Genomic DNA, 144,179 nt, shown 5'->3' on the forward strand with positions numbered 1-144,179 from the left:
CAGCTGATTCAGTTATGTTTAAGAATGTTGTTCAGGGTGTTCCCGTATTAGTGGCGCTCACTCCATAATGCTAGGGGTATGTTTGCTTTCTCGAGGACAATGGTCTCACCTCGAGACAGGAAGTGCACACGGGATAGTCTCTGAAAGATCTACATAAGGAATTCAGACCTTTCCACACACACCAATAGTGAACTGGTGTCTTTCTCTTGGAGGATTAGTCTCCCTTTACATTTAATACTTAGGTAAATTTGCTTTAAAGAGAACTGAAGACTTTCTGCCATAAAAAAGTGTGTCTGTCTGTCTGTCTGTCTGTCTGTCTGTCTATCTGCCTTACAAGGCTTGATCTTGACTTTTTTGTAAGAACTGAGAGTTTCTAAGTGTTTGAAAATGGAAGAATAACTTGGTCTAGGTTCCATGATCTCTTGGATGCAATAATCACACAATGAACAAAGAAGCAGAAAACAAAATCCAAGCCATTAAAAAGGCTAAGTACTAGAAAAATATTGGTTCTAAATGAAATTTTATGTTGTTACTAGATAATTAAAATGAAAATAATTTTTATCATGTGTCTAAATACCAAATAAAGTCCTTTAAATACCATAGAATATAACTCCTGAACCTACAACTTAGCAAGAATGAATATAATATAAAGAACAAGGTTTTAGAGTTAAACTGAGCTGGATGTAAACTGCAGGGCACCCACTTACAAATTCTGTTTTCTTTGTACTTCTGTCTCCTCAACTATAAAGTTTCCAAGTGTCACAATAGTGTCTTTTTTTTTTTTCATTTTAAAGATGTTTTTTAATAAAAATATTCCTTTTGGTTTTTACTTACTCTTCTTATTTTACTTTTTATTTTATTTTATTTTATTTGGTTTTTATTAGATATTTTCTTTATTTACATTTCAAATGTTATCCCCTCTCCTAGTTTTCCCTCTGAAAATCCCCTATCCCCTTCCCCGCTCCCGCTCCCCAACCCACCCATTCCCATTCCTGGTCCTGGCATTCCCCTATACTGGGGCATAGAAACTTCACAGGACCAAGGGCCTCTCCTCCCATTGATGACAGACTAGGCCATCCTCTGCTACATAGGCAGCTAGAGCCACAAGTTCCATCATGTGTTTTCTTTGATTGGTGGTACAGTTCCATGGAGCTCTGGGGGTACTGGTTCGTTCATATTGATGTCCCTCCTATGGGGCTTCAGTCCCCTTCAGCTCCCTGGGTATTTCTATGGCTCCTTCATTGTGGACCTTGTGCTCTGTCCAATGGATGACTGTGAGCATCCACTTCTGTATTTGCCAAGCACTGGCAGAGCCTCACAAAAGACAGCTATATTGTAATAGTATCTTAATAATACAATATTATAGTTCACTTTTCACAAGCTTGCTACTCTGTGATGATGTGGATAGTCTATTTTGAACTGTTTTTAAATGGCTTTCTATGTCAGCTTTTCAGAACCTTTCTGACCCAGGCTGCCCCAAGAGATGATTTGGTGTGAGAGGCTAAAATGGAGCAACAGACATTTGATCTTCACAGTTAGGCAACTGTCATAGGGAAGTCACGGTAAAAGACTCTATAAGCATTTCTACCCATGAAAACAATAATCCTAAAGCACTTGGATGAAAAGCAGGCATGAGTGCCCATCAAAGTTGTAGGGGTGCCAACTTCTACCGCATCCTCATTCAACTCACTGACTCGTGCAATATATTCACAAACTAAACCAGGTATCATTTTATAGTTGAAGTGAACCAACATATCTCTTGCCCCCCCCCCTCCCAACCCACTGCCACTGGAGTGGCAAAGATCATTTTATCTGCACACATGAGTGAAAACCACAAAACATGGTTTCCTTTCCATTAATAAAGACCAGTGGTTTCCCTGCAGTGTTCTGGTGCCAGGGAATACCAACTCTCCGGCCCTGGCATACATGGAATTTGATCAAATTTTTCTTGCTGCAGTCTCATCACATCTCCTGGCACTGGTAAACAGGGAGAAATGCCTATTCTTAACAAAATGCTAAGATGTTTGTATGTCTGGGATAGAAAAAACTCAGGGGTTTTTATAGTTCACTGAAAGCTTAAGGGGTCCAGTGGTCTACTGTGTCTACATATTCTTCCCAAGTTGAAGGATATTTTGTTGTCGCTGGCTTCTCCTGCAGGATCTCTTTGGGTTATAAAACAATTTAACTCATTTAGGCATATTACTCCATTTATCTGACTTTGATTAGGGTATAGAATAAAAAGCAACTCTACAATAGGTCCAGGCTGGACTTTAGGCTGCTCACTGAGGGCACAGAACCCTTAAGAATCAATGATGTGTGAAGTACCAGTGTCCAACGGGAACACTGAATGGAGTCTATTGCCAAGTAAAACCAGCTCACTCTTCACTTCCTAGGTGGGCTGATGATATGGAATGGCTGGATGTAAGGCTGTAGCTGTCTTGAATGGTGTTTTGCTTCTAATGTTCCCCACCCAGGCCACTAATACACACAGCACCCTTTACTCTAGAAACTGCTAACCACATTGATTTACAGGAGAAATCAGAAAGTGAGAGCAGTTCCAACTTTATATACATTCAAAAAGTTGACGGTGACCCAGCTGTCATCAGCTTTGGAGGCCTGACCCTGGACTCCACATTCATAACCTGGCTTTCTTGTGGCTTCTTGTTCTCCAACTTTTGTGCAAATTGTATTATAGAATGCAAGCAAAAGTACAGGGAAGTCAGTGGTGGCCCTGAGGGGTGTGTGTGTGTGTATGTTTGTGTGTGTGTGTGTGTTTCAGGCTGATCTGTGGGTGGATGGTGGTGGCACTTCCTAAGGAAAGAGAGAAGTATGGAATGGATCTTGGTAGGAAACAGTGTGTTGTGATTCTGGTTTGAAACTTTCCCAAGTGAGTTAAACCAGCTTTCATCTACAAGTCTGAGAAGACTAAGGACAACATCTCTAAAAGTACATAATGCAGCTTTTTGTAAAAATGATGCTTCTTGCTTTACAATTCTTTGTCTCTTTAAACTAATATAGGGACTTTGAGGGTTCTCCTTGGGTTCTTCTTCTATCCATCACCTAACAATATCTCCTCTGGCTCATCTCAGCTGCTTCTGGCTCAGCTGTCTTCAACTGTATTCTCAGAATACTAGGCCAATTTACTTTTTTTTTTTGATTTTTAATATTTTTATTACATATTTTCCTCAATTACATTTCCAATGCTATCCCAAAAGTCCCCCATAGCGCCCCCCACTTCCCTACCCACCCATTCCCATTCTTTTGGCCCTGGCATTCCCCTATATTGGGGCATATAAAGTTTGCAAGTCCAATGGGCCTCTCTTTCCATTGATGGCCGACTAGGCCATCTTTCGATACATATGCAGCTAGAGACAAGAGCTCCGGGGTTCTGGTTAGTACATCATGTTGTTCCAACAATAGGGTTGCAGATCCCTTTAGCTCCTTGGGTACTTTCTCTAGCTTCTCCATTGGGAGCCCTGTGATACATCCAATAGCTGACTGTGAACATCCACTCCTGTGTTTGCTAGGCCCCGGCATAGTCTCACAAGAGACAGCTATATTTGGGTCCTTTCAGCAAAATCTTGCTAGTGTATGCAATGGTGTCAGCGTTTAGAAGCTGATTATGGGATGGATCCCTGGATACGGCAGTCTCTAAATGGTCCATCCTTTCATCACAGCTACGAACTTTGTCTCTGTAACTCCTTCCCTGGGTGTTTTGTTCCCAATTCTAAGAAGGTGCACAGTGTCCACACTTTGGTCTTCATTCTTCTTGAGTTTCATGCGTTTATCAAATTGTATCTTATATCTTGGGTATCCTAAGTTTTGGGCTAATATCCACTTATCAATGAATACATATTGTGTGAGTTCTTTTGTGATTGTGTTACTTCACTCAAGATGATGCCCTCCAGGTCCATCCATTTGGCTAGGAATTTCATAAATTCATTCTTTTTAATAGCTGAGTAGTACTCCATTGTGTAAATGTACCATAATTTCTGTATCCATTCCTCTGTTGAGGGACATCTGGGTTCTTTCCAGCTTCTGGCTATTATAAATAGGGCTGCTATGAACATAGTGGAGCATGTGTCCTTTTTACCGGTTGGGACATCTTCTGGATATATGCCCAGGAGAGGTATTGCTGGATCCTCCGGTAGTACTATGTCCAATTTTCTGAGGAACCGCCAGACTGATTTCCAGAGTGGTTGTACAAGCTTGCAATCCCACCAACAATGGAGGAGTGTTCCTCTTTCTCCACATCCTCGCCAGCATCTGCTGTCACCTGAATTTTTGATCTTAGCCATTCTGACTGGTGTGAGGTGGAATCTCAGGGTTGTTTTGATTTGCATTTCCCTGATGATTAAGGATGTTGAACATTTTTTCAGGTGTTTCTCTGCCATTCGGTATTCCTCAGGTGAGAATTCTTTGTTCAGTTCTGAGCCCCATTTTTTAATGGGGTTATTTGACTTTCTGGAGTCCACCTTCTTGAGTTCTTTATATATATTGGATATTAGTCCCTTATCTGATTTAGGATAGGTGAAGATCCTTTCCCAATCTGTTGGTGGTTTTTTTGTCTTATTGATGGTGTCTTTAGCCTTGCAGAAGCTTTGTAGTTTCATGAGGTCCCACTTGTCAATTCTCGATCTTACAGCACAAGCCATTACTGTTCTATTCAGGAATTTTTCCCCTGTGCCCATATCTTCAAGGCTTTTCCCCACTTTCTCCTCTATAAGTTTCAGTGTCTCTGGTTTTGTGTGAAGTTCCTTGATCCACTTAGACTTGACCTTAGTACAAGGAGATAGGAATGGATCGATTCGCATTCTTCTACATGTTAACAACCAGTTGTACCAGCACCATTTGTTGAAAATGCTGTCTTTCTTCCACTGGATGTTTTTAGCTCCCTTGTCGAAGATCAAGTGACCATAGGTGTGTGGGTTCATTTCTGGGTCTTCAATTCTATTCCATTGGTCTATTTGTCTGTCATTATACCAGTACCATGCAGTTTTTATCACAATTGCTCTGTAGTAGAGCTTTAGGTCCGGCATGGTGATTCCACCAGAGGTTCTTTTATCCTTGAGAAGAGTTTTTGCTATCCTAGGTTTTTTGTTATTCCAGATGAATTTGCAGATTGCACTTTCTAATTCGTTGAAGAATTGATTTGGAATTTTGATGGGGATTGCATTGAATCTGTAGATTGCTTTTGGCAAGATAGCCATTTTTACAATGTTGATCCTGCCAATCCATGAGCATGGGAGATCTTTCCATCTTCTGAGATCTTCTATAATTTCTTTCTTCAGAGACTTGAAGTTTTTATTATACAGATCTTTCACTTCCTTAGTTAGAGTCACGCCAAGATATTTTATATTATTTGTGACTATTGAGAAGGGTGTTGTTTCCCTAATTTCTTTCTCAGCCTGTTTATTCTTTGTGTAGAGAAAGGCCATTGATTTGTTTGAGTTAATTTTATATCCAGCTACTTCACCGAAGCTGTTTATCAGGCTTAGGAGTTCTCTGGTGGAATTTTTAGGGTCACTTATATATACTATCATATCATCTGCAAAAAGTGATATTTTGACTTCTTCTTTTCCAATTTGTATCCCTTTGATCTCCTTTTGTTGTCGAATTGCTCTGGCTAGGACTTCCAGTACAATGTTGAATAGGTATGGAGAAAGTGGACAGCCTTGTCTAGTCCCTGATTTTAGAGGGATTGCTTCAAGCTTCTCACCATTTACTTTGATGTTGGCTACTGGTTTGCTGTAGATTGCTTTTATCATGTTTAGGTATGGGCCTTGAATTCCTGATCTTTCCAAGACTTTTATCATGAATGGGTGTTGGATCTTGTCAAATGCTTTTTCCGCATCTAACGAGATGACCATGTGGTTTTTGTCTTTGAGTTTGTTTATATACTGGATTACGTTGATGGATTTCCGTATATTGAACCATCCCTGCATCCCTGGGATGAAACCTACTTGGTCAGGATGGATGATTGTTTTGATGTGTTCTTGGATTCGGTTAGCAAGAACTTTATTGAGGATTTTTGCATCAATATTCATAAGGGATATTGGTCTGAAGTTTTCTATCTTTGTTGGGTCTTTTTGTGGTTTAGGTATCAGAGTAATTGTGGCTTCATAGAATGAGTTGGGTAGAGTACCTTCTGTTTCTATTTTGTGGAATAGTTTGTGAAGAACTGGGATTAGATCTTCTTTGAAGGTCTGATAGAACTCTGCACTAAACCCATCTGGTCCTGGCCTTTTTTTAGTTGGGAGACTATTAATGACTGCTTCTATTTCTTTGGGGGATATAGGGCTGTTTAGATCATTAACCTGATCTTGATTCAACTTTGGTACCTGGTATCTGTCTAGGAACTTCTCCATTTCATCCAGGTTCTCCAGTTTTGTTGAGTATAGCCTTTGGTAGAAGGATCTGATGGTGTTTTGGATGTCTTCAGGATCTGTTGTTATGTCTCCTTTTTCATTTCTGATTTTGTTAATTAGGATGCTTTCCCTGTGCCCTCTAGTGAGTCTGGCTAAGGTTTTATCTATTTTGTTGATTTTCTCAAAGAACCAGCTCCTTGATTGGTTGATTCCTTGAATAGTTTTTCTTGTTTCCACTTGGTTGATTTCACCCCTGAGTTTGATTATTTCCTGCCGTCTACTCCTCTTGGGTGAATTTGCTTCCTTTTGTTCTAGTGCTTTTAGGTGTGTTGTCAAGCTGCTAATGTGTGCTCTCTCTAGTTTCCTTTTGGAGGCACTCAGAGCTATGAGTTTTCCTCTTACAAATGCTTTCATTGCGTCCCATAAGTTTGGGTATGTTGTGGCTTCATTTTCATTGAACTCTAAAAAGTCCTTAATTTCTTTCTTTATTCCTCCCTTGACCAAGGTATCATTGAGAAGAGTGTTGTTCAGTTTCCACGTGAAGGTTGGCTTTCTATTATTTATTTTGTTATTGAAGATCAGCCTTAGTCCATGGTGATCTGATAGGATGCATGGGACAATTTCAATATTTTTGTATCTGTTGAGGTCTGCTTTGTGACCAATTATGTGGTCAATTTTGGAGAAGGTACCATGAGGTGCTGAGAAGAAGGTATATCCTTTTGTTTTAGGATAGAATGTTCTGTAGATATCTGCCAGATCCATTTGATTCATAATTTCTCTTAGTTTCACTGTGTCCCTGTTTAGTTTCTGTTTCCATGATCTGTCCATTGGTGAAAGTGGTGTGTTGAAGTCTCCCACTATTATAGTATGAGGTGCAATGTGTGCTTTGAGATTTACTAAAGTTTCTTTAATGAATGTGGCTGCCTATGTATTTGGAGCATAGATATTCAGGATTGATAGTTCCTCTTGGAGGATTTTACCTTTGATGAGTATGAAGTGTCCCTCCCTGTCTTTTTTAATGACTTTGGGTTGGAAGTCAATCTTATCAGATATTAGAATGGCTACTCCAGCTTGTTTCTTCATGCCATTTGCTTGGAAAATTGTTTTCCAGCCTTTCATTCTGAGGTAGTGTCTATCCTTTTCTCTGAGATGAGTTTCCTGTAAGCAGCAAAATGTTGGGTCTTGTTTGTGTAGCCAGTTTGTTAGTCTATGTCTTTTTATCGGGGAGTTGAGTCCATTGATATTAAGAGATATTAAGGAAAAGTAATTGTTGTTTCCTGTTATTTTTGTTGTTAAAGTTGGCATTTTGTTCTTGTGGCTGTCTTCTTTTAGGTTTGTTGAGGGATTACCTTCTTGTTGTTTCTAGGGCGTGGTTCCTGTCCTTGTATTGGTTTTTTTTCTGTTATTATCCTTTGAAGGGCTGGATTCGTGGAGAGATAATGTGTGAATTTGGTTTTGTCGTGGAGTACTTTGGTTTCTCCATCTATGTTAATTGAGAGTTTGGCTGGGTATAGTAGCCTGGGCTGGAATTTGTGTTCTTTTAGTGTCTGTATAACATCCATCCAGGATCTTCTGGCTTTCATAGTCTCTGGTGAAAAATCTGGTGTAATTCTGATAGGCTTGCCTTTATATGTTACTTGGCCTTTTTCTCTTACTGCTTTTAGTATTCTATCTTTATTTAGAGCATTTGTTGTTCTGATTATAATGTGTCGGGAGGTATTTCTTTTCTGGTCCAGTCTATTTGGAGTTCTGTAGGCTTCTTGTATGTTCATGGGCATCTCTTTCTTTAGATTTGGGAAGTTTTCTTCTATAATTTTGTTGAAGATGTTTGCTGGTCCTTTGAGTTGAAAATCTTCATTCTCATCCACTCCTATTATCCGTAGGTTTGGTCTTCTCATTGTGTCCTGTATTTCTTGGATGTTTTGAGTTAGGATCTTTTTGCATTTTACATTTTCCTTGATTGTTGTGCCGATGTTCTCTATGGAATCTTCTGCACCTGAGATTCTCTCTTCCATCTCTTGTATTCTGTTGCTGATGCTCGTATCTATGGTTCCAGATTTCTTTCCTAGGGTTTCTATCTCCAGTGTTGCCTCATTTTGGGTTTTCTTTATTGTGTCTACTTCCCTTTTTAGGTCTAGTATGGTTTTGTTCATTTCCATCATCTGTTTGGATGTGTTTTCCTGTTTTTCTGTAAGGACTTCTACCTGTTTGATTATGTTATCCTGTTTTTCTTTAAGGATTTGTAACTCTTTAGCAGTGTTCTCCTGCAATTCTTTAAGGGATTTTTGTGCTTCCTCTTTATTGTCTTCTGCCTGTTTAGCAGTGTTCTCCTGCATTTCTTTAAATGTGTTATTAAAGTCCTTCTTGAAGTCCTCTATCATCATCAGGAGATATGCTTTTAAATCCGTGTCTAGCTTTTCCGGTGTGTTGGGGTGCCCTGGACTGGGCGAAGTGGGGGTGCTGGGTTCTGATGATGGTGAGTGGTCTTGGTTTCTGTTAGTAAGATTATTACGTTTACCTTTCGCCATCTGGTAATCTCTGGGGTTAGTTGTTATCGTTGTCACTGTTTAAAGATTGGAGCAGAAGCTGTGTTCCACTCACCAGCAGTCCCAAAATCCTGCGGCGGGGTTCGTGGGTAGCTGGCGGGTGTCAGGCAACCCTGCTCTCCTGCTACCCCGGCGCTGATCAGGCCAGATGAGGCCTGTGGCCCTACTCAGGCTGGTTTCTGCTTCCCTAACTAATGCAGTCTCAGGTCCCGCGCAATTGGATTGGAGCAGAAGCTGTGCTCCACTCACCAGAAGTCTTAAGATCCTGTGGCGGGTGTTGTGGGTGCGCTGGCGAGTGTCAGCTGACCCTGCGCCCCAGCTGCCCTGGTGCTTTTCTGACCGGAAGAGGGTTGTGGCCCTATGTATGCCGGATTTCTCTCTCCCCAACCAGAGCAGTCTCAGGTCCCGCGTGATTGGACTGGAGCAGAAGCTGTGTTCCACTCACCAGCAGTCCCAAAATCCTGCGGAGGGGGTCGTGGGTAACTGGCAGGTGTCAGGCAACCCTGCTCTCCCGCTACCCTGGCGCTGATCCGGCCAGATGAGGCCTGTGGCCCTACTCAGGCCGGTTTCTGCTTCCCTAACTAATGCAGTCTCCGCCAATTTACTTTTAACTGCCTCTTCTTTTCAATCTTTAAAATCTCTACTCTTTTCTAATCTTACTCCTTCTCTTTCTTCTTCTCTGGCCTATTCCTCTGTCTCTTGGACCCTAACTCTATCTCTTCCTCCCCCACCCCCTCCCCCTCCTCCTCCTCCTTCTCCTCTCTCCAACATACTATTTCTTCAGACTGAGGGAGGGGACGCTTGACAAGGTGCACAACCTTAATGGTCATTGCATACAAAAGACAAGCACCTGAATGTTCACTGTATTCTTCACTCTTGGTGATGTTTTAAAATGTTTTATACTAAAGCCTGGCAGAGGAATTCTTCCCTGGCCCTATCTTCCCTCTCTCCTGACCCACTGTTTTGGGGTGGTTTCCAAACCACCCCAAACTAAATAAACACATTTAGAACTAAATGTGTTTCTGCCAACAATTAGTTGAACAACATCAGCAAGGAGATATTATGCACTGGGGGACCCAAAATCCTCCCCCATGATTACACTTCTCTTCCATACTTTCTAAGGCCCAGGCTGCTTTTGATAGCTATTTCAGGTAGGTATGTATCCTGGGTTTCCTGAAGAGCTGCCCTTCAGGTGAGATGTCTATACTGATGGCTTTTATTGTCTTGTTACTAGCTTATTCAACCTATTTGGGGCCCTTAGTTGCATTATTTGGGGAAAGATTAGTTCCTTTAGTGGCACCCTGGAAGTTAGTGGCTTCTTTTCAACCCTTAGGAACCAGTAGTAGTTTTCTGATTGGGTATTTTTATCCTCTTGTGTGGGATTTATTTCTAGGTATTTTTTCCCTAAAATCCATTAGCTGTTTTTTGTTTGGTTGGTTTTTTGTTTGTTTGTTTGTTTTAACTAATACAATCTCATCTCATACAATAAGATAGCAAATCCAAGGGTCAGGCTCAATTTTCAGTACTCAAATGTCAATTAATGATCACACAGTCATCATGTTTATCATTAGGGAAACTTGTTTATCAATTCATAAAAAAAAGATTTATTTGTATCTGCATGTGTGAGGGAGAGAGAGAGAGAGAGAGAGAGAGAGAGAGAGAGAGAGAGAGAGAGAGAGCGCTTGTCATATCTGCCACACCTGTGCACATGCTTGGAAGAGGGAAATTGCAGGCTGGAGTTACCTGACCTGGGTCCTAGGAACTAAGCTTACATTGTTTGAATGAACAGTAAACCGTCCTAGTTTCTGAGCCATTTTTCCAGCCTCTACTTAGCCATATAGAAAGAACCTTGAGGAAATGACTAAAAGCAGAGATGGGAATTGAAACCCACCTCTTGCTTTACTATGGGAAAGATGCCCCATTTCATGGCTGACATACCAGAAAGATCTGCTGCTGAGAGCACAAGAAGGAGGGAGCATGTCAGAAGAGATGGGAAATGGGAGCAGGGACACATTATGCTATGCTCAAATGCTTGGGATAAATGAACACAGAGATGCTGGGCATCTTAACTCAAACTTTGGCAAGCAGTGTCTCACTGCCCTAATTTCCCTTCCATCCAGATGTTACCATGTTTTATTTTCTCACTGCCAATCATTGAATTGCATTGGTGAAGGTAATAGAATTGAAGCAAAATGTTGCATGGATATTCTGCCGTGGCTCAGAGAAGGGAGGTTCATGTTCAGCTTCCTGACAAAAGTACATCAGAGATCTGAGGGAGTGAAAAAGGAAAAAGACACGGCTGACTTCAGACTACATGTGCTCCAAGTGACCAGGAAGGCTGGGGTGGAGTAAAGACAGGCTCTATTTTCCCCATAATGAAAGGGCTCTGCCAACCATCCACTTTTCTATCAGGAACAGTTCAGAGGATCCCAGATGGCTACAGACACACAGGAGCCTGAGACGGCTGCATATCAAGTCCCTGACCATGGCAAATGGGCCAGCAGTAGATTGGGAATGTCCTGTAGTTAGCATGATCTGGTAATAGATGTTAAGTGGGGAAGAGCTAAGCACAAGCTTCAGGACTGACTCGGGGGTGTTTGGAATGTCATGAATGATGCCTTTGTAAGAGGCTGGAATGTTCCTTGCATCCTGAATATTCCAGAGTTACCTTTCCCCACTAGATTTAGAACATTGCTTTATGGATAGACTAAGGCTCCCTACACCCCTTAGTACTAGTTACAGTGCACAGCTGTATGGTCAGCAGCAGCCAAGACTCCAGGAAAGACTGGAGGACAGAATGGGATAGGGCCAGGGAAGAAAGCATCTTAGAAAATTCCATGCTTCCTAGAGAAAACAGCACAGCTCTCTCTCTCTCTCTCTCTCTCTCTCTCTCTCTCTCTCTCTCTCTCTCCTTTCCTCCCATCTCCCTTCTACCTCCCTCATTCCTTCTTCAGGGTCTGAGAGTCTGTGTATCTCTAGGCTGGCCACAAACTACATAGACAGAAATGACCTTGATGCTCCTGCTTCTTCCTTCTGAGAGCTAGGATTCTATGCACCCATCACCACTGCCTGCTTTATGTGGTGGTGTTAAACTTTAACCTCAGGGCTTCCTTCATGATGCTAGGCAAGTACTGTACTAACAGAGATAAATCCCCAGCCCCAAGAATCCACATCTTGACTGTAAACCATTATTAGCTGCCAGAATCCTAGCATTCTTGGGACTTAGAAGGCAAATAGTCACAGTTTACTAATCAGCTGAAAGAAACCAGGACAGAGGAGAAATGTGGCAAGATCCTCACAGATATAAGTGTGTCTGTTTGTCTGGCATGAAAACTAATCCTCTCTGGGTGGCCCTGAATTAGGCTCACAGAAGAGAGGCATCCTGCCTGACCTCTGCTTTGACCTGGAGCTTGTATACCAGCAGAGCAGGGCTGTAGAGATGACTGACTCAGAAGTGAAGCCTTCCCATCTCACTCCACGTCAAGGAAGCAGCATTGAAAGATATGTATTGAGTTTCAAGAGAGGAAGATGTTTAGGTTCTAGGTCTAAACAGTCTGCTGTGAAATGTGTAAATCGTTGTGGAATTCAGCTGTGGTTTTTGTCGAGCTAAGCATACCCTCTCATCTGCACATCCCAGAAGCTGATGGAGACACATAAACAGGCTGTTAGCTGATGTCAGGATAAGGGAGCTGCAGACTTTCCATAGCACCTCTCAGCCATTGGAAATCAGAGCTACTAGAGTAGAAAGGTGTGTGCATTTTGACTTGATATTAACATTAGTGGAGCAACAGCTATAAAACATGTCCCTGGAAATTGATCAAGAGAAGAAACCACCTTGGTTTTTGTTGTTGTTGTTGTTTTTGTTGCTTCTGTTGCTGTTGTTATGTAAGATCAAACGAAAACCATCATATTGTAGTTAGACAAGGCAAACCAACAGAAGGAAAAGTGCCACACAAAAAGGCACAAGAATCAGAAACCTACCCAACTCACACATTTTGGAATCCGTTTAAAGTACTAAACTGAAAGATACAATACATACACAGAGGACCTGGTGCAGACTCGTGCAGGCCCTGTGCTTGCTGGTCAGTCTCTGTGATTTAGAGGCCCCTGTTCTCCTGCTGTGCTCCATCCCTCTGGTTCCCACACCCCTTCTGCCTCCTCTGTCAGTGAATTCCTTGAGCCCCAAGGGGAGGGATTTGATGGAGACACCTCTTTAAAGCTAACAAGGTCTCTCTCTTTCCCTCCCTCTCCCTCTTTCTCTCCTTCTCCCTCTCCTCCTTTCTCTCTCTCTCTCTCTCTCTCTCTCTCTCTCTCTCTCTCTCTCTCTCTCTCTCTCTCTCGTGTGTGTGTATATATGTGTGTGTGTGTGTGTGTGTAATATTTGCCTGTGGGTTTCTGTATTTGTTCCCATCTGCTACAGAAGGAAGCTTTTCTAATAATGGCCGAATAAGGCACCAATCTACGAGTATAGCAGAATATCACTAAGTGCCATTTTATTGCTACTTTTTTTTAAGAGTATAAATACTAGTAGTATTTGGCTTTACCCTAGGTCTCTGGGCTATCTAGTCTTTGGTTCATGTTCACCTAAACAGTGTTCATGCTCACCCAAAATGAGTTCTCTCTTGTGGAGTGTCAAATTAGACATTGGTTGGTTACTCCCATAAGCTTTGTGCCACCATTGTCCTAGGACATTTTCCAGACAGGACAGATTTTAGGCCAAAGGTTTTGTGGTTGGGTGGGTGTTTGCATTACTCTTTTGGTAGCCTGCAGAGTACCTTCACATATCAAAGTCATGAGAACATGAGGTGAAGGTTCTATGTAGGCACCAGCTCTACCTCTCCATGTTCAATGAGTCCTGTGGGTGTTGTCTTCAGCAATGGGGCCTTATGGTTAGGTTGTAGCTATTGCCTTGGCAACAGCCTGAGTTGTTTGGGGGTTTCCATGGGACTCCTTTGGCCAACAATTGGATGAAACCCAGTACCAATACTGGAAGCTTTGTCTGACGGCAAGAGATGACCATTTGGGACTCTGTGACCTCCATTTTGAGGAGACCTAACTAAATTCATACATTTTACCAAGTTTTCAGTACTCTAGGTTTCCAGTCTCTCCTCACATTCCCTCATTCAAACCCATCTCCCCTTCCCCCCCCCCCATCCTTCTATTTCTTCCCCTTGTAGGAGGAAGTTAGCCAAGCAGTCCCAGCTGAAATGTTGGCATATGTGCTACTGATACATCTCCCTGAGATGACCTAGAATCTGCCAGCACAGTTGGAGACCACTGATGCTGGATAAGGGGATGGAGAGAGCCATTGAGAAAAAGACAGCATCACATCTGGCTACTTAAGAGTCAATGAGATGCTGGGAGTGGGGTATAAAGGTTTGCCCAATTCCTGTAATAAAGGAGTCTGCTTTTGCCACTTGCCCAACTCCCAGAGTCTGTGTCATTGACTCTGAGCCTTCCTACCCCTGCCCCAAAGGGTCTTGGTCAAGGTTGCAAGCAACGCCCCCTCACCACCCCAAGCCACAGTCCACCTGTAAAATTTCTTCTATTTCTTCCTCCCAGGGACATCTTTGTGTTCCCCCTAGCCTCTTCCTCTATCCCTAACCTGTCTGGGTCTACTAATATCAACATGTAAGTGTACACATGATTTTTTTTCTAATTCCATCCATTTGCCTGCAAATTTCATGCTTGTTTTTGTTGTTGTTTTGATTGCTGGGTAATTGTATAAATGTACCACATTTTCTTTATCCATTCTTCTTTTGAGGGACATTTAGGTTGTTTCCAATTTCTGGCTATTTGAACAGAGTAGTAACGAACATGAAAAACCACCTTGTTTTTAAACAAGACAATGTTTATAAAATGTTACCGATTTTTAGAAATAAAAACACACACTGGGCTCATCTCTATGCTATGGCAATGGTCCCTTTCTAGGTGATCATATCCTCCTCATCTTTATTGGTTCCTTCTGCCCTCCTGTGGCATACAGTTTCTAGACAAAGATCTCTGTCTACGGTGTATGCTGCTTCTGCCCTCAGCTGAAAACTCAGCCTTAAATATCTGACCTCTTTGTCCTCAGCCTCTGAACCTGTGCCAGTCAGCTCTGCTCCTTTATTGATTAAAGTGTTGCAGGGTTCTCTAGTCTTTAAAGAAAAGAGCCCCCCTTTTTGTACAGCTTTCTCTTTCAGCAAGGTTAGACCAACACCTTCCATTAGTTCGATGCACATCTCTACAGTACCTTCAGAGACTCGTGCTGCATGCTATGCCTTTCTATGAATCCACCCTGGATCTCTAACCCTATGCTATGAATCAGTTTCATATTAAAATCTCAACATGACACCAATTTCTGGTGTTTTCTTTTCAAGATAAGCAAGTCACAAGGCCTAAGACATCAACATCTTACAAAACTAAGTAATGCCTGACTTTGCATTACTGTAAATGGGCAGAGTGGGTATTCACTTCCTGCAAGACACAAAATGCCACAGGTTACACAAATCTTGTTACTTCCCAGAGACGACTCCGACTCTCACACCCAACTGAATTATAGAATTTTGGAAAAAATGCCTAAGCCTTCCACAATCCTCTGACAACCTGCTCCCATTTTGTCACACTGGCCCACCATCTACCAATGCATAGACAGTTACCCAGGCAACTCACTGGGGCTTTTCAGTCAGAGCATAATTTATGTGCCAACTCATAATATCTATCTTGAAAATATTTTAAAAAGTCAATATAGCGAAAAGCTTTCCCTTGTCTCTTTCCTGAAATTCTTCTCCTGCTTAACCCAATTTTCCAAGTCACTTAGAGGCCTTTAAACAAAATGAAATCTTAATGACGGCTCTGCCATGAATAATTAATTGTTGGTGTACAATCTTCTCAACAAAATCCATTCTCATTAGATTAGAAGTTTCCCAAGATGCATGAGTTCATTATAGGCATTTTTACATCTTTCTTGTATCTTCCCTTCTTTCTATTTCTTGTCCATGTTTGTGACCTGTGATTCCATCACCCTGATAACTTCCAAAGAGAAATAACTGTAAGGCAATCAAAGACCTAGGAGAACTGTAAGATGCATTCCTGCTTTGAAATATAGTGGTTTAGCTGAAGAGAGTAAGCGATGGAGTAAAGTTTAGGCCAGCTGTGGCAGGGAACAGTGGTTTGCTCCTTCAGAGGGAGCAGCACAATATGCCTAACTCTCTCTGTACAAACTGATTTCTTCACTGATCAGACGCCTGTGTCTTCTGTCCTCTTGATGAGCAGAAACTTTGGATAGGAGAGAACATTATAACAAGAGGGTCTTGAGAATACTTTTTGGGTGACACGGGGCAAAGTTATGGTTCCAGTGTGAGTCAGTAAAGGCCATTTCCCACTCACAAAGCAGAGAGCTGGGAATTTAACCTATAACAGTGGTACTACTGTCCCCCTCCCGTAGCAGCCCCTCCTCCCATTCCTCCTTAGTCCTTATACATAAAGACATCCAGGAATAACAAGGGATTGAAGAATTGAATGTAATTAAATCTGTGTTTTAAGTTTTAAAAAGCTAATCCAGAAGAAGAACGATCTTATATTTAACCTTAAACACATTAACATTTTTTTCCTAAATGGGTTGCATGACTTTCCCTGGAGACATGTGAACAAGTTTTCACTCACCCTACACAAGGCATGAACAGCGGAACAAATAAATGATTCCAGCCAAGCAAGTCCAGGATGGTGAACTAGATTTACTGAACTTACTTACAGGATCATGGGTAAGGAGTTGTCTGCAGGAGCGCGGGGAGTTGCATGCCTGCAAAGCCCACCCCAGTGTGGAAAGCTGCATCTCTGGACTTCCTCACCCATCTTGCAGTCAGCTCCATTTAAGAGTCTCATCTCCATGATGTGTTCTGCTTACACCATCTTGGAGAAAGATTTACGAATCTTGAATTCTCCATACTTTCTGAATTTCGAAAGTTTCTTCTGAGCCTTCCTTCTACTCCAGGAGAAAATAATTCAATCCAGAGGAAATAACCACACACTAAAGCCTCTACATTCCGGAGTATAAGTAGGTCACTGCTGTTGGTCAAAGCAATGGTCTAAGGAACACCCGGTATGGACCGGATGTGGCAGTGTCACGGGCTTCATTGTGATTGTACATAGTGATGGTCCTCTTACAGACACTAGTTGGTATACTGTTTCCCCCTCGTTAGCCTCATCTTCATCTCTGTGGTGACATCACAGTCTCTACATCAGTGATTTTCTAAGCTTGCAGGCATCCCTGACTAGATGCACCCCAGCAGTCACCTTCCTCTCTCCACTCCTTACCACTGTTGGTAATGTTGCAGGTGAGCATGCTTCTGAGTGAACCTTTATTCAAGTTTGTGTTCCTAGGTTCAACTACTACTAGAAACAAATCCCTCTATAAAAAGAGAATCCTTCTTGAGATCGTTTGTGAAGCAGTTTCCTAGAACCACTGTGCTAATGTATGCTCCCACATGTTCTCAGATGTACCCAGACAAAATAGGCCAACCAACTCTCAGCTCCATATACAGAGGAGAGTAGACTTGTGGTTTTGTGAAATGCCCAGGACAAAGAGAAGTATTTGAAATGTATTAAATCCAAAGAATAGTAAAATTATACTCATGTGTACAGTACCCCAGTTAAGAAAAAGTGTAGTATGACTACCTCACAAGATCCTTATGTACATCATTGCTATACTGAGGCAGTCACAGACAGGTCATACAATCTCCTTGACTTAAAACACCAAGAACAAAATGTCATAATAAACCCAATTCCTGTGTAAAAATAATGTATGCTAATAATTTAAAAGCACATGCAAACGTTTACAGGAGTTTCTTTTGAATGTGGGAGATACATTGCACAAACTCTAATGGAGATCTGAAACAGCAGATAATACCTGGTGTTTGAAGACTGGTCCCACACGAAAGACAGAAGACAGGCAGACAGATATGGAATTCCAGAGAACAAATTTAACTGGAGAATGACCAAAGTGTAGTTCTAGGTAACACCAAAGCTGGTAGAATTCCCAACATGTGAATCAGAGAGACATTTTTATGGATGGGGCAAAAGTAAATGTTTTATCTCTGGGATGTACCTGGTTTTGAGAGCACAACTCTGGAGCAAGGGTCTGATGGTAAAAACATACACAAGACTCCAAGGACTTATATAAGGTTTTGTCTACTTGTGTTTTACTGTAAAACTATGTAGACAAATAAGCTAGGACTACTTAAGGACAATCCTGGTAGGGATGACTCAAGAAGGCTGTGGTCATGTCAAGCTGCATTGACATGACAAATAAAACACAGCAATTACAATATGCTGCAATTCTGTGGCTGTGCTTGTTCCTACTGTGCTGTTCTTGCCCCACCTATGTGCTGATGTGTGCAGATACACCATCTATGTAATGGGGTGATGTGGGAAGGGGGCAACAGGCACCGTGACATCCCACTAGGCTGTTATACACGGCCACTTGAACACTTCCACTGCAGCAACAACACAGAGCAGTCTACTGCCTAAAACTTGTGCTTATCTCACTGGGGACTCTTCCATTTAACATTTTCTGTGTACGGTAACCAAAACCACAGAAGGTAGAGCAGAGCAGACTATCACAGGCCATATAGGCATGCCTTCACACCCCCAGGAGGAACTCGGTGAGACTGACTCCTTCCACCTTATAATTCGACCATGTTGGAGAGTTTTGTTTTTTATTTTTATCAAAACTAGGATGAATAAGAAACAGTACTGCTCTGCCTTTTTCAACACACCCCTGCTTTACTGGAAAGAACTGCCACAGGAAGGTCACCTCTACCCTGAATAGGCTGGCAATGCGGCCCTACCCTTGCACAGGACTTCCCATCACATGAGACCACTGTCACAGTGCCCCATTGCCCTAAGAGATAGCCCATCCCTGCCTCTTGTGTTAGTGCTCTCTAGCTTTTCTGTACAGTTTAAATACTATGACTGAGAAGCACATATCTATGGAATATGAAGCAAGCATTAGCACCATTATAAAAGTGCACATCAAGAAACATAAGATGACATGGTGTCTGGGTGACAACTGGCTTCAGCTTCCCTGAGGACTTACAAGCCCTTTCAGGGATTGGGCAAGGCCATGAGTGTGCCTTGGAAACCATAGGTATCAACATGGGGCATTTAACAGAACAGTAATTTGGATAATTGACCAGATGTCCATCAGAGGGAAGAAAATGCTTTGTATTTTCTTATAAATTCACAGAAACCCTGAGCCAGGCCTGAGAAGCTATTTAAAATGAATCCAAGAACCCCGGAGGAAGTAAGGATTTGAATAGTACGTCATCAGCAAGTCAAGTGCTGAGACCATGCACTGCCTTCATCACGTCATCTCTCCCTGGTGAATAAGTATGGTACTGGGGCAGCATTTTGGAATGGGTGATACTCAGCGTGCAGTGGTCACCTTCTTCATGTGCTTTTGACAGCCATTCTTGGGTCTTCCTTCACTATCCTCAAGGGCAGTCCCTTCAACTCTCCCATATAAATCTCTAGGTCCAGCCACTATGGAAATCACTGTGACAGTTCTTCAGGAAGGTGAGGATTTCTCTATCTCAAGAGCCAGCTATACTATTCTGGGACATTCACCCACAGGCTCTACATCCTCCTACAGAGATAGTTGTTCATACATGTTCATTGCTGCTCTGTTCACAATAGCCAGAAATTGGAAATAGCTGAGATGCCCATCAATTGATGAAAGAGAAATGAAAATGTGGTATATTTATACAATGGAATATTATTCAAGTGTTAATAAAAATGAAATTATGAAATTCACAGGTAAATGGATGGAGCTAAAAAAAAAGTCTTCCTCAGTGAGGTAACACAGATCCCCAAAAGGCAAATATTGCATGTTTTATTTATGATAATGCTAGCTTTAGATATGTGTGCTACAATCTATATAACTACAGAGCTCAGGTATCTAGTTAGGAGCCAGGGGGGAAAAGAGGATGCCTCAAGGAAGAGGAAATAGAAGTAGAACACAGGGTTATGGAGAGATAACGGGAAAACTGGAATATGAGGATTAAGTAGGGAGGAGATGTCTCTTAGTTAGGGTCACTATTGCTACAATGAAACACCATGACCAAAAAGCAAGTTTGGGAGGAAAAGTTGTATTTGACTCATACTTGTATATTACTGTTCATCATCAAAGTAAGTCAGGGCAAGAACTTAAGCGGGTCAGGAACCTGGGGGCAGGAGCTGATTCAGAGGCCATGGAGGAGTGCTTCTTGCTGGATTGCTTTCCATGACTTGCTCAGTCAGCTTTCTTATAGAATCTGGTACCACTAGCTCAGGGATGGAACCATCCACATTGAGCTGGGCCCTCCCCCATCAATAACTAATTAAGAAAAAAGCCTTATAGCCAGATCTTATGGAGGCATTTTCTCAATTAAGTTTCTCTCCTTTCAGAGAACTCTAGTTTGTGTGTCAGGTTGACATAAGACCAGCCAGCATATGGTGGGACAGCAGGGTAAAGGAAGGGGTAACACTAAAGGCCTTCTGAAAACCTGCGTGGAAACTTACTACTATAGAAAGTTGATAATACATATATGAAAGTAATCTAAGTGACATCCCAAATAATAGAAGAGACAATGCCCTAACTAGACATTGTATGCCACTAAGCAAAATCCTCCAGTGCCAGGCTATATCTTGTTGAGAATTGGCCAAAGGTACCCCATGGAACCTCCCCCTCTGTGATGGTTTGTATATGCTTGGTCCAGGGAATGGCACTATTAGGAGGTGTGCCCTTGTTGGAGTAGGTGTGTCACTGTGGGCGTGGGCCTTAGGACCCTCAGTCCAACGACCTGGAAGCGAGTCTTCTCCTAGCTGCCTTCAGTACAAAGAGGCAGAACTCTCAGCTCCTCTTGCACCATGTCTGCCTGGATGTTGCCATGCTTCCACCTTGATGATAATGGACTGAATCTCTGAACATGTAAGCCAGCCCCAGTTAAATGTTGTCTTTATAAGAGTTGCCTTGGTCATGGTGTCTGTTCACAGCAGTAAAACCCTACCTACATCAAATATCACAGGTTATTGCCAAGGCTGTTGGTTGTCTTTCCACAATAGAGCAGGGCTCTATTTCTGAATACAATTATTTATTGAACATAGAGCATTCATGGTCCTGTGAGGTCCTTCGTACCATACCAGGGAAGAAAAATAATCATTAATATCAGCCAACTATAAACCCTGTGATTTACAACAATGACCTGCCAGCAAGATACACTGGTGCAAATTAGTGGCACAAATTTTATGGAGGTAACCAACTACTTTTTATTGGATTTAAGACCCACTACTATTGGCTTTTCAGCTGATCTCTGCGGATCTTGTCTGCTGGACCTGGTATCTGGGGACCTGAAAGAATGAGGAAGACTATAGTCTGATGCTGTAGGCATCTTCAACTTCTGTGTCCTTTTATACATGACTGTAACAAAGAAAGCAACGATCCAAGGAAGATTGTTCAAGTTCAGGAAAGCATGTAAATAAATATCAGTAAGCACCTAATAACAGAGCGGTCCTTTCTCAGAGCTTTCTTAGGTTAGACCAATTCTACAATTGTGTGGCATATACTATAGATTATATCCGAGAAAGCTCAAAAGCAAGGCAGAAAACCATATCCAGGTTCAGGGTACACTGACCTGATTGGGCAAGAATAACCCTATGCTCTTACATCCAACAAGAATAAACAGATCACATAAATTGAATCACAGGAGGTTAAATCACTTCCGAGAATGATCCAGAGATCATTGAGGTAAAAAGCCCTCTGCTTTTTTCTAGGAGCCTCTCTTACAGATCCCCAAGACACTGCTCAGCATGAGTTGTTCTTTTGATCATGTTTTGACACACTAAATGAGATGATACCTATACCTGCCATTGCTAAAGTGGCCAAGAGCCTGAGACTAGGTAGATCATAGGCCTAGGGGAAAGCCTATTACTATTATTCTGCTAATGGAACATAGCTGAAAAAATGACCTATTCCTATACCCATATACCCAATGCCTCACTTAACCCAAGTTAGAGAAGCTTCTTGCAAGTGTATGAAAATGAACACAAGACCAACATTATGACAATGTGCAGAGTGAGGCCTTGGAGCACTCAATCCTAAATGGGGTGTCTCACCAACCCCCTACACTCTGTGCCCAGGGATCTGTGCTGAAGAGGTGGAGAGACTCTAAGAGGTGTTAGGTGATGAGTGACTCCAAGGAAACTGCCTTCCAGACACAAAAGGAATAATGCATACATAAAACTCACCAAGATTGTGGTGGCATGCACAAGACCTGCATAGGTTCAAGTTACGATCCCAAAACTGAGAGGGGAAAGTGGACACAGGGTCCCACCCCTAATCAAGAAACTATCTGTAATTGGTAGCCACTAGTAAGGGGAAAATCAGTCTTCTCCAACGGCATATCACTGGGTACATCAACCACACAGAGGTTCAGTCCCCTTGAGGAGGAGGAGGTGGCCAACATAAAATGAATGCAATGGTGTGTTCTGGACTTTTCCTCTATCTTGTTTTGTTTTGTTTTGTTGCTTTTTGTATTGTTGGCTTTTGTTTGATTTTCATTTTTGTGGTTTTATGGTGGGAGTTTTATGTGTCTTGGGTTTTTTTGTTTTGTTTTTATTTCTTGTGTATTTATTATTTATTTATTTATTTATTTATTTATTTATTTATTTATTTATTTAATAAGACAGGGTTTCTCTGCATAGCCCTGGCCATCTTGGAACTCAATCTGTAGACCAAGATTTGACTCCCTCTGCCTCATGAACTGGGATTTGAGGTGTTCACCACCACTACCTGATTCACACTGCTTCTTTCGTTGCACCTTACATTATATCTTATTATATATGCAAATTACAGAAGGAAAGATATGGTTTTCACGTCTCAAAATGTTTGACTTTTCACTACCAGACCATTACAAACTTTCCTCATAGAAAGGACATCCTAACTATAATAACAGAGGCCCTACTCCCTCAGCTCGCTGCAGAAGTGGCTGATTCTAGAACTGGTGGAGAAAATGCACAAGATGAACCTGGGTAGCAGGAAACATTAGGGCATAAGGAAGTGTCCTGAAGAAAAAGCACAGTGGTGGGTATCTCAGTGGATACAGGAGGCCTTTGAAAGAGATCCCACTACTGGGGTGGGACTGGGTAACAACAAAACAAAGCAGAAATCAGGTTAAAATTCAAAGTATAAAGTAAATAGAATGAGGCCCAGCTATCACAAAGAACAAAAAAAAGACCAGTTAAAAGAAAATGGGTTCCATGTGGAAGAATTTCTAATGCTTTATGTAGACACACCACTCTGAGTACAGTGAACCTACCCAGTCCTTAAGTAAAGCTGCACAAAGCACCTCCTTCCAAAGAGCCTCAGTGGAAGGAGAGGGAGAAGAGATTCCCAGGGAAGAAACTGATCAAAATCAGTATCACCAGAGCTAAGCCATGCTGATGGCATGTGCCCCAAGGTTCTGTTATGGGAAAAATATCTGCACAATTCAAAACAGTGGACACTCACAAAAAATAAAAAATCTGGCTCATAACCCTTAAAATGGACAAGGTCTAGGTGACTTTTGAAGTTGTGAATAGACTGAACAGTCAGAAGGAAACTTACCAGAACAGAAAGGATTCTAGAATAAAAGGAGGGAACATCCATTCAAGATAAAGAGTGTCTGAGAAAGTATAAGTTACAGTTTTAAAATAGTGTATCAAAATTGGTTTATTAGCTGCAGCAAATGTCCCAACCTAATGAAGCTGAGGATTACAGAAAAAAATGTTGAGTGGTCATGTCTGACTCTGTTTTAGTTTTGTAACTTCACTGTAACATCTTTAAAACTTCCAGAATTATAAGTTCCGATCTTAAGAGCTAAAGAATGATGTCAAAAACAGCATTCAGCAATTATAAACATTTGATTTAGATCTTTTGATTTCAGGCAATAATGATTAAATCCCTGAATTATGGAATTAGATAAAAAGGAAAGAAACATTTCCCTAGAGAATAGCTAAATGGGGATAAGGCATAGGATAGGGCCTCATTAAGCAAATGCTTAGACCGTAAATAGAGTTGTGCTATTATGGAGTCTGTCCAATACTGAAATGGCTCTTGCCTAGAAAACAGTGGTCCAGTTCCACCACCAGGAACTGATTCTGATGTAGGGAGATCCTTGGAGTTGCAGTGAATGGCCAACTCTGCAAAAAGCACTTCATTTCTGGGGTGCCCTCCTCTTCATCTAGCACCTTTGAGTCACCTGTATAAGGATCAATTCTATTATCTCTATATTTTTATATTTATTTATATTATATTTATAGAACATAAGATATTCTATAACCATGTAAAAGTAAAATTTTATAATCTTTGTTACTTTCAAGTTTGAAACAATTTTAAAATTTATGATCCATTATAAATAGCACTGAAAAAAAAGTCCCTACATACCACTTACCCATCTTTTCAAAATGCTAATATTGTAGACATAGTACAATAATCAAAATGATGGCTGGACCGTTGAAGTGTTACTATTAGCTAAGCTACAGGATATATTCAATTGCTGATAGTTGTCCCACAAACATCTTTCCTCTGAAGTCCTTGGTATGCCTCGTTACCCAGGCTCCTTAGTGCCCCCAGTCCCTCATTGACAAGGCAGTTTCCCAGCCTTCCTCTCTCATGACCTCGGTCTTCGGAGAAGTGTAATAAACTATGGCAATGCCCAGGGTGGCTTCATTCAAAGTTCCTCTGCAGTCAGCTCCCAGGGTGTCTGGAAGAACTGCAATCACCAGCAAGTCCTAGAGTAGAGGGAGGAACAGGCCTACACCATTCCCTAATTGCACCCCTACCACCCCTGGCTTAGAGATAAAGGAAGGCTTTAAATCTCTTGTCTCTTTGAACACCTTCCACAGTGAGGAGCTTCTGGTCACCTAGACATCCTGTCTCATTCACAAAATCTGCTGGGAGCGTGGATGCCTAACTTGACTCATTAGGCCTGGTTAGGACCAGAAGAAACTAAAAACAATGGTCTCCAACCTTCCTTGGAGCTTGACATCAAGACCACATTATCAAGGTCAAAAGTGTCTTCTCTTACATGCTTGTTCTTCCTAAGGTAAGGTAGCATCCTCCCAACCAGACTCCCCAACAGCTGAAAAAAAAAAAACAGTCAACAGCATAGACAGGGCGGTACCATACCACCACCTAGTGTTCAAAGTAACACAGTGCAGCCATCTACCCCTGTGGGTCTGCCCATCACTGGGAATAATAAAAGGTTCACAATCTTCAAGAAGCAATACACAAAGATTTGGCAAGTTTGCTCTAATTTTCCAGTGTGACAAACCAGATTTACCAGGGAAAGACTGGAGTCTGACAATCCCTCCTCTCCTTTAAGCATGCTTTGTTCAGTTACTAACCATTCCTAATACTTCTTTTCCCTACAAATCCTTAAGTGCTGCATCCATACCAGGTCCCAGTAAACATTCCCTACACCAAGGGTTCTCAACCTATGAGACTCCACAGGGGTGGGTGACATAGCAAATATCCTGCATGTCAGATGTTTCTATTACAATTTATAGCAGTAGCAACATTACAGTTATTAAGTAGCAACAAAATAATCTTATGGTTGGGGTCACAACATGAGCAACTGCGTTAAAAGGTCACAGCATTAAGAGGACTGAGAAATGAGAAACAGTTTTGTACCTTTTTGTAAACCAAAACCTTCCCTATCGTCCCTGAAATGATCAGAGGAGAGTTTATGAAAGGCTCCTGAGCTCTTGCGTTTGTTTTTAACAAGTCTTCTAAACTGTCTACTCACCCCTAACATCAGCAAGTGCCGATCATTCTCTGCTCGGGAGTGCTCATCTTTCTGTCAGGCCTGGGATAATGGGAGTGAATGCCTACTAGTGACTTTCCTTGTTTTCACCACAGAAGGCTTGGTGCAAAACAAGCTCATCCCAATTTGCTTCAGACCTAGGAACCTCACATACTTGTTCCTAAGAATGGACTGCAAATGTTATTAAGAGTGCCCGGTGCAAAGCAGAGCAGAGCGCTATGATGTACTACCCGAATGGTCTGTGGCCAGTTAGTTACTTGTGGTGTTCTCAGTCTGGGAAACAGAAGTGACAGTGAAAGTTACAACCTTGAGTTGTTCTGAAAACATTTTAAAATGACGGTGTACAGTTAGCATGCAGCATCCTGGTTAGTTTTATAAACTTGATACAAGCTAGTTATTTGAGAAATCTCAACTGAGAAACCTCAGACTACCTGTAGGCAAGACTGTAGGGTATTTTCTTGATTAGTGATTTATGTTGGTGCACCTAGCTAATGGTGGGCAGTGCCACCCCTGGGCAAGTGGTCCTGGGTGATATAAGAAAGCAAGCTAAGGGAGCCATGACGAGCAAGCCCATAGGCAGAAACTCTTCATGCTTTCTGCATTAGATCCTGCCTCTAGGTTCCAGCTTTGAGTTCCTGCCCTGATTTCCATTCAAGGTGGACTGTAAGTGCTTTTGGTCATGGTGGCTACCACAGGACAGCAGGAATACGGCATGCTTTAAAGTATCTAGCTACTTATTTTTATTACTATGTGACTGGGCAAGATGGCCCCAAACCAGCCTCTTGGTGCTTCTGCCACGTGAATGGTGACTGGTGAAGGCCATGTGTGTTCACAGTTTTCCCGCTTGCCTCTTCTGTAGCCTTGGGTCACTGGAGAGACTCGGGCTACTGCACATCCTTCATGAACAGTGTGCAGGCAGTGAGTGGTTGATCAGTCAGGGGAAGAGTCCAAATTCAGCAGTAGGATTGGGAAGTAAGTGTTGACAAGATGACTTCCAAACTAGTCCCCAAGCCTGGGACCTCCAGGATGTACCCATTAAGTGTAGAGCAAGGACAGCTGAAGCCTGGGGCTGGCTATAGGAAGAGACGAACCTTCAGTAGGGATGAAGCCTCATTGTGCTTGGCAAACCTTCCACTTTCTAAGAGTCACTGTAAGGAATGAAGCCCCCAGAAGCTCAGCAATAGAAGCCCTGAGTGATGACTCTGCTCTCTTTAAGAGGATGATTCTCAGCAGGCTCCACGGAGGACTTTAAGAAAAGGCTTGCACAGTTCCATAACACGAAGCATTGTCGTGGATTCCTGTTTTGTATAAATGTTCCCAAATGTTTAAATCAGAACATCCACAGTGTAATGAATGCGTGAGAATGAGGTACAATAAACATGCTTTGTGCCCACCACATAGGTTACCACTACCTTGCAGTCTCAAAGCAGGACCTTCCACCAGTGGAGATGAGCCAGCTAGCCGCACCACCTTCCCAGGCAGGTTGCTAGTAAAGAACTCACTTCCCAGAGCCTGGCCCAGCTCTGCAGCTCCAGTGCCAGCATTCCAGATTCACCAAGACACCAGGCTGCCTCACCACAGTCTACTAAAATGTGAGGTGGAAATCAAGTCTTAACTATGAGGTAAAAAATGAATTATTCATTTAAAAACAAAACAAATAAACCTGCCACTGGACTACACAATTGTGGCTCTAAAATTGGTCTCCATCCTACTACTGTGTGATGTGGCTCTAAAATTGGTCTCCATCATACTACTGTGTGATATGTCTAATATCAGTAGTGATGACAGAGAGACTAATTAGTATACTGGGCTGTAGAGTCACACAATGGATCACATGTCTTCCCTCTCCAGCCCTTGAATCACCCCTTTCTTTGCCTACACATTAACAGAATCTTTCACTGGAGAAGACCTAATCCTTTCTGTCAAGTGTAAGAAACAGACCAAGTCCCTGGGGAGCATTCTAGAAAACATAATCCTAGTTGTCACTAGTCACCACTTGGCCGTCAGAGCAGTCTCTCGGCTTCTGTATATCCTTTTCTGCTGTTTGAAAAAGATCTTAAGTACCACAGCTGTTTGGAACTATACAGGTCCCTCTAAAACATGGCTGACACCTGACTAATTTTTTTTTGATTGTTAGTTTTGTTCTTACCAAGACTTACTGAAAGTAAGGCTGGCATAAGGAAATTAACAAAATAGAGATGATGATTAAAATAGGAACACAGTTACTATTTCTAGAACCCATAGTTGTTACCCTTTCTGGGCAAATCTGACCAGCATCTTCCTCCTGAGGCTCTGTCTGGGCTGAGACACAGTGTCCTGCAGTTTCCCTGTAACGACAACACTTCCACAAAAGTGTCCCCAAGATGCTGCCCCACAGCAAATTCTACAAGGCTTCTCGCTAGCTTCCAACAGAAGGAAATAAACTTATCATGGGTTTCAATAGCTCTGCATTCTTCGGCCACTACTGTAGGCACTTATGTAGGAGGCTCAGGGTCTAACACAGGAGCATGTCTGTCAGGGCCAGTTGGCCTGAAAACTAAGAGGTGCCCTTTGGAATGGAAGAAAGCCAAACTGACCTGAAAGACACTAACCTTTTAAAAAAAAACTTGTAAAATTTAAATATACTTTTGCAGGTAAATTAGTATCGAAGAACTTGAAGAACTTGAATAAATATCCCATAAGGCTGTTTATCATAATTGACTTTTTATTTAAAAAATTACAGGGAGCAATTTCCAGCATATTTTATAAAAGTTCTGCCATATCAAACATTTTGTATCACTTAATTCCAATGAAGAGCTGCCTTTTTTTTTCTCTTAAGGTACTAATTCCAACTGATGGGACATGTGCCCTTAAAATAGAAAGTTTCCATCATTTATTCAAATGTCAAAATTAATATTTTTGAGAAGTTTATTGCTTTATGGGTGGGCAAGATGCTACTAGCACATTTTAGGTAAATAAACTTTATTAAAAACTATGAGGTCATTTCTGTTTAAAACTTTCAGGATAATTCACAGAAAATAGATATATTTATTCAAAGTACACGTTGAAGGGCTGGCCATCTAGCTATGAACATTTAAAGGTGTAGCAGCTCTTTAAAGAAATAATACACAGTGGTTCTGCTTGGCGCACTATACATAATTGAAATGAATAAAGCTGGAAGACCAGTACTGTTAGCAATGCTATGTTGTTAGGATCTTTAAACAAACAAAGAAAAATCACAAGCTTAGTAGTCCATTTGTGCTTAAAATATTCATATGCATGAGAAGCTTAAAGAAAAGACCTCTGTACATGATAATCAAAAAAAAAGTTATACATTGTTTTTAAATTGCACTGTTATTTAAACCGCTTTCCTAAAGTCAAACCCTCCTTTGCAGCTGGCACAGTTTTTTAGGTCTAATTGGCAACTTGGGGAGGCCCCTCTGGTATTAGTGAAGTAAAAAAGGTGGTGATAAAAGACCAAGCTGAAGCCATTAACCCAGGCCTTTGAGCTGCACTGGCATCTTCACCTGCATCTTCTCCACTCTCATCTTCAAGTCCATCATCCATAAGGCGCTCCTTTCAAACAACATAAACATACTCCTGAGTAATCCGTACCACAAACACAAACCTATAGCAGCAGAGGGCTAATACTCTGTAGCAAGAAGAGATCTGGGTGTGTCAGTCTAGTGGTAGATCCAGGACCATTAGTGATCTTTGTGAAGTCTAGCATTTATAAATTATGCAGTGTGCAAATAACTGCCAATATAATACATTTTACCACAGGCATAATTTTCCTTCCAGATGGTTTTTGGAAGCTAATCCTTCCTACTTATCCTAACATAAGCTATGACTGACTGTACTATATGTTAAGAGCCCAAATGAATCTACCACAGTTTCCACATTAGCTTTTCTCCGTGTGCTTCCCACAGGTATCTACGGAGCATCCAAGGCCTGTCATTTCTGTCTCAGGTAGGGCTGAGGACTGTCTACCTTTAAAATCTACACAAACATCCATAACCTACCATTTCTTCAAGTTCTAGATTGTTTGCATTATGCCCGTCATTGTTAGCGTCCACATTGTTGGGAGCCTGTTGCTGACCGCCTTCTTGCCTGAACGGAAACCATCCAGCTTGGTGTCTGTTCAGTAAAATAAAAAGAAGAGAAGCCATAGTCACTTGTAACCCAATAAAATAATGTCCCTCAAGAAAAAAAAAAAACTATCAGAGCTATGATAAATGATAAAAACAAGTATCTTCCCTCAAGCCAGGGAATTTCTCAAGGTAATAAAAGCAAAACAAAACCCAATTCAAATCTAAAAGCTTACTGTGGACATAACTGGCTCAGTGTGACACTCTAAATCACAAAATCTTTTGGGGCTTTTTTTTTTTTTTTAATAAAATATAACCAGGTATTTTTCTTTGCCCCTTCAGAGAAGGCAAGGCCAGGGAAAAAATAAAACAATCTACTTATAAAAAAAGAGTGATCTACATTTGTAAGACTTAATATTGATAAATACAACTTAAAAGAACATCCTTGCTGGGCAGTGGTGGCGCACACCTTTAATCCCAGCACTCGGGAGGCAGAGGCAGGCAGATTTCTGAGTTCGAGGCTAGCCTGGTCTACAGAGTGAGTTCCAGGACAGCCAGGGCTACACAGAGAAACCCTGTCTCGAAAAACCAAAAAAAAAAAAGAAAAAAGAAAAAAAAAAAAGAAAAAAGAGAACATCCTTCTGAGAGCGCTTATCATATATTTGAGTTCTAAATAACTGGCTTTCTGTGAATCATGGAATTAAAAATTTATATAAAATATGATAAACAAAATCTCTGCTTTTAACTATTCTGATAAATATTTTTACACAATTCCTCCTGTCCTTGCTTTTGTGTAGCATCAATATGCCAGATACATGAAGGCCAGGATTAAAACTCCTCCATTCAGCATTTCTAACTGACTATGTTATGCCAGAGTCTGTGGTCAACAGTTTCGAAAGTAATTAAGAGAAATCACAAACAGTTAATATCTGTCACTCACAAATAAACCAGCAGCATGGCTCCCATTACCATGATAAACCGACTGAAAGAGGAATAGAAGTACACGATGCTGAGAAGGACGGCAGCTCGGGAGAGCGTGTACACCCAGTCCAGCCAGTCGCGGTTCAAGTCTTCTTCATTCAGCACTGGGCCGCCCTGTGCATTCATTTGAACATTCTCATTCATGGGCCCATTTTCTTGGGCCACTAGGTTGGGAGCTGGTGGAGGCTCTTCTCCAGGAACATGTGCCAAATTTAGAGGTGACGATGCAGCACGCTGGGCTGAGCCGGCACTTGATGTGGCCTGAGCTGAAACTGCAGCTTGACTGAAACAGTCATCAAAATATTAAAAAAACAAAAACAAAACCCTTTACCATACTTTGTATTTTTAAATGTCTTGGGTATTATAAAATTATAAATTGTATAACCGTAATCTCCAGTACCACAGTATTCTTGCTCTGTATTTCTGAGAAAGCAGTTTCCAGTGGAATAGTGGAACTAGTGAAGGCCTTCTCTTAGCCTGGCCATCTAAGACCACACTGAGAGGAGGAAGAAATAACCAAATATTCTGGTTAAAACACTTCCAAGCTGAAATTAATCTTTCAATTCATTTTATTATTCTACATGGGATAATACCTCAGAGCTGCCAAATTCCTCTCAGGCCACACTTTGGGATACTTGTTTAAATATGGATTTAAACATTAAATAAATCTTAGGAGAAAAAAAAATCATTCCTTAACCTCAACCCTGGTTTTTGGGCAATTCCATTTGAGGATCACTGGTTCCTGTCACCTTAGAAAGACTGTGTCCTGAAAGATGCTGATAATGTGACTTGTGTAAGTCAAAACAGGGTTAGCAAGATGGCCACCAGAGTGCAATCCCTGGGATTCACATGATGGAAAGAAACAATCACACAAGCTGCCTTCTGCTTCTACATGTAGGACACAGTATACATGCATGTGTGTGCATACACACACACACACAACAATAAATAAGTAAATAAATATAAATAAATAAATACAAATAAAATGTAATTTTAAGAAATTATGTCGTTTAGCTGGTACAGTGAAAGCCCAGGGCTCCGTATCTAGCACCACATAAAACTGGGCATGGTAGCATGCACGAGCCTACAGTCCCTGCTTTGGGGAGCCAGAAGCCATTCAAACAACTGTTGGAGGCCATGTTTGCCTAAAAAGTCATTCTGAGGCCAACCTTGGCTATAAACAACCTTGTCTCACAAAGAAAAATAATATTTCCCTAGAAAAATAGTAACATGGATGGGCTTTGCTTTAAATTATAACCAAAGAGAGAAGCTGTAGAATAAGACTGGCACAGCTTTATAATACTGAGGCGAAAACACGGGTACGCAGGGATTCTTTACTCATTTTGTATTGTGTGTTTTGTTTTACTACTACGTATTTTTAAATGCTTAAACTGTTGATAAAGTTAGTCAAGGTACCTAAGGAAAATTAAGGAAATGATATTCCCTAGGCTATAAATTCCAATTTAAACCAATGTGCTACGGAGGACCTTGTTTCTAAATAAGCCTTTTTGTTTCTAAAACATTTATCTTGTGACCACTCCGATACACGGGTGAGCTATACTCTAAAGGTAAGAAGCTGAGATTCAAAAGTGGAATGATGCACACACAGTAATCTGACTCAACAGTAAGTTAGAGTGGGGTCTTACTCACCTTACACGGTTTGCATGGAGGTCACAAGCAAGCAGAAGGCAGAAAACAGTACAAAGGCATCACTAAATGATAGCTGACCATGACAACATAAGAAGTACAAATAACCTCCCTGAAGCCAGTGTTTATTTATGCAGGTAAGCTGTGTGTGTGTGTGTGTGTGTGTGTGTGTGTACAGGCTGGAGGAAAGAAAGTCAAGTCAGAAGACATTTGGAGGGAACAAAAGCCTGATTCAGTAGTAAGAAAGTTATGTGAAGTAGGATATAGTTGTGGTATGACATTAAAAAAAAAAAAGGCAGCTACTGTGAAGTAAAACAGATTTAAAATGAAAAGGATCTGGCTGAAATTTTGGAAGCAGGATTCAAAGAAAGAACGAAGCTCAGTTATATCTGTGTAAGATATTAGGTTCAGGGATAACAGAAGCTACACTCTACATGGTTAAGGCCAAGAGCTATCCTGACAACGACCAGGGGAAGTTTCACTGACAAAGAAGTCAGAAGGAAAGGTACTTAAAGAATGAAGGAGCCAAAGCTTAGGTGTTCTGACCTTAGAGCAAAAGCCACTACCCTACGGGAACAGAGCAGCAATGCAAGAAGCACAGAAGGGAAAGGACTGACAACTGCAGCCATGGAAGAACGGCATCTAAGAGCACACCCAGAGTCCTGGGTGTCAGCAGGCACACAGCAGGCAGGAAGGTCAGGATCTGTCAACCTGAGCAAGAAATGCAGCTGTTAAAAGGAAGAGACGGCAGACACTATTGAATATGCCAGAAAGATTTTGCTGAAGGGACCCTGTTATAGCTGTCTCATATGAGGCTGTGCCAGTGCCTGGCAAATACAGAAGTGGATGCTCACAGTCAACTATTGGATGGAACGCAGGGCCCCCAATGGAGAAGCTAGAGAAAGCACCCAAGGAGCTGAAGGGGTCTGCAACCCTATAGGTGGAGCAACAATATGAACTAACCAGTACCCTCAGAGCTCGTGTCTCTAGCTGCATATGTAGCAGATGGCCTAGTTGGCCATCAATGGGAAGAGAGGTCCCTTGGTATTGCAAACTTTATATGCCCCAGTACAGGGGAACACCAGGGCCAAGAAGCAGAGTGGGTGGGTAGGGGAGCAGGGCGGAGGGAGGGTATAGGGAACTTTTGGGATAGCATTTGAAATGTATATAAAGAAAATATCTAATAAAAAAATTAAAGAAAAAGGAAGAGGCGGGGTGATGAGAGAGATAGAGAGGAGGGCATATAGACAGAAGATACAGAACGGCAGCTGGTCAGTGTGGCATGGTGTACAGGATGAGGCTGAATGGAGAGCAAAGCAGTCATGCCTCAGAGATGAGATGCCTACTTCCTCCGGCCACAGTCAAGCATGAGTGCGGCGACCGTGTGTGTCACACTGAGCCCTATACTTCCTATGGCCCCTTTCCCTTTGACTTTTTGTCTCCATATGGATCTGCAGCCTGTCAGGGAAAACTCTTTGTATCATTTTTTTTTTTTAAGTATCTGAATACTGCTAAATGATATCAGGGGCATGAAGAAGGGAATTCGAACAGGTCTGGCTGATGTGAAACAGAGGGGAATGCTTTTGTCCATTCGCCAATTAAAGTAGGTGTCTCCTGAGTTTATAAATTCCTTCTTGGTAACTTTGAAGTAACCAAGTGATAACAACAAGTACAATCCAGATCGACTTAGCTAAGGTAAGAGAGGACGTAAGGCAGTGAACTCAGACATACTTACTATTGCATATAATACTGATGAGCGTACATCTGCTGCCACCACAGCATCTGCAGTGGGCTGAGCGCAGGGTACACTGGGAACCCAGGGGGTACACCTTGCCCAGGAAACTGGTGATCCACATTTCTGTAGTAAAGAATAAATGAAGCCTTTTAATGTGTAAGGAAAAAAAAAACATTTTTCTGAACTGATTTGTGAACTGTAAATCAACCACTGATAATATTTTTAAATCTTACTGATTTTCAATATTCTTCAAATAACACAATACATTTTACCTAAGTTGGCCCTGGGCCCAAGTATATATAGAGAAAATAAGTCACCCACAAAAATATGTAGCAAGTGTGAGCAAAGTCAAGAATACTTTGATTTTTAAGTACATTCCCTTTAAGAATCAAAACTATCAAATAAATTTCATGACATATTAAATTTTTGAGGAATAGTCATAGCCAAGTAATAAAATTTTATTAAAAATACAGCAGCCAAATAATTTAAACTAGTATAAACATTCAAATACAAACATTTCAAATATAAACTGCCCTTTAAAGAGCCAAGAGTGAAGACCATACTTCTAAATATGGTTTCAAAATAAGTTAAAGTTCTATTAATTTAACAAAACTTGTGAAAAGGCACTATTAACTTCCTTATGCTTCTGTTTCCCTAATTCTGAAATGGAATCCTCCTTTAAATGTTGTCACTCTGTATTCAATAAACACTAGTTTTGTGATCTGAATGTAAAATGTCCCAGGCAGGAGGCTGGAGAGATGGCTCAGTGGTTAAGAACACTGACTGCTCTTCTAGAGGTCCTGAGTTCAAATCCCAGCAACCACATAGTGGTTCACAACCATCTGTAATGAGATCTGATGCATTCTTCTGGGGTGTCTGAAGACAGCTACAGTGTATGTATATATAATAAATATATCTTTAAAAAGAAATGTCCCAGGCATGCTCATGAACACTTGGTCCCCAGCTGGTGGCACTGGATTAGGAAGTTTTGGAACCCTTAGAAGATGTAACCTTGCTGGAGAAAATAAGACAAGGGGAGAGTGTCCTAGCCCAGCCCCACTTCAGGTACTTCAGATCCACTGTGACCAGCTACCTGAAACTTCTGCAACTGTGCCTTCCCCGCCTCCGACTGTGAGTCAAATTAAACCCTTCCTCCCTTAAGTTGCTTGTCAAATATTTGATCATAGCAAAGAAGAAAGTTATAGTTAACCAGTTCTGCTTTTGTTCCCCAGACCTTAGAAAAGACTGTAACTCTAAAATATGTAATTTAAGAATTAGCAATAAAAATGCCATTCTGCTATACGTATAGATCAATGTCTTTTGCAACCGTCTTCAGAGGCTGCAGTCAATAGAAGCAAAACAGATTCACAACAAACTGCAGAGAGTGGAAGACCTCGAAACACTCAGTCCTGATTGGGATGCCTCCATCAAACCCTACCCTCAGAGCTCAGGGAACTTATGGAGAAGGAGATAGAGAGACTGCAAGAGCTAGTGGCGATAGAGGAGACCAAGGAAACAAGGCCTTCCTAACATGCCAGGACTGATACACACAGGAACTCATAAAGACATGGATCTAACCCAAATGGGGTCCCACGGCTGGGAAGGAGAGATCACAAGCTCCACTACTAACTCAAAATCTATCTTCTCCAACTGATAATAACCACTCACAAATGAAAAACTGGTCTGTTCCAGTGAAGGCTCACTAGACAGTCAAACAACTCTTTTTTTTTTTTTCTTTTTTTTGGTTTTTTGAGACAGGGTTTCTCTGTGTAGCCCTGGCTGTCCTGGAACTCACTCTGTAGACCAGGCTGGCCTTTAACTCAGAAATCCACCTGCCTCTGCCTCCCGAGTGCTGGGATTAAAGGCTCGTGCCACCACTGCCCGGCATAGTCAAACAACTCTTAAAGCCAGACCCCATGCCAGAAGTAGAGAGCCAAAACCAAACAAACTGAATGATATTTGTAGAGGCTCCTTGTTTCATTATGATTTGTGTGGCCACCAGTTTTAATTTTTCCCCTTTCTTTCCTTCTTCCTTTTTTCCTTATAGGTCTTTGCCTATAAATTACAGTTTTTATAGAATTTATTTTTGTGTGTGTGAATATGTGAGTCTCTGCATCTCCATTGTATTTCTTGTGCTTTTTCTTTGTTTGGTTGGTTTTTTGTTTTTTGTTTGGTAGTTTTATTTGCTTCGTCTTATTCCAGTTTGTTTGCTGCTGCTGCTGCTATTGTTGTTATCATTTACATGTCTGTCTGTCTTCTAATGACAGAGAGTAAGGACGGTGTGTAGATTAGGGTCAGTAGGGAGTAGAAAAGGACCTGGGAGGAGTTGAAAGAGGAGAAACTGTGAGTGTATGAAATCAAAAATCTATTTTCAATTTAAAAAAAAAATACTTAGAGGTATTCGTACAAACCAAAACAACTATGGGGTACATACATACACCAGTAAGCAGCACTTGTGAATGTGTTATAACTCTTTTATTTTCTTTTGTTTGTGCATGTATCTACATGTATATGCACATTTGTTAATATAGCATGCACAGATGTGCATGTTTGTGTGTGACCGGGGGAGGGAGGGGACTATGGAGAGGTCAAAGGTCAGCATTGGGTGCCTTCCCCTGTTGCTCATCACCTCCCTTTTTCTCTAAGAGGGTCTTCCGCTGAGCCTGGAGCTGACCAATCCACCTAGAGTGGCCCACAGCCACTCCAGGGATCTACTTATCTCTACCACTGCCTTGGCCAGCCCCACTCCCAGATCTGGGCATACAGACAGTAGCACTAGCTCTTACGTGGGTACAGGGGATCTACTCCAATTTTCTCAGCTCTGAAAAATGTAGACTTTTAAAGAGAAACTTTTTCCTTCCCTTTATCTTAGAGAGAGAAAATCCAGTCCTGTCATTCTAAAGTTAACACAATAGAGATGTTTGAGGTTGTATTTCTTATTAATAGCAGGAATTCAGGCAGCTCTATTTCCAGGTAGATGCTCTCTACAGGTAGAATACTAATAAAGTTGAAAATATGTCCCTCAACAGTTTAGTCTCTCCAAAATGTCCTAAACTAGGGCTCTACAATCAACAACTCCTTACTGGGCCATGGTGGCACATGCCTTGAGTCCCAGTACTAGGCAAGTAGAGGCAGGCAGATTTCTGTGAGTTCAAGGCCAGCCTGGCTACAGAGTGAGCTCCAGGACAGCAAGGGCTATACCAAGAAACCTTGTCTCAAAAAACCAAAAATGATAGACAGACAGACAGATAGACAGGAAAAAAACAAAAACAAACCCAGAACCTATTGATCTCTTAGGGCACCAAATACAAATTAAAACAATGACAGCCTTTGTTTATTTCCTAAGTTAGAAGACATTAAAGTACCTAGTATTATTTCAGACCCTGCTGAACACACTCACCCTAGTACTGACAAAGAGCACATGTGAAATCCATCTCTTTGATTGCTATTGACAGTAACTTCCCATCTTTGCTTCTGAGTCACTACACTCACTTGTCATAGCTTCCTAACAGCTTCCTTTTCCTACTAACAGAGACACAATGACAATAGGTCATTGACTTAAAGCTACAGAAAGCTCTGGCACTCACCTCCATGTTAAAACTGTTCTTAATTCCTGAGACTGCTTGCTCACTGACCTATCTACTTTGACCCATGTGTAACATCAAAGATTTCATCCAAAATACGAGATAGTCAAAATATAACAACAAAAAAAAGATACGTGCGTAAGCTATTCACCATGCAACTATTAAACAGCAAGGCTGGAAATTACTCAAATATTTATCAATAAAAGAGTAGGTATTATAATCATTTATTTAATAGCAAAGACTGGAAATAATTCAAATATTTGTCAATAAGTATTAATAATCATGTACCTACTGAATTACTATGTAGCTAGAGAAATAAATGAGCATCTCTATACATTTCTTTGAGTAACCTTTTCAACATTTTCTTTAAAAGCAAGATATAGAAAAGTATGTACAATATGCTATACTTTGTATTAGAATGAGAATATACTTGAATTCATATAAGTATATAAAAAGTACACAAACAGAAGGAGTTTTCTTGAATTTTCCACCATAAAGCAATGGAAATTAAACTACAAAACAATGAAAACAATTTAAAAAAATATGTTAAGGAAAGAACAGGAAGAAGCCGAATGAAGCAGGTATTGAAATGTGTCTGAATAGTAGACTCATAAAATCATTTCATACAACTGAGAAAAGCTACCTCATAGAGAAAATACAGCAAACTGGAATAGCACAAAGAAATAAACTTTTAAATCAACTTGATAATGTAATCCCCACATAGAACTATGGATTAAACTTTTAAAATTTTTTCTTAGACTTATTTATGTATATCAATGTTTATGTATACAGTGTTTATGTATGTGTACTATACACATGCCTGGTACTTGCAGAGATATAAGAGGGCATCAGATCCCCTGGATGTGGAATTACAGATGGTTGTAAGCCACTATGTGGGTGCTGGGAACTGAATCCAGGTCCTCTGTAGGAGCAACAAATATTCATAACCATTGAGACACCTCTCCAGCACCTAAAACTATATTATTAAAAATACTTCCCCCCACTGCCAAAGACCTTAAACATCCTCCTGGTCTTAGTTTTTGGAAGCAATTTACATAATAAGTGAACTTGACTTTCACTTTGGGAACAGAAACAACTTTTTCTATATTTGATTGTATTTTTTTCTTAATATCTTCTACACAACTAAGTCTTCTGGTGTCTTGAGAGCTTTTTCTTGTTTTGTTTAGATTCTTGCCTTTTTTTTTTATCTGATTTGAGGTGAAGCTTTTTATTTTTGTTTTTTGTTTGTTTGTTTTGGATGGAGTATATCATGAATTTCTTCAGCACTTCTGTAGTTTCTTAATCAAGATCCCCATCACTGTAATCCAGATGACTAGAAGAGTTTTGTACCCTCTACACTATCTTCTGACTCCATACCTCTGTCCACAGCTACTATACTGCGTGTTGTCCCCATGTACAGTGACTCACAGTTTAGCCTTAGCAGCATAGGTGGTGCAATTAGAACCTGTCTACATCCCCATCTTCTCAGGCAGCACAAACCATCCTCACTACCCTGCCCCAGTAGTCTCCATAGCCATGAGCCAAAATAAATTAATGCTCCTTTATGCTGCTTTAGCCAGGTTTCTACTGGAATAACAAGAAAAGTAACTACAGAAAACCGGTACCAAGAAGTACGGCCACTGTTCTGACTAACATCACCATGTAGGACATAGGTTGGTAAAGGAATACGGACAAGTTTCTAGCTGCAGGTTAAGAAGCAACAGATTATTCCAGTTTGAGTTCACAGGATCAAAATATTAATAGAAATACAGACAGGGAAGGTTGTGCTCATGAGGTTTCCATGAGGACCAAGTGCTCGTTTGGGCACTTTGTGATATACTGAGATCTCATAGGTGCAGCTTCCCTGTTATCCATAGATGACACTATCTCGAAGCAGATGTCTTGGCCCTCTAGCTCTTACAATCTTTCTGCCCCTTCTTGCACTGTATTTCTTGAGCCTTCATTATAGGGGTGGATTTACAGAAATATCAGTTGGGGGTGAGAGCCTATAATCAGCTGCTTATGCATAGTGACTAGCTGTAGATGTTTCTAATGGTCTCCAGTTTGTGCAAAAAGCAGCGTCTTTGAGGAGAGGAGAGTGTGTATAAGTATAACTGTATACTAGAATACAGTTAGAAAATATATTTATTACTTTAAGAAAGTAGGAGTAGTAGGTTCTCCTTTAGGGTCCATGTTTTCACCAGTCACAGGTAATGGGCTAGGTCTGATGTACCAGGCATGAATTCCTTCCTATCAAGTGGGTCTTAAGTCCTATTAGACAGCTGATGGTTACCCCCAAAATATAAGTACACTTTAGAGATAGCTTGCTATTCTGATCATTGTTATGTTTCATAGGCATTACAACTGTTTAGAATATTGATTGCAGTTTTCCCTTTGCAGTTTGCATTGCACAGCTGCTCTGATACTGTGAGAGCTAGTCCTCAGGAAGGGGCTTCAAGGTTAGATCCAGCTCGATTCCACAAAGTCCTGTGTCCAAGGTGTGTGGTGTCTTCAACAGGACCCTCGTACTTTCAGATCTGGAAGCCAGGTGAGGACAATGATAATAGTCCATATTTTGGGGTGAGTCTCTAGGGTCCATCTGACCAATAATGAAGGGAGGTTTTCCATGCCTCACACTGGGGTTGTTCTCAGTCTCTAGTTTTTGGGGTGGAGGACACTGCCAATCTAAATGGCATATCTTCTTTTATTTAAAAAGTAGAGGTATGCCCTTAATATCTTGAAATTACCCATGGTAGGAGCACTCATATCATAGGAATGCTGATACTTTACTACCCCAGTACTACTGAGAGTTCGAGAGACTTAGTCAAACAGCAATAAAATGCTACAGGCAGCAAGGCTTTACATGAGCTTAGGACTTAAGTTTATCTCCGTACATCCCAAGGAACCTGATACACCAACAGAAAAACATGTGCCAGACCTAAACTCAACCTACAGCCTGAATCCAGCAGATCTGTTCTAGGTGACAAAGAGACCTGTGAGCAAGAAAATAAAATGTCCTGAACACTACTGAGAGTTTGAAATAATATGCAACAGAAACAAATAATACAATTTTCCACCATAGAGAAGTAAGCAAATTAATATAACCAAGCAATGAAAAACCAGATAGACTAAATGTGAACTTATATAGATCTGAAAATATTTTTAAAGTTTCTTCCAATTTTAAATGTATACATAGAAAAATGCAGATGTATAATTACAAAAACTTCAGTAAAGTTTATTGCTAAGTGGTTGACCACTGATGGGTTTTTGGTTCAATACAAACATACAAAGCTGTTACTAACTCAGAGAAACTGACCTGATAAAGGTGAGTGTCTAATAAACTAGTAAGCAATTTTTGTAGTTAAGTAAATATAGGAGCACAACAGATGAGTCTAAAACCAGTCTATCAGGAACTGTAAACAGGACTTTGCAAACCACTGCTTTCAAGAGAGCATATGCTTCTGCATGCGTCTCATGACTCTGCAAGAGCAAAGGGTGTTCCCAGGATTTCCCAAGTCAAGTTCACCATGTATGCTGGGTGAGTTTAGCAGGCTCCTGAGCATCATCTAAAACCCTGAAGTTTCAGGGAGTAAGAAAAGGAACCCAGCAACATTAGCAAGCACACTAGAGATGGGGAACAGGTGCTATGTGGTGGATAACTGCAGACTAGTTAAGTACTGTTGTTAGAAAAGAACTTTTATTTTGGTATTCAATTTTCCTAAGTCACTAAATCACTGCTCCTGCACATTTAAGGTGAGAGCTATGTTAAAGCTGGCCAAGATGGAAGTGCTGTTTCATTGGTAAAATTATGAGGGTATATGCAGAGAGAAGACCATAGCTAATGGGAAAGAACTTGTACAGCGGTCCGGCTGGAAACATGGCGTCGTGCATGGAAGGCACCAGCTCCGCTGGCGGTGTGGTGGGGAAGGGCAAGGGCAAAGGCAAAGGCAGCTCTGGAGATTCGGCCGTGAAGCAGGTGCAGATCGACGGCCTGGTAGTATTAAAGATAATCAAACATTATCAAGAAGAAGGACAAGGAACTGAGGTTGTTCAGGGAGTGCTCCTGGGTCTGGTTGTAGAAGATCGACTAGAGATTACCAACTGCTTCCCATTCCCCCAGCACACGGAGGATGATGCTGACTTTGATGAGGTACAGTATCAGATGGAGATGATGCACAGCCTTCGCCATGTCAACATTGATCACCTCCACGTAGGCTGGTATCAGTCCACATATTACAGCTCCTTCGTTACCCTGGCGCTTTTGGATTCTCAGTTCAGCTACCAGCACGCCATTGAAGAGTCTGTGTCCTCATTTATGATCCCATAAAAACTGCCCAAGGCTCTCTCTCGCTGAAGGCATACAGACTGACTACTAAACTGATGGAAGTTTGTAAAGAGAAGGACTTTTCCCCTGAAGCATTGAAAAAGGCAAGCATCACCTTTGAGCACATGTTTGAAGAAGTGCTGATTGTCATTAAAAACTCACATCTGATCAATGTCCTTATGTGGGAACTTGAGAAGAAGTCAGCTGAGGCGGATAAGCACGAATTGCTCAGTCTTGCTAGCAGCAATCATCTGGGGAAGAATCTCCAGCTGCTGGTGGGCCGGGTGGATGAAATGAGCCAGGACATAATCAAATACAACACATACATGCGGAACACCAGTAAACAGCAGCAGCAGAAACATCAGTATCAGCAGCTCGCCAACAGGACAATATGCAGCGACAGAGTCGAGGCAAGTCCCCGCTCCCTGAGGAGGACCTCTCTAAACTCTTCAAGCCCCACCAGGCCCCTGCCAGGATGGATTCACTGCTCATTGCAGACCAGATTAACACTTACTGCCAGAACACCAAGGAGTTCACTGCCCATAACTTAGGCAAACTCTTCATGGCCCAGGCTCGTCAAGAATACAATAACTAAGAAAAGGAGGCTTCCAGAGAAGACGTTGAGTAGACAGACTGGTGAGAGTCCACAAGAGTGCACTTGGAAAAACTGCAAAGCAATGGTGGGGAGGCGCACTGTGCCGTCACTGCTGTAGTGGTTTTCTAGCCAATAATAAAACCTTAATTGATTGTTCAGTTAAAAAAAAAAAAAAAAAAAGAACTTGTACAGCACACTTCAGGCCACACACACCCCAAAAAAGTACAGTGTTAAATCATAACTTCATTCATCATTAGTCACAAATGTACTCTCTCCAAACAAAAAGTCTTATATTTGAGTGTCAGCATCACTTATTTAAATGTGTTCTAGTACTAGGCACACTTGCTGAATATGCAGCACTCACCTAAAACAATGAATGACTTTGTACGTTATTGCTAATATATCACTATGTGCCTGTTATGTTACTGTTTCAAACACTTTACATACATTAATCTACATAAAAATCCTGTAAGATAATTTCTATCATCCCTCAGGTAAGGAGTGAGCTAAAGCACAGCAAAGAAGAGACCTATGCAAGCTAGCCAACAGCAGCCGGAAGGTAAACCTAGGCAGTGACTCCAAGCAGTCACCACGGAACACTGCCCTCTGGTCAAATATCAAATATCATTCATCTAGAAAGAGAGTCCCAAAATGAACCCCAAATCTCTGTACAGTTGTTACTTACCATTTTAACATTCACTAGGAAAATAAACACATTTCAGATTTTTCTAAAGTATTAACTGTCTTTTCACTTCACAGCTACTAATTTCACAACCCAATCTAGAAAAGTTATATATACATACATATATACATACACACATATATATATATATATATATACAATATTATAAACTACAATATTATAAACTTCTTGTTTGTTTGTATAGATGGCTACTTAGTTCACTGGTTGGTTGGCTGATTTGGAGACAGGGTCTTAAGATGTAGTCCAGGCTGACCTTAAACTTGCAAACTTCCTGTTTTTGCCTCCATGTGCTGGGATTACAGGTATGTGTCATTATGCCAGATTCACAGCTTACTTTAATTACAACATATTCACTACAAGCATAAATTTAAAAAATCTTGTCAATCAAAGATAACAGCTGTTAATGTGTTATTATTCGCTGGATAGTGGCTCATACCTTTAATTCCAGCACTTGGGAGGCAGAAGGAAGCAGATCTCCGAGTTCAAGGCCAGGCTGTCTACAGAGAAAGTTCCAGGACAGCCAGAGCTACACAGAGAGAGCCTGTCTTGAAAACCCAAAATAAAAAAAAAGTTATTATTCATCCCTCTAGGTTCATTTATGACACTCTCACTCACTACTACCAAATGAAGTCAATAAAATCACTCAGTATACACTGAGAGAAATGGAATTGTTTCACCATAAAAAAAAAGTCACTGTCATAACACAGAATATATTTTAAGCCATTCTTTTAGGATGGATACTCTGAGAATATTGCCTTTTACAAATAACTACTGACTTATAACAATCATTTTTTAAAAAATATTTGTGTGTCTGTGTGTGTGTGTGTGTACACCATGTGTATACCCACAGAGGCTAGTAGAGGGTGTCAATCGCCCTGCAGCTGAAGTTAAAGGTGGTAGAAAGCTCCTTAACACAAGTGATAAGCAGTGAAGCTGGGTCCTCTGCAAGAGCAAGTACTCTTTTTTTTATATATATATATATTTTTAATTAGGTATTTTCTTCATTTACATTTCAAATGCTATCCCAAAAGTCCCCATACCCTCCCCCTACCCCTCTCCCCCACCCCACTCCCACTTCTTGGCCCTGGCGTTCCCCTGTACTGAGGCATATAAAGTTTGCAAGACCAAGGGGCCTAAGAGCAAGTACTCTTAACTGCAGCATCTCTCCAGCCCTAGTAATCACTTTCTTAGGATAAAAGGGTTCATAAGAAGCTTTATAGACGTCTATAACCAGCTTCATCTAAGCACTTATTATGACAGGAAGTAAAAAAGACTTCATATTCAGGAAATATTAGAGAAATGAGGTTCACTGCATTTTAATATCCATCTTTGCTTTCCAATATTAAGAAAAATGAATTTTGATAAAAATTCTAAGCCATATGAATCATTTCTGGTTTCCTGTTTAACAAACCCATCTTTGGTTATATCACCCACCCCACCCCCCATTACCACCTACTTTTTTTATTTCCAGCTCCATCACCACTGTAGGACTATGGTTTGATACACAATGTTATAAGGTAGAACAGTTATCATTGTTACATTCATCAGCACACAATGAAAATAAAAGTACCCTGTAATATATTCTGCTTTCCTATACCACACAGGTTCAAATAGTATTCTCCAAGGTTCTCCTCTCTGAACTATCTGAAAGATGCATTTTACCTGTAACTGTTGGCTGCATTTCCTATGGAACTGCCTAACTAAGGAACTTGATGTAATGGCTACACATAAGGTTGCCATAGAGAGCTTCCTAGAAACCTGCTCTGTAGAGTCTGAATAGCATGAATGTTTAGCATAATCCTGAAAAACAGCATGGTTTTACACACCTCAGTTCCCAGTAAGTCTATCAGGCTCACTCACTGGAAACATCTGTGGAGCCTTACAGAGAGTGATTATGGGATGGGGGCAGGTGTAATCTGGAGAGATGATCAGCTGCTAAAGGCACTGTTTGCTCTTTCAGAGGACCCAGCTTTGATTAAAAGCACCCACATGGTAGCTTACAATTATTCCTAACTCCAGTTCTGGAGAATCCAGTGCCCTCTTCCTTCTGAAGGTACAGGTTCACATATGAATCTCAGACACATGCTGGCAACACACCCATACACAAATTATAAAATTAAATCTAAAAAAGAGGTTGCTTGGCTCAACAGTAAAATGACTACCACCCACTGATACAGCCTGATGACTTAAGTTAAATTAAATCGTTAGAACCCAGTAATGGAAGAAGAAGAGAACTGACTTCATAAAGATGTACTATGATCTCCAATCCCAAATTAATAATGATGATGATGATAGAAGTTTTATATCTTAAATATAAAATATCTTTATTTAAATATAAATTTATATCAATTTATTTTTTAAACAAGATTTCTAAACCCTATATTCTTGAAAGTGCACTCTTCCTCACCCAATCGCTCTTCAGAAGACTGAATTAAGAAGTTCTATTGTGAGAATGAGTGAGACAGAAAGGAGCCAGTGAGATGGCTTAGTGGTTAAGGATACCTGCTGCCACGCCTCACAACCTGAGTTTGATCACCAGAACTCACAGGGTGGAAGAAAACTGATTCTTGCAAGTTGTCTTCTGACGACCATACACCTGCCATGACATGTGCTTGCTGAAGCACATACATATTTTTACATACACACACACAGGTGCGTGCACACTCACACATACACAAAATAAAAAAAATTTAAATAAAAAGGAAAATATTGTAACCTAGATGCTTGCTATTCAAGTGGACCTAGCAGTAGAACATCAGTACCACATGAACCCTGTTAACAAGACGCAGAGCCTCAGGCTCTATCAGACCTACTAACCACAACCCACACAGTAATACATTGTTCAGGTGGTTGATTAGTAGGAGCATTAAAGATTGAAATGGATGCCCTGATAATTCAGATATATGATATACTTTCTAAAAAGCACTTTAACCCTACAGTTCTCAAACTATAAAAGCAGGTACATATATAATAAGTTGCAGGCTCAGCTCCTGCCATGGTCAAGTAAGTGTTCCCCAGGCTTGGAGCACTCAGTCCAAAGTCCCCTCATCCTCCCAGTATATACCCAAAAGAGTAGATGAGAAGAGATCATCAAAATACGGCTGACATCAATAAAGTAGAAACAATAAATAAATAAATACAAAGAATCAATGAAATGAAGAATTGGCTGAAAAGATAAACAAGATTGACAAAACTTTAGCAAAATTAATCAAAAGAAAGAAAGGGAGACATTATTACAGATAACAATGAAACTCAGAAAATTATAAGGACTTATAATTGTAAAAGCTATAATCTATAAGAAATGAACAAATTCCTATAGGCACACAATACATTAACACATTAAAAGTAAGCCAAGATTAAATAATTTAAATAGATCCATAATCAGCAACAAGATTATAAAGATAATAAGCCTTACTGCCACACATAGGCAAAACAAAACCTATGAAATGGTAGACTTACTGCAAAATTCTACCAGAGCTTCCAAGAATTAACAGACATCAATGCTGAATGCGGCATGGCCAAGTACAAGGGACAGAAGAACATGGAACAGAATCAGCAGGACATGGGCCTCCATAAGTGTTGGTGGTTGCTGTGGGCATAAAGCTTTTTTTTATTTTTTTTTTTATTTTTTGGTTTTTCGAGACAGGGTTTCTCTGGCTGTCCTGGAACTCACTCTGTAGACCAGGCTGACCTCTAACTCAGAAATCCACCTGCCTCTGCCTCCCGAGTGCTGGAATTAAAGGCGTGCGCCACCACACCTGGCCTATAAAGCTTTTTTATATAATAGTGTACATATTTTCATATTCCTCCTCTCTACCAAGGTTAATGATTCCATGATAATCAGAGACAGCAGTCTAGAAGGCCAAGGTGTGTCTATGTCTCAGCAAAACACTGTGACCTTCGAGACAGGCCTTAAGGCTATGGGAAAGAACACTGAAAACATGAGTATGAAACTATATAAGTTCTCAACTATGCAACATATGAGGATGCAATATGAATTATATGAGGAGCTTCACAGATCTAAAGGAACAAAAGCAGCTGCACTATGAGCCAGCCTATCAGAAGATACAAAGACAAACAGATAGAAAGGTAGGCAGATTCTGAGTTAAAGGTCAGCCTGGGACAGAGGAAATTTAGATCCAGGACTGGGTGTGGTAGGAGTGGAAATTTCAGAGTTGAGTCCCACCCAGCTATCTTACTGTTTGTGGTTGTGCTTGCAGTCTCTTTCTAAGTGTAGCCTCCCCTCCCCCAGCCTTAATGGTTCCACTGTTTACACCTGTATGGAGCTTCCCATTCAATCGTTCTGCCACGCCCACTGCTGGAACCTGCCGCTTTGCTGTTCGAGGCCATCACGTGATCACCCTGCTACTGGACCCCAAGATTATTTGGCGGGAATTGGGCCCCTCCCACTTCCTTCATAACGGAGTGCCGAAATAGTAAAAATTGAACCTTGAGCAGAGACCTTTGTCTTGGTTCCTTCCTTATCTCGCGCAGCCCAGCCCCTCTTCTCTTCCAGGTTTCCAAAATGCCTTTCCAGGCTAGAACCCAGGTTGTGATCTACTGGCCAGACACAACATCTAAGAATCAAGGGACTAGGGTCAAGGGAGGCTGATTCATGAGATAATCAAAAGGGAACTTGTAGTGAATTGATATGTAAAATAAAAAACTGGGTTTTGATCTACAAGAGACGAGCTATCCAGAGTATTTTTAGAAGAGCAAGAGAAAACTGTCTCAAACAGAACACAGAGCTCAATCTGGAAAGCCTTCTGGAGCAGACATCGGCCATCAGATTGGACCCAACAATTTGACTCTGAGTTGTTTGTTTTACTGCTCCCAGATACTCTTCTCTCAGAACCTAGCTCCAAACCAAGGCTGGTCCTTGGCACATCAATATTACTCAAGTTATTCTATCAAATAGAAAAGGGCCCCAAAAATGTTTTATGAAGATGGTATTAACCTGATATCAATGACAGATGAAGACACTACAAAAAATAATAAGAAAATTATAGACAAAACTCTGATGAACAGAGATGTAGTATTTCTCATTAAGATGCTGGCAGGCCAAATTGAAGCTTATATCAAAAAGTTCTTTTATCAACATCTCTTTATGATAAAAGTCATGGAGAGTCTAGAATGAAGCATAGCTCAATATAATAAAGGCTACACCACAAACATACAATGAATATCATACTAATAGGAGAAAACTTCAAGTGTTCCAACTAAGATCAGCACAAAAGCAGGGAGTCCACTCTCTCATTCCTATTCAATATAGTACTTGAACTCTTAGCTACAGCAAAAGACAACAGAAGGAGATAAAAGAATAAAAATAGGAAAACCACTATGGTAACCATGATAGGATCCTTAACAGAAGAAACCCTAAAGGCTCCAATTAAAAACTTCTTAGAGCTTGGAGATAATGTAAACAAAGTGGCAGCATACAAAGCTAACACACAAAGGTCAACAGCTTCCCTATATTTCCATAAAAAAGGTATCAGAGAACTAATCTCATTCACATTAGTCATAAAGGGAGAGGGGGAAGGACCTAAACAAGGCAAATAAAAACCTCTATAATGAAAACTCTTAATAGCACTGAAGAAATAAATTGAGGAAAATAATACAATAGGGAAAGATATTTTGTGCACATGGATTCAAAGAACTAATATTGTGAAAATAACCATCCTAACAAAGCTTATCTATAGAATCAATAATCCCAATCAAAATTCCAACATTATTCTTCACAACCAGAAAAACAATCCAAAATTATATATGGACACACAGATGACCAAGAACTGCAAGGAATCCTAAATAAAAACAGTGACTCAGAAAGTGCTACCGAATCTCACGTCTAGCTACACTACAGAGAGAGTGACAAAACCAGCATGCTACTGGCAGGAAGACACAGACCAAAGGGACAGACCCAGAGTCCCTGATGTAACTCCAAAACACCCGGTTACCTGAGTTTTGCTAGAGATACCAAAAATATACACCAGAGAAAGGACAACATCTTCAACAAATGTTGCTTGGAAAACTAGGTTTCAATATACAGAAAAATGAAACTAGATCTTTATCTCTCGCCATGTAAAAACCTCAACTCCAAATAGCTCAAGGACCTGAACATGTGACCAGCTACCCCAACAGCTGAAAAGTAGAGGGCATGCTTCAACTCTCAGGCACAGGGCAGACTTTCTGAATGAGGTCTCAGTATCACAAGAAATAAGACCAATAAGCAATAGATGAGATTTTGTAAAAGTAATAGCATATTACAACAAAGAAAACTGTGAAGCAAATGAAAACACAGCCCACAGAATGGCAGAAAATCTTTGCTAGCTCTACATTCAAACGAGGATTAGTGTCTAAGAATATAAAAAAAATCCTTTAAGCATTAAGAAAATAAACAATCCAGTTTTTAAAAATTAGCTATGCAACTAAACAGAAAATTCTCAAAAAACAAAAAACGAGAACAAATGTCTAAGAATCATAAGCGTGTTCAACCTTCTTAGACAAGGGAACTACAACTTAAAACTACTTTGAGAATCCACTTCACCCTAGTGAGAAGGCCAACATCAGAAAAACAGTATGACAATAAATGCTGGCATGGATTTGGTGGAAGGGGAATTCTTACATTTAGTGGGAACATAAAACAGTGCAGCCACTTTGGAAATCAGTCTAGAGGTCTCTCTGCCCTATGACTCAGCTACACTACTCATGGGTTTACAGCCAAAGAACTTCAAATCCTACCTTGGAGACACTTACACATCATATTCACTACTGCTCTGTTCACCACAGATAGGAAACGCAAACAACCCACATGTCCATCAACACGTAAATAAATAAATAAGGAAAATGTGATATGGACACACAATGAAACACTACTCAGTTGTAAGGAAAAATTAAAACATGAAATTTGTAGATGAACGTATGGAAGTAGAAAAGTTAAACTGAGTGAAGTAACTCAGGCCCAGGACAATGCCACATGCTCTCTCTCATCTGAAGATCTCTTTTAGTCTGTGTACTTTATTTGAAACACAGGTGGAAGCCGGGGAAGTAGAAGAAGCCTTGGGGGAAGTGGGAGACACGGTAAGGGAGGGAGGAGAGTAGGGTAGAGGTGAGACAGAAGTACTGAGGAGACTACTGGGGTGGGAAGGCTCACACAAGGAGAGGTGTGCAAGTGTGGAGAACTTCAGGGGTGAAAGGGAGAGATGACCTAAAGAGGGGGGTATGAAACGCCATATAGAAGAAGTCTTCTATCACAAAACCCAACTTTTATAAAAAGTTATTGTCACTGCTCTTAACTACCCACCATAACTACATGATAAGGTCCTACTGTTAAAGGTACGAAATAGTCTGGTTGTAGAACATACAAAAATCAATCTCAAAGTAACCAGGAGACTTCCTCCTAGCTTGGCTAACTTTCATAGAGCCAGAGGGTACTATGCAGGTGCTGGGGAGAAAAGATACCAATGGTCGTTTGAACCCTGGGCCCTGGACCTTGCATAGTACTATACAGACCTGTCAGACAAACTATGCACGTGGGCACAATAAAGGCATGACTGTTGTGAGGTAACTAATTGCTTTCTTACTGGTTGAGGCCTGTTCCAGAGGAGGAACGGTCAAAAGCCCGTGGCTGCAGAGGTCATAGACCCTCAAGTAGAACTTGCTATTGTTATTTTGCTAAATAATCATGCTGACAGATTATCTTCTATGATGGTTTGAATGAAAATGGCTCTCATAGATGCATATGTTTGAATAATTGGCTATAGGGGGGTGGCACTATTAGGAGGGGTGACCTTGTTGGAGCAAGTGTGGCCTTGTGAAAGGAAGTGTCATTATGGGAGTGGGCTTTGATCAAGTCTTCTAAGTTCAAGCTCTACCCACTGTAAAATCCTGTCATGAAGATCAAAATGTAGAACTCTCAGCTCCTCCAGCACCATATCTGCCTTCATGTTGCTATGTTTTCCATGATGATGATAATGCACTGAACCTCTGAAATTGTAAGCCAGTGCCAATTAAATGTTGTCCTTTATAAGAGTTGCCTTGGTCACAATGTCTTTCAAGAAATAACCTCCCCACTCCCTTTTTGGATGGGGATAGTGTGAGGACAAGATGTAGCTACTAGTGTCTCCTGGCTTATGGCAAATCTGCCAGAATTTACCACCGGAGAAATTATTTAATATGGCTTACAAAATTAGGATTCTAGTTGTTGCACCCAGAGATTGAGTTACTATTGTTTCTGAACTAATTTGTGTGGTGTTTTTCTTCTCACAGCAACTTGACTGGGTTCCAGAGAGAAAGGTACAGTAGCCAAACGTGGGTCTGCCTGATGTGCACCACAAAGGTAGTGGGGGTACTAAAACATGGGGCTGGCGTAATAACAACCCACCAGTGGGAACCTAGCCAGCTGGGTGGAGAGATTTGAGTTCTGAGTCAGAGTATCCACGAGATAAAAATAGGTTGGCCACTCAGGATGGTTTTTGTCTAGTTCCATCCATTTGCCTGCAAAAGTCAGGATTTCCTTGTTCTTCATAGCTCAGCAGTATTCCACTGTGTAAATGAACCACATTTTCTGTATCCATTCTTCTCTTGTGGGACATCTGGGTTGTTTCCAGCTTCTGACTATCACAACTGTGAATTTAAAATTGGGATTATCTGCTTTTAGCATAGATTTATATACAGATTCTGTCCAAATCATGCGGGGAATTTCACCTGCGGTTCAGAACTAGGATAGGGAAAATTAGTCACTGACTCCAAGTGACAGTGACAATAATTGCCTGCTATGCACAGGTATTAATATTGTCTTTGGCTCCAGGTACAGAGATCAACAGTTAGATATTATACAGGTATTAATAAAATATGTCTGTGGCTCTAGGTAGGGAGCCAACAGATAAATGGTATAAAAGATGGCTGCTCTAGGCAGAGAGCTGAACAGTGGTATGATGATTGCTTTAAATGCCACACATGATACTCAAATTCTGTCAACGTGCACTCCATGGGAATCTTGGGTTTTTATCCTGCTTGGCAAAATAGACAAGGCCTAAGAATAGGCACATACAGTATTTTAGTTTTCTTCATTTGTTTTGGTTTGTTTTAACTTTCAAAATGGGTATGATTTTGAGTTTTGTGGTTTTATTATTCTTCTGGAAAAGAGGGCAGGACACAAGCTTTCCTGGTTGCTGACTGAAGGATATGCTATTTGGGGAGAAAGGTTTTGTCTTTGCGTGTTTAGAAAGGTGACTAGGGTCTTTACACCTTCCAGAGTTCTATGGATCAGATACGATGAAGGGAGAGCCCCCAGAGGACTAGATTCCAGAGAATCAAACACAAAATTTATCTTGATGATACTAAAGTTTTGTTTTGAGATTTGTATATTACAGAATAGATAGCCTTGGTGAGTCTCCTCGTCAGACAGACATGATGAACTGACCTGCATGAACTCTTATGTCTTGGACTTTCAGCTGGATCCAGTCAAGACACAGACATCAGAGACTAAATCAATCGTTGGTGTGGATTTCTTAAGGCCAACCAACTCCCCTATTTTCCCTTTCCTCCTCCCTACTTCAAAATATCTCAATGCCATCACCCCAGTTCCCTGGGTCTGGGGGCTGAAGGGGGTTATTATAGGTTGTCTTTCTAGGGAATGTAGAAATGGTCATAATTGGAACAGCGAGGAATAGCTAGAATTGATTGCATAGCCATAATCTTATTTTGTAGAAATCTCTTTAATTGTTACTAAGTTGAAATCATAATTTCTTATTTTGGTACAGAATTTATTTTGATGCTAAATCATGATTTTCATTGATATAAATTGCTTCCATTGACACAAAAAATTTAAAATTACAGGGCTTAGACCTAGTCCTTTTATGACCGTTATTATAAACTTGATCTGAGATGTTTAAGCCTATGAGTTAAGGGCCAAATAGCAAATTCATGGCTCTGAGTTTATTGTTAGCGTGATTTCAGATATTTTAATTAGAAATAGCTGAGAGTAGTTAACAGACAACAGTCTACATTACTTTACATAGATAGTTGGTTTTCAAAAACACCAGAAATCCACAGAATGCGACATTTAATGTTATTTATTCACTTGTTGTTGAGACAAGCCTGCCACTGACAGCATCCCCTTTCTTGGATTCAAAGAAGAAATTGAGCATCAATGAAGTTGCTCCAGTTGTGGGGAGACAGCCACTAGGCAAGAATTGCCTCATTTCATCTACTGACATAACACTGTCCCGAAAAAGGACACAATTTACAGGTTAGGACAGCTTAGTTCTGCCGAGACAGAGTAGGCTAGTCCTTAATATTCCTGTTTCTCTAAGGTCTATCAGATGATCCTGGGCCAGAAGGCTGAAGAAATGCTCCATCTTCCTGACTTACTGGGGCTGGATAGGTAGGCAGCTCTCTCTACAATTTGTCTCAGTTCTGGAAGCTGTGTTAGGCTTCCTATAAATTTTCAGTTAATGTTGGTCATTCTCAAATTTCTTTTTTTTTTTAATTAGGTATTTTCTTCATTTACATTTCCAGTGCTATCCCAAAAGTCCCCCATAACCTCCCCCACGACTCCCCTACCCACCCACTCCCTGATGGGGTTTAAAAACTACTTATAGTCTCATAGCCAACCAAGGCTATTTACTTTGAAAGAAGAGATTTGAGAGGATGGTTTATAATATGGCATATAATCTAAAGCCAGGCCATTAGTCAAGGTAGAATCATAAGTCTTTTAATTTAGGGTAGATGACAATGACATTCTATCTTAATGACATAATTGATGGGACTGGGTATTAGGTCTATCTTATACTTTATAAATTACAAAATGGTAATAGTTGTGCTCTATTTATATTTGAGAGAAAAGTTTTGTTTTTTATTAGAAAAGAAAGGGGGAAGTGTTGTGGATGGGCCTGATGCTGTTTGGATTTTAATGCTAATTCTGCTCTCCTGGGAGGGGCTGCAGACAAAGAATGAGTCATGTACTCAGGTGACTTCTTGTGAACCAATCCCCTAATGAATAAAGTAGCCAATCACTGGGCGAAGAGGAAGGTCTTCCTGGTAGGATAGGGGAAGAAAGGAGGAGGTGAGAGAGAGGGTCCTTTTTGGATGGATAGCGTGAAGACAAGATGTAACTACTAGTGTCTCAGGTTATGGAGAATCCACAAGGATTCACCACCAGAGAAATTAGATTTTATATGGCTTACAAGATTAGGATTCTAGTTGCTGTACCCGAGATTGAGTTACCATTGTTTCTGAAAAAAAAATAAGAAAAAAGAAGAGAAAGGGGAAGGGGAAGGGAGAGGGAGAGGGGGAGGGGGAGGGAAAGCCTAAGAAACCTAAATATTTATGTTTGTACCCATAGTCCTGGACTTGTTTTAGTCAATCCAGCCAATGGAGAGATGAGGGTAAAGTGTGACCGCCCGCTCTAATTGGGACACCTATATTAACATCACACTACCACCAAGGCTAGAGGGACACCTGGAAAGAAGAGGTTAAAGGAACGTGAGCACTTGGGTGAGGTTTGAGACTGCTGTAAAACAGTCTTCTGGACATGACACAGTTATAATTATAATCATGATCTCACCACAGCTGTGTTACTACTGTCTTAGTCAGGGTTCCTATTCCTGCACAAACATCATGACCAAGAAGCAAGCTGGGGAGGAAAGGGTTTATTCAGCTTACAATTCCACATTGCTGTTTATCACCAAAGGAAGTCAGGACTGGAACTCAAGCAGGTCAGGAAGCAGGAGCCGATGCAGAGGCCATGGAGGGATGTTCTTTACTGGCTTGCTTCCCCTGGCTTGCTCAGCCTGCTCTCTTAAGAACCAAGACTACCAGCTCAGAGATGGCACCACCCACAAGGGGCCTTTCCCCCTTGAGCACTAATTGAGAAAATGCCTTACAGTTGGATCTCATGGAGGCATTTCCTCAACTGAAGCTCCTTTCTCTGTGGTAACTCCAGCTGTGTCAAGTTGACACAAAACCAGCCAGTACACTTGCACAAGACCAAAACTTACACAGAGCAACCCAACCATAAGACCTCCAGGCAAAACCCCATAGGAGCTCCTGACAGTGGATAGCTGCTGGGAAAAGCCATTCTTTACTGAAGGTATGGACATTGCTATATTTCCCCTGCTCTAGTGGATGCCTCACACCCATGCATATATGGGAAGCACTAACTGGACTTAGTGAATTTTTCAAAAAGCAAAACAAAGAAATACATGAAGTTAGGGAAGAGGGCATGTTGGTGAACATGGGGGTGAGTTATGGGGGAAATATTTCACTGTATAATATACGAAATTTTGAAAAAATATAACAACTTGTCTACTCATTCAGTCAATCAACTGTATACTGTTATTATACAATACACTTAGTTAGCATTTAATATTCTTTGCTGGGGGGTCAAAAAATATTCTTTGCTACTTTCTGTTTTGTTGCTATTTTTTTTAGCTTCTCACTTTTAGTAGTTGCCTAGTTTTATTTCTATTACATGTATTTATAAATAAAGCATGTGAAAATACTTGAAAAATAAGTAAATAAATTTCAAATGTACTTTAATAATCAAAAAATACTATCATGAAAAAAATCAAAAGTTAATGTTATAAATAATTTTTTTACAGGACCCTAATTATAATTTTCACTTACCCTTGGATTACATATGGAAACTGATGACTCTGGGCTGGGTCAGTCTGTGCTTGTGAAAGGGTACGCTGTCTCAATCCTTCTGAAGAACCAGTAACTAATGACAAACTCTCCTGACTGGGTGATGGAGTTGTTGAATCCGAATGGTCTGAATTCTACAAACAAGGAAGCAAACAAACAAATGAACAAAAAAGTAATTATATCTTGCTAAACATGTATTTATAAAATCCCTCTGTAAATTAACTGAATTTTAGAAACTGATTTGAATCTCATATCCAACAAAACATACTTTAATTTTAATAAGACTAAAAAGGTCAGAAAGCCAAGACTGTAATAGTATTGCACTTATCAGTTAGAAAACAGAATAACAATCTACAAAAAAAAATTACATACAAAACTATGCAGATCAAACTATACCACACAAAGCTCCTTTCACAATGGCTAACATGTAAGAAGTGTCACTAAGGCCACCAATTTCTAGTCATTTGAACTGTCACTATATGCCAGACATCTTGGAACATACATGGTTACCACTATCTGGCAGAATGAGGGAAACGAGGAAACGCAGGAATCTACACTCTCTGTTATATCTGACACTAACTAACAAGGTACATAATGTTAACAAGCCTTTAAAGGTCTCTATCTCCCCGCCTTAGAAAAAAACAAGACTGCCCTAGATTTTAAGACTGTTCTCAACTTCTGTCACTCTATAAATGCCACAAACAATTTTGTTTTTACAAGTTAACAAGATATTAGGATATTAGTGCTTAGGCAATGATCAAATGATTCGGTAAATACAACTTTGAAAAGTTCAATGAGTAACTGTTGGGAAATTTGGTTTTCAAGCTTTTTATACATTTAAAACATGATCACATTTTGTATAAATTATAGCACTCTCATCTTGAAAAGTTAGATACAGTGTTATTTTTAAGTCCTTCTAAGCTTGTTAAAATTTTAACTGCCTCCTGATAGGCAGAGTGTCTTTTAGAATTTCTATCTTCCTATTTTCTGTCCAGTGAAAAGTCCGAAGCACACAGGTCTCTTGCCAAATAACAAAACATTTTTTAAAGAAGTTATTTAATGAAAAACTGATGCCTAATACTTTTTTAAGGAGTATGATTCTTTAGGACATAACTAAGGCTTTTTAAAAATTAAACATTAGCCGGGCGTGGTGGCGCATGCCTTTAATCCCAGCACTCGGGAGGCAGAGGTAGGCGGATTTCTGAGTTCGAGGCCAGCCTGGTCTACAGTGTGAGTTCCAGGACAGCCAAGGCTACACAGAGAAACCCTGTCTCGGAAACAAAACAAAACAAAAAAAAAATTAAACATTAAATTAAATTAAATCAAACATTAAGATGTTATCCACTAGCATGATTAATAGAAAAGACTATATTTCAACACAGTCAAATTTCTCTAAAACTAATTACTTCTGAACTTATTAGGCAATTGTTCTATGATTATATTTATTATTTTCAGATCTCTTTGAAATTCTGAACCATGAAATTTGGGGGAAATTAAACTTTACTATGATAATTTTTACACTTTCATAACACTGAAAAAATATACATGCTTATGACATAAAATATGGCCAAGAAACCACATGCTCAGTCAACAAAATTGTAACACATTTGTGTCAAAAAACTACATAAAAATATCCATGCTAGTCCAGAATTTGCCCCTTCTCATGCCAAGGAAGGAAAAATTCATATTCAATTCAATAGAAGCTCAATTTCCATGGCTGGTTCCACAGAAGAGATACTGACATGGCAATTTCAGAATCTTGTTTCCTTCTCAAAGGATTAGTTATATAGATTATATTAAGAGATCTCTCAGCTAGTTTACCCTACTGATCACCTCTGCCTTGACATTTTGATTGAATCTTAACAGAGGAAATCTCTTTAGCACAACCAAAGTTCCCTGCCTAGCAAGAAGTATAAAGAATACTTCCATCAGAGAGGGACTGGTGTGGCTCAGTTGGCAAACTGCTGGCCTGAAATGCATGAGGCACTAGGTTCGATTCTGAGCTCCGGCTCCATATAAAATTGGAGGCTAATCAGGGCTTCAAGAGACCCTGTCTCTAAAGCACACAAAAAAAACATAAAAGGACAAGAATGCTTCCATCAGTCTTGATCCTCTCACCCTCAAAACTAAACTCCTGAAAGGTTCCAAAACAATTCTGGGCAGAAATGAATATTTAATTATGTAAAAGCTAAATATATTAAGTAATTCTCCTCCCCTATTCATTGTGAATACCTTAATCTAGTAATTCAAAAACAAAACATCAACAACAAAACCTCAAGGTCTTTGGCCAAGTAATGTACTTTAGGGAAATTTAGGTCACTTCGATTTAAGTAGTTTAAATCACTTTGAATAAAAAATATATTTTATAACAATATTTCTAAAACCTTACTAGCCTAAAGATCTATATGTCTACATCAGTATTCTATTTCCAGAGTATTTTAGTAATTAAATCTGTAAGGTTGGCTCCATTGCTGACTTGTCCACTCATCAAATTATAACTCACAGTGAACACAGGCTTCGAAGCACTATTGTGTATCTAAACAAATGTTAAACGTCATATTCTAACTTTTCCAAACAACCTCGCTGAGTGTGGTGGCACAGGCCTCTGATCCCAGGAACTGGGAAGTAGAAGGGGTGGATGAGCAGTTCAAGGCCAGCCTCAGCTATACAATGAATTTAAAACCAGCCAAAGTTACATGAGACCCGCTACCAGAAAAAAAAAAAAAAAAAAAAAATCAAACAATGATCAGAAACAAAATAAACCTACAAACACCAAGTGTTCTGGTTTTTTATTCAGTTTAGTTTGTTTTACTTGTGTATTTGTCCTTTGTTGTGATAAGGACTGAACACACAGCCTCACATGTCAGGCAAGTGCTGTACTGTGGAACTATACCCCAGCCCTCTATGTTTTCAGAACAGAAAGAGAATCCAGAAAGTTCAACGTTTACTCCCCTCAAGATCACTCACAGAGCTGGTGCTGGATGCCTGTGCTTCGTGACTTCCTCTATCGGTGCTGGATTTTGGAGAACTGGGAGGACTCCGAGAAGCACAGACTAGATGAACCATATGATACTCATCTTGCTAAAATTAAAGGAAAATGTACAGTTTAAAGTCACTAGCTAAGCTGAACTACTTAAGACTTAAATTCCTTTCCTTTCTAGCCCAGCTATTTTGTTAGCAATAAATTGTTCAGTGTTTGGAGATAAATGGATTGGCCATTTTAATGCGTGAGGGCCTTCTGAATTCAATATTTTCTCTCCATGCTTGAAGAGTTGTTTAAATATCCAATAATTTCTATGTTAACAGTACCTGGCATACATAAAGCAGGCTTGAAGCAACACATAGTACAGAATTTTATCAACACAAACTATTATTTCACTATAAAAGCATGTAGTTAGTATCTTACTAACAATATAAGCATGGCCTTGATGTTTCAGGACTTTGACTAGTGAAATACTTTGGTTACTTAAATATACTGATGAAAGAAACGCAATCTCATTTGCCTTAATTTTAGCAAAGTGAAGTATAGCTTTTTATTGCTTTCCAAATTAAGCTAACATTTTTTATCTATAACATTTATAAGCAGATAAAGAGCATATACTTGAATTTTATTCTGTAAATATTCTGTATTATTTTCACAAGTTTACAGATGAGGGAACACATTCTAAATAATGACTCAGTTGGTCTTTATGCTTTCGTGAGATTGCATACACATTTATAAATGACAAAGCTGATAACCGAGAAAACAACTAAGAAAAACATCAGAATGACATATGAGTTACATGAGACCCTGCACATGAGCAGGGTGGGTGGGCGGAGTCAAGAAAGATGCTTGGAGTGAGGACTGGAGACTTATCAACTTCCAGAAACCTTAAAGAAACTTAGGACACTGCTAACAGACCAAGCAAGTGCACTGGGGCACAATGACAGACATACACGAAAGTCTCCTGCATATAACTGAGAAGCATAAACCACAGTTGCTTTAGGAGTCTAGAGGATGAACTTCATAGGGCTATGCAGCTTAAGGAGAGGTTTCAGACAGATAGCATGAGGTGGTTTTTCTTGATATAGAGAATCTCTCCATTTCTGAGCAGGGAATACTAAAAATGTCCATTGTGTATCCCTATAAAGCCAGTGCCAATTATCCTACTAATAACGGTTACTCACAGCATCCATCCACTTTCAGGAAATACATCTATGGGATATTTTAAAACTAAACAGTAGGCAGCGCCAATGGCAACATTTTACAAAACAAAACAAAAACTTTAAGAGAAACAGTTCAAAGAACTATTTAAAATGTAACATGGCCCAAAGTGCTTGACCTAAGGTCTACAACAATCTTTTGAGAGTATTTCAAGCTGTTATTCAGAAAACAATGAACAATAAATGCATCTGTATTTCAAAAAGCAGACCACATAACAGTTTTTAAACAGGAAAACAAAACAACTTTAGAGATGCTCACTGGTAGAGCTCTTCCTAGCTTATGCAAAATCCTGAGGATAATCCCAATATCACAAAATCAAAACAGAAAATAGAAACAATGAATAGGGGAGCATGGCTTAGAACTATTCCATATGATACCATAATGGTGGAAACAAACGACACATTTGTCAAAATCCATACGTCATGCATCATCTAGAGTGGTAACTATGAGTATGCATAATTTTGAGCGATAGTATCCACTGATCACAACAGATAAACCACTAAAGCTGGGTGTGACAGCTGGGCAAGGCTACACAATGAGGGGAAGTGGATTAGAAATCTTTGTGCTGTAAACACACTAAAATATTACTTAAGCAGAAGAAATATACTGACATTATATTTTAAGCTTCCCATGCTAGAGAGATGCCTCAGCTGTTAAGGGCTGGCTCACAACCAAAACATATTATGTTTCCTGCAAGTGATTATAAACAGAGAACAGATCAGGAATACCTACATTATGAGTTACATTAAAAAGCCAAGCACAAAATACAAAGCTATTCAATTTCGCTGTAGTCACAAACAAAAAGTAGCATACCAAGAGTAAGAAGTTCTAAAAGTAAAAACTTTACAAGGGACAATGAGCTAAAAAGTGCCATTAAATAACCAGGATCCAAGTTGATTGTCAAAACCTACCCTGAAATGGACTCCGCTCCACCTGAGCATCAGCACTTACATTCTGGTGGCAGATGTGCCATTGAGGTGTTTTACATTCTGGTAGCAAATATGCCACTGATGTGTCATACAATTTACTTTCCTAGAAATTAAACTCCTAACTCAAACAATTTTCATTGAAATGTCACACGGCCCAACTGAAAACAGATTTAAAGAGATGTTCTCAATCTTTAACTGCTGTAAATACTCTACTCCTACAGCCCTGACAAGCCAATGTTTTCTACTAAAAGATGAAACACACATCTGTTACCCCATACAGACTTAGCTCAGACGGGCATGCAAAACTGTTAGCCAAACAACCTCTATATTCTGCTGTTTTATTGCTTTCTTACTTATCTTTATCTGTTCTGCTACCCACAGGAGTTGATGAACTACATTAGTTAGACAAAATTTGAGAGACAGCTTCTCTCGCTCTGCTAAGGTGGAAGGAGAGCTTACTTTTCTGAGGATGTCTTTCAGCTGCAGATGGTCAGGAAGCAGTCTGCCAGAATACACCAACCTCTGGTCCTTTGTCAACTAGAAATGAGATAGAAGAAACAAGTCAGCTTTTTAATTACATAAATTTAAGGTCAGGGATAACACGACTAGATATGGATAAAACTAAACTCTCCTTGGGAACAAATAATCAGAAAACACGTATGTTAAGATTTTTTTAGCCTAGGTTCTGCTGAAGGCACTCAAAGCAGAGAAAACGGCAGCATATCCATAACCAAACAACATGTAGATCGCCACCATAAAACTTGACAAAAAGGAGCCGGGTGTGGTGGCGCACACCTTTAATCCCAGCACTTGGGAGGCAGAGGCAGGTGGAGTTCTGAGTTCAAGGCCAGCCTGGTCTACAGAGTGAGTTCTAGGACAGCCAGGGCTACACAGAGAAACCCTGTCTCGAAAAAAAGAAAAAAAAAAAAAAAAAGAACAAACAAACAAACAAAAAAAAACCCCACTTGACAAAAAGGAAAACTAGAAGTCTGTTTAATCAGATGTAATGAAGTGCTCTTAACTAAAGCCTGCAAGTCCATATAAATGGAAAACCAAAGGACTTTCTATCACTAGTCAATAGAAGATACATTTTTAAGATCACCAGTTATTTTTAATTGTTTTTGTCAGTACTTTTTAAATATAAAATATATATAGATTTAGTTTCTTCCTCCCAAATATAATACTGACAAACTGATTGGTCTTAATTGAAAGCCATTTGTATTTAACTGTTCCTGCCACTCATAATATCTACACACACTCAAAACTGCAAAACCAACCCAAAAGAAAATTCAACCCAGTCCATGGAGATTCACCTCTACATGTAATCCTAATAGCAATGTTCTGGTTGGCTCTGTAACACTTTGTACTTCATGATATATCTGCTAAAGTTCACACTGTTAGCACTATTTAAAATTAGTGTGTTTCTTAGTCCCTATAAGGCCTATTTGCAAACCATTCCTTGAATTCTATGAAAACAATTTATTAGCCATATCAAATGTAAATTCAAAATCCAATCCAAGTTATAAATATAATTTTAAACAACATGTACTTTCAGCATGGCTACTGCAAGAGTCATATATCTAAAAGTCATAATAGATATTGTCATGGGTGAGTGAGATGTATAGTTCAGGCATTCTTAGACACCGAAGATACTAGAAAAAAAATGCAGTTATCCTTTCATGATGCCTAACTGATAGACATGATTTTAGTGTGCTATATCTAAAATGCAACATGCCAATTCTTGTATTAAACAAATACAAAGTTTTTTTTTAATGCCAAATCTTGAAATTTCTACCCAGTACATAAAAATTGAATAGAGCTCTATGACATTGGAAAAATATATTTGGTCTTCATCTCATTTCCTGCCATTTAACCTCTCTCTAATATCCTTTCTCTAGAACAGTGGTTCTCAACCTTCTTAATGCTTCAACCTTTTAATACAGTTCCTCATGTTATAGTGGCCTCAACCATAAAATTATTTTCATAGCTACTTCATAACTGTAATTTTGCTGTGATGAATCATAATGTAAGTATGTGATATGCAAGATATCTGCTAGCAAACCCAATGAAAAAGGGTCGTTCAACTCCCAAAAGGGGTCACAACCCGCAGGATTATGGACTGAGGAGAATCACTCCTCTAGATTTTGTTTGCTAATGAGATAACTGGTATCTAGAGAGCAATAGTCTTGGGATAAGGCTTGGTTTCCAGGGGAACCATCCCTGTGATTAAGAGTTGTCACTTCCTGTCTCAATCTCCAGAAAGAGGGTCCAATTTGAGTTAACGAATGGTTAGTGATTTGATCAACTATACTTATTTCCATAAAAGACCAAAAGGACTGAGTCCCAAGAGTTTCTGGATAGCTAACAGGAAAACAAGTAGAAATGTCACATACTTCCCCATATGTAGCATGCCCAGCTATCTACCCAGCTTGATCCTTTATCCCCTAATGGCAAGTAGGTACAAGAGTTTAAGGCCCACCTAAGAAATATTTTGAACAGCAAAAATTGGTCTTGAGGGGCTTAAAAATAAAGGGATACAAAGTTGGGTGGATAAAGAAGAGGGGAGTATATCTGGTAAGAAATGGTGGTTAAATATTATCAAAACATATATGAGAGTTGAAAAACTAATAAAATTAATTTCTTTTCTAAAAATGTAAGGGTGCACAGAAATTCATCATGCTCCCGTCCCCCATATTTCACCCTATGCAGCTCTTCCCACTGGCTATCCAGCTAAATCTTTGTCCTTTGTAGTAACTGTTCAAGAAACCCCATCTGAAGAAGGAACGAGAAGGGACAGACCTGTGGTGCTTAGACCTGGGATCTGACAGTTCATCTTCAGAAATAAACTGAATTAGATGACATACAGCTGGTGTCTTCAGAGAAGTTTTCACACATTGTAGTGACTAGAAGTCACAAAGTATTTTGAATTGAATGCTCTGATACTAAGAGAAAGCAAGTTTCTTATTCTATAGCCTACAGGCAGTGAATGGTAAATTATATATGTACAAGTTCATGCTAAGTAAGCTAAGCAATGAGTCGCTATTGGCCAAAAGAACACTAGAGAAGTTCATTTTGTAAGTATTATGGCATTATAAACCATCATTTTTCCACCAAACATTTAATTAGTACATATTTGTGTGTTATACAATCATTTGACCTAAAGAACAGTCCTTGTGCAAGACTTTTTTATTTACTTCAATATAAAAATTCCCTTGCACAAAGTGGATGGAATGGAAAGAACCACTACCACGTTAAAAAAAGAAAAGAGGACTCTCGTGTATTCATCATCAACAACTGACATTCTACAGTTCTTAATCTATCCCTGTCCTCTCTGCTCCCTCAAAACCTCACCTCTAGAAGAGTACATTAGATCAAATACATGTCTTTTGTCATTTGATTTGGTACAATCTCTAGGGAATTTTGCTTTTTAATGACAAGACTGCTACATCCAATCATGCAGCTTAATGTTTCTCACTACCCTAAAAATTTCTTAAAGATGGTTTGACTCAAAACTCAAACAAGAGTCATGTACAATTGAGTTATATCTCTTTAATCTTTTTTTTTTTTTTTTTGAGACAAGATCTTACGTAGCCTAGGTAGGTCCCAAGCTTTCTACATAGTGACAGATGACCTTGTCGACTCATCCTCCTGTGCTCTATATATAGCTGCAAATTAGCTTGAATTTCTGGTCCCCTTTTCTACACTTCCCACGTAAGCATTGGGATTATAAGTGTGTGGCACCATGTCAGGAATGCTAGGCAAACATTTTACTACCTGACCGATATCCCCCAAACGTTTCCACTTTCTTTCCATTTGTCCTATGTATTTTTTAAATATTTATTTATTTTATGCTTATGAGTACACTGCAGCTGTCTTCAGACACACCAGAAGAGGGCATCAGATCCCATTACAGATGGTTGTGAGCCACCATGTGGTTACTGGGAATTGTACTCAGGGCCTCTGGAAGAACAGTCAGTGCTCTTAACCTCTGAGCCATCTCTCCAGCCCGATGCCCTGTGTATTTTTAAAGGAAGTCATCCTATCTGTCTTACAACTACATTCTGTCCTGTATGAGCCAAATTTATCCCCTGGTATTCTACACTATAATAGTTAGTGTGGGAAGGTAAACTGGACTCAGATTAAGGTCTTTGACAGAGTAGTTTGTAATAGTGTTATGTACTTCCTGCACATCACTGATACTGGCACAGAGATTAGGATGGTGAGTGATACTGAGTCTGTTCAGTGGTTCTGATGTTGCCAGATTGATGTGTCCCTGAAAAACTTCCTATCTGCCTTACGAGTTACCTACAGAGTTGCTCAGATCCATTCTTTTATTAGGAGTAGGAAACTTACTTGCTTAACTCCGTAATTCTTTCTGGTTTTAGTATGACTGTTCCAGAACTTTATCTCATTAACTATGTGATTATCCCGTCTCTAGAAAGAAAACAACCACAATATACCACTACTTCCTTTGTCAGTTTTCGGGGTGACTGCCCCAAGCAATCTCCAGAATGACCAGTGAAGTACTGATGGTTTTTTCCTTTGGTGTCATTATGAGTTCACAGAATTTTATGGTTTTGGATACTCTTTTTTTTTTTCCCCCAATTAACCTCAGACTGCACCATCTTTGACCACTAGGAACCCCTTTAAATTTACTCCAGTGTCATTTGACATGATCTGTACCTGCTCTAATGGTTTCCTTACTTGCAAATACAACATGCCCTTAGGTTCAGCTTCTACATTTTCCAATGAGGCCTAGGATTGCACTGAACAGATACCTAATTCTTTTTCATTCAAATTGTACCTAAAGACAAAGTCTGAGACTTCGGAGTAGTTACTTTTGTCTTTGGTGAGCAAAGCTACAAAATAAGTTCTTACTTTTTAGGGGGAAAATAAACCCTGAGTTCAGACTGTATTTTCTATTTCACCTTTTCGCTTATTTGTCTCTTCCCTCGCCTTTAAAACTATGCTTGTTAATGGCATTAATAAGCTATTTTAAAATTGTTCTTATTTTATTTATAATCTCAAAATTATAATCACAAAACTTCTACAAACGATTTGAATGAAGTCTAAGATTCCTGATAGTTTGTCCCCTGTCCCTATCTTTAAGTTAAATACCAGTAGGGTCAAGCAAAATACTGAGCTCCATCTGGGAGTTACAATACCACCTGCCAGGTAAACTATGCCACTGGTACAACAGTGGCATGACTGCTGTAGGTTCTGATTGGATGTGGGGCACACACCATAGTAATACATCATGCCTACTGCTGAGAACCTGGTGATAGACCCACCTCAAGGCTAAAAAGGTCAGAGTCCCTAGGAGGGAATCTGCTACTGTTGTTTTCCTAAATGTATATGGTGTTGAACTACCTTTTAAATATTTATGTTTAAGCCAAATTAGTGCTGTTCTCAACCTTGTCAGAGAAGCTTCTGTGTGCAGTGGGAAACAGTTAATTTAGACTCATAGCTGGTCAAAGGGCTGAGAATATAAGACTGATGCGAGTTCAGTCTGAAACAGGACATTTGTATTGCCTCCCTTCAACAAGACTCAGGAAAACATTGTAGATGAGGGGATGCACAGCATACAAAAGCTAGAGACAGGAAAGAATCATTAAAGACTATCTCCTGGACATGATATGGCTAGGCAGCCACAAATCTACAGCAGCAGAGGCCACCCGAACAAGACTGGGCCGGGGAAGGATTCATTAGCCCACTCCTCCTTGAGGGGCTATGAACAGTTAATGGTTGCCAGAAAGGGAGCAGCATACTAGTCAGTGGTATAAGTATTTATAAGTGCCCTTTGTTCAAGTAAATAAAATTCCAGTCCCCTTATAACTTCTCATTATATGAATATACATATATAGTTCTCTTTTGCTTCTTACATAAAAGGCAGGAAACCAACTGTGTTTATTTTCTGATGTCTTGCTTTCTCAGTATATCCCGCAGATAACACCTTAGGCGTACACAAATAGCTTCAAAATACTTTTTGACAAATCTATAATATTCTATTGTACCTAAGTGCCAATACATTTATGTATATTTATTCAAATGTTTCCAGGCTTCTGATATACAGGGACCTTCTCCCACATTAGTCTATTTATCTCTGCACTCCTTGCAAAGAACCCTACCAAAAGATCACTAGGAATGCCAGTGAACACTGTAATGTAACAAAAACAATCTTGGTAGAATAACGGCTATCAAAAACAAACAAACCAAAAAAAAAAAAAAACCCAAAACACTACAAACCAAACCTAACTGGAATAGACTCAAGAGAAAAGAAAAGCAATATAATAAAACAGTAAGTATATGAAACTAACAGGGCACTTTAGAGAAAGGAGATGGATTTTCAAGAGAAAAACAGATTCTAGAGAAGGTCAGTTCCTGAATTTTTTCTTTTGTGGTTTTGGCTCAAAATTTCTTCTTTTTTTTTTTTTTTAAAGAAAGAAATAACATTTGTATGCCAAAATGAAGGGTCTAATAGAAAGAAAAAAATTGCAGAATAGAAAATATAGAATACCAAGAGCAACATTGTTGATTTGCTACTAGCAACTGGGTAATGGGGTCTTGTGTGAAGGGGATGGACTCACTGAATATAGTGCAGGTATATATATTATGAGTTAGGAAAAGTGTACAAGATCCTATACCCACCACCCTGTGCCTTGAATTTCTAATCTAGGAAAGGAGGATAAAAACAGTATTTATTGCATAGGCTGGAGTTTAAGAACACAAGATATATTGACCTCTTAAGCAAAGCACAACTTTCAGGGATCCACAGATGTCCATTTCTGGTATCTGTATCCCATGGTTTCACGACACACCACAGGAATCTGTGAAACTGCTGGGAAGTTATGTCTAGCATTAAAGCAAACGTTCAGGATGTTCAGGAACACAACTGACACAAAAACAAGCTTGGCTAAAGCTACAACTGGCTGAACAAGAAAGTCTTGACCCGCACTAAAGCAACTTCTCAGTCTCTGTTTCAAATGGTGTTTCTAATAACAACACAAGTCTTTAACCTCCTCTGACTTTTTGCCAACATTAAAATGTTTTTCTCTCTGTACAATGTCCAAAGCTTAAGTCATTTAACCTTGGATTTTTTAGTGGAAAACACCATGTTTACCAACTGCTTCTAAGTAAGTGACCTGTATATTATCTACTTGCATTCTAAATAGAGTATCTACACTTTTATTAAAACTGTAAGAGTAATGGAATTAATCAGAAACTATTGCTTCTGAGAAATAAAAATGTTAGAAAATGCAGTATTAAGGATCACTGACACATACACACACATACATACAGACACACATACTTCCAGTATAATCCACTAATCTATTCAATGTTAATAATACATATTATGTACATTAGAAAATCAATTTTATAATGTAGACTAAGATTTTCCTAGAGGCAGTAGTTTGAGACACTTCAGTCTTCAGAAGCACATGCATAAAAAACTTACAGTATAAGTTACAACGTATTTAGCAGTATTACTCATGTTAAAACTCAAGTCTTAGGACTGTGGAGACCGCTCAGTCAGTAAAATGAAGAATGAATTCACGAAGGAAGACCTGAGTCTGGATACCTAGCACCCACAGAAATCTCGGCACAGCAACAAACACCTGCAATCCCAATGCTTTAGTACTGCTATTATAAAATACTGTCCAAAAATCCTGAAGAGATAAGGGTTTAATTTATCTTACAACTGCAAGTCACACTCCATCACTGAGAAAGGGCAGGAAGTTGGAGTCAGGAAGTAGAGCAGAGAGTCCAGGTGAAGGCTGCCAACTAGGCTTGTTTTCCATGGCTCACTCAGCGTGTTTTTATACAACCCACAAGCACCTGCTCAGAAGTGGCACTGCCCACAGCTGCCTGAGCCTTCCCACACTGATCTTTAACTAAGGAAATGGCCAGACTTACCTACAGACCAAATGTCTCTGATGGAGACATTTTCTCAATTGAAGTTACTTCTACCCAGATGACCTTAACTTGTGTCAAGATAACAACAAAATAAACACAAACAAAACACAAAAACAAAAATCCTAATCAGAACACAGCTTTTGCACAGGTCCCAAGTTCTGTTCCCAGAATCCACTTGAGTGTCTCACAATTGCCTATAACTCTAGCTACACAAAGCCTAGAAATTAAATTTAAAAATTAATAACTAAAGTACTAAAATTTCATGATAACTATAGAGTTACCATCCAGACTATTAATAGTGACTTCTATATCAAAGATAAAGTTTCAAAATCAAGTATTTTTAAGAATTCCTAGCCGGGCGTGGTGGCGCAAGCCTTTAATCCCAGCACTTGGGAGGCAGAGGCAGAGGCAGAGGCAGGCGGATCTCTGAGTTCGAGGCCAGCCTGGTCTATAGAGTGAGTTCCAGAACAGCTGGGCTACACAGAGAAACCCTGTCTCGAAAAACCAAAAAAAAAAAAAAAAAAGAATTCCTAGCTCCCAAACTATGGGTCTCTTATGTGAAAGTATGCATTATTATTAAATTTAAGAATTAACCAGTCATAATGATGCACAGCATTCATCCCAACACTCGGGAGGCAGAACTCTGAGTTCAAACCCAGCCTGGACTACAGAGCAAGTTCCAGGACAGTCAAGGCTAAACAGAGAAATCCTGTGTCAAAAATAAACAAACAAATAAATGATCTAGTGTATATCCCATTTAGCCTAAAAAAAAAAAAAAAGTCATCTAATGACTAAGTTAATAGCCCAAAGAGAATGCCTTTCCCCAAAAATTCTTCTTAAAGCTTATCTACTGAACAGAAAGATGGGACAGTGGCTACCTAATCTTTTAACAGACTGAGGGTAGGACTTGGAAGCACCCAACAAAAGGTTCTGATATTTACAAGATGACATCACAGCCTTCCCCACTTATATCACTGCAAGCCAGCTTAAAAGGTCTGTTCTCCTTTCAATAGTACCCCTGGCCTTTGACCCTACGGCCTTTTGCTCAGTTGTCTATCCGATACAAAAGGCCATGTTGTTGTCCTTCCGTCCAGACTGAAACCCATATGTCCAACTGCTAGGATCTGTGACATGGTCTATGCTTTAACAGGCAACTCATGGGCAAAACACCAAATGTCAGGACCCCTTTTACCCTTTTCTTCTTTCTATGCTTAGCCCAGCTGCCACTGGTTCTTAAAGTGAAATACCTGGGCATAGCCAACCCCTCCTTGATCTTGCATCCTATATGGAACTGGCATCAGATCTGTTAAGAATATCTGTTCAGAGCCAGGCGTGGTGGCGCATGCCTTTAATCCCAGCACTCGGGAGGCAGAGGCAGGCAGATTTCTGAGTTTGAGGCCAGCCTGGTCTACAAAGTGAGTTCCAGGACAGCCAGGGCTATACAGAGAAACCCTGTCTCGAAAAACCAAAAAAAAAAAAAAAAAAAAAAAAAAAAAGAATATCTGTTCAGATCTACCCTTTACCCATTTCTACTGGCCAATGCCCTACTACAAATCATTCTCTCTTGGCTATACTTTTACAACAGCCTCCCAGCTCATTTTCTTGCTTCCATTCTAAAGTCACAAACTACAGTGATATTTTAAAAACACCAACCAATCCTGACCTATCCTAAAATACATGAGATCTAATTCTAATTCAGAAAAAGAATTTATTATTATTACTATTATGTATGAGTTGAGGCAGACAAGACCTAGAGTTATCTCACAGGCCTATTAATTCTAATTCCTTAATTGTGGCTAGTCCTGACTTCTTGTTTCTCTCCAGCCTCCTCTAGTAGTCTTTCCCGTTCCACTCTCTAGCCAAGCTAGTATTCACTTTAATTCCCAGGTTCTTTCCCAACTTGGACACTCGAAGCCTAATTTTATACCCTGACTTTAAATGGCCTTGGCCAGGCCTTCCTGACTCACCAGCTTAGCAGTTTCTCCTTTCCCTCATCCTGTGTCTTTCTATCCTGAAACAAATCACAATTGCCAAGTTTATTTACATGTTTGTGTCCCTAAAAGAAATATGAATGTTAAGAATAAAAGGGTCCATTATCCCTTTCGTTCATTTGTGCTCCTATAACCTAGCACTGTGCTGAAGTAGACACTAAATGCAATGTTAAATGAAATACTGAAAGTTCAAAATAGTTTGCACATCTTGTTGGGGGGAAATTTCATTTTATCATTACTTTACAAGGAATTAAGGAATAAAATGAAATAGTCAATTAATCACACTAGCTACTTTGAAACACTAAAACAAAATTTACTTGACTAATTTCTACAAATGATGCACTAATATGAGCAGATTATAAAAGAACAACTGTGTTAGTATTTTAGCATTTCCACCTAACTAGTGTTTCACAGCAAGAAAACATTAATTTTCAGAGAAGCAGAACTCAAAAATGTAACAAAATCACAAGGAAACCTTCTATAATATGTGGAACAAAAGCAAATGCAGACACTGGTATAGGGTGATTAGAACTCATACATTGCTGATGGTGTAAAATGGTGTGGCTACTATTGAAGACTTTTGCAACTGCTTAGAAGTAAGAACTAGCCACCATTACATCCCTAGCTATATACCACAAAAAAGTGAAGTCAAATGTCCACATCAACACTTAGGTAAGAATGTTCATACCTTCATTGCTAATAATGCCCAAAAAGTAGAAAGAACCCAAATGTCCATCTACTGCTGAACGAAACAAAATACAAGCACACACACACATACAATGACATATTCAGCCGTAAGAAATGCTGATTCATGCTGTAACACAGAGCACTGCTATGTTAAGTGAAAGATACCAGATATAAATGTCATTTATTTATGTACCCTTTACATGAAATGCCCTAAGTAGGAAAGAAGATTAGTGGTTACCAAGAAGTTGGAAACAAAGAATAGGAAGTGACTATTAATTTGGGTAAGGGGTGTATTTGGGAGGTAATGAAAATGTGCTGCAGGTAAGCAATAGTGATAACTATAAAAATACAAAACGCCACTGAGTTGTACAATTTAAATGACAAATTTTACTGTATGTGAATTATAATTTGGTAAAATATTGTTGCTTTCAACTGAATATTCAAATGCATTCAGATCATCCTAAGTTTTAAAAGAAAAATGAATTGATTTTGAAAACATAAAAAATGAGTTTTTCATATGCCTAAATTAGGTAAGTAACTTAAAACTTTTCTTTATTTAAAAAAAAAAGTTATTTCAACTCAAGTACCAATGAACTGAAGTATGAGGCAAGCCAGGTGATAGTAACTCTATGGGCGACGAGTTGCTATGGCATAATCTCCAGCATTACAGAAAGTACACAATTTGAGATCTCAATCAGAGTTTAACTTGAACAAATGATATGACTTCATTTATTCATCTTTTTCTTCAATTGAAATCTCATTTCTCTGGAGTGTGACTATGATCAAAACACATAAAAGTCTGTAAGAACAAATTTTAAAATGGGAGAAGGGAGAAAATTTACTTCTCTACTAGTTAAGACAAGCGATGCTGGGGTCCACGAAAGCCCCGTATCTCAGTATCTTAACACTAGAAATGAACTTTGCACTTTTTAAAAATTAAGAAGACTCAGTATTAGCAAGTCAGAAGTACTGAACTGTTTCTATGGCTCTGCAGCACAAAAATCAATAAAACCATAACTGCCTTGGCATTCACTTCTACAACCAACAGTCAGCCAACCCCATTAGTACACTTCTTAACTAAGTCTTCCCTAGATAAAGTGGTCATGTATGGTAGAGCAGGGCTAGATAACAAGGTGGGAAGATGCTGGTGGTTCTCTCGGGAACCTAGAGGCAGAGCTATTGTACTCAAACATCTTGGCAGAAAAACTCTTGCTACCCACATAATGGACAAAAAGGAAAGCACGAAACCCAACAGAATATTTTTAAAAAGCCACTACTCTGGAGAAAGTTTTGTTTCTGTTTTTGTTTTTTTTTAGAGGTTTGAACAGAAATAGATTTAAACCACAGCCCAAATATATAGGACAGAGAAGCTCCTGAGCTCAGAATTCTAAACTTCATCCCATGTGCTCACACTGCACTTGGCTACATAGACTAGGAAAACCTAGGAATCCTCTTGTCTCTGCCTCCCCACAGCTAAGATTACAGGCATGTGTGACTCTTTACCCAGCTTTTATGAATATCCTGGCTTGAATCTGAAATGTCCCTGAAGATCAATGCATCAGACTGGTTGTCAGCAGATGGGGCTTTTAGGAAGTGACAGACTAATCTACTAAGAGAGTCAAACTGATGGCTTTACTGAGATACTATGGGAAGTTGGATGTGGGACATCATTTGGACAAAGGTTTCTCAAGGTGTGTGCCCTGGAATGGTATGCATCCAATCGTCTTTTCTGACCTTGGGTCATATGATACACATACATGCATAAGGGAAAACACTCATACATAAAAATCTAGAGATTTAAACAAAAAATTCACAACAGCCTGGCACATATGAATTTATAAAACAAACTATATTTTCATACTTCAAAAGAGTCACTATTATAGAAAGACTGGTTTATACATGTGTATATAGGTAAGAATGTATGTGTGTGTGCATACACACACACACACACACACATATATATGCATATATATATATATATATATATATATGTATGTATATAGACAGCAGATAAAGGACTAAATCGGTCTCTCACATACAACTTAAAAAAAATTCATGTCAAATTCAGAAACAAAATCCCCACACATTTGTCCTCAAATTTGGGTCCTAGCCTATAATGCATACATGTACATATGTTAGTAGATATCACTGTAGGTATAGTACAAAATTTTAAAAGGAGACCAAGAAAGCTATAGGAATGAAAGAATGTAGGAAAAAGAATGGCTATTTTATCTGTATAGTAGTTTACTGAGATGTACAGAGTTTGTGACCGGGCAAGTGTTTGTGTAATTTCTTAAATTAGCTGTGTGATCCTCTTATTTCTAAGTTAGTCAGAATAAAGTGACTTATTTTTAAAAAGACTGTCTCAAACAAACAAACAAAAAACAGAAGACAGACCAAAAAAAACACTCTCTATACTAACGTCATACCCCCATTATACCCAACTTTGGCATAATCAAATTCCACATAAGTTCAAACTTTAAAATATGTGAATTTTTAAAATACATGCTGGTTCAATGAAAGTAATAATGAAAATAATCTTCAACTGACTGATAAGTCTCAATAAGTAGCATGCAAGTACTTTAAAAATAGAAACTATTACATTTCATTTCCCACACAGCTCAGTCATGAGTATTAAATGGATTTCAAGAGCTAAATATAAGGAGGCACACGAAATATGGATTCTGTGAAAATTACATTTTAAAAAATTTTAAATATGTCTCTCCAACTAAATTCACTCAGACTAAAGCCCTGGGAGATTTAGAAATACTGTAAATGGAAGAAGAATGGTTAACCAAACAGCCTCCAGCCCCTATGTCCTTACAGCAACAAAGAGAATTCAGAAAGTACAGTATCTGGAATTCCAAAAGCATATGCCCTGATTAAAAGTTCCTACTCACAGGCCGTTCAGTCACATCAGGTATATATACACTAGAGAATGGCAAAGTACAGAAATTAATATATAGTAAGGAGTCAGACCAAAGCAATATGCCCTACAGTCTTACAATATTGTTCCACATTGTTCTCTAGTTTTATCAGAATAAACAGTAATAACCACACAGTAAGCTGATTAGGTGCTAGCAAGATAAACGCTATGTTACTCAACTGTGTAGTTTTTAGGTATTTACAGCATCCAAATGTGTATCTTTTTACACTAGGAAACAAAACAAAAGAACGTTTTAACATGTATGGGTATTTTGCCTTCACATATGCCTATGCAACATGTGTGTGCCTGATGCCCACAGAGCCCAGAAGAGGACATCAAATCCCTGGAGCTGGAGTTTGAGACATTTGTGAGCTGCCACGTTGGTGCTGATAACTGAACCCAGATCCTCTGTAAGGGAAACAAGTGCTCTTAACTGCTGAGCCATCTCTCCAGTCCTATACCTTTTAAAGTTGAATTCACTGTTTTCTGTTTATAGGTGTATGATTGATAGTCAAGACAGCTTTCATGTCATTGTATATAGCCATATGTGGGGGGTAGAGCAGGCAAGTGGGGGAGGGGTGCATGTGCATGTGTGTGCATGGGGCGGGGGTGGCTAAGGACCTTGCCTTTCAAGTCAAACTAACTTGTGTTCAAATCCAAATTCTACTTGAGTTCTATGACCTTCAGTAAAAGAATAGTCAAGACTCTGTTTCCCCACCTATAAAAGAGCTAACATCACAAGATGTCTACCACAAATAAACATTACAGAGCACACCAAGTATTTAGTAGATTACCTTTCTTAAATGGCAGTTTAAAACCAGAGCAATTAAATAAAAATATTTTAGACAGATCAGGATTACATAAAGAGAAATTTAAACTAAAACCTCTAGGACACCCCCAAAAGCATTAATGTATTATTAAACAGAATTTTACATTTTATTTTCCCAAGAAAAAGACATAAGGATAAGACTACAAAACAATGAAGTAAATTAAATCTGAGAGTGCCATTTGTTCACAACATGTTTCTTAAAATCTAACCCATACTGCTAGATGACATGAAGCCTTCTTAAATTTACTGAAATGATATAAGACAACTGTCTTATGATGCAAAAAGTCTTCATGTATGTAGATTCTATCGCCAGGAAATCAATAGTCCTGACGTGGTCAAGCAACTACATTTTTAAATGAGCTAAGTAAGGTAATAGGGAATTATAAATAGCAAACAAAAAAGTTCCAAAAGCTACAAAGACACACTATTTCTACTGAAGAAAAGAAAGTTTTCCTTCTTTCTGGATTGCAGAATGTTAAATTCTCAGAACAGAACCAATGCACTTGGTTCTATTCTTAATTCCAATAGAACATTAAAGTGAAAGAACAGCTTGAAAAGACAGCACAAGCCTCCCGAGCCAGCCAGGGAAGACAGAAGGTCTAGGTACTCAAAGTGTAGTTATGTACCACCATAAACAGCAAAGGCACAGGTAAGTACCCAGAGGTGAGACACAATCACAAGACATCTTGACACCAAGCACTACTGAAGGCAAGATTTGCCTTCAACATCAAATTCAGGGTAGGTCAACGCCATCTCTAGCTACTGTTTGCAAATAAGAACAAACAGTACATACGGAGTGATGGAAAGTGCCTAACTGGACTTAGGTGAATTTCATGTATTTTTAATTTTTACTGGATAGTACATTCTACTGAACAATGCAAAGTTCAACCATTTTGGTACTTATATATCTGGTAACTAAGTCCAAGTTCAGACTAGAATCCAACACTCAAGAAACAGTGACCTTTTGAGGTTATTTCCAACATTCTGTAGCTATTACTGACATTTAAGAATGATTATTTCACACTTCAGGCCAATTTTAGGACTGAAAAACTAAACCCATCAATAATAGCAAATGTCCTATTAAATGTACTTTATAATTATCTAAAACACTATGAACATGAATTGCTACTTCCCAATTCCTAAACCAACTACCAATATCTTTGGAAGTTAACTGAGTACCAAGAGTTCGATTCCATATAGGAAGTTTTTAATGATTTACAAACATTTTTTGCATATTTAAGACAAATGTTTAAATTCTTAACTAGAAAATATCTTCCCCTCCATGCCCACTAAATAGTCTTTTTACTTATAGCTGCACTGCCAATTATTATAGTAATATGTTTTGGATCATTTGTGCAAAATTAACTCTAAAAGAATGGTAGTTGTTAGGGAGAGGAGAAAAGGAGGAAGGAGGAGGAGGAAGGAGAGGAGGAGGGAGGAAGAAGAGGAGCAATAGCAGCAGGGTAGAGTCATGAACACCTAGAGTCCCATAACTTGGGAAACTGAGATGAGAGACTCACTTGAGCCCAGGAATTTGAGATCATGGTGTACAACACAGTAAGACCTTAACTCTAAAGGAAGGTACAGCATGCACACATGTGCATACCCATGTAGAATACAATATTTAAAACATTTAAAAAGCCAATGTGAGTCATTGTGGGCAGTCATACGAATCTAAATTCCTGTTATAATCTAAACTACAAAATGTATGGATTCTAAATAACCTTACAAAGACAAGGTCTATGACTCCAACTTCTAGAGCTGATGTCTTCTATAGCTATAAGGTACCACTACTACAGTTACTCAACAACTGTGATGTTGCAACGTAATCTCAAACGTTAAGTCAGAACAGAAACCTGTCAAGTCTAATAATTACACAAAGTTTTCAACCTAGAAATGAACTTGACAGGATACTACAATCCACTCAGAAAACTTGCTGGAGAAATGTTACAGGTTAAATGACAGTATGTGGTTCAGCCTCCAAAAGAATCTCCAGGGTGTCTATAAGGCAAACATGTCAGAAAAGACAGTCTAGCCAGTGATCTCCTCAGGCAGAAGTGTCCAAGGAGCAGCAACAGTACTCCACTAGCGACTACCTGTGCAAGGGTAAACCTCCAGCCTCAAGGTGGCTTATCCCAGGGCTGATAAGACAAAAAGGCTTCACATTTCTATCTTACATAGTGTTTTTGTTTTGAAGAGAAGAATTTTAGAATACTAAATTTGCTTGGTTTGGAGGACAGAATCATGTTAGCTTCAAACTCAATATGTAGCTAAAATGACTCTGGAAGGCTGATCCTCAGCTTCTAGATTCTCAAGTACTAAGATTACACATTAGGCTTAATGGAAATTATTGATCCACACACTGAAGACCAAGAGTACTCACTGTTTAACAGTATAACACATAGATCTCACTCAAGTACATACCATACAGGTGTTTACAGGCTTAAAATGTACTTTAAAATAGTAGTTTACAGTCTTTATACACTGTAGGGTACATATCATATATATGGTATATATGATGTATATACTATAAAGATGTATATAGACTTAAGAATGCACTTTAAAATTTTGGGTTGTATTATAAACAGTACTGTGGAAATTTATGCCTTTCAAGTGCAACTATTTCCACAAGGTGCTTTCTATTTTTAAAATTTGGAAAATCAAAAATATATAATAGAATATTCGCATAAATCTCAATTTCTTTGTGAATTGTTATCCTCAATGTGTAAATCTTAACTGTCAAACTTAGGCTTTGAATAAGCAAAAGCTCTTAGTAAGTACTTTGTACCAAATACTTAAGTAACTTAGCATTCCCCCCACACACTAAAAATACTTGTGTCCCAAACTCAGCTAATGCCAAATGAGTTTTAAAAAAACATCCTCCAGCTTTTGCAATAAACCAATCCAGTGGTTATTCCGGAAGTTTAAATCTTAACCAATACTGCAACAGACAAGGTTCTAACTCATAACATCTTAACAGTTCCTAATCAAGCATCTTCCATACTTCAGAGCACAGAACAGGCCTAAAAAGCAGCTGGCACAACACCAACCAGCTGGTGACAAATATGCCAAAATATTTCCCACCATAAAATAAAAGGCTCTTTATTATTTTAAAAGAAGATTTACTAGCTGAATACTAGTCAAGAATGAAAAAGGTATACAATACAGGACATGAAAGTCACTTTAATATCCTCTATATGAAATACTTCTCCAAACTATTCCAAGACTTACTAACAACATCCCTTCAAATCTGAAGGGACAAATGGCTCCATTCTGTTTATCTTTCCAATACCAAGATATAGTTAAGAACTGGAAACAAAGCCACACTTGATTTGAGACAAACAGATGATACAACAGAAAACAAAACAGGCATCAATGTCTGGGTTATGTGGAAGGGCTGCATCTGTCTCAATGTGTGTATCCTCTTCAGGAGAAGTGAGGTGGGAAACAAAGTGAATTTGCAACTTAGAACCAGGCAATGAAGTGATGGTTAAAGTATAATTTTCACTAAGTCACATACTTATTCCAAGGGGAAAAAAATTCTCTTCACCAGGAACAAATTTCTGAGCCTAGAAAACAACAAGGGTTCTAATATGGACAGTGACTCTTTATCTGAAAAACGAAAATAGCATCTGACATTCACATTTGATGACTTTAAGTTCCATGGAAGACAGTCCCTTTGCCGTAACTGCAAATTCTTGTCTCTTGGTATTTCTGTATACTCACTAATTAACTGAACCTCATTAGGAGGATAATGATGGATCACTCAGGAGACACCTGCAACCTCAGAACCAAAAGTATTTCGAATGAAGACCTATTTGATTGCCGAGGAAGGGGCAGGTTGGGAGAAGGGAAGTACCAGGTTCACGGGGCAGCAAGCAGGTCAGAGCAGCTGCGTCCAGTTTTACACTTACTGGTTTGCTAGGGTACACGTTAGATAGATGCGTTTTTAGTTTCCCCACGGTCCAGTTCAAGAAGCAGCTAATAGTCTGGTCACTGTATTTCTGATTCGGTGCTTTAATGATGAGAGTCACAGGAATCTCCATCCCACTTTGGTCCATGATGCTCTCAAAATGGGGCAGTCTAGCGGCGCTGCAGTTGAGTCCAGTGGGCGGCCACGGCTGGGATGGGGACAGGAGTGAGTTCTCAATATTCCGGATCCAAATCAGTCACAAGCACATCGGGCGAGACGAAGGCCATTGCCGGTACCAACGATGGACGGTGGCGGTGGTGGCGGCAGGCTCTGGGTGCCGGGCCGGGTGCGCAGCTGTCCCCGCCAGGTCTGGGCTCCGCCAGGCTCCGGACTGCGGAGGAAGGCGGGCAGACGACCCGGGGAGGCCGCGAAGGGGAGGCCGCGGCAGACCGCTCAGCAGCCCCGCCCCTGCGGCGACCCCGAGCTGAAACGCAACAAGGCCCCACGCGAGCACCGGCGCAGCCTGGGCGGCTGAGGGGCGGCGGCCGGGGAGCGAGCCTGGGAGGAGGAGGAGGAGGAAGGCGGTGGCGGGGAGCGAGCCTGGAAGGAGGTGGGAACGGCCGCAGAGCGAGCTTGACGAGAGGCCGGCGGCGGCCGGGGAGCAAGCCTGGGACAAGCAAGGCCGCGACCGAGCCTGAAGGAAAGAAGGCGGCGGCCGAGAGCGAGCCTGAGGCAAGCAAGGCTGCGGCTCCGAGCGGAGCGAGCCTGAGGAAAACAAGGCCGGCCCGGCGCCGCCGCGGGCTGCTCGCTTCCTGCTCCGCCGGCGCTCGCCCTCCTGGTCTCGCGGGGCGGCAGACGCGGCCTGCCCTCCTGAAGGCGGCTGGGCAGTCCCCGCCGGCGCGGCCAGGCGGCAGGTGGCAGCAGCAGGAGGGCGGGGACTGGGCCGCGGCGCCGCGCGAGCGCCCGAGATTGTTGATGTGAGGAGGGTCCGGGTCCCGGGCAAGCCGGAAAGCTCGAGGCGGAAGTGCGTCACCCGCGGCACTCCCTTTCGCCTGCCCGGTCAGCCCCGCCCTTGAGGCCTGCTGGGTTGCAGAGGGGCCAGCGGGGCGCCGGGTGCCTCCGAAGGGGCGACCACTGGCGAGGCTGGCATTAGTGTACCCCGCCCCCACCACACCCCCGAAAGCGTAGGAAGTGCATCGTCTCCCGAGATGGCTCGGCAGAGTCAATAGTACATCTTGCCTGATGCTGAGTCAAATTTAGGCTCTAATTTTCCTGGGTGTCAGCTGACTGCAAAAACAGTGCCACGTGTCCTGGAAGGAGCACTGGCTGAGCCAAGGCTTGGGAGCCGATGCTGCCTGTCCTCTTGCCTGACGATGAGTAAGTGAGCTGGGAGTGAAAAAGCAGGCAGATGGAATCTGGATGTCTCTCAAACCTCAGTCTGCCCCAGCTCCCTTAATTCTCACAAAATGTGTCAAGTTCTTAACGTCAACTGAGTTCAGTACAGTGGGGCGCGAAGGTGGATGAAAGTGTTCCTTTCCTGACTTGCAGTTTACTCTTGGCAATGCAAGAGTGAGTCCACTGTTGCTCCCTGCCCCGTTCATTTTTTGCACTGGTTTAAGGATCCATACAGTAAAGTTTATTAGAAGTGCGTTTTCTTAGCTTCAGGCTTCCACTTAGAGGGAGGGGCTTTCCGTAGCTGGGTTTTTGTTGTTGTTGTTTTTGTTTTGTTTTGTTTTGTTTTGTTTTTTGCCCTTCAGGAAAGACTTGAAGCTTCCATTGGATTAGTGACCAAGTGAAAAGTCTTCCCCCTAAAGCAGTAGTTCTCAACCTGTGGGTCATGACCCCTTTCTTAGTCACTGCTTATCAGATATTTACATTGTGATTTGTAACAGAAGCAAACTTGCAGGTAATGAGGTAGCAACAATAATTTTAAAGTTTGGGATCACAACATGAGGAACTGTATTAAAGGGTAGCAGCATTAGGAAGGTTGAGAAATCCTACCTAACACCTTCCTTCCCTATACAACCTTGTATTTATGTTAGGAAACCCTAGATGTCATAGGCTGTACTGTCTTAAATTCTATTCTTTAGTACGACTGAAGTCCCCATTTCTAGTAACTGTGACCATAACCCCCTAGACTCAAGGTGTTCCATAACACTGTTCTTTACCAAAGTCACTCTCATGAAACCTTAATTCTAGACAAAACCTTTTTCAGGCTTCCTTAAAGTTAGTGGCTATTTGATTTTGGACAGCTTATATGTTCATGACTTACATGAAGCAACAAAGAAGAAGAGAAAAGGACAGAACAAAATAACAGAGGCTGGGTCTTTATGACACTGTGATCTGTTTTCACAAACTTGCTTCATGTCAGAATCTTGTTTAACCCAGGAACTCCCTATAGTCCCCTCCAGCCAGTCCTGTGGCTCCTGTCAAGTGACTCAAGCTTTCAAGAATCTTTACAGCTGATGTAACCTTCTCATGCAGCACTATAAAATGTACATTAGCCACAAACTGTTCATGATTACTAAGACATTTAGGTATTTCACAATGGTAAGTAGAGCCCATCCAAGGTTTACTAGCAGAGATAAAAACATTAAAACAAAATGATCAAGAAATTAAAATTTCTGGGATGATTTTAAACCTTAGAGCTTCTTGTATTAAAAGGGGTTCCTAAAGATAATTTTGCTCCTGTTGAACTGGGGCATATTATGCAAATGTTCTATTTTATTAGCACATGTAGCTACAGAATGATATTGGAAATGGTGGTCTCCAGAATATTGGTACTATTTGGCTTTGAGTTTAGAATAACTAAACAGTAGCACATGGTGAACAGTTTCTAAGGCACTGACATGCCCATTGTACATGTGGCAGATAAAATCTGGAAATGTTACAGAACAGCTGTATGTGTCACTTATAATTTGTTACTAAAGACATTCTAAGAAAAACACTTGCTTTTCAGTTATTTGATTTGGGGGGGGGGTTGCTTTATTATTGTCCCCATCGCTCTTTTAAGAGTCCAGTGGTAACAAATAATGAAAAATTTGTGATTGTTGATGAATTCTCTTCAGCAATATTGTTTTCTGAATGATAAGCTAGTGATTCAGGTTGATTTCTGCCCATGGGGTAGTGCTCATTTAGAAAGAAAAGTAAAGGAAAATTATTTTTAAATAACAAAAAGATAATTTCCAGTATTTGTGGAATTTGCTTACTTCTCATTTTTGGTTTTTGGTTTTTTGGGGTTTTTTTTATCAGCAAGTTAAGGGGAAAGGCAGCAGGGGGAAAAAAGCATATACTGGTTCATTCTGTGAGATTCTAGCTTCTAAAAATTCAAAATCTAGGCACTTTATCTGAAATTTGAAGTACCTTCTAGGAACCTAAAATACTTTCAGGATATTGTTGGTATATGTTTATTGGTTGGTCTTTGACTGGTTGGTTGATTGATACATTTGTTACCATGTTGGGACAAAAGCCTCTGTCAAGTCATTTTGCAGCTGCAAATTTGAAAGGTGAGACTGGCTATCTGGCTTCTGATTTTTTCCAATTTCTTTCATCACCTCTAACTTTTTTTTGATGCCATGTCACAAAATATCTAGTCAAATATAGTGCAATTTTCAAAAAACTGAACACCTGTAGTATTAGAAACCTATAAAAATTAGCTCATTTCAGCACTATTTTTAAAAAGCTTAATTTGTCTCAGATGTTTAATTATAAACCACCTTTTAGAAAATGAAAAAGAGCTATTCCAGTGGTACATACCTATACTCCCAGCTATAAAGCTGAGACGGAGACAGGAGGATCAGTAGAGTTCAACCACCATCTGTGGTGGTTTGAATACCCTTGGCCCAGGGAGTTGACACTATTAGGTATGGCCTTGTTGGAGTTGGTTAGTTTTGTTGGAAGAACTGTGTCATTGTATGGGTGGGCTTTCAGACCCTTTCCCCAGCTGCCTGAATGCGGATAGCAGGTGTGGCCGCAGGCCCCGTGAAACCCACTTGTTTACTGCCTTGCCTGAGCACGCACAGTGAGGCTGCATGGGTGGGCTGCCTGCCAGGCTGGACAGTTCCTCATGATCCAGACCTGTCAGCCTATCTGTGAATGACCTAAGCTCTTGCCTGGAGCTCTGATTGGATGAGGTGGGGTGGAGCTAGAAGGAGGAGTCTGCGGGAGTAGTGAGAAGAGTTTAGCCCTTGCTGCAAGAAGGATGGAGTAGTAAAAGCTGCTGTTGTAAGTGGTAGAAGCTAGCTGTTGTAAAAGAAGCCAGTAGTAGTGAAGAGAGTTTTTTAGCCCTTGCCCTAGGTAGAAGCCAGAAGTGGTGAATAAGAGTAGTTTTAGCCCTTGCCGTGAGTAGTAGTAGAGTAGTGAGTAGTTTAGCCCTTGCCCTAAGAAGAAGCTGCTGGGGAAGAGAGCTGTAAAAGAAAAAGCCCGAAGTAAAGACGTTGCTGTGTGAACCCGACTTGGTGTCTGTGTCATTCTTGTCGCCACCGGGCCCAGAGTGGAGACAACGACACCTGAAGACAGTCTGTTCCTGGCTTCCTTTCGATTAAGATATAGAACTCTCCGCTTCTCCTACACCATGTCTTTCTGGACACTGCCATGCTTCCTGCCAAAATGATAATGGACTGAACCTCTAAACCTGTAAGCCATCCCCTATTAAATATTGTCCTTTATAAAAAAGTTGCCTTGGTCATGCTGTCTCTTCACAGCCATGGAAACTCTAAGAAACCATCTAAAAAAAAATTAAAAAAGGAAAAAACATTAAAAAAGGAAAAAAGAAAAGAAAAGCTTTTCAGAAACGTGTTAGAAGCAGCTAGTTAGAGGCCTTTCAAATACCACAGTCACTCTACATGTTTCTGAAGGGCTAGGAGGAAACATTTGCAGAGAAAGGAGAATCCTAGCATGGTCAATTATATAAGCATCTACAGCTGTTGAAAATGAGTTAAAGTCTGCAGTTTTAGCATTCATTATTAGGCCTACTCTTCCCCTTTGATTAATTCAAAATATGTTTATTCTTGCTTTTTATCCGTGCTACGGATTGAATGCAGGGTCTCATGCATGCTGGGCAAGCATTCTGCAACTGAACTGCATCCTCAGAGCAAAAATACCTTTATTCTTTTTAAATTCTTGTCACATTTATTTATGATGTGGGGAGCAGGAGGTGCAGATTCCATTCTCAGAGATTATTGATTTATAAGCATGTACTAATTATAAAACAAAATACCTCCAAACACCGTGGGTTAGATTCGGGAGCTATTTGTGGTTCTGGTTTGAGACTCATAATGGTGTTGCATCAAGCTTTCAGCTAACACTCAGTCATCTGCAAACCCAGCAAGCGATGGAGGACCTAATGTGTAAGTACCTGACTCATGGCTAGTAAGTTGGAACTGTTTACTGGTTGATGTCTAAGTTCTTCTCTGTTCAGCCCCTTTACAGGACTGATGGCGTGTCCCACACATGCAACTGGGTTTACCCAGAAGATGCCCAAAGGACCACTACAGAAGCCATAATGCCTGCTACACTAGAGAAGCCATAATGCCTGTTATGACAACCCTGGAAATCCTTTGGTCACCTCTGTTGGTCTGTGCTGGCCACAGTAACTAACTCTGAAAAGATGTGGGAAGAGGTGTATAGACATGAAAAGCAGGAAGTAGAGCATGCTGGTCTCATTTCAGGCAAGCTGTCGTAATATACTTAACTATTGCACAGCAGATCACAAGAGATCTTCTTCCCCTTCTGTGTACAACTGTCCAAGAACAAATCCCAGTAACTCACAGCTGCTCACCCTTCTGCTGATAGGCTTTCAGAGCTTCCTTTGATTTCCTAGTCCTACGTTTAGAACTACTGACCGTTTCTCCAGTGTCTGATATCTTCATTGCTGAAAAACAACATTCAAGTAGAATTAAGACTATGACATTAAATTTGAATAAACCTGGAGAAGAGTTCTCAGCCTAACCAGCTGCAAGGAGATAGGCTGTTAATCTACCACTGGAGACAGGTGTGCAGAATGCATAAACCTCTGAATTGTCTACAAGTCTATATTTGTGTGGACATATATCCTCCATTTATCTACAGAGAGAGTCCCTGGCTCATTTGCATTACTTTTCAGAGACTCAGTGAAATATAGTTCTCATTATAGGATTTTTTCTCATTAAAAGAAATACATAGGTAATACTATTACTTTAAGATTCCAAATATACCCTCCTTTGCTTGGTTTAAAAAAACAGTCAAATCATGTCACTTTTGCTAGCTGGCATGAACTTAAGCTGTCAATAGAGGGCACTGCAGAGACAGCAGAGGAGATGCTCTCTACTTGGTAGTATATTTTGTTTCTTTTTTTTTTTTTAGACTTATTTATGACTATATGTGTGTTTTGCTTGCATTTATGTATGTGCATGGTATGTGTCCCTTAGGTATCTGAGGAGTTCAGAAGATGGATCTACTGGTATTAAAGTTATGGTTGTAAGCCACCATGTGGGTGCTAGCAATCAAACCTGAGCCTTCTGCAGGAGACTTTTAAGCCCTGAGAAGTCTCTCCCATCGCAGTAGTATGTTTCTTTTAGACAGACTCTTTCAGTGCATGAAATCTGCAACCTTCTCAGCACCAGGTTCACCAATGGCAGTGACCAATTATACAACACACCTCTCTCACACAGCTATCTATCCAGGAGTTCACAGAGGCAAACTTGCAGACAGCTCCACAATCAGCTGAGTTGGACCCCTTTACCTGGCTTCTTAGTGAGACATCATGAGTGCACCTCCATGAACAGCATCCCCTCTCAGTAATTAAGTGGCTTTGCTGGTCATAGAGTCTCTGATAACCAGTGAGCCACACTCACTGGAGTTCTGTGTGACTGAGTCAGTCGTGAGGGGAGTGACTCCTCCATATTTGTATTATTCCTGTATTCTTTAGGATTTTGCTTGTCCCTTTCTAGCCATCCCCTTGCTGCTCTATGTTCTTGTGACAAGTAGCAGTTCTTTAAATTTAACCCTTGTGTTCAAAATATTGTGTGATTTGACCCTTTTTTATTCAACCTGGGCAAATACAGAATTTAGTTTTCAGAGCTGGCCATATCCTTTTACTGAGCCTTTTTGCAGTAAGATGTAGAGCTGGAGATCTGTGGTATAGGAGTATTGCAATTAGAGTTTCTTCTGAGTGTGATGGTGAGATGAAGCAGGTGGTCCACATGGCTGACTGACCCACTTGCCCACTACAGCCATTATGATGACTGTAAGATGACATGACATAGACTCTTGTGCACTTAAGCAGCTCTAGGAAGAAAATAAGTTCCAGCACCAGCCACAGTCAGAGACCAGAATACTTCCATTACAACTACAAAGGAATGTCTGAGTTCTTGCAGAGATGGAGTCGGCTGTGCTATTGAAAACCTAGACACAGATTTTACTTTTGGTCTGGTTTGCTGTGTTGCCTGAGCTGCTCTCAAACCCTTGAATTCAAGAAAAACACAGTCTACTTCCTTTCCAGGAGTTTATAGTCTGCTAGGAGGAAATGAGGCCAGCACCCAGTGACTATAAAAACAAAACAGAGGGAGGGAGGTGCCCCAGGCCCTTCTGCTAGTCAGCCAACAGCAAAATAAAGTAAGGAAAAGCATGTGATCTGATAGATACATAAATATATATATATATATATATTAAAGTGAGCTGGAGCCATTTTCAAAATGCAAATAAGAGTTTGGCATAGTTTTTCCTACTGGGGCCTCCACAATACCAGAAGTAAATGCTCCCACACCTAATTTCAAAGTTTGAAGAGTTGCTGACTCACTAATTGGGTGCACACACATATCCAGTTTTGGGTGTGAAAACTAGGCCTTGACTACTAGAGGAGGGACAATCTGCTTGGAGCCATGCAGTACTATCAGTCTTGAAACTCCAACTCACCCTAAGCCTCTAAGATTTTTCTACTAGCAAAAGTGGCTTTCCCACTGATTGACTGAACTCGAACTGAGTAGTAGCCCATATTTATAACAGCTTTCCTGGCATAAGAGGACTAAAATAATAATGGTGAGCTGTCTGTATTACAGCTGCAGGCTCAAGGAACGTCCTTCTACAAGAACAAGGAGGGGATTAGTGAGAGTACCCACCCCCTGGGAAAGCTCTGAAGTTGCTCTCCTCTCTAGGCCAGGTAAGCTAAGGGGCTGCCATTGAGCTGAACCTCCTGATTATGGCTGAAGTTGGGAGATAGCACCGCTAAAAGATGGTGATCTCAAAAGCAAAGGAAAGGATCTCTTTTACAATATAAGGTCTGAACTTCAAATGAGACACGTGTATGGGCTGTAATCAGCATCAGTGTTTACACCAGTCAGTGTTGTAAAGAATGTAAGGAAAAACACAGTCTACTTCCTTTCCAGGAGTTTATAGTCTGCTAGGAGGAAATGAGGCCAGCACCCAGTGACTATAAAAACAAAACAGAGGGAGGGAGGTGCCCCAGGCCCTTCTGCTAGTCAGCCAACAGCAAAATAAAGTAAGGAAAAGCATGTGATCTGATAGATACATAAATATATATATATATATATATTAAAGTGAGCTGGAGCCATTTTCAAAATGCAAATAAGAGTTTGGCATAGTTTTTCCTCTGCAAGCTCTTTCCCACAATTTCTCCCAAGTTTTCAGTTAACATCTATCCAGTGTCTTTCTTTCAACTCAGTTGAGACTCCGTTTGGTCTGTCAGGAAATAGACCCTGTAAGACCCAGGAACTAGGATGGGCCCGCACTACAAGGTGTCTGTTTCATACCTGCTAATTCCTGTTTTTCCACTGGTTCTTTTTCTTTTGTAGAAGCAGGGTCTCACTGTGTAGCTTTGGCTGGTTTGCAAACTCATTGTCAGGCCTGGGCCATCAGCAGCCCCACTGCCATTCCGGAGGACAGCCTCATCCTTTTCTTCACTCACTCTGAGGCTGCCTGCCATTTTACATGTAATACCCACTGCAATTTCTTTATGTTAGTGTTGCTTTCCTACCCAAATGATTTTAAAGTCTGATGCTAGTTCAGGCATGATGCCACAAGGCTCTGAGTTCTCAGCAAGCAGTCAAAAGGCTCACCAAAAGTTCAAAGGCAGCCTGGTATATATCCTGAGTTCTAGGCCACCCAAGGGTTACTTACATAGCAAGACACTGTCTCAAAACAAAATCAAAATGTAAGGCCAGATGTGGAATCAGGAAAATACTGATAAATGTGACTGACAGAGGTAAAGAGAGGGAAATGACAAGTCAGGCGTTACAAGTACTATATGCTACAAGTACTGTATATGATAAGCCTTTTCCATTTGGATAATTTTGTAATCCAGACATATCCTTTATGCTTTCTTACCTCATCTTGAAAATATTTCTAAAACTATACAAACCACTTTTTAAATATTTACATAACTAGTCCAGAGAAAATGCCAAAATTTTCAAAGAACAATCTCAGCTGAGTGCACATAATCCACTTTCTTGGTCTCTTTTGTATGTTGCCTTTCATGACTCCCTAGGATTTGTAAACTACAATTCAAGTTAGTGAAAACTCACTGAATTCCAGGCATTAGAGGATGCTGGACCAGCTTCCTGAGCATTGCCTTTGCAATATTAAAAAATGCATACACATGGACACACCTACGTATATATAAATCTTTAATTTTTTTTCTTTTAGAAATCTTCATTCTGGAGGTACAGTCTTAAGTTGACTAATCAACAGAAGTCATCTTTAAGTGTTTTTGTATCGGCTATGGTTTTCTTTGAATTGTAACTATAAAATTTTTAATCTAATATTTAATCTCATCGATCTAAGATAGCACCTCTTATTTCTTCATGTCTTCTAGTTGGCACGATATGTAATTATCTATAAGTAATTCATGTACATAAAGAGTTTTAAAGGAATAATTGTCTATACAGAATTTTAGAAATTTCTTTTTTAACCTAAAAGTATTATTTGTAGAGTATAGAGAGGTGGCTAAGTGGTTAAGAGCACTTGCTACTCTTATAGACAACCTAGATTCAGTTTTCAGCACCCATATTAGATGTGACTTGAGCTCCAAGGTGTCTGGGACCCTCTTTTGATCTCCATGGGTACTGTCAAAACTCTCATACATATGAAAAAATGTAAAGTATATTTGTAAATTCTTACCCAGATGCACACATGTATATGCCATAGTTCTATAGCTTACATAGTCTGGAAATCAGTGTCCTGTACCAATAAAAGAACTTCTTTCTGACCCTAGGACACATTTTCTGTGAAGCCCTCACCAGGCTCAGTATCAGTCTGATCCTAGGAAGTAAGCAGGTTCAGGAGAAGATGAGAAGCTGATTAAACAGTGAGAACAAGGTCCCATTCCTGTGCTGAGATGCCGCTGCTGTCACCAGGTTTGACCCACTTGCCTCAGCCCCTCTTCCATAACAGGTCAGTATATGCCAAAGGTGCCTCTTCCTGTGCTAAGTATCATGATGTTGCACAGTAAGCTGGATTATATGTACAAGTACTTTGTCGGAATAAAGGTACAATTTTAAATGTCAATGTGACATGTGATAAAATCTGATCTACTTTTTTACTACTGAGCACAATAAACCATTCTAACCGTATTTTGGGCTACTTTTTAAAGTTCTTTTACCTACTACCCTTCTGCACCCCAATCGCTTCTGACCCCCCAACACTAGGTAAGAGGAAAAGAAAATTAGAGGGGAACTGGGGCATCAATCTTATTAGACGACTTTCTGATGGTTTAGGGGTGTCAAGTTCCTTGGGGCAAATCTAATCTTTGTCGTCAGGATATCCAGTTTCTTCCTCTCTTCTTGCTGCTCACAATCACTTGACTACCGCAACAACAGCAACCAGCAGCAGCCTCCTCACCCTCTCGGGGCTCTGGGAACTATCTTCCGCTGGCAAAATCATGCCCTTGCCAGAGCACGAGATAAGTCATGGTCTGCTGCTGAGGGCAGTCTCAAGCAGCCCCATATCCCACACCTAGATTTAAAACAATCACATAACATTTCTGGATTTTTAATGAAACCAAAATTCTCATTACAAACCATAGTTACTTTGTGGGACATTATATAAATAGGATGCCTGATTTAGTCTTTGCAGGAATACAAATGAATACTATGCTTTGGGACAGTAATTTGATAATGCGGCTCAAACTCTCAAAAGAAGACTATAATTCAGGAAGGATGGGTGTGTCATGATGCTCCATTTCACAGCCTCTGTGAACATACAGTTTTTAAATTGCTTTCGCTTTTATTGATTTTTGTTTTGTTTTGATTTTGATTTTTTTGTTTTTGTTTTTTTGTTGTTGTTTGTTTTGTTTCCTTTTGTTTTGAGAGATGCTATCCCTCTGAAACCCAGACTGGTGTCTGACTCATGGTGGTCTTCCTGCCTCAGCCTCTCCACTGATGAGACTACAGGGATGAGTCGTCACACTTGGCTTGTGTATTACTGTAGGTTTGTAGAGCTGGGGCAGTAGCTTAGTAACGTGCATTCCTCACATGCACAGAGCTCTGCTTTCACCCCTGCATGCATGCCCACACACAGATACACACAGTGTGTTTGTACTTTGACTGTCATATTTCATAATTTTGGAACTTTTAAATGTGTATATAATATTCACTTAAAATAATTCTGTAGTTTGAAAGGAGTGTGAACAATGACTTAATTTTAGAACATTGGTTACGACGGTAGTATTTGACTACGCCAATCACTTGAGGGGCTGAGGCAGAGAGATCATAAGTTCAAGGCCAGTATAGACTATATAGTAAGATTTTTCTTTCTAAATAAAGGAAAAAAGAAGAAAGAACTGAAAATGTAGCAGTGAGAACATTTGCTTAGTTTGTAGGAGGCCCTGGGTTCGATATACCAAAGGTTCAAATACCAAAGCTTTGCCTAAGTAAGGCATCATGTGTCAAACAGGAAAATTACATATACGTTTTACTTATGTGTAGACAACTGTCTACTAAGAGCTTGTTCATAATGTAAGGAAAAACACCTCAAAAACTGTTTTCAATTCACATTATAACCAATATTGTATAAGCTTAAGAAGGGAGAAAGGTTTAATTTGGCTCATATTTGAGTCTACGGCTATTGCCCGTTGCTTGTCATGGTATGACACATCATGGTGAACCCATGTGCAGAGGAAAGCCTTTCATTACCAGGGTGTGAAGGGGAAAGAAGCATGGAGCCGCAGTGCCCCACATCCATGCCAGGGCGTGCTGCTGCTTACTCTAATGCCCTCAGCAGGGCCTCTTCCAGAAACTGGGAACAAGCCTAGGAAACAGGCCACTGGGAAACAGGAGCCAACCTCTAGTATGTGTTATATAAGGCAATAAAGTCCTCTTTTCCTAGAAAATCATTGCTGTCTCTGTGTGTGTGTGCGTGTGTCTGTGTGTGTATGCATGTACACATACATGTTAAGATAGGAAGGAGTGGAAATGTTGCTTCATTTTTTTCAATGTTTTCCCATTCTTCTAAATGGGAACTTTTTCAACTTTTGTTATGATAAAAGCTATTTTATAATAAGCTTAATAATATTTACTTCTTCTAATAAGTAATAATATTTACTTCTTCACTAAGCAGTAGGTGGGTTTTTTTGTTTTTTAGTATGTGTGGGCTCCTGTGTTGGCGTCAGAGGACAACCCTCAGAAGTTCTCATTCCACTATGAAATCTGGAGATGAAGATTAGATTTGGGGCTTGCACATCGAGAGCTTTAACCACAGAGCCATCTCACTTGTCCTCTTTTTCTCAGCAAAAGGTACCGTGGGGAAATTGTTCTAATGCTGTGTCTTAATTTGGCTCCCAAAGACCTGCTTCCAAATGCTGAGTATCCCTGACCCAACCTGGGTCAGGGTTGATTTGATTGGTAATAAAGAATTCCCATACAGCCAATGGCTGGGCAGGGAGATGAAGGCAGGACTTTTTTGTTGTTGTTGTTGTCTCTTTTCTTTTCTTTTCTTTTCTTTATTTTTTATTAGATATTTTCTTTATATACATTTCAAATGCTATACTGAAAGTTCCCTATACCCTCCCCCCCCCCCGCCCTGCTCCCCTACCCACCCACTCCCACTTCTTGGCCCTGGCATTCCCCTGTACTGGGGCATTTGAAGTTTGCAATACCAAGGGACCTCTCTTCCCAGTGATGGCCGAATAGGCCATCTTCTGCTACATATGCAGGTAGAGACATGAGCTCTGGGAGTACTGGTTAGTTCATATTGTTGTTCCACCTATAGGGTTGCAGACCCCTACAGCTTTTTGAGTGCTTTCTCTAGCTTCTCCACTGGGGGACCCCCGTGTTCCATCTTATAGATGACTGTGAGCATCCACTTCTGTATTTGCCAGGCACTGGCATAGCCTCATACAAGACAGCTATAACAGGGTCCCTTCAGCAAAATCTTTCTGGCATATGCAATAGTGTTTGGGTTTGGTGGCTGATTATGGGGTGGATCCCCGGGTGGGGTAGTCTCTGGATAGTCCATTCTTTCATCTTAGCTCCAAACTTTTTCTCTGTAACTCCTTTCATGGGTATTTTGTTACCTAATCTAAGGAGGAATGAAGTATCCACCCATTGGTATTCCCTCTTCTTGATTTTCTTGTGTTTTGCAAATTGTATCTTGGGCGTTCTAGAAGGCAGGACTTTTAGTTTGTATGGATAGGAGACTGAGAGAGAGGGGAGAAAGAATTGCCATGAAGGGGGATCAAGAAGAATAGACTTAAAAGCCTTCCCACATGTAAGAATCTAGGAAAATGACCCTAGGGTCTACTCCCTTGTTTTGTCTGGAGTAGCAGAGATGAAATACAGACTTTAAAAGGTGTTAACTCAGGAATTCCAGAGAGGAATGTGTGCTAGCCGAGGGGAGGTTTAGAAGGGTCCAGCTATTGACCTAGTCAGGGCCTATCAAAATTAGCTGGTGTGTGTGTGTGTGTGTGTGTGTGTGTGTGTGTGTCTTTCATTTTGTAAATCCAGAGCTCTTGGGTGGGTGTACAGGAATTATGCATGCCCCATCAGGAGCCTAAAGCCGATTAAATATTCACTGCTACAATGTACTTTACAAATAAATAAATGTACTTTATAAAATCAAGTTTTTTCACAGTTTTTACATTTTGATATATTAATACAGTTTATGTGTGAACAATTTCAGTGGAGTTTATAGAGGCATTTTCAAGTTTTAAGTCTTTTGTATATGTATGGGTGTATGTCTGCATGCTTATTATATGCATGGTATATGTACACATATATATGCAGGTACATGTGTACATGTGTGTATAGGTGCAAGTGGACCCCAGAGGTCAACTTCAGGTATCATTTCTCAGGGCCATTCACCTTAGATGGATTTTTTAAATTTAGTTTTGTTTTTAAAGACTCATATCTATGAGTGTTTTACCTGTATGTGTGTATATATATGTGTGTGTGTGTGTGTGTGTGTATATATATATACCACATGCATGCCTGTTATGTGCAGAAGATGCTGACCAAGGTCCTAGAAACTATGTCACAGGTGGTTTCAAGCCATTATGTGGGCAATGGGAGTTGAACCAAGTTTGGTCCTCTCCAAGAGCACTAAGCCATCTCTGAAACCTAATTTTTTTTAAAACAGAGACTGGAATATAAGGCTTGCCAATTAGACTAGGCTGCCTCCCAGCCCTGGGATTACAAGAATTACTATCCCAATGGCTTCTTATGAGGGCCATATGGATCAAGCCCAGGACCTTATGCTGTGTGGCAACTACTTTACTACCTGAGTCGCCGTCTCCTTGCCTTATTAAATTTTGTTTTAATTTCAAGCTCCAAATATTATTCTCTTTAAAGAATATTTCCCTAAATTATAATTAATTATAAAATATAATAAAATAATGAATCTATATTCATGTTTAAAAATATTTTTCCATCTTTCAGGTAAAACCTCAGATTTTTAATGACATTAAAGGCATAGGTTTGTTATATATTATGTCATCCTATTTCTTCGTAGGTATACTTAATGTCTGTTGTCAAGAGGAAATGTACACACAGAAACCAGGAAGCTGCCATGATGAAATGCGTCACTGCTGCATTAACCACAGCAGCCACTGGGTGTCTCCATCACATCACCTCACTCACTCTCTGATGGGAGTTTCCAATCAAAGAGATGGAGAGCAGAGGTTTATTCACAGAATTCTTCCTTCCTACTTTTTAAATTTTATTTTCATACGTAGGAGAGTATTTTACTCACCTGTGTTTGTATCATGTGCATGTCTGGAGTCCAAGAAAGGAGGTCATAAGAAAACATCAGATCTCCTAGAGCTGGAGTTAGGGACTGTGCTGAGTCTCCATATGGGTGCTGGGAATCAAACCCTGCTCCTCTGAAAGAACAAGTGTTCTTAACTGCTGAGCTACTGCCAGACACCTCATAAATTCTTAATGAAGAACACCCACCATTTTCTTGTCAGATGTCCTGTTGAGAAACAGGTCTCCCTATATGTGCCATGTTTTATTTTTAATAACTGGACACTTCATTTTCCAAAGAGAGGAAACCTTTATTGTATCCATTTTGCAAACTTATTTTAATAGCTATCATTTTCAGAGTCTAATGATCAAATAAAAACACAAAACCTCATGCAGTTCTTTTAGAAAAGTGGAGTTCTGTGTTTTCTCACAAAGTGTAGGAGCCTTGTGTAGGAGCATTACCCAAGTAGCAGCCTTATGCACAGAAGAAAGCATCAGCTACAGAGGTGGCCTCTGGTGAGGTATCTTCAAGGTACACCGGAAGCACATGGCAACTGTCTGCTGCCTGGAAGAAAGCATCAGCTACAGAGGTGGCCTCTAGTGAGGTATCTTCAAGGTACACCGGAAGGTGCACATGGCAACTGTCTGCTGCCTGGAAGAAAGCATCAGCTACAGAGGTGGCCTCTAGTGAGGTATCTTCAAGGTACACCGGAAGCACATGGCAACTGTCTGCTGCCTGGAAGAAAGCATCAGCTACAGAGGCGGCCTCTAGTGAGGTATCTTCAAGGTACACCGGAAGCACATGGCAACTGTCTGCTGCCTGGAAAAACTCTTTTCCCTGTTTTCTGTTTTTGTTTTGTTGCTGTCCTTCTTAAGCTACATCGGACATACAATTTTTAAAGAACATCATAGTTGTACTTCAGCCCTGAGTCATTCCACTAGAAAAAGGACATTTTAGCGATTATATAGATGGTGACAGTTTGAAGTACCCCTAAATACAAATAATTGCTAGTAGTCATTTACAATTTAGTGTTGGCTACAAACTGATTTATCTATCTGTTCGAAGACACTTATAAGTGGTAATATCAGGTGAGAAGAATTCACATTCAAACAGAAGTGAAAGTAGAATTCATTTTTTTATTCTTCAAACTAAAAATAGAGGAACTACACAGAATTTGGTGGTGATAGAACTCCAAGTGAGAAACTGGGATTTAAATATCACGTTTACCTTCTCAGGAAGAGAGAGAATTCCAAGTTGGATAATATGTAGCTCTAGATAAAATCAAACAGATGAAAGAGTAATATAAGATCCTAAGCACTAGGATTGGAAATAATTTAATGCCATGCAACTCAGATTATTTGCAAAGAGTAGAATAAGGAATCTGATAAGCTGGCCATAGACAGAAGGTGATTCACAGCCACTGTCTCACCAAAACAGAGAAGACCACACGTAACTTGGAGCTTTGGTCATATAGGCTAGCCTTAGGGTGGATCAAATTACTTCTAGGATATCACATATGTCAATAGTATTAGAATTCTATCCAAATATGTCTGCATGTTCTTGAATGTCTAGTGTATTTTTTATAAATGCTCAGTTCCAAGGTCTGGGAGTGCATTTCGGTGTAGCCAACATTCAGTCCTTCCAATAGCAACTTGATTCTCTCATTCTTTTTTAAATCATGAAATGTTCCAAGCATACCAAAATGCATAAAGAGAAACAAAATGGAATTCTTGTTAAGTCACTATTTACCAGAGCTCTCCACTTAATACTTTTAAGGCTTTTAAAGTATTTCTAATTCAGATGAAATCTGTTTTCTCTCCCAGCCCCCCTGCCCAACATCCCTACAGGGACCATATCCATGAATTTGGTGTTTATCATCTATGCATGTTTCATAGCTTGACAACATATATGTGTTCCTAGACAGAATATATACATGCCGTTGTTTTAACTCTTCTGGCTGGTGTGGTTTGATGCTGGGGAATGAACTCAGGGCTTCATGAATTCTAAGTACATACTGTATACCACTCCTCATCAGCCCCAATGCCTTGCTGCTGCTTTTACAAAGCTACCACCATATTGTAATAGCTCTGAAATGTGTTTTTCCTTTATTAACAAAGTCTTTGTAATATTTAACCATTTTCTTTTTACAATCACCATCAATGTTTGCTTTCTCTTAGGCTCCAGTGCTCAATTTTTCCTGCGTTTGCTTATTCTCTGAACAGTTTAGACATACAAAAATGTGACATCTAGTGGAGAGCATGAAGGATTGCACATACATTTTAGAAAGCTGTGGATTTAATCTCTTTTGTCCAGTATGATGAAACTGAATAAGCAACAAGAACATTTTCAGACTTTACCACCAGATTTTAAAAGAATCTGAGCTATTTAAGTATTTCCCAGGAGGGTTTTTATATATATAATGAGGGTCAGTGACTGAGAGCTGTGTAGGAAACAGATAAGTTCCTGAGAGAAACTGTGTACCTCAGAGCCAGTGGACATGGCAAAGCCTGCTGCAAACAAGGATCTGAGAAATGACAACAGTTTCCTCTAGTCCAAGCAGAGTTGTTGATGAACAATTGACCTTTGTCTAAAAGCAATGTACAGAAAACATCAGCTGTAGCTCTCTTCTTCCTGATGTGTACAACCTGAGACTGCTCCCATATGGAGACCTCCCACTAGCCCCTCCTCCTGCTCCTCATGTTGTACATAATAAGCCCTCTACATTACTGGTCACATAATAGGTGTCCTCCGTCAGAGCCAGCAAGGCTACCCAATCCAAGATGTGGGGCAGGTGTGTTTTCATTTCTTCACTCCAGAGTCACCCCAGTCAGATTTCCAGGACCGAGCCATTCAGGACACAGCATACCCTGTCTCACAAATATACAGACCTGAGTTCTAGTTCCATTATCCACTAAAACCAGGTGTAATAGTGGTAGCACCTGCTTGTAATACCAGCCCTTGGGAGACAAAGGATGTCCTGCCTAATTAACAGGCCCCAGCTACCAGCAAGAGACGCTGGCTCAGAAGACAACCTTGACCCCTGACCTTCATGAACACCCACAGAAACACATATTACCTACCTGTACATGTCCTGTGTGTGTGTGTGTATTTCTAATCTTCAGACTATGAGATGGGCTAAGAGTTCTCACACTAGGATTTATGGATTCTGTATTTAAGTCCTGACACTGCTACCTTAGGCGATTTGTTTAATTCAGTTTATCTCTCTCTTTCCTCAGCTCTAAAGCTAATCATATGTTCCTGATGATAATTAGTGTTGATCTCTGAAGTTAATATAAATTGGAAAGCCCCCAAATATATATTTATCATGAGAATTTCGTTTTCTGTGTAAAATAACTTTTTATTGAAATCCTTTGTAAGGAAAGTATGTAGTGTAATGTTATTCTTCTAGGTCAGAGTCAGCATGCCTATATAAGTAATTATGTGGATATATTTGTCTGTGACTTGTCTTTACCACATATTTCACTCACACCTATAATCTCTTTACCTCTGAGCCCTTAGAGTTAATCTCTCCTCTGATTGTGACATCATTCTTGTGGACTAGGGCTCAGTCCCAGGATCCACTTAACCACACAGGTTCATGATCACATTTGTAGGGGCTCTGTGTAGACAGAGTATAAGGAGTACTACTGTATAAGTTAAAAATGCGTTGCTGCATGCTTTAAATCCCAGCACTCAGGAGGCAGAGGCAGACAGATCTCTGTGAATTTGAGCCCATCCTGATCAACATAAGGGAATGACATAACATAAGTCAAGGCTATATAGAGAGACCTGGTCTCCATAAATGAATGAGAGAGAGAGAGAGAGAGAGAGAGAGAGAGAGAGAGAGAGAGAGAGAGAGAGAGAAGAGGGAGAGGGGGGAGAGGGGGGAGAGGGGGGAGAGGGAGAGGGAGAGGGAGAGGGAGGAGAGGGAGAGGGGGGAGAGGGAGAGGGGGGAGAGGGAGAGGGGGGAGGGGGAGAGGGAGAAGGGGGAGAGGGAGAGGGAGAGGGAGAGGGAGGAGAGGGAGAGGGAGAGGGAGAGGGAGGAGAGGGAGAGGGAGAGGGAGAGGGAGAGGGAGGAGAGGGAGAGGAGAGAGGGGGAGAGGGGGAGAGGGGGAGAGGGGGAGAGGGGGAGAGGGGGAGAGGGGGAGAGGGGGAGAGGGGGAGGGGGAGAGGGGGAGAGGGGGAGAGGGGGAGGGGGAGAGGGGGAGAGGGGGAGAGGGGGAGAGGGAGAGGGAGAGGGAGAGGGAGAGGGAGAGGGAGAGGGAGAGGGAGAGGGAGAGGGAGAGGGAGAGGGAGAGGGAGAGGGAGAGGGAGAGGGAGAGAGGGAGAGGGAGAGGGAGAGAGGGAGAGGGAGAGGGAGAGGAGAGTAGGGAGAGGGATTGCAGCTGATTTGGCCACTTTCCTTACTGTTTCTCAGCCCTCTCATTGAAAAAACGGCTCTATTTTTAAACCCACAAGCCACAGAATGTCCCACTAATCCTTTCTCAAAAACTAAAATATCAGTTATTTTGGAGGATCTTTAAATTTGCAATTATAGATATAAACCACTATTAGTTTAAAAATAGCTCAGCATAATAAAAAAATACAATGTTGCATGCAGGCTCAGTAGTGTACCTTCACAAGCTCAGTTCTTACGATGCAGGTAGAGAGATGAGAAACTCCTTTAACTATATAGTGAGTTTGAGGCTAACCTGGGCTACATTCACCCTGTCTAAGGGTAGGGGACAGGGATATATGTCCTGGATATAGCTCCATGGTGAAGTGCCTGTGCAGCGCGCATTAGGCCCTTTGTTCAATTCCCAGCATCTCAAGAAGGAAGGCAGACAGACAGAGGGACAAGAGAGAGAGAGGAGGCATTCCTAAGCACCTGAAGCTTTATAGAATTCCAAGAACCCCTCTCTCTTCTTCCCACAGAAATACTAACTGCTACCCAGAACTCCAATAGAGAAATCTTTAAACCATTATTTCCCTTAAATTTAAAACTATGATCAGGGACATAGACAGGTGTTCATTTATATGCAAATAAATCTTGATGACTATCCAAATGTTTAATATCTCTTTTGGCTAATGCTGTGTTTGAAAAAATATGCTTTTATGAAAACTCTGCTTGTTGTGATGGTTTGCCTTTGAGCAAGTTCCCCCTCCCGCCCACACCACCCTTTGTCAAGAAAGGAAAGCTTACTTCATGGCTAGGAGGAATTGTTCTACACTGCCTTGTTTGTCAAAACAAACAGTACTTTCATGCAACCGTCCGTGTCGTGACACCTTTCAGCAGCACTCGGCTGCTCAAAACATTGGCATTCATGAAAACCAGTGACATTGTCTACCGAGGGTTGTGATAAATTCGTGTTTGGGACACATTCAAATGACTAGTTTTCTTTCCGTTTCTGTGTGTCTGCTTTACACCCATGGTCTTCACCACTTTATTTAAAGGAACCAGAGAACTTTCGTAGTTATTTTCATCAATGCTTCTACAGTATTTTCTCATTAGCTAGATTGAGACCATGTCTTGGTAATATAGGGCATGTTACCCGTCAAATGTTAAAGCTTTGAGTAGATGGGACTTGTCATCACATACATTTATCTTAATATTATTGATAATTTTAATACTAATATCTTGTTCCTATACATTTTCTCTGCAGCTTTCTTTTCATGACTCTTCATTACTTATATTAATAAACCCATTTAGATTCTCATCTCCTTTCTATTAGTCTTTCTTTATTAGTTTCATTTCCCCCAGTTCCATTTAGTAACATTTACACTGATCTGTAGACTTTCTTTGTGATACCCCAAGCAGTCTGAGTAGATGCTTCCTTGTTAGGGTGCCCAAAAAATGACATACTTGTGGAGAGAAGATGAACAGGTGGTGACAAGAGCAGCCAGGTAAATCTGGGCCAGGCTGGGAATCACCTGAGCTAGTTTGGCTCTGTAACAATAACCAAAAGGGAACATGAGGTAAGAGGCATTGCTAACTCTGAACTCCAAAAGCAAAAAAACAACCAAACAAAACAGGGGAAAGTATTCTCTGAATCTCCCAATCTAGGAAGAGGGAAAGAGTACAGAGAAGAAAGCCAACACTGGACTTCCAGGAAGATCAAGTGTCAGTGACATGTTCCAAAGGGTCAGAGAGAGAGCCAGCATCAGTGTGAGAGAGCCTAGAGTTTACCTTGTGGTTTGGCTTTAGCAGTGTGTGGTGAGCGTGAGTGCCAAAAGATAAGCCAGGAGCCGCAGCTGTCGAGTAGCACAGAGCAAATACACTCCTGATCTGGGCGCTGGTAGAGATAAAAGGAGAGGACAGAAGACATCACCAGGGACGTGGGGGTTGTGTGGCGGGGAGTTGAGGAATCAGGAAGCAGGTGGCAGAACTGGCAGAAGCTGTTGTGCCTGTTTGGGTATCATGAATGACAGACAAGCCTGGCACAGATTAGTAGTAGCTGCTAGGAGGGGCAGACTAAGCAGACTAGTCCAACAGCAGAGATCACGTAGTGCTCTGACTGAAGAATGTAGAAGCAATAGTGAGAAAAAAAGAGACACCCAAGTAGACCAAAGCCAGAGCAAGCCAAGTGGTAGTGTCTGTACCCAAGTGACTAGCAGCAATCAACATCTTACATGTGTTTGTATGTACAGGTGCACATGTGTGCTGAAGTGCACATGACCACATATATACATGTAGAGGCCTGGCACTGATGTTGGGAATTTTCTTCAGCTGCACTAAACCTTATTCTTCTGATGCATGATCTCCTAATCACACCCAGAACTCACCCATACTGCAGTCTTCAGTTTACTCTGAAGATGCCCTGGCTCCAACTTCCAAGGCTGGATTAGAGGTGGGCTGTCACTTCCACCTGACATTTGTGTGTGTTCTGAAGATGCAGACTCTGGTCCTCCTGCTGGTACAGCAAGCTCTTCAATGGTTAGGCCATCTCCCAAGCCCCAAATAAGCAAAACAAAATGTAACTCAATATGAGCCAAAGTGGATTTTTGTTTGTTTGTTTGTTTTGTTTTGTTTTTAAGACAAGACCTCACTATGTAGCCTTAACTGACCTGAAACTCACTTGTAGCTCAATCTAGCCATGAACTCTCAGTTATTCTCCTGCCTCTGCTTCCCAAGTGCTGGGATTACAGGAAAGTGCTACAACAATCAGCAATGCCACTCTTACTTCTCTGCTTCCCTGGTGATTGAAGATCAATAATGGTACCATCAGCGTCCTTTGCTCACTCTGGAACAAGGATAATTATATTCCTTAACTTTGCATATGCTCTAGGCAAAAAAAAATCAAAAACAATTTAATGACATTAATAAGATATAGGTCTTGAGGATATTTAGCCAGAAATGTTGACATCCATATAACTTTGTATTCAATACTCACATTCTAGAAATAGGTTATTTCAGCTACTCCTGTTTTTATTATCTACTGAAGTAAATTTACTTCAGTGTAAATAACTCCTGTCTAAATAGTAATAATGTTTTCTTCATTCAAAAATTTTAAAAGCTTGTGTGTACACTTACACTTGTTAAGACTAAAAATTAAGCATGAACAGTTAAGTTGGCTAAAAACCACTGTCTACTTCATGAGTTAGGATTTATAATTTCATTGTAAAGCTGACCCAGATGCTAGTGAGACTGTGAGTGTTGGCACATAAGAGGTGAAGTCAGCTCCAACTGTAGCTGTGGATTTCAAAGCTGGTGTCGGTTCCAATTTTTGCCGACAGGAAACGTAGGGACTTTACTGAAAGCAGATGTTTACAATGGAATGGAAGTAAAAGCACGGCCCTAGCTGACTAATATCTTGTTGTACTTCTCTGGTATGATACTAACAAATATCCAGTTATCTGCAAGTCGATCTGAAGACCATTCAACATTATCATGAGAGCATAATTTTTTAAATGATTTGTTCAAAGTTTCTACCAATCTATCCTGGCAGTAGAGCCACATGTTAAAGTTATTGCTGTCTGAGTTACAACAGCTGCCCTGGGAGTCTTGTCTGAACAGCAAGTTAACTGCTGTTCACAGTCATATCTGGTCTTTCCCACCCCGAAATATACACAAAGGATTTTTGTCATTCTTGGCCCTGGTCAGTAGAAGCAACAGAGCACGCCAGAAGAACTCTCCAGGCAGAATGTCCTTCCACCTGTTTATGCTGTAAGACAGACTCCCAAATGTGAGGCGCTGTGGAGAGCTGTTTCTTTGAATGGCAGCCGAGCGTGCCAGCAGGATCCTTGGCAGGGATGCCTAGGCTCTGAAGCTGCCATTCAGGAGAGCTAAATAGAGAAGAGAAACTTGAGCAAACCACTTCCTGGAACACTGAGATCCTGAATGAGAAATTTAGAAGCACCAGATCCTCTCTATTCTTATACCAGCCAAGGTCAGCTTTCCAAGCTCCTGTTTATTTGAAGCTTTCCCTTTCAAAGGACTGTGGCGATGGAGGATGGTAATAAAAATACTTCCTTTTCTTTCAGAAGATATTAAAGTTACTGTTGTGCTCCTGTTTAAAGTTTTTTTTTTTTTTTAAAACATCCTAACATGATAGCTACACCACAAATGAAGTATGATCATGGTGGAGTCACTAGGGGAAAAGTTCCACATCTCCAGGGACAGGTCTTAAAAGAGACAGGTGTCACTATGCTAGCTTGCTTGCAGCATCCTTTGATGTCTCTTAACAGAGCTGGGACTAGTTGTCCCAGGAAGAAGAGGGCTTGAGGCCAGAATATTGCCACAGGTGAGTACATATTACCAGTGCAGAGGGTAAATTGACAGCCAGGATCTAGCAGAAGTCACAGGTTTTCACTAACTCTATGTTCTTTGCCTGGTGCTCCTGGAGTGATACTTTCTTTTCTTTTTTTTAATTGAATAATGGATTCTTAATTGTTATTCGTTTCATGGTTTTGAAACAGAAGATCATTCCGTAGGCCACATGCTGCTAGGTCCTAGCTCTCCTCTTGCTTTCAAGTGCAGGGATTACAGGCATGCGCCACCACATCCTGCTGCACATTTCATATCCAGACTCCTCAGGGTCCTAGCAGGTGACAAGAGCAATGGCAAGTGTCGGAGGGGGTGGGGTAGACAGAGACCAAGGATTCCTTCAGTTGTTTTCAGTTCCTCAGGAAGCTTAAAATAGTTTACTCAAAATACAGCTGCTATGTTTTCTGTGTTTATTTGAGACAGGGTTTCACATAGCCCTTGAGCTGGCCTTGAACTCACTCTGCAGGAGAGGATGACCTTGAACTCCTGATCTTCCGGTCTCTACTGCCAGAGTGCTGTGATTACAGGCACGTTCCACCACGCTGGGCTCCAGTTGGTTACCCAAAAGAAACCTCAAACTCTTTGGTTCTTTCTTGGGAAGATGAAATCCATTAGTATTTAACTAAGATATTTACTCAGAAACAAAACTCTTCTGGGGGAGAAGCTTAAATGACTAGAAGAAATCTTTTTGATGAATTAAAATTAGAAGAAAACTATGTAAGAGATGGAATTTTCAAACTGTTTTCATAAAAGTTAACAAACAACAGCAACTTCAATTATACTCCCTATCTGGCTAAATGGCAAGTTTAGAAAGAGTGTGCTATAGGGTGGGAAGAGAGGTGGGGCAGAACTACGCAGTGTGGAGAGCCTGCTATTTCTGAGCTGCCTTGGTGATGAGGTAACAGACTCTACTTGCTTGAGTTGCCAGAGCTTCAACATGACTAAGATTCAATAGCAGGAGACCTTGCTGGACCTAGAGAGACTTCTCCTACAGCTGTGGACTGTTCAAAGAAGTTTAACCAAAGTAAAGACATTAACTTCCCCAGATCCAAGGAAGGTGGGCCAGAAAGAAATCAGTTGCAGGCATTAACCATTAGCAGAAAAGTATATCACTCATTCATTTACTTCCTGACACAGTTCATGCCACACTGTAGGAATATAAAAAGGGATATAAGTCTTATGGTGACAGAAAAGAGTAACAACATTTGTAAGTCTCATCTGTTTTGCCTGGACAGCGAGTCATCAAGATTACACCCAAACTGCTTCCTGGACCAATTTCTTTCTTCCATAGACTCCTCAAGGTCTTTAGGTGCCAGGTAGCTGACTTTCCTAAACAAACTGCTATAAACTATTACTACTTAACTCCTGAATGATCTTATTCAAGAAGCCCAATTGTTGTCCCATCCACTAGGCTGTTGTCATTCACATCCGGTAAGAAAAGGCAGCAAAGAAAACCATCCTCTCGCTGGAATGCTGGTCCACCATCTGTCCAGCAAACAGTCTTGGCCCATTCTCCACTTCTGTTGTTTATTTTGGCTTGGCAAATTTCTCCCACTAAAGCCCATGGGATTTTGTGGAATTCATTCTCAAATCCTAAGTCTTGTTTTAGGACAGATGGGGAGTTCCAAGGATGCTGTGCTCCAGTTGCTGGATGTTGCCACTGTGGGAAAGTGGGTGAAGCTACACGGACCTCTCGCTCTTCCTTCCTACACCTTCAGGGAAGTTATTATTTCAGCATAAAACCACTAGATTAAAAATGGGCACATGTGTCCATATTGTGTGTATTGCGTGTATGTCATTTTCTTCCTCCTGAAATTTCAGAGTAGTCAACAGGACCACCAGCTCAAATTCTTTGGCTTCTATATACATGGACATAGGCAGGTATATCAAGGCTTCCAGTATAAGAAATTTGCTGGTTTCGCTGATGCAAGCAGTAGGGAAATACGCTATATTCCTTTTTTTTTTAATTAGGTATTTTCCTCATTTACATTTCCAATGCTATCCAAAAAGTCCCCAATACACTCCCCCCACCCCACTCCCCTACCCACCCACTCCCACTTTTTGGCCCTGGCATTCTTACTATTAAAATAGATAAAAGAAGGCTTGAGTATGATAGTCTCATGCTCCAGTGATTCGAGAGCCCAGCATTCCCGACTGAGAACAGACTCCACGCCCATGCCTGCTCTGCCTTACCTTCCTCCACATACAGTGTTTTGTTTTGTTTTGTTTTGTTTTGTGTGTGAGAAAGCTCAGCAATACAGCAACTCTCATATCATGTTTCTCGTGTAGCTTTGAACAGTATCATTCATGAGTTGTTTTAACACTAGGAAATACTTGCAGATCTTCCCATTACTCTCCTTGCCCATGTTGTGATGCTTTGTCTGCTATTGGTTTTTTGAGGCAGGATCACACCCGGCCTTCACTGGCCTGCAACTCACAGAGATCCACCTTAGGTTTTGAGACAGAGTCCTTCACTGAACTTGGAGTTTACCAATGTGGCTAAGTCAGCTGGCTTGAATCAGGCTTGCTAAAGAGACCAGGGATCCAGCTCAAGTTTTATGCTTGTGCAGAAAGCACCAACTAAGCCATCTCCACAAGCCTCCTCATATTTTCTTTTTATTGACCAAGATCAAGTCACAAGAATCTCTGCCATATAGATCTCAAGCCAAGGATTGCCACTCTGGAACAGGGGAAATGATCATAACTGAGTTGGGGAGTAAACAGGCAGTGCTCTGCTTGTAAGAGCAACAACAGGAGATAGGTAGGTGGGTCATTCCCAAGGAATCCCTGTAAAGGTTCCATCTTACTTGGAGGCAAAGAAGATGGAGCAGGCACTAGGGTAACCAGAATGACTGAGAAGCACACACAGCCTGCTCCTGAATCCACAGTATGGAGCATAATGGTCCAGCCTGTCAAGTAGACCTGGCAAAGCCTACCTCTGAAGTACAAGGAGCTTAAGCCCAGAGAAAGTACACACCCAGCAGTAGTAAAAACTTAGCCCAAGAAGCCGCAGAGGCTGAACCTCTTATAAACTTACTCTGTTCTAGGAATTTGTGTCATTTTGGTTTGCTTGGCTAGTATAAGGTTAGGTTAAAGTGAAATAATGTTTATTGTTTGTGGTAATTTGAATGGAAATGGCCACCAGAGGCTTACATATCTGAATGCTTGGTCCTTAGTTGGTGGAATTGTTTTGAGAGGAACTAGGAAGTAAGGCCTTGTTGGAGAAGGAACATCTCTGGAGGTTGGCTTTGAGGTTTGAAAACCACATGTCACACCCACTCTTTCTCCCTCTTTCCAACTTTGTAAGTTCTCAGCTACTTCTCTGGGGCTATGCCTGCCTGCCTGCCTACTGCCATATTCACTGACAGGTGCTCATGTCCTCCGAAATTACAAGTAAACCTCTAATTGAATTCTTTCTTTTACTCATTGTCTTGGTCATGTGTTTTGTAACAGCAATAGGAGAGTAACTAAGACACTATTTAAAAACAACAACAACAACAAACCAAAACAACAACAGAAAAAAACTTTTTTTTTTTAGAAAGAGTTTAGTTATATAGCCTAGGATGGCTTAACAATAAATATATATCCAAAGATGACCTTGAGTTCCTGAGCCTCCTGTTTCAGGCACAAGCTAGTGTAGTGGTTTAAGTGAAAAGAATATCCCCATAGGCTCAGGTATTTAAACACTTGGTCCACAGTTGGTGGCACTGTTAGGGAACACTGTGGAACCCTTAGGAACTGGAACTTTGCTGAAAGAAGTATATCAGCAGAGCAAGCTTGGAGAATTAGCCTTGTCCCATTTCCAGTTCACCCACCCTCTTCTCTGAGGCTGAAAGTGTGATCTCTCGGTTTCCCACTCCAGCTGCCTGTAGCCATGTCTCTTTGCTTTCTGAAACAGCAAACAAAAAAACCTCTTTTTCTTCTGTGAGTTGCTTTTGGTCATGGTGTTTTATCACAACAAAAGTATCTAATACAGGGGCTGCAGAGAGGGCTCAGTAGGTAAGAACACATGCTGCCCTTGCAAAAGACCCAGGTTCAGATCCCAGAACCCACATGGGGTTCTGAACCCACAACCATCTCTAACTCCAGGGAGGTCAGTGCTGTGTTCTGGCTACAGTGGACACTGCACGTACAAAGGTATGCTTACATCTAAGCAGACAAAACACTTATATGTTGTATAAGTACAATTAAAAAAAAAACAGACTAGACAGATGGTTCAACGGTTAGGAGCACTGACTCCTCTTCCGAAGGTCCTGAGTTCAAGTCCCAGCAACCACATTGTGGCTCACAAATGTCTGTGGTGAGATCTGACGCCCTCTTCTGGAGTGTCTGAAGACATCTACAGTGTACTCACATATAATCAATAAATAAACCTTAAAAAAAAAAAAAAAAAAAACCTGACACAGCCTCTATGTCAGGCTAAGAAAAATCACTTCTAAATAAGCATAGGTAATGGCTGCCTTTCAGGTTATTTTTTCTTAGCCATCTAAGATCTTTTTTGTTGTTGTTGTTCTCCAACTTTCTGAGATAAGCACAATGTCCAGTGGAAGGACCCAGGGGGGACGAAATGTAACAGAAGACATGACAACATTGAGAAAGCACAGAGGATTCTCAATTGTAGGGAGGTAAGGGGTATTTCCTGCATACACAATTAGGCAGACTGACCCTTCTTCTACTGCCTCATGGTCTGTCATGTCGTCCATGATACGTGAGTACCAGTGGAGTCAATCTCATGTCTTTGTCTGTACACACATGTTGGGCTGGCATGTGTGTGTGTGTGCAAGTGTGTTTGCATATGTACACATGCATATGTGGAACCAAGAAGTCTTCCCCAGTTGTTCCTCAAGTGCCATCCTGTTGCAGGAAATATTAAAAAATAAACCCACCAACTCTCTGTGGGGTCCGACCACACTTTCGCACTCCTGCTGGCTGCCAACTCTCCAAGGCTGGCCCCCACAGCATCTGTGCTTGTCCCTTGAGCCACTAGTTCCCTCTCTCCTATAATCCCCTGTAACTGGCGGTCCCACGCTCCAGTAACCAAATAAATCCGCCATCCTTGTGGTTTAATAACACAATACCCAGTAACCCGGTAAGATCAGACTCTTAATGCTCAATTAATCAATCAGATTTATGTATCAATAATATCATAACTTATAAGATACCAATACAATAATTTCAGAGCCAACTGATAATGATAAAAGCTTAATCCCAATATTTCCAACCTTTGGAAGTCATAGCTACTTATGACTGGAAAACACCACACGTCCTCAGCCATGGTTCTCCCCCTACTTTCAAACACTCTCTCCCTCCCACTCTTAGTGCTGCCTCCCTTTTCTCTGTCCAATCACAGGCCTCCCACTTCCCTAATGTGATTGGACAGGGAAAATCCTGCAACACAATCCATCTTGATTTGGGCAGATAGAATTTTCACAAGCACCTGGGGTTCACAAAATAGGGTAGGCTGGCTGGCCAGAAAATCATGGGGGTCTTCTGTTTCTGCCACCTCTGTGCTGGAATTACTATTACATGCAACTACACTCAGGTTTTTTTTTTTTTAATATTTTTATTACATATTTTCCTCAATTACGTTTCCAATGCTATCCCAAAAGTCCCCCATAGCGCCCCCCCACTTCCCTATCCACCCATTCCCATTCTTTTGGCCCTGGCATTCCCCTATATTGGGGCATATAAAGTTTGCAAGTCCAATGGGCCTCTCTTTCCATTGATGGCTGACTAGGCCATCTTTCGATACATATGCAGCTAGAGACAAGAGCTCCGGGGTTCTAGTTAGTACATCATGTTGTTCCAACAATAGGGTTGCAGATCCCTTTAGCTCCTTGGGTACTTACTCTAGCTTCTCCATTGGGAGCCCTGTGATACATCCAATAGCTGACTGTGAACATCCACTCCTGTGTTTGCTAGGCCCCAGCATCGTCTCACAAGAGACAGCTATATTTGGGTCCTTTCAGCAAAATCTTGCTAGTGTATGCAATGGTGTCAGCGTTTAGAAGTTGATTATGGGATGGATCCCTGGATACGGCAGTCTCTAAATGGTCCATCCTTTCATCACCGCTAGGAACTTTGTCTCTGTAACTCCTTCCCTGGGTGTTTTGTTCCCAATTCTGAGAAGGTGCACAGTGTCCACACTTTGGTCTTCATTCTTCTTGAGTTTCATGCGTTTAGCAAATTGTATCTTAAATCTTGGGTATCCTAAGTTTTGGGCTAATATCCACTTATCAGTGAATACATATTGTGTGAGTTCTTTTGTGATTGTGTTACTTCACTCAAGATGATGCCCTCCAGGTCCATCCATTTGGCTAGGAATTTCATAAATTCATTCTTTTTAATAGCTGAGTAGTACTCCATTGTGTAAATGTACCATAATTTCTGTATCCATTCCTCTGTTGAGGGACATCTGGGTTCTTTCCAGCTTCTGGCTATTATAAATAGGGCTGCTATGAACATAGTGGAGCATGTGTCCTTTTTACCGGTTGGGACATCTTCTGGATATATGCCCAGGAGAGGTATTGCTGGATCCTCCGGTAGTACTATGTCCAATTTTCTGAGGAACCGCCAGACTGATTTCCAGAGTGGTTGTACAAGCTTGCAATCCCACCAACAATGGAGGAGTGTTCCTCTTTCTCCACATCCTCGCCAGCAACTGCTGTCACCTGAATTTTTGATCTTAGCCATTCTGACTTGTGTGAGGTGGAATCTCAGGGTTGTTTTGATTTGCATTTCCCTGATGATTAAGGATGTTGAACATTTTTTCAGGTGTTTCTCTGCCATTCGGTATTCCTCAGGCGAGAATTCTTTGTTCAGTTCTGAGCCCCATTTTTTAATGGGGTTATTTGACTTTCTGGAGTCCACCTTCTTGAGTTCTTTATATATGTTGGATATTAGTCCCTTATCTGATTTAGGATAGGTGAAGATCCTTTCCCAATCTGTTGGTGGTTTTTTTGTCTTATTGATGGTGTCTTTAGCCTTGCAGAAGCTTTGTAGTTTCATGAGGTCCCACTTGTCAATTCTCGATCTTACAGCACAAGCCATTACTGTTCTATTCAGGAATTTTTCCCCTGTGCCCATATCTTCAAGGATTTTCCCCACTTTCTCCTCTATAAGTTTCAGTGTCTCTGGTTTTATGTGAAGTTCCTTGATCCACTTAGACTTGACCTTAGTACAAGGAGATAGGAATGGATCGATTCGCATTCTTCTACATGTTAACAACCAGTTGTGCCAGCACCATTTGTTGAAAATGCTGTCTTTCTTCCACTGGATGTTTTTAGCTCCCTTGTCGAAGATCAAGTGACCGTAGGTGTGTGGGTTCATTTCTGGGTCTTCAATTCTATTCCATTGGTCTATTTGTCTGTCACTATACCAGTACCATGCAGTTTTTATCACAATTGCTCTGTAGTAGAGCTTTAGGTCCGGCATGGGGATTCCACCAGAGGTTCTTTTATCCTTGAGAAGAGTTTTTGCTATCCTAGGTTTTTTGTTATTCCAGATGAATTTGCAGATTACACTTTCTAATTCGTTGAAGAATTCATTTGGAATTTTGATGGGGATTGCATTGAATCTGTAGATTGCTTTTGGCAAGATAGCCATTTTTACAATGTTGATCCTGCCAATCCATGAGCATGGGAGATCTTTCCATCTTCTGAGATCTTCTATAATTTCTTTCTTCAGAGACTTGAAGTTTTTATTATACAGATCTTTCACTTCCTTAGTTAGAGTCACGCCAAGATATTTTATATTATTTGTGACTATTGAGAAGGGTGTTGTTTCCCTAATTTCTTTCTCAGCCTGTTTATTCTTTGTGTAGAGAAAGGCCATTGATTTGTTTGAGTTAATTTTATATCCAGCTACTTCACCGAAGCTGTTTATCAGGCTTAGGAGTTCTCTGGTGGAATTTTTAGGGTCACTTATATATACTATCATATCACCTGCAAAAAGTGATATTTTGACTTCATCTTTTCCAATTTGTATCCCTTTGATCTCCTTTTGTTGTCGAATTGCTCTGGCTAGGACTTCAAGTACAATGTTGAATAGGTATGGAGAGAGTAGACAGCCTTGTCTAGTCCCTGATTTTAGAGGGATTGCTTCAAGCTTCTCACCATTTACTTTGATGTTGGCTACTGGTTTGCTGTAGATTGCTTTTATCATGTTTAGGTATGGGCCTTGAATTCCTGATCTTTCCAAGACTTTTATCATGAATGGGTGTTGGATCTTGTCAAATGCTTTTTCCACATCTAACGAGATGACCATGTGGTTTTTGTCTTTGAGTTTGTTTATATACTGGATTACGTTGATGGATTTCCGTATATTGAACCATCCCTGCATCCCTGGGATGAAACCTACTTGGTCAGGATGGATGATTGTTTTGATGTGTTCTTGGATTCGGTTAGCAAGAATTTTATTGAGGATTTTTGCATCAATATTCATAAGGGATATTGGTCTGAAGTTTTCTATCTTTGTTGGGTCTTTTTGTGGTTTAGGTATCAGAGTAATTGTGGCTTCATAGAATGAGTTGGGTAGAGTACCTTCTGTTTCTATTTTGTGGAATAGTTTGTGAAGAACTGGGATTAGATCTTCTTTGAAGGTCTGATAGAACTCTGCACTAAACCCATCTGGTCCTGGGCTTTTTTTGGTTGGGAGACTATTAATGACTGCTTCTATTTCTTTGGGGGATATAGGGCTGTTTAGATCATTAACCTGATCTTGATTCAACTTTGGTACCTGGTATCTGTCTAGGAACTTCTCCATTTCATCCAGGTTCTCCAGTTTTGTTGAGTATAGCCTTTGGTAGAAGGATCTGATGGTGTTTTGGATGTCTTCAGGATCTGTTGTTATGTCTCCTTTTTCATTTCTGATTTTGTTAATTAGGATGCTTTCCCTGTGCCCTCTAGTGAGTCTGGCTAAGGGTTTATCTCTCTTGTTGATTTTCTCAAAGAACCAGCTCCTTGATTGGTTGATTCTTTGAATAGTTCTTCTTGTTTCCACTTGGTTGATTTTGCCCCTGAGTTTGATTATTTCCTGCTGTCTACTCCTCTTGGGTGAATTTGCTTCCTTTTGTTCTAGTGCTTTTAGGTATGTTGTCAAGCTGCTAATGTGTGCTCTCTCTAGTTTCCTTTTGGAGGCACTCAGAGCTATGAGTTTTCCTCTTAGAAATGCTTTCATTGCGTCCCATAAGTTTGGGTATGTTGTGGCTTCATTTTCATTGAACTCTAAAAAGTCCTTAATTTCTTTCTTTATTCCTTCCTTGACCAAGGTATCATTGAGAAGAGTGTTGTTCAGTTTCCACGTGAAGGTTGGCTTTCTATTATTTATTTTGTTATTGAAGATCAGCCTTAGTCCATGGTGATCTGATAGGATGCATGGGACAATTTCAATGTTTTTGTATCTGTTGAGTCCTGTTTTGTGCCCAATTACGTGGTCAATTTTGGAGAAGGTACCATGAGGTGCTGAGAAGAAGGTGTATCCTTTTGTTTTAGGGTAAAATGTTCTGTAGATATCTGCCAGATCCATTTGATCCATAACTTCTGTTAGTTTCACTGTGTCCCTGTTTAGTTTCTGTTTCCATGATCTGTCCATTGGTGAAAGTGGTGTGTTGAAGTCTCCCACTATTATTGTATGAGGTGCAATGTGTGCTTTGAGATTTACTAAAGTTTCTTTAATGAATGAGGCTGCCTTTGTATTTGGAGCATAGATATTCAGGATTGATAGTTCCTCTTGGAGGATTTTACCTTTGATGAGTATGAAGTGCCCCTCCCTGTCTTTTTTGATGACTTTGGGTTGGAAGTCAATCTTATCTGATATTAGAATGGCTACTCCAGCTTGTTTCTTCAGACCATTTGCTTGGAAAATTGTTTTCCAGCCTTTCATTCTGAGGTAGTGTCTATCTTTTTCTCTGAGATGAGTTTCTTGTAAGCAGCAAAATGTTGGGTCTTGTTTGTGTAGCCAGTTTGTTAGTCTGTGTCTTTTTATCGGGGAGTTGAGTCCATTGATATTAAGAGATATTAAGGAAAAGTAATTGTTGTTTCCTGTTATTTTTGTTGTTAAAGTTGGCATTCTGTTCTTGTGGCTGTCTTCTTTTAGGTTTGTTGAGGGATTACCTTCTTGTTGTTTCTAGGGCGTGGTTCCTGTCCTTGTATTGGTTTTTTTCTGTTATTATCCTTTGAAGGGCTGGATTCGTGGAGAGATAATGTGTGAATTTGGCTTTGTCGTGGAATACTTTGGTTTCTCCATCTATGTTTATTGAGAGTTTGGCTGGGTATAGTAGCTTGGGCTGGAATTTGTGTTCTTTTAGTGTCTGTATAACATCTGTCCAGGATCTTCTAGCTTTCATAGTCTCTGGTGAAAAATCTGGTGTAATTCTGATAGGCTTGCCTTTATATGTTACTTGGCCTTTTTCTCTTACTGCTTTTAGTATTCTATCTTTATTTAGTGCATTTGTTGTTCTGATTATTATGTGTCGGGAGGTATTTCTTTTCTGGTCCAGTCTATTTGGAGTTCTGTAGGCTTCTTGTATGTTCATGGGCATCTCTTTCTTTAGATTTGGGAAGTTTTCTTCTATAATTTTGTTGAAGATGTTTGCTGGTCCTTTGAGTTGAAAATCTTTATTCTCATCCACTCCTATTATCTGTAGGTTTGGTCTTCTCATTGTGTCCTGTATTTCCTGGATGTTTTGAGTTAGGATCTTTTTGCATTTTCCATTTTCCTTGATTGTTGTGCCCATGTTCTCTATGGAATCTTCTGCACCTGAGATTCTCTCTTCCATCTCTTGTATTCTGTTGCTGATGCTTGCATCTATGGTTCCAGATTTCTTTCCTAGGGTTTCTATCTCCAGTGTTGCCTCATTTTGGGTTTTCTTTATTGTGTCTACTTCCCTTTTTAGGTCTAGTATGGTTTTGTTTATTTCCATCATCTGATTGGATGTGTTTTCCTGTTTCTCTTTAAGGACTTCTACCAGTTTGGTTGTGTTTTCCTGTTTTTCTTTAAGGACTTGTAACTCTTTAGCCATGTTCTCCTGTAGTTCTTTAAAGTCCTTCTTGATGTCCTCTACCATCATCATGAGATATGCTTTTAAATCCAGGTCTAGTTTTTCAGGTGTGTTGTGGTGCCCTGGACTGGGCGAAGTGGGAGTGCTGGGTCCTGATGATGGTGAGTGGTCTTGGTTTCTGTTAGTAAGATTCTTACCTTTACCTCTCGCCATCTGGTAATCTCTGGAGTTGTTATAGTTGTCTCTGTTCAGAGGTTGTTCTTCTGGGGATTCTGAGTATCCTCTGTCAGCAGACCTGTACAGACTAAGTTCGGTGGAGTCCCGGAGCCAAGATGGCGCTCCCTGCAGGGCAGGTCACTGTTCTCCGGCTGGGAGGGTGCCGGATGTCTGCGGCCCCAAAAGGGTGCTGCCTCAGCGGCTCTGTGGCTCCCGCCTGTCCCAGAAGCTGTCTGCCTCTGTGGTCCTCACTCTAACCTGTAGACTAAGTTCGGCGGAGTCCCGGAGCCAAGATGGCACTCTCTGCAGGGCAGGTCTCTGTCCTCCGGCTGGGAGGGTGCCGGAAGTCTGCGGCCCCAAAAGGGTGCTGCCTCAGCGGCTCTGTGGCTCCTGCCTGTCCCAGAAGCCGTCTGCCCCCGTGGTCCCCACTCTGACCTGTAGAGACTAAGCTCGGTGGAGTCCCGGAGCCAAGATGGCGCTCTCTGCAGGGCAGGTCACTGTCCTCCGACTGGGAGGGTGCCGGATGTCTGCGGCCCCAAAAGGGTGCTGCCTCAGCGGCTCTGTGGCTCCCGCCTGTCCCAGAAGCTGTCTGCCTCTGTGGTCCTCACTCTAACCTGTAGACTAAGTTCGGCGGAGTCCCGGAGCCAAGATGGCGCTCTCTCTTTTTTTTTTTTTTTTTTTTTTTTTTTAAGTTTGTTCTTGCTCTTCCGGCCGGACCAGCACCGGGGTAGCTAGAGCACAGGGTCGGCTGACACCCGCCAGCTACCCACGACCCCCGCCACAGGATTTTGAGACTGCTGGTGAGTGGAACACAGCTTCTGCTCCAGTCCAATCACGCGGGACCTGAGACTGCTTTGGGTGGGGAGGCAGAAATCCGGCCTGAGTAGGGCCACAAGCCTCTTCCGGTCAGAAAAGCACCGGGGTAGCTAGGGCGCAGGGTCAGCTGACACTTGCCAGCTACCCACAACACCCGCCACAGGATCTTAAGACTTCTGGTGAGTGGAACAAAGCTTCTGCTCCAATCCAATTGCACGCGGGACCTGAGACTGCATTAATTAGGGAAAAAGAAAACCAGCCTGAGTAGGGCCACAGGCCTCTTCCGGCGTGAACGGCACCGGGGTAGCTAGAGCGCAAGGTCGGCTGACACCCGCCAGCTACCCACGACCCCCGCCACAGGATTTTGAGACTTCTGGTGAGTGGAACACAGCTTCTGCTCCAATCTTTAAACAGTGACAACGACAACAACTAACCCCAGAGATTACCAGATGGCTAAAGGTAAATGTAATAATCTTACTAACAGAAACCAAGACCACTCACCATCATCAGAACCCAGCACTCCCACTTCGCCCAGTCCAGGGCACCCCAACACACCGGAAAAGCTAGACACGGATCTAAAAGCATATCTCCTGATGATGGTAGAGGACAAGAAGGACTTTAATAACACACTTAAAGAAATACAAAGGAACACTGGTAAACAGGTAGAAGACAGTAAAGAGGAAGCACAAAAATCCCTTAAAGAATTGCAGGAGAACAATGCTAAAGAGTTACAAATCCTTAAAGAAAAACAGGATAACACAATCAAACAGGTAGAAGTCCTTAAAGAAAAACAGGATAACACAATCAAACAGATGATGGAAATGAACAAAACCATACTAGACCTAAAAAGGGAAGTAGACACAATAAAGAAAACCCAAAATGAGGCAACACTGGAGATAGAAACCCTAGGAAAGAAATCTGGAACCATAGATACGAACATCAGCAACAGAATACAAGAGATGGAAGAGAGAATCTCAGGTGCAGAAGATTCCATAGAGAACATCGGCACAACAATCAAGGAAAATGTAAAACGCAAAAAGATCCTAACTCAAAACATCCAAGAAATACAGGACACAATGAGAAGACCAAACCTACGGATAATAGGAGTGGATGAGAATAAAGATTTTCAACTCAAAGGACCAGCAAACATCTTCAACAAAATTATAGAAGAAAACTTCCCAAATCTAAAGAAAGAGATGCCCATGAACATACAAGAAGCCTACAGAACTCCAAATAGACTGGACCAGAAAAGAAATACCTCCCGACACATAATAATCATAACAACAAATGCTCTAAGTAAAGACAGAATACTAAAAGCAGTAAGAGAAAAAGGCCAAGTAACATATAAAGGCAAGCCTATCAGAATTACACCAGATTTTTCACCAGAGACTATGAAAGCCAGAAGATCCTGGACAGATGTTATACAGACACTAAAAGAACACAAATTCCAGCCCAGGCTACTATACCCAGCCAAACTCTCAATTAACATAGATGGAGAAACCAAAGTATTCCACGACAAAACCAAATTCACACATTATCTCTCCACGAATCCAGCCCTTCAAAGGATAATAACAGAAAAAAACCAATACAAGGACAGGAACCATGCCCCAGAAACAACAAGAAGGTAATCCCTCAACAAACCTAAAAGAAGACAGCCACAAGAACAGAATGCCAACTTTAACAACAAAAATAACAGGAAACAACAATTACTTTTCCTTAATATCTCTTAATATCAATGGACTCAACTCCCTGATAAAAACACGTAGACTAAAAACTGGCTACACAAACAAGACCCAACATTTTGCTGCTTACAGGAAACTCATCTCAGAGAAAATGATAGACATTACCTCAGAATGAAAGGCTGGAAAACAATTTTCCAAGCAAATGGTCTGAAGAAACAAGCTGGAGTAGCCATTCTAATATCTGATAAGATTGACTTCCAATCCAAAGTCATTAAAAAAGACAGGGAGGGACACTTCATACTCATCAAAGGTAAAATCCTCCAAGAGGAACTATCAATCCTGAATATCTATGCTCCAAATACAAAGGCAGCCTCATTCATTAAAGAAACTTTAGTAAATCTCAAAGCACACATTGCACCTCATACAATAATACTGGGAGACTTCAACACACCACTTTCACCAATGGACAGATCATGGAAACAAAAACTAAACAGGGACACAGTAAAACTAACAGAAGTTATGAATCAAATGGATCTGGCAGATATCTACAGAACATTCTATCCTAAAATAAAAGGATATACCTTCTTCTCAGCACCTCATGGTATCTTCTCCAAAATTGACCACATAATTGGTCACAAAACAGGCCTCAACAGATACAAAAATATTGAAATTGTCCCATGCATCCTATCAGATTACCATGGACTAAGGCTGATCTTCAATAACAAAATAAATAATAGAAAGCCAACCTTCATGTGGAAACTGAACAACACTCTTCTCAATGATACCTTGGTCAAGGAAGGAATAAAGAAAGAAATTAAGGACTTTTTAGAGTTCAATGAAAATGAAGCCACAACATACCCAAACTTATGGGACGCAATGAAAGCATTTCTAAGAGGAAAACTCATAGCTCTGAGTGCCTCCAAAAGGAAACTAGAGAGAGCACACATTAGCAGCTTGACAACATACCTAAAAGCACTAGAACAAAAGGAAGCAAATTCACCCAAGAGGAGTAGACAGCAGGAAATAATCAAACTCAGGGGCAAAATCAACCAAGTGGAAACAAGAAGAACTATTCAAAGAATCAACCAATCAAGGAGCTGGTTCTTTGAGAAAATCAACAAGAGAGATAAACCCTTAGCCAGACTCACTAGAGGGCACAGGGAAAGCATCCTAATTAACAAAATCAGAAATGAAAAAGGAGACATAACAACAGATCCTGAAGACATCCAAAACACCATCAGATCCTTCTACCAAAGGTTATACTCAACAAAACTGGAGAACCTGGATGAAAAGGAGAAGTTCCTAGACAGATACCAGGTACCAAAGTTGAATCAAGATCAGGCTAATGATCTAAACAGCCCTATATCCCCCAAAGAAATAGAAGCAGTCATTAATAGTCTCCCAACTAAAAAAAGCCCAGGACCAGATGGCTTTAGTGCAGAGTTCTATCAGACCTTCAAAGAAGATCTAATCCCAGTTCTTCACAAACTATTCCACAAAATAGAAACAGAAGGTACTCTACCCAACTCATTCTATGAAGCCACAATTACTCTGATACCTAAACCACAAAAGACCCAACAAAGATAGAAAACTTCAGACCAATATCCCTTATGAATATTGATGCAAAAATCCTCAATAAAGTTCTTGCTAACCGAATCCAAGAACACATCAAAACAATCATCCATCCTGACCAAGTAGGTTTCATCCCAGGGATGCAGGGATGGTTCAATATACGGAAATCCATCAACGTAATCCAGTATATAAACAAACTCAAAGACAAAAACCACATGGTCATCTCATTAGATGCGGAAAAAGCATTTGACAAGATCCAACACCCATTCATGATAAAAGTCTTGGAAAGATCAGGAATTCAAGGCCCATACCTAAACATGATAAAAGCAATCTACAGCAAACCAGTAGCCAACATCAAAGTAAATGGTGAGAAGCTTGAAGCAATCCCTCTAAAATCAGGGACTAGACAAGGCTGCCCACTCTCTCCATACCTATTCAACATTGTACTTGAAGTCCTAGCCAGAGCAATTCAACAACAAAAGGAGATCAAAGGGATACAAATTGGAAAAGATGAAGTCAAAATATCACTTTTTGCAGGTGATATGATAGTATATATAAGTGACCCTAAAAATTCCACCAGAGAACTCCTAAACCTGATAAACAGCTTCAGTGAAGTAGCTGGATATAAAATTAACTCAAACAAATCAATGGCCTTTCTCTACACAAAGAATAAACAGGCTGAGAAAGAAATTAGGGAAACAACACCCTTCTCAATAGTCACAAATAATATAAAATATCTTGGCGTGACTCTAACTAAGGAAGTGAAAGATCTGTATAATAAAAACTTCAAGTCTCTGAAGAAAGAAATTCTAGAAGATCTCAGAAGATGGAAAGATCTCCCATGCTCATGGATTGGCAGGATCAACATTGTAAAAATGGCTATCTTGCCAAAAGCAATCTACAGATTCAATGCAATCCCCATCAAAATTCCAAATGAATTCTTCAACGAATTAGAAAGTGCAATCTGCAAATTCATCTGGAATAACAAAAAACCTAGGATAGCAAAAACTCTTCTCAAGGATAAAAGAACCTCTGGTGGAATCACCATTCCTGACCTAAAGCTTTACTACAGAGCAATTGTGATAAAAACTGCATGGTACTGGTATAGTGACAGACAAATAGACCAATGGAATAGAATTGAAGACCCAGAAATGAACCCACACACCTACGGTCACTTGATCTTCGACAAGGGAGCTAAAAATATCCAGTGGAAGAAAGACAGCATTTTCAACAAATGGTGCTGGCACAACTGGTTGTTAACATGTAGAAGAATGCGAATCGATCCATTCCTATCTCCTTGTACTAAGGTCAAGTCTAAGTGGATCAAGGAACTTCACATAAAACCAGAGACACTGAAACTTATAGAGGAGAAAGTGGGGGAAAGCCTTGAAGATATGGGCACAGGGGAAAAATTCTTGAATAGAACAGCAATGGCTTGTGCTGTAAGATCGAGAATTGACAAGTGGGACCTCATGAAACTGCAAAGCTTCTGTAAGGCTAAAGACACCATCAATAAGACAAAAAAACCACCAACAGATTGGGAAAGGATCTTCACCTATCCTAAATCAGATAAGGGACTAATATCCAATATATATAAAGAACTCAAGAAGGTGGACTCCAGAAAGTCAAATAACCCCATTAAAAATGGGGCTCAGAACTGAACAAAGAATTCTCACCTGAGGAATACCGAATGGCAGAGAAACACCTGAAAAAATGTTCAACATCCTTAATCATCAGGGAAATGCAAATCAAAACAACCCTGAGATTCCACCTCACACCAGTCAGAATGGCTAAGTTCAAAAATTCAGGTGACAGCAGATGCTGGCGAGGATGTGGAGAAAGAGGAACACTCCTCCATTGTTGGTGGGATTGCAAGCTTGTACAACCACTCTGGAAATCAGTCTGGCGGTTCCTCAGAAAATTGGACATAGTACTACCGGAGGATCCAGCAATACCTCTCCTGGGCATATATCCAGAAGATGTCCCAACCGGTAAAAAGGACACATGCTCCACTATGTTCATAGCAGCCCTATTTATAATAGCCAGAAGCTGGAAAGAACCCAGATGTCCCTCAACAGAGGAATGGATACAGAAATTATGGTACATTTACACAATGGAGTACTACTCAGCTATTAAAAAGAATGAATTTATGAAATTCCTAGCCAAATGGATGGACCTGGAGGGCATCATCTTGAGTGAGGTAACACAATCACAAAAGAACTCACACAATATGTATTCACTGATAAGTGGATATTAGTCCAAAACTTAGGATACCCAAGATATAAGATACAATTTGCTAAACGCATGAAACTCAAGAAGAATGAAGACCAAAGTGTGGACACTGTGCCCCTTCTTAGAATTGGGAACAAAACACCCATGGAAGGAGTTACAGAGACAAAGTTTGGAGCTGTGATGAAAGGATGGACCATCTAGAGACTGCTGTATCCAGGGATCCGTCCCATAATCAGCTTCTAAACGCTGACACCATTGCATACACTAGCAAGATTTTGCTGAAAGGACCCAAATATAGCTGTCTCTTGTGAGACGATGCAGGGGCCTAGCAAACACAGGAGTGGATGCTCACAGTCAGCTATTGGATGTATCACAGGGCTCCCAATGGAGAAGCTAGAGAAAGTACCCAAAGAGCTAAAGGGATCTGCAACCCTATTGTTGGAACAACATGATGTACTAACCAGAACCCCGGAGCTCTTGTCTCTAGCTGCATATGTATGGAAAGATGGCCTAGTCGGCCATCACTGGAAAGAGAGGCCCATTGGACTTGCAAACTTTATATGCCCCAATATAGGGGAATGCCAGGGCCAAAAGAATGGGAATGGGTGGGTAGGGAATTGGGGGGCGCTATGGGGGACTTATGGGATAGCATTGGAAATGTAATTGAGGAAAATATGTAATAAAAATATTAAAAATTAAAAAAAAAGTTTGTTCTTTGACAATATTACATGTGTATATAATGTATTCTGAGTACTCTCACCCCCAACCTCTTTTATCTCCCCTCCATCCCTATCAACATCCCCTCTTCCCTTTCTCTAATTAATGTCTTTTTGTTTTGTTTCATTTTGTGACCCACTGTGCTTAACCAGGATTTGAAACTATCCACTGGAGCTTGATGGGATCACAATGGGTCTATAACTAAAGCCAATGGTCTCCCCTCTTCCAGAAGCCATCAGTAGCCAATAGCATCCTGAGCCCTTGCCCCATCCACGCTTGAGTGTTGACAGGCCCATTCTTGTGCAGACAGTGTAGGCAACTGTAGGTGTTGTGAGTTCATGATTGCAATGGCTGTCTCCTGCCTAAAAGATAGCATCTTACTGCCTTTCTCCCTGTACTTGGGTTCTTAACACTCTTTCAGTCCTCTCCTTTGTGATCACCCCTGAGCTCTAGAGGGTGTGGTATAAATGTCTTCTTTATATCTGAGCATTCAACTGTCACTTATTCTCAGTACCTGGAGCAGCCATGAGCTTCTGAATTTACTATTAATCAATGGAAAAAGAGACTTCTCTGACTAAGACTGTGTGCTGGTCAATTTTTGTTGTTGTTGTTGTTTGATTTGGTTCAGTTTTTGTTTGTTTTGTTTTTTGTCAACTTGACATATGATAAGGTAATCCCGAAGAAATATATCCTCTAGATTGGCCTGTAGGTAAGTCTTTAGGACATTTTCTTTCTTTTTTTTTTTTTTTAAATCCTTTTTTTTTTTTTTTTTTTTTTTTTTTGGTTTTTTTTTCGAGACAGGGTTTCTCTGTATAGCCCTGGCTGTCCTGGAACTCACTTTGTAGACCAGGCTGGCCTCGAACTCAGAAATCCGCCTGCCTCTGCCTCCCGAGTGCTGGGATTAAAGGCGTGCGCCACCACGCCCGGCGACATTTTCTTGATTAACTAATTAAATCAATTTATCAAGGCTGGCAGTAGCATTTTTCTGTAGTTATAAGCATAACTATTTACCAAGTAATTTGATGCTATGGCAATTTAGCTAAATAATACTAGTAAGTTCTTACTTAGGGCCTATGACCTTCCGAATAATGGGTAGTTAACTGAGTTTATAGAGCAAGACATGAATTTCCATGTGGAATGGACCTATCAGAGTGATTGGTTAGGCCCATAGCCCCCCTGCCACTATTACACAAATGTTCATGTCTCTCCTCTGGCTGGTTAGTATTGGAGTTCAAAGGATTCACAGCTGAGTAAAACCATTGCTGCCTTTTCTCCTCAGTAATTCTGCAGAGCACCATCCAGCACTTGGAAGATTAAACGATCCAGGTATCTGTAAGTGGAATACATTAAGAGAAATTGAATGTTCAATATATTAAAGTTGTTTAAAGACCAACATTTATACTTCCTGGCATCTACTCTTTTAAAATCGGAGCTTCACTGCCTGCCACTTACACTGGGAATTCCTACGATTACAAGTACCATCTGTTTTATGGGCTTCCTTTATCTGTAAAGACATTTCCTGTTCTGTCTTTCCCTCAAGGCAGATTACAACTTACATGTTATTGATTTGGATTTTTCTTAGGGAAAAAAAAGGAGGAAGTATTTTCTTAAGCTAACATAAATGCAAACATTTGACAAGTGATGGACGAGGGGAAAAAGCCATGGGATGTTGGCCCTGAATTAGGTTTTGCTTTTGTCTGACTGGCTGGACTTTAAGTGAAAATGCCTCCCCAAGTAACTAGTTTACAATCAGTTTCTCAAATGTGTGTCCAGTTAATGTGTATCATATGGTGTAATCACAGGGCCACAATTCTGAGGCTAACAATGCCAGGTAACACTTCTATAGAAACTTCCTAGTCCTGGCACCATGTGACTATAAAATTCTCAGTGTGTGTGTGTGTGTGCGTGTGTGTGTGTGTGTGTGTGTGTGTGTGTGTGTGTGTGTGGTGCATGTATGTGATAAGTGTATATGTAATACATATATAGTGTGTGTGGAGTGTGATGTGTATGTTTGTGTATATGGTGTGTAGTATGTATGTGTGGTATGTGCATATGTGTGGTATGTGTGTGGTGTCTGTATGTGTCTTGTGTATGTGGTGTGTGTGTGGTATGTGTATATGTAGTACATATGTAGTATGTGTGGTATGTATGCATATCTGTATGCATGTGTGTGTATATGGTATGTAGCATGTATGTGTGGTATGTGTGTATTTGTGTATGTGTGTATGTGTCTGTGTGTATGTATATGTGTGTGTATGTGTGGTATATATCTATGTGTGTATGTGTGTGTCTCTGTGTATGTATGTGTGTGTCTATGGTGTGTATGTGTCTGTGTGTGTATGTATATGTGTGTGTATGTGTGGTATATATCTATGTGTGTATGTGTGTGTCTCTGTGTATGTCTGTGTGTGTGTGTGTGTGTGTGTATGTATGGGTGTGTGTGTGTGTGTGTATGACATAGAAATAAAGAGTTCCATCACTTTGACAAAATATGAGAAAATACATTTTAAATCAAAGAGGGTTTGTTTGGCCCTGTGTGCAGAGGTATGCTAGTCTGTGGATGGATGGCTCTGTTGCTTTTGGTCTTGAGTAAAGTAAAATGTCATTGTGGGGAGAGCCTGGTACAGCAAGCTATTCCATTCATTCATAGTGGGCAGGAGATGGTGGAGAGAGGCTGGAGAAGGGGGAAACGAGGAGAAATAGGAAGAGGAGGAGGGAGTGAGGGAGGAAAAAGGAAGGAAAATATTCAGTAGTCCCCTCAAGGCCATGCCTTCGATGAGATGACTTCTTAGCCCTGGAGTGCTCCTTCAGAGTTTCTCCACATGATGGGAACTTTCCCACACGTGAGCCTTTAGGGCACAAATCTAACACTGCAGAGCAACAACTCTACAAGGCTGGTGTTAAGATAGTTTCCTCAACAGACTGTGCTTGCTCACAGTTCTTAGTCTAAAACTAGGGTGGTGAAAGGGTTGGGCACCTGATGTCCACGTGCTGCCTGTGGGCTCACCTGGTCCATGCTTTGTGCTCCTTAGGGAGAGCTTGCTGAATCCTTCTCATAAGTGTCTACCAAGCCTAGGGGTCAGGCTGTTCTCTTAGTGGCTCATTAAACCTTACAGTACCACATGCAAATATGGCCACGCTGGGAGTTAGGAATCCAAAAGATAAATTTGGGGGTCTCCATTCAGTCCACCACAGTAAGTAATCCTTTCCATTTTTCCAGATTAAAAACCTGAAAGCCACAAGGCTGAACAGTCTGCCCATGGTCATGTAGCTGCTAAATTACAACACTGAGCTAAGCACATACATATCCCTACTCACCATACCCTGCTGGCTCCCATCACCTAGCATGAGCTTTAAAACCGTAAGCACCATCAATCCAATACAACCAGCCCTAGCTAGATGTTAAGCCTGTTGTAAAATTAATCAGAAGTTTTCTTTTTTTTTAGACTTATTTATTTATTTATTATATGTAAGTACACTATAGCTGTCATCCAGAAAAGGGTGTCAGATCTCATTACAGATGGTTTTGAGCCACCATGTGTTGCTGGGATTTGAACTCAGGACCTTTGGAAGAGCAGTCAGTGCCCTTAACCGCTGAGCCATCTCTCCAGCCCCCAAGTTTTTCATTTCTTTATTTTTTTTCCTACAGAAAACAATTCTTTATTACTATTATTCGATGTCAAACTGAAAACTCTAAATTGTAATTGCTACAATGTAACCTAACAGTGCTTACCAATCCTGATGTAGTAGAAATATCCTCTATTTAGAAGTTTCTGTACTTAAATTCCTAAAGTAGAGCAAGAAAAATGCAAAGGCTGGGGATGTAGCTCAGTGGTAGAGTGCTTCCCTAACAGGCAGGAAGCCCTGAGGTCAATCTCCCGCCCCAAGGGAAAGAAAAAAAAAAGACAGAAAAATTTAAAAGGATATCAAGATCTGCTTGAAAAGCAGGCCTAAGACCCCAGGAACTCACCAGAGGAGACATTCAGATGCAAATAAGCACACAAAAGATGTTTCCCATCAGAACCATCAGGGTCTACAAAGTGAGTTCCAGGACAGCCAGAGCTACACAGAGAAACCCTGTCTCGAAAAACCACAAAAAAAAAAAAAAAGGAAAAGTAAATAAAAACAAGAATGAGATACCACTATGATTAGAATGGGTAAAACTCAGAATCCTAGCAGCAGTTGGGATGCTGAGTGACAGCAACCATCACGTCACGTCACGCGTGGTGGGTGGCTGGTGGGAGTGAAAACAGCGTAGCCACTTTGAAAGACAGTTTGGTGGTTTCCAACAAAATGTATTTCTATATTTAACTGTAGTGGTTGTAAATATAACCAGGGTAAAAAAAATTTTTTTTTAAAGATTGTATTGCTTTTGAAGGATTTAAAGCTTTTTAGCCCAGTTTTCCATTCAGAGAAGTTGAACATTATAACTAGGTAAGGTTACCTTTAGAATTCTTGCTAGTTAATGAAAACCAATTTCATAGCAAAAATATAGCAAAAGAAATAGCAAACGTTGCTATGTTCAAGTTCAATGTGTCCCAAGGACATACAATCTGACTAATCCAGTGAAAGCAACTCCTGGATTCCAATTCACAGAAGTGAGAGAACCAGTGCCATGGACCAGAGCAAAGATGATGAGGTCTGGCGAGACGTGTCCTGCATGCTGAAGTCATCTAGTGAGACTGTTCCACCTAACTATACACTCACTGAAAATCAATTTTATTTAAACTTCTAAAGAGAATGTTTTGTTAAATTTTTAAAAACAAAATTCCCCCACATCTCTGGCAGGAAAGATACATAAGTGTGAGAGGAGGTGATGATAGACATAGTGAGCCGCCCCCACCACACCCCAGCCCTTCAATTACATCACTCATCATAGAAGGAAACAGCAGAAGCCCTGTTTTGAGCAAACCCTCACACCAGCAAGAGCACTGCTAGACCACAAAAGGTGTGTCCTGAAACCTCAGCTACCCACCCCTGCTTGACACAGGGGCTGGGGAAGAAGTCATGATGGGTTCCAACAACAGGTGCTCACTGTGCAGTTTCTGTGAATGATGATGTACTCAGCCTCAGAGGACGACACTGGAGTGGGGCATCCTTCCTCACAATCTGTTTTAACTTAGGCATTGCTAGTGCATTTGAGTGACTGAGAACTACATAAATATCTATTTTGGCCAGTTAAGCATGATCTTAGCCTGTTCCTGTAGTAGACACCTGTAACACGTCTGCTCCAGACACAGAGCTATCTGTGTGAAACTGTTAATGTGGTTGGGAAATATTGTGATTAAAGAATGGAGCCAAACTTTGTAACTAGGATGGCTAAGGACCAAAAGGAAAAGGCTTGAAAGAGGATGTGGATTTCTACCCAGGCTCTATAGTCACCCAACTATTTCCCAAATGGGACTAGAATGTGGGGGAACCTAGCAGCAAGAAACCTTTTAGAAACCCAGTTCAAAGCATCATTGCTTCAGATCCCAGCTCAAACTTGGGGGGAAGTGGTCATTTCCACAGCATGCACATAAAACCCCATTCTGTTCTAAGAACCCCAGGACTGGCAAGCTCAGCACACTTGGCAGTCCTGGGACTGAGTTCTTGGCTCTAGCAGTGTGGCTTTCACAGTGAGCAGTAGCAGTGCTGAGGGGTTTTCAGTGACTCTGCAGGATGCAGCCATGGAGGAGCCAGAGCAAGAGAGGAAAGACCCGGTGCATCCATGCACTTACCACAGCTGGTAATGAATATGGATGACACACCTTATTGGCAACACCCAGAAACAGCTAGAGGCCATTGAGGTCAAGCTAAGAGTCTGTCATTACTTTTGTTAACTTGGACATCAAAGGCAAATGCAACCTGCTTTGATATAGGTCTGGAAAGACGGGACATGCTATATCTAAACTATAATTGCAATTAGTAGACTACTGTTCAAGTAACCTAATTTCATGGGGAAAGTGTGGCTTAAAATGAAATAGATCGGTGCTATAATAAAGAACAAGATTATAGCCAACACCAAAATGTTTATGAATTGGAAATTTTGAGAGGAAAGTAAACGAATCAGGTTATACACAAGGAGAAAAATACAAAGCTGAGGAAGATCTAAACTTGACGATGGGGTAGCTTTTTAGCACAGAATCCTCCTCCATCCTCCACAACAAGTGCATATGAATAGATATGTGGACAGAAGATGGAGGAATTTCCCTCAACTAACTTTCTTTCTTTCTTTTTTTTTTTTTTTTTTTTTGGTTTTTTTTTTCGAGACAGGGTTTCTCTGTGTAGTCCCTGGCTGTCCTGGAACTCATTCTGTAGACCAGGCTGGCCTCAAACTCAGAAATTCGCCTGCCTCTGCCTCCCTAGTGCTGGGATTAAAGGCGTGTGCCACCACGCCCAACTTCCCTCAACTTTCTTCTGTTGTTTTCCTTCAGAACAGGAAGATAAAGCTGGGGGTGCAGCTCAGGGTCTGAACGCTTGCCTAGCTTGTAGACATTCCTGGACTGGTGTGGTCATAGGGGTTTTAGTTGTCTTTCTCGGAGGATGAGAGGACTGATGGACATTGCCACCTGGGTCTTGTTGTTTGGGTCTGGGTTTGATGCTGATGGTATTTTGTTGTGCTGAGGATTGAACCCAGGACCTAAGCATGCTAGCAAAGTATTCTATCACTGAGCCATGCCTGAAGCCAAATAATTACTGTTGACCTTTTGATAGCCTTAGCTTTGAAGCTACCTGCTAGCCAGTTTTATCAATTACTGTAAGACACACAGCACTGGGGCAGGAGATGTAGCTCAGTGGTAGAAATGTGTGGTTAGAATGCACAAGGCACGAGAAGACCCTTCCTACAGAACCTCTGTATACTTCTAGCAAGCTGGCATCCATCCTGTCATGGGCTGTGAGGAGACATCATAACCATGGCAACTCTTATAAAGGAAACTATTTCGTTGGGGCCAGATTATAGTTACAGCGATATAGTCCATTATCATGGTGGTGGGAAACAGGGGAGCAAGCATTCAGGCAGAAACTTGGTGCTGGAGAAGTAGCTGAGAGTTCTATATCCAGATTGGCAGGCAGCAGGCAGAGGAACCATGAGCCACTAGGTCTGGTTTTGAGCTTCTGAGACCTCAAAGTCTACCTCCTAATGACACACCCACTTCAACAAGGCTACACCTACTAATAGTGCCACTCCCTATAGGTCTATGGTGGTCATTTTTAGTCAAACCACCATGAGGAGCTTCCCTGAGAAAACCCTTGGCTTTGACAATCCCCTTTTGTATGTCATTTTCCCTGAGGTAATAAGAAAGGGAAATGGGACTCAGTAAACTACTTCATCAAAGAAACCTTACTAGATTAGACAAGCCTTTCCGTTGTCCTTATGCCTTAATAGTATGGGTGATAGGGACTATTCACTCACAGCTAGCATCATCGTATGCTTAATTACTGCAGATAATATGGGCACATATCATGCCTGGGGTGGACTCTGATATACAGTCAATCAATAGTAAAATTTGCTAACTGACTGACTGAATGTTATTTCTGCAGCATTTTCCCTACATGGCTTAAGATGTAGGCTAATACACTTTGTGTGTTCAACATTTATGCTCTAATATTTTTAACTTATATTTAATGTTACATAAGCGATATGTGAATTATCCTCACTTAAAAAACAATGTCACATATGTGAACACATAAAAGTTATGGTTGTAGAATTGCAAATTGTCCTCAATAAAGCTATTTTTTTGTTTATTTCAAGTGTGTGTGTGTGTATGTGTGTGTTGCCTGCATGAATGTATGCACTGGTTAGTTTTGTGTCAACTTGACACAAGCTGGAATCATCAGAGAGGAGGAATACTCAGCTAATCTAGCTGTAGGCAAGCCTGTAGGGCAATTTTATTAATTGGTGATTTATGAAGAAGGGCCCAGTCCATTGTGAGTGGTCCTGGATTCTATAAGAAAGTACACTGAGTAAACCATGAGGAGCAAGCCAGTAAGCGGCATCCCTCTGTGGCCTCTGCATCAGCTCCTGCCTCCAGGTCCTTGCCCTACTTTACTTTAGTCCTGACTTCCTTTAACGATGAATTGTGATGTGGAAGTGTAAGCCGAATAAACCCTTTCCTCCGAAAGTTGTTTTGATCCTGGTGTTTCATCACAAGAGCACACCTTTAATCCCAGCCCTCGGGAGGCAGAGGCAGGCAGATTTTTGAGTTCGAGGCCAGCCTGATCTACAAAGTGAGGTCGAGGACAGCCAGGGCTATCCAGAGAAACCCTGTCTCGAGAGAGAGAGAGAGAGAGAGAGAGAGAGAGAGAGAGAGAATTTTAAGATGTATCTACGTACACAGTGTGTGTGCAGTGCTCTTGGAGGACAGAAGAGCGAGCATCAGATCCCCTAGGACTGGACTTACACATAGTTGTGAGCTTCCGTGTAGGTGTTGGCTATCAAATCTGGGTCCTCTGGAAGAGTAAGCAGTACTCTTAACTATTGAGCCATCTCTCCAGCCTGAAAACTATAGAAGAGGGTGGGGCAGGGCTAAGACTCCTTCACAACTTCCTACTGATATAGCCTTATTTCTTTTCCCAGTTCCTATAGCTATTCTTAACTGTTTCATATATACACTGAAGGTTCTTTTTCTGTTTTGTCATATATGTGTATATACAGGTGTATTTGCAAAGACATATGGTCAGATATTCATACATTTGATGTTCTATGCATGTATATAAGAATGTATAAATTCAGAATATGTTAATCTAAGAGTAAGTGGCCAGAGAAGCCATGCTAGTGTTACTGCAGAGGGAATTTAAAACAGGTAATGGAAGACAGCAGTGCCAACCAGGGTGGCAGAAACCACTGTACCAGGATCTATAAGCTGGGATGCCTAGAAGCACTTACAGCAGTGGCAGTCCTTACAGGAGACAGCTGGAAAATGGAAGACATGGCTATCTGGCTAGGGATGGAGATATGGCAAAGACACTGCCATCTGAAAGGGGAGAAAGGAAGACAAAATCTGGCTTCTGGTCAGCAAGGTGTCTCAGTAGATAAAGGCACTAAATGGTCAGGCCCGATGACCTAGTTAAGCCCGATGACCCATACTGCAGAAGTAGAAAAACAAGTCCTGCAAATTGCTGTCCTCTGACCTCCATATATGTGCTGTATCATGCTTGCATGTGTGTGTGCACTTGCACACACACACACACACACACACACACACACACACACACTAAAATCACCTATTCTTCCACCCTTGCATCTATAGTGTACATCTCTGGGTCTCTTTGACCAGATCTGAAGTCAAAGATCCTAAGGATAAAGGTGGTGTGGAATAGCTCTGAGAACAGGAAGACAGGAGGTTGTCATAGTCAGTTCAAAAAAATGTATCTATAACTATATAAAACTTTATATATAAAAATATATTACTTTGGCATATGTGATGCTCTAAACCATTTTTGTAGAGATAGAACCTATTTAAAGACACTCTTGAGAGCAGGCATGAGCCATGGGATAAGGGGTACAGCAGAAGTGCACAGAGACAGACACCATAAGGCATCATTTTGTCGCTGGAAAAATCATTCTACTGAGAGCAGCAGCTCACAGGGCAGGGTGTGTGCAGGAGCTCACAGGGCAGGGTGTGTGCAGGGGCTCACAGGACAGGGTGTGTGCAGGGACTCACAGGGCAGGGTGTGTGCAGGAGCACACAGGGCAGGGTATGTACAGAGACTCACAGGGTAGGGTGTGAGCAGAGACTCACAGGACAGGGTGTGTGCAGGGACTCACAGGGCAGGGTGTGTGCAGGGACTCACAGGACAGGGTGTGTGCAGGGACTCACAGGTCCAGGTGTGTGCAGGAGCTCACAGGTTCAGGTGTGTGCAGGGGCTCACAGGGCTGGGTGTGTGCAGGTGCTCACAGGACAGGGTGTGTGCAGGGACTCATAGGGCAGGGTGTGTGCAGGGGCTCACAGGGCTGGGTGTGTGCAGGAACTCACAGGGCAGGGTGTGTGCAGTGACTCAGGGCTGGATGTGTGCAGGGGCTCACAGGTCCAGGTGTGTGCAGGGGCTCACAGGTTCAGGTGTGTGCAGGGGCTCACAGGTCCAAGTGTGTGCAGGAGCCCACAGGGCAGAGTGAGTGCAGGGACTCATAGGGCAGGGTGTGTGCAGGGACTCACAGGTCCAGGTGTGTGCAGGGGCTCACAGGGCTGGGTGTGTGCAGGAGCTCACAGGGCAGGGTGTGTGCAGGGACTCATAGGGCAGGGTGTGTGCAGGAGCCCACAGGGCAGGGTGTGTGCAGGGGCTCACAGGGCTGGGTGTGTGCAGGAACTCACAGGGCAGGGTGTGTGCAGTGACTCAGGGCTGGATGTGTGCAGGGGCTCACAGGTCCAGGTGTGTGCAGGGACTCACAGGTTCAGGTGTGTGCAGGGGCTCACAGGTCCAAGTGTGTGCAGGAGCCCACAGGGCAGAGTGAGTGCAGGGACTCATAGGGCAGGGTGTGTGCAGGGACTCACAGGTCCAGGTGTGTGCAGGGGCTCACAGGGCTGGGTGTGTGCAGGGACTCACAGGGCAGGGTGTGTGCAGGGACTCACAGGGCAGGGTGTGTGCAGGGACTCACAGGACAGGGTGTGTGCAGGAACTCACAGGGCAGGGTGTGTGCAGGAGCACACAGGGCAGGGTGTTTGCAGTGACTCAGGGGTGGATGTGTGCAGGGGCTCACAGGTTCAGGTGTGTGCAGGGGCTCACAGGGCTGGGTGTGTGCAGGGGCTCACAGTCCAAGTGTGTGCAGGAGCCCACAGGGCAGGGTGAGTGCAGGGGCTCACAGGCTGGGTGTGTGCAGGAGCTCACAGGGTAGGGTGTGTGCAGGGACTCACAGGGCAGGGTGTGTGCAGGGGCTCACAAGGCTGGTTTTGTGCAGGGGCTCACAGGTCCAGGTGTGTGCAGGGGCTCACAGGGCTGGTATGTTCAGGTCTTTTCATGAATCAAGCATGACCTGCTCTGCAGAGACTGAGGAGAAGGCAGGAGTATCAGCTAAGCCCCAGACTCAGAGTGTTTAGAGCTGCAAGAAGCTTATATCTTCCATGGTAGCTCATGATGTCTACAAAACAAGGAACTGAAACAGGGATGGACTTGGTGACCCAGTCTCTTGGTAGGTTATTGTCTCTCTTGCCTTTTGGGGACTTGGTGAATGAGATGTTGAGGGACAAACAGTTCAGTATGAGTGCCTCCTCTTCCTGCTACTGTAACAGTGAAGCCACCTTATCACAGTGTGATAATGAAAGAGAAGTTCTAAAAGGAAGTGGTTTGACACCCTGGTTCATGGACAGTGCTAGAGCATCTGACATTTTCATGAAAAAGTCGCCACAGAACACCTTTTCTTTAGAAACACCACTGACTCCTAGAGTTCAACTGCCTTTGGTGCAACAGCAGAGGCTCCAGTATGACCCAGGTACTTTCAAGCACAGAGAGAAAAATGGGACACAGTAATGGTTAAGCCACATTCCTCTAGGAGCTCTAGACTTCACAGGGAATTTCACGTGAATGCCTTGGGCTGGGTATATAACTGGGACACGCAAGGCCCTTGATTCAGTCCTTAGCACCACAAAACAGTGTGCAAATCGGTTCTGATACAATGTAATAAACAGAATATCTGTAGCTCAGGAGAGGTGGAGGATGACATGAGAGCACGAGGAGATGGACAGATGTAGTTTCCAAGGGTGATATCACAGTGGACATTAAACCAGGCTTAAGTAGCCCAGCAGTGGTAGCACACACTTTTAATCCCAGCACTCAGGAGGCAGAGACAGGCAGATCTCTGTGAGTTCGAGGCCAGCCTAGTCTACAGTGTGAGTTCCAGGACAGCCAAGGCTACACAGAGAAAAACCCTGTCTCGAAAAACAACAAAAAAACAAACAAAAACAGGATTAAGAGCTCCTATGACTACGAACTCCAGAGTTAAATGATTAAGACCAGTTAGCCTTTGTATCACATGTGTGAAGGCTGAGGTTGAGGTAGGGAAACCACTTCCAGCCTGGAGTTCAAGACCAGTCTTAGTACCATGAGACAGACATTAAAACAATTGAGGTAAACAGTGACCAAGACCAGACCAATCTTGTTCAAAACAGCACTACCCTTTCTTAAGGCTTTACAGAGACTTCCTTCTCTTGTTTACCTCTCATCCCATAATGGAAGACCCACAGAGACATATACAGACACAGAGGTTCATACACAAACGCACAGGGATGCCCAGAGACACAGACACACACAAGCATATACACACATAAGCCCATAACATGCACACACAGACATATACATACCTTTTGATGGAGAAAAATAATCTACTGCCCATCAATTAATATCATCAGGGCTGGAGTAGGTCATTCAGAGACTTTGCCTTGTTGGTATCCACATATGGGTTTGTCCCACTGGTGGCAACTGTGGGCTGAACAGGCAACCTCTTTCCATGCCAGATGCCCAAGGCTGGCTTCAACAAGTTCACATTTTTATGCTTCACCAAACAGACTTTGTTTTTTAACTTCCCTACATGGTGCCTGCATTATGAGTTTGGCTTGCATCCCTGCCCGCCAACAAGTACTCAGTAACTCAGGAAGGCCATTTGAAGGTCTAGTGGTCTGGATCACCATAAAGAAAAGCAGATGTGAGAAATGGTTTCCTTAGACTGAGCCCAGCAGCTTGTGACAAGAGAGTCCATGTTACAAAGGGGCTCTTATGAACACAGCCTTGTATAACAGATGTGTTCCAGTCAAGCTTTGCTCTCTCATGTAACCATGCAACTGGGGAAGTGATTTTATACCTATAAATTTTACCATCATTATATACCTTAATAACAACAGCACAGTGAGGGTTAATCTCCACTGTCAATGACACTGGATTTTGAATCAGCACAGAAGTGCAAGTGTGTCTATGAAGATGGTTCCAGAAAGGTTAACTGAGAGGGAAGACCTACCCTGAATGTCTGTAGCACTGCCCCTGGGGTCTGGGATCTTAGAGTGAATGAAAAAGAGAAAGAAAGCCAAATGCCAGATTTGTCTTTCTCTCTGCTTCCTCACTGTGGGTACAGTGCCAACAAGATGCCTCAAGACCATGTTGCTATGACTTAGCTTCTGTGATGTATATTTTTTAATCTATGATCCAAAATATTCAATTTCCTAAGTTTCTTTAGCCAGATATTTAGGCACAGCAATGAAAGACAGAATACAAGTGTCTACTTCATTGGTGTTTGGTTTTAGATGTATTTATTTTTATTTTATGTGTATGAGTGGTTTAACTGTATGTATGTGTCTTAGTTAGGGTTTTACTGCTGTGAACAGACACCATGACCAAGGCAAGTCTTATAAAAAACAACATTTAATTGGGGCTGGCTTACAGGTTCAAAGGTTCAGTCCATTATCATCAAGGTGGGAGCATGGCAGTATCCAGGCAGGCATGGCACAGGAGGAGCTGAGAGTTCTACGTCTTCATCCAAAGGCTGCTAGTGGAAGACTGACTTCCAGGCAACTGGGGTGAGAGTCTTAAGCCCATACCCACAGTGACACAGCTACTCCAACCAGGTCACACCTATTCCAACAAGGCCACACCTCCAAATGGTGCCACTCCCTGGTCCAAGAATATACAAACCATCACAGTATGTATGTATGTATGTATGTATGTATGTATGTATGTATGTATGTATGTATGTGTGTGTGTGTGTATGTATGTATGTATGTGTTCTACATGCTTGCCTGGTGCCCATGGAGGCCAGAAGAGGGTGTTAGATTTCTTGTAACTGGAGTTACAGGTAGCTGTGAGTTACCATGTGCATGCTGGGAGCTCAACTGCAGCCTCTGCAAGAGCAGCAAGTGCTCTTAACTACTGCAACACTTTTCTAGTTCCCCAATAGCTGTTTTCTGAGCAACTATTTTACATATTCCTGCTGTAAGTCAGGTACTGCCCTTGAAGAGAAATACACAGCAATAAGTGAAGAAAAACTTTGCTCTAGTACTAATGTGTTCATGGAAGATAGATAATAAGAATAAACAGATAGTTCTTTTAGAAGGGAAAGAAACTAGGATTTTCTCAGGAGGGCTTACAACTTAGATGAAGTGCCTAATGGGCACCTTAGTGAGAATGGGGACCAAAGCCATCTTAGTTATTTAAGAGCTAGCTGGGTAAGAGGAAAACTTAACACATTAACTATATATATTTTATTTTATTTTTCCAAAATTAATTTTTTTAATTCACTTTACATCCAGATCACAGACCCTCCTCCCTACTCTTCTCCCAGTACCACCCTTATAAATCCCTTCCCCCACTGTCATTTCCCTTTCTCTCCAGAGAAGGGGGAGCCCCCCTTGGGTACCACCCCACCCTGTAACATCTAGTCTCAGCAGAATTAGACACATCCTCTCCCACTGAGGCCCAAGCAGGCAGTCCAGGTAGGAGAAGGGGATCCAATGCAGGGAACTGAAACTGAGACAGACCCCACTCCACTTGTTAGGGCTCCCACATGAAAACTAAGCTGCACATTTGCTACAAACGTGTAGGGGGCCTAGGTCCTGTCCCTGCATGCTCCCTGCTTGGTGGCCCAGTCTCTGTGAGGTCCCATGAACCCAGGCTAGCTCACTCTGTAGGTCTTGTGTTTTTCTTTTTTTAAGATTAGCTTATTTATTTTGTGTATGTGAGTATGCTGTTGCTGATGCATCAGAAGAAGGGATCAGATCCAATTACAGATGGTTGTGAGCTACCATGTGGTTGCTGGGAACTGAACTCAGGACCTCCTGGAAGAGCAGCCAATGGTCTTAACCACTAAGTCATCTCTCCAGCCATCAAGATTGGACCATTATATTTATTTAACAAGCTTTAAAGGCACAACAACTGAGCAGTGTTATTCTATGTCAGTCCTTAAAACTAATCCGGCTGCCTCCCAGCCAAAACCTGAGACACTTGTATTTTATGGCTTTTTTTTTTTCTGTCCAAACTGTTTTCTCACGACATCCTGGACCCTTTCCCCATGGCTAATCCACTTGTTCCTCTCCTGGCTGGGTGGAAGTCCTGCCCTATTCTCTCCCCTGCTCAGTCATTGGCTGATCAGCTTTTACTGGCAAACCAGGGAAGAATTGTGGAGCAATGTTTACACAATATTGAGACAGGAGATACTTAGAATAAGGATTGCAACCAGATATGGGGGCACAGAAATCAGCATTTGAATTACACAGTACACTATAGTATGAAGAGCAGTGAATTTGGCTGAAGCCATCTGAAATGGGGTCTGCATAAAGGGAAATGAAGTCTGAGAGTAGGAGATTGTGGTTGACTTCAGGAGGAGAATGCAAATATCCAGCCTACATTTTCATGGGGCTTCTTGAACTACTGGGTTGAGAAGAGACTTAGGTACTGTGTGAGAGTACCTCCAGTTCTGGAGAGATATGAGCAAATGTCAATTCATTCCAGATAGAGCACTAGTGACAATTGGTTGAGCCTCCATCCAAGTCCAGCTTAGTAATCCAGTGAGCTTGCATGGGCTACTTACCACAAACCATAGATAAGTCAAGGCAGCTTCATCACCAGAAAGCCCATCCCATAATATGTGACAATTCATGAAAGACACCTGCCTGCTGTTCCCGAAAGGACTGCATCAGCTCAAATCAGGCCAAAGTCTTCTGTCCAGGGCATTCGTTACTACTTCTATAACCCAGGCAGGGAGATTACAAATCCTGTAACAGTCAGAAGCTGGCCAAGCCCAGTGACTTTTGATTACTTCCTAAGACTTTGTATGTGTATGTGTGTGTACAGGTGTGCATGCATATGAAGGCCAAAGTACAACCAACCATCAGGAGCTATTTTGGGACAGGACTTGGCTGGAAACGCACCAAGTAGCCCAGACTGGCTGGCTAGTGAGCCCTGGGGATTCTTCCATCTCTGTGTTCCCAATGCTGGTATTTCAAGCACAGCCATCACAGTCATCCTTTTTACATGGATTCTGGTGGTTGAACTCTGGTCTTCAAGCACTTTACCAACTGAACCGGCTCCTCTGCCCCAACTGGCTGAGTCTTACAAGTCACCCTCTGCCCTTCATGAAGAAAAGTTTCAATTTGGAGAAAATTGCTTGTAAAGTAGAGGATAGAACAGAAGTGGGGCTAGAAAATGCTGCAGTGGTTCATGGGAAATGACATGTGATGCTCTCACCTTAGTGCGTGGTCTTAAAACCACCAGAGTCTCTTTGCCTCTTTCATGTCACGTGGGTCTTTCAGCTACCGTCCCCACATCCTTTCTCAGTACCTATTTTTATTCCTTCTTGGTCTCCTTTCTCACTACCCACATTTACACGATTATAAAAACCAGTAAGAGGTTTTTCAAAGCTTAAAAATACAACTGCCATGTGACCCAGATATAATACTCCTAGGCACATAGCCATTTCTCCACGTCCCACCACAGAGATAAGCACACATCCATATTTATCATGTGAAAAACACAAGAGCAAGGAAATTAAACAACCTAGATGCCTGTGAGCATATGAATGGACCATGGACATGTAGAGCATACACACAATGGAATTTTATTTAACTATTTCACACTTAACTTTCTTCCTGAACCCCTGTTGACTTCATCCCATTCCTCTGAGGAAAAGTCTGCCCACGGAAGCTTTGAAGGTTCTTTTGAATCGTGGTGAGAGAATTGCAAGTCTGTCACCCAATTGGCTTGAAGAGCCATATTCTATAGGGTACGCCAAAAGGAGAGACTGGCACAGAAGGAACCAGGAGAAGGCTCTGCTATGGAAGTTGTATTGACATTACAGGTAAAGCCTATGTACCCCACCAGATTTCTGTCAGGACAGGAGTAGCCTCTGCATTATTTATCAATATAGATGATCTGAGAAGGGTATCCTGAGGACATTTTCTTTATTGAATCAACATGAAAGCATGCACAACACTGAATGGGACTGCCTACTATACACCTAAAGATATAGTATACATGATTAAAAATTTTTTTTATTAGATATTCCCTTCATTTACATTTCAAATGCTATCCCCTTTCCTAGTTTCCTCTCTGAAAGTCCCCTATACCTTCCCCCTGCCCTGTTTCCCCAACCCACCCACTCCTGTTTCCTAACCAGTACCCCCCCCCCCAGAGCTTCTGTCTCTAGCTGCATATATAGCAGAGGATGGCCTAGTTGGCCATCAAAGGGAGGAGAGGCCCTTGGTCTTGTGATGATTTCTTTTAAGCTTTCATTTTTTAATTTTTTAAAAACTATTTTCATTAAAAAGATATGTACAGTTAGGGAGCCTATACTCATAGTTCATAGGAGGCAGTGACATTAGTTTCTAGCGAGCCTGGGCTGCCTACTGAGACCCTGCATTAACAAACAAACAAAAACAAAAAACAAAACAAAACAAAGATCCTACATCACTAAGCCTACAACGTTGGGCATCTTGTCTTACTGGAATGTCTCTAGGGACAATGACAGAGGCACCTGTCACCTCCTATGACAATAGTGGCTTCCTTTGCAGCTCCTATTGAAAGGCATGACCAAGGAGGCTTCACATTGGACATTCAAGAATTAATTCACATTTAATTATGATAAATAAAGTGAGTGTTTTGCCTCCAGGTAATCTGTGCACACATTCTTGCTGTACCTGCTGTCGCTAGCAAAGAACATTGTATGTCTTGGAACCAGAGTTAAAGATGGTTTTTACCTACCATATGGGTGCTGGGAGTTGAACCCAGGTCCTGTACAAGAGCAACAAATATTCTTTGCTGCTGAGCCATCTCTCCAGCTCCCTATTTATAATGAGGAAGGATATACTTTAGAATAATAAAAGTGGTACAAACACAGAAAGCAAGAACATTGTTTGTTTTGTTATCAAGTACCATGAGCTAAGTGTGGAGAGATAGCTCAGTTGGTAAATGGCTTGTTTTAAAGGCACATGTACCTGAGTCAAAATCCATGTAAAATAGACAGGCCAATGGGGTGCATTCCTAATGATAGGACTGAGGAGGGAGAAATGGGCATGTCCCTCTATCTCACTGTCTGGCCGGCCTAGCATTACTTATGACCTTCAGACCAGCATTGATTTCCAGGACTGCTTCAATAAAAAGGTAGATATCATCCAAGGAATGACACCTGAGATTGTTCTGTAGCCTCTAAACACATGTGCATGGGCAGGTATATACACACACACACACACACACACACACACACAAAACCTGTGGGCTATACATAATTGTATGTGCTTGCTTTTATACAACTGGAAACACAATGGTTTGTCTGTACTGGCACTGCCACAAATTCCTGAGTATTACATTGTACTGCATAAAAATTACAGCAGCTAGGCTTTTTCAGCTCTGTTACAAGCTTGAGGGACTGTGGTTGTACATGTTCTCCCAGTGTTGCCTGAAACTCTGTCATGCAGTACAGGACAGTATTGCAGGTGATACCTGGAAGGATGTTAGCATAAGAAACCAGAAGCTGAAGCTTCCACTGGCTGGACCTGGGAGTAGCAAGGGGTGTGGGGGTTGGCCAGAAGTCATTTCCATGAAAAACACAGGAGGATAAGAAGAAGCCAGGACCCATAACTCCATACTTGCAGCTCCAAATCAAATGGTACAGAAGCCTGCTTTTATATAGGCCACCTTCTTGATGTTACAGTTCAAATGATCTTTTATGTGAGCAATAGAGGTAGTTTTGAGGAGCTGTTCTGACATCAGAACTGCAAACAATGACTTAATATACAGACATGGATCTAAAGCATTGAGCCAAACTGATTGTGTCACCCAGCTCAACTGGCCCTTCATCAGAGCCCCAAGAAATCCAAGTCTACTCTAATAATCCCAACCAGAGGACAGAAAAATCCAAGTAGAGCTAGATAGTGGTCTTAAATTATGAAAATCTCTTCCTTGTGCCTATCTTATGAAAATATTTGGACCTGTGGACACATTAAAGACTCCTGTAATGATTCTGGAATAGATCCTGTCAGGGAAGGTTTGATCATGCAGAAAAGCAGCACTTGACTAGAACAGACATAACCCATCGTGATAGCCAAAGAACTAATTGTGTTACGGGAAAGGGATTAAGGCATGCAAGAGAACTTCCTTAGGCACTGTTTACAGCAATAACGAATTGGTCATCATAGGCAATAACACTATCAGACAGTTTGTTAAACTACATAAATTTGACGTTGTAGATACTGAGCCACTTTTAATAGTTTTTATACTCTGATTTTTGAATCACTCTCTTTTAAATCAGGCCTCATACTTGTTTGTCAACTAGATGGAATTGAAAGCACTTGCTTTGTAGGCACGGTGCTCAGTTCACACAGTGGGGAAAGTACATGCAAACTGTGCCTTCACAGGACCCTCCAGGGAAGAGATTCAACATCAGACAGCCAGTGATATCCTCAAAGATCCAGGGAGAGAAGATGCTCAGGGTCCTGGAGAAAGCAGGATGGGGTATCCCAAGCTTGTGAAGACATTAAAAACAACCATGTAAGGATTTGTTTTTCTCGGGAGTTTTGTTTTTCAGTGCTAAGGATGGTCCCTCTAGCCTTGTGCTTGCTAAGCAGGTGTTCTTCTACTGAGCCATGGCTGAACTGGTTATAGTCACTCTTTGCAGGGCCTTTGAAAGGCCATTCAGCTGCTCAAGAATATATGTGTCATTATCATCACGGTTTGAGATGATGAAATAGTTCCACATCATGGCTCTGTTCCCAGTTTTGCCAGCCCTCAATAATTATCTTTGAATGCCTATTGTTTGCCTAAATAGCCAAAGACTAGGAAAATAGTGAGCAAAGCTGTAGAATCCCTGCCTTTCTAGGACTGCTTGGGAGGGGAGGGGAGGATGGGGGAGGGGGGCAAATTGGACCATACCTAGCTAGCTGTAGACTGCAACCTAGTGATGGCTTCCTTAATGGGACAATGTAGATGCACATGTGCACATATGTCAACAGGGTTGGCCAGCAAGGATAGACTTTCTGAGGGGGGCCACAGTGAACTAAGAGCCAGAGATACAGTTAATGCAACAGGGAAGAAAGCAGGAGGCCTGTTTAGAGAGTTCCAAGTAAAACTAACTGCTCTGATAAAAGTTGCAGTGTGAGGGTAAGAAGCCGCCTGTGCAGCTTGCTAACTCCAGGCGAGGACAGTCTTAGGAGGGGGTTAGTGTGCCTAAAGTAGAGGGGAAGCTGAGAATGATATTAAGCAGAGAGTGACATGGTCCCATGGACATCAAAAATGACTGCTCTGGCTGCAGCAAAAATATCAGATTACAGCGTTTGCTCTGAGTCCTAATCACGTCTGCCTTACTTACTCTGCTTTCCTGTGACTTCAGAGATTTAAATAAATGCTCACCTGATACAGTAAGAGGCCGGTGAACAATGAAGACCTGTGTGGCCCGTGGAAGCGGGTGCTGCTTCGTGCTGACCCACTCTGCCTCTACGCCTCTCTTGTATCTTCTGGCACCCACGTTCCTCCCAGTCTATGGAGTGGGAAGAGCAATGCCCACTCTGGGAAGTCGCAAGGGTGATAGCAAAGAGGTTGCCAATCACCTGGCATTGGGCAGAACTCAGTGTGTGTCAGCTGTTCTCAGCAGTCAATGTCACATTAGTCACAGGACTACATCTAGCACATAACTGGTGTATGTAAAGTGGTACTACATATTCTTATAGCTATCTAATGACATCCACCTAACACTAGTATTATAAGACAGGTTTGTATTACCTTTGTTATTAAAATAAAAACACATAGACAAGGTTTTAAACCCTTCCTCGGTCTATTAAATGACTTAAAAGTTACTCATGTTTGGAACTTTACCCTTGTGAGAGTATACCCTGCACCAACAAATTGGGGCTTTCATTAACCTGTCCATCCTCCAGCCTAAATGGGGTTAACTTCTTTTATTTATTTATTTTTTATTTTTTTTATATTTTTTTATTACGTATTTTCCTCAATTACATTTCCAATGCTATCCCAAAAGTCCCCCATACCCTCCCCCCACTCCCCTACCCACCCATTCCCACTTTTTGGCCCTGGCGTTCCCCTGTACTGGGGCATATAAAGTTTGCGAGTCCAATGGGCCTCTCTTTCCAGTGATGGCATATATAAAAGACAATTTGTAAAACACATGAAACTGAAGAAGAACGAAGACCAAAGTGTGGACACTTTGCCCCTTCTTAGAATTGGAAACAATCACCCATGGAAAGAGTTACAGAGACAAAGTTTGGAGCTGGGGTTAACTTCTAAAGAGCAATTTTTTTCGACAGTTTTTTGTAGCCTGCTAGGGAACCTGACATGCCATAGTGGGTGCCCAGCAAATAACTGCAGAATGGAAAAACAAGTAAAGAATAAGTGAATACATTTAACTATAGCTTATGAGGCTTTTAGAGAATGGAATATTTGAGATCCAGACTGCCCTAGAAAATTTAGGATATACGATCAGCATACATTCTGACTTTAAACAGAGCTACCGGGAGCAGCTATAACAAGTTCCACTGTGGGCTTGTGCTATGTTTATTTTTGAGCCTAAAATTGTTCCAAGCTCCTTGTTAATGGTGAAGAAACAACCTAGATCTTAGAGGACCTCTGTCTAGCCCCAAACACAGGGCCCCCGGATCGGCTTTTCTCTTATCTCACTCACTATAATTAGCTGCCTTGACCAGATCTCTGCTGGCACCGAAAGAGCAAGCTGAACAGCCGTAGATTTTGTTTGTTAGGCACAGCTGAGCCTGGCTCAACAGAGTGTCAATTCAAATGGGAAATAAAATATGCAGCAAAGTAGGGGAACTGGGAACAAAGAGTCCAGTTTGACAATTTACAGGAGAGCTAAAGAAACACTCAAAACGGCACCCAAAAGGTGAACTGCTCCCAAGAAACCAAAAGAGAGAAAATGGACTGAGAAGCTGAGAGGTGCTCAAAGGACTGATTCAAAGTCGAGGAAGACATTCAGGGCTCGGAAGGGGGATGTTTTAAAGTGAGGCTTCCTGAAGTGTAATTTATATATAATGAAATTTACCCTTGTGCTATACAGCTCTCTAGGTTTTGACCAGCACATGCAACTCTGCTGTTATCATCATAGCTATATCGTAGTATTTAATTATTTCAACATTTCTTATTCTTTTGGAACCAGATGTTTCCCCTAACCCTGATCTGTTTTCTGTCCCTTTGGGTTTGCTTAGGGATGAGGGTGTAGCTCACTGATAGAATGCAACCACGGGCAAGTTCCTAGTTTGATTCCTGGTTCCAGACCCAAAATTGGAGAAGGGGCTAAAAAAGGAAAGGGTAGAGCTTAGCCCGTGTGGGTGTGAGGGCTGAGAGTCTCTAGCCTGGCCCCGACATCTGTTCATTGTCCACACTGCTTAACAGAACCATTCAATGAACATGTTTACTAACTAGAGATCTACTATTGACAAATGCTTTAATAACAAACTGTAGACAGCATGCATTGTCTTTCCTTCTTACAGTCTGTCTGTGAGGAGGTATATTCAGCATTTCTCAGATAAGAGAAAAGAATCAAAGAGATGTCCAACTGGTAAGATGAACAGTGACTGAAAATGAAGACAGGTAACATGGTACCATGGCTTCTCTCTGGTGCTAGATTAGGTCAGCTTGGGCTTTCCTTTTGTGTGTGTGTGTCATGACTAGCACTCATTTGGTTAGGAAAGAAGGCTCACC

The 144,179-nt window shown here is 41.1% G+C and overlaps 1 protein-coding gene, 1 long non-coding RNA gene and 1 pseudogene across 3 annotated transcripts; 2 read left to right on the forward strand and 1 right to left on the reverse strand.

Moving 5' to 3' along the window:
* Positions 1-28,902: 28,902 nt before the first annotated feature.
* Herpud2 (HERPUD family member 2) lies at positions 28,903-80,406 on the reverse strand. Of its 2 annotated transcripts, none has more exons than XM_029481476.2 (8): positions 79,413-80,406; positions 61,611-61,688; positions 58,986-59,099; positions 56,001-56,152; positions 34,168-34,290; positions 30,774-31,068; positions 29,739-29,853; positions 28,903-29,292 (listed from the first exon to the last, which is right to left on the reverse strand). In XM_029481476.2, the coding sequence occupies exons 1-7, from the start codon at positions 79,557-79,559 to the stop codon at positions 29,782-29,784; spliced, it is 981 nt and encodes a 326-aa protein (XP_029337336.1). In that variant the 5' UTR covers positions 79,560-80,406; the 3' UTR covers positions 28,903-29,292; positions 29,739-29,781. The 2 variants fall into 2 exon arrangements, with proteins under 2 accessions (XP_029337336.1, XP_021028069.1); XM_021172410.2 differs by having other exon boundaries at positions 30,745-31,068.
* Positions 41,629-42,670, forward strand: LOC110301376 (eukaryotic translation initiation factor 3 subunit H pseudogene; annotated as a pseudogene).
* A 7,056-nt stretch (positions 80,407-87,462) lies between the features above and the next one.
* Positions 87,463-94,882, forward strand: LOC115031968 (uncharacterized). Its single transcript, XR_015044520.1, has 4 exons — positions 87,463-87,548; positions 89,619-89,797; positions 91,985-92,136; positions 94,349-94,882. It is a non-coding gene; the product is annotated as an uncharacterized LOC115031968 (long non-coding RNA).
* The last annotated feature ends 49,297 nt before the right edge of the window (positions 94,883-144,179 follow it).

This window comes from Mus caroli, unplaced genomic scaffold (assembly GCF_978045245.1).
Source record: "Mus caroli unplaced genomic scaffold, Mus_caroli_1 scaffold_11, whole genome shotgun sequence".
NCBI lineage: Eukaryota > Metazoa > Chordata > Mammalia > Rodentia > Muridae > Mus > Mus caroli.

Excerpts from the sequence above, each read along its gene's own strand:
- Herpud2 (XM_021172410.2), bottom strand. The coding sequence starts at position 79,559 with ATGGACCAAAGTGGGATGGAGATTCCTGTGACTCTCATCATTAAAGCA. Across the intron at positions 61,689-79,412 it reads ACGTGTACCCTAGCAAACCA|TTGACAAAGGACCAGAGGTT; the intron begins GTAAGTGTAAAA and ends TCTCATTTCTAG. Across the intron at positions 56,153-58,985 it reads AGGCATCCAGCACCAGCTCT|AATTCAGACCATTCGGATTC; the intron begins GTGAGTGATCTT and ends CCTTGTTTGTAG.